Here is a 144,179-nt window from a genome sequence, read left to right as displayed (position 1 = left end):
TGAGATATGTTTCATCAATACCTAGTTTATTGAGAGTTTTTAACATGAAAGATGTTGAATTTTATCGAAGGCCTTTCTGCATCTATTGAGATGATAATGTGGTGTTTGTCATTGGTTCTGTTTATGTGATGGATTACTTTTATTGATTTGTGTATGTCGAACCAGCCTTGCATCCCAGGGAAGAAGCCGACTTGATCATGGTGGATAAGCTTTTTGATGTGCTGCTGGAATCAGTTTGCCAGTATTTTATTGAGGATTTTTGCATTGATGTTTATCTGGGATATTGGCCTGAAGTTTTCTTTATTTGTTGTGTTTCTGCCAGGTTTTGGTATCAGGATGATGCTGGCCTCATAAAAAAAGTTAGGGAGGAGTCCCTCCTTTTCAATTGTTTGGAATAGTTTCAGAAGGAATAGTACCAGGTCCTCTTTGTACCTCTGGTAGAATTTGGCTGTGAATCCGTCTGGTCCTGAGCTTTTTTTTTTTTTTTTGGTTGGTAGACTATTAATTACTGCCTCAATTTCTTAACTTGTTATTGGTCTATTCAGGGATTCAATTTCTTCCTGGTTTAGTCTTGGGAGGGTGCATGTGTCCAGGAATTTATTCATTTCTTCTAGATTTTCTAGTTTATTTGCAAAGAGGTCTTTATAGTATTCTCTGATGGTAGTTTGTATTTCTGTGGAGTTAGTGGTGATATCCCTTTTATCATTTTTTATTGTGTCTATTTGATTCTTCTATCTTTTCTTCTTCGTTAGTCTAGCTAGCAGTCTATCTATTTCATCGATTTTTTCAAAAACCAGCTCCTGGATTCACTGATTTTTTGAAGGGTTTTTCGTATCTCTGTCTCCTTCAGTTCTGCTCTGATGTTAGTTATTTCTCGTCTACTGTGAGCTTTTGGATTTGTTTGCTCTTGCTTCTCTAGCTCTTATAATTGTTATGTTAGGGTATTGATTTGACATCTTTCTAGCTTTCTGATGTGGGCACTTAGTGCTATAAATTTCCCTCAACACTGGTTTATCTGTGTCCCAGGGATTTGTATATGTTGTCTCTTTGTTCTTATCGGTTTCAAGGAACTTATTTATTTCTGCCTTAATTTCATTTTTTACCAGGAGTCATTCAGGAACAGGTTGTTCCATTGCCATGTAGTTGTAAGGTTTTGAGTGAGTTTCTTAATCCTGAGTTCTAATTTGATTGCACTGTGGTCTGAGAGGCTGTTTATTATGATTTCAGTTCTTCTGCATTTGCTGAGGAGTGTTTTGCTTCCAACTATGTGGTCAATTTTAGAATAAATGCCATGTGGCACTGAGAAGAATGTATATTCTGTTGATTTGGGTTGGAAAGTTCTGTAGATGTCTGTTAGTTGCACTTGATCCAGAGCTGACTTCAAGTCCTGAATATCATTGTTAATTTTCTCTCTCATTGATCTGTCTAATATTGACAATGGGATGTTAAAGTCTCACACTATTATCATGTGGTAGTCTAAGTGTCTCTATAGGTCTCTAAGAACTTGTCTTATTAATCTGGGTGCTCCTGTAATGGGTGCGTATATATTTATGATATTTAGCTCTTCTTGTTGCATTGATCCCTTTACCATAATGTAATGACCTTGTCTTTTTATTTTTTATTTTATCTTTTTTGGTTTAAAGTCTGTTTTAGGCCAGGCGTGGTGGCTCATGCCTATAATCCCAGCACTTTGGGAGGCTGAGGAGGGTGGATCACTTGAGGTCAGGAGTTCGAGACCAGCCTAGCCAACATGGTGAAATGCTGTCTCTACTAAAAATACAAAAATTAGCCAGGCATGGTGCTGGGCACCTGTAATCCCAGCTACTTGAGAGGCTGAGGCAGGAGAATTGCTTGAACATGGGAGGTAGAGTTTGCAGTGAGTTGAGATTGCGCCACTACGCCCCAGCCTGGGCAACAGAGTGAGACTCCATCTCAAAAAAAAAAAGTCTGTCTTATCAGAGACTAAGATTGCAACCTCTGATTTTTTTTTCTTTCCATTTGCTTGGTAAATTTTCCTCCATCCCTTTATTTGAGCCTATTTGTGTCTTTGCATGTGAGATGGGTCTCCTGAATACAGCACACTGTTGGGTCTTGACTCTTTATCCAATTTGCCAGTGTGTGTCTTTTAATTGGAGAATTTAGCCCATTTAGATTTAAGGTTAATATTGTTATGTGTGAATTTAATCCTGTCATCATGATGCTAGTTGGTTATTCTGCACACTAGTTGATGCAGGTTCTTCATAGTGTCATTGGTCTTTATATTTTAGTGTGTTTTTGCAGTGGCTGGTACCAGTTTTTCTTTTCCATATTTAGAGCTTCCTTTAGGAGATCTTGTAAGGCAGGCCTGGTGGTGATGAAATCCCTTAGCATTTTCTTGTCTGAAAAGGATTTTATTTCTCCTTCACTTATGAAGCTTAGTTTGGCTGGATATAAAATTCTGGGTTGAAAATTCTTTTCTTTAAGAATGTTGAATATTGGACTGGGCGTGGTGGCTCACGCTTGTAATCCCAGCACTTTGGGAGGCCAAGGCGGGTGGATCACGAGGTCAGGAGATCGAGACCATGGTGAAACCCCGTCTCCACTAAAAACACAAAAAATTAGCCGGGCATGGTGGCGGGTGCCTGTAGTCCCAGCTACTCGGAGAGGCTGAAGCAGGAGAATGGCGTGAACCCAGGAGGCAGAGCTTGCAGTGAGCCAAGATTGCGCCACTGCACTCCTGCCTGGGCGACAGAGCGAGACTCCGTTTCAAAAAAAAAAAAAGAATGTTGAATATTGGCCCCCACTCTCTTCTGGCTTATAGGGTTTCTGCTGAGAGATCCACTGTTAGTCTGACGGGCTTCCCTTTGTAGGTGACCTGACCTTTCTCTCTTTCTGCCCTTAACATTTTTTCCTTCATTTCAACTTTGGAGAATCTGATGATTATGTGTCTTGGAGTTGATCTTCTTGTGCAGTATCTAGTGGTGTTCTCTGTGTTTCCTGAATGTGAATGTTGGCTTGTCTCACTGCATTGGGGAACTTCTCCCGGATGATATCCTGAAGTGTGTTTTCCAACTTGGTTCCATTCTTCTTATCTCTTTCAGGTACTCCATTCAATCATAGATTCAGTCTTTTTACATAGTTCCGTATTTCTGGGAGGGTTTGTTCATTGCTTTGTATTCTTTTTTTCTCTAATCTTGTCTGCATGCCTTATTTCAGCAAGGTGGTCTTCAAGCTCTGATATCCTTTCTTCTGCTTGATTGATTTGGCTATTGATACTTATGTATGCTTCACGAAGTTCTTGTGCTGTGTTTTTCAGCTCCATCAGGTCATTTATGTTCCTCTCGAAATTGGTTATTCTAGTTAGCAGCTCCTGTATCCTTTTATCAAGGTTCTCAGCTTTTTTGCATTGGGTTAGACCATGCTCCTTTAGCTCAGTGGAGTTTGTTATTACCCACCTTCTGAAGCCTACTTAAGTCAACTCATTCATCTCATCCTTTGTCTCGTTCTGCGCCCTTGCAGGAGAGGCATTGCAATCATTTGGAAGTGAAGAGGCATTCTGGATTTTGGAATTTTCAGAGTTTTTGTGCTGGTTTTTCCTCATCTTTGTGGATTTATCTACATTTGATCTTCGAGGCTGATGACCTTTGGAGGGGGATTTTGTGGGGGGATCTTTTTTGTTGATGTTATTGTTGTTGTTGCTTTCTGTTTGTTAATTTTTCTTCTAACAGTCAGCCTCCTCTTCTTCAGGTTTGTTGCAGTTTGCTGGAGGTCCACTCCAGACCCTGTTCACCTGGTTATCACCAGTGGAGACTGCAGAACAGCAAAGATTGCTGCCTGCTCCTTCCTCAGGAGGCCCTGGGGGTCAGGGACCTGCTTGAGGAGGCAGTCTATCCCTTAGCGGAGCTCGTGTGCTGTGCTGGGAGCGTACCCCTTGTCAGGATCAGCTTCTCTCTTCAGAGCAGGCAGGTAGGAAAGATTAAGTCTGCTGAACTTGAAACTGCTGCAGCCCCTCCCCACAGTTGCCCTTTCCTAGGGAGATGAGAGTTTTATCTGTAAGCCCCTGACTGGGGCTGCTGTATTTCCTGTAGATATGCCCTGCCCAGTGAGGAGGAATCTAGAGAAGCAGTCTGGACACAGCTGCTTTGCTGTGTTATGGTAAATTCTGTCCAATACAAACCTCCCTGTTTCCTTAGCACTGTCAGGGGAAAACTGCCTACTAAAGCCGCAGTAATGGCAGTCACCCCTCCCCCAACCAAACTTGATCATCCCAGGTTGACTCCAGACTGCTGTGCTGGCAGTGAGAATTTTAAGCCTGTTGGCTTAAAATTTGGTTCTTAGCTTCTTGGGCTCTGTGGGAGTGGGACCTGCTGAGCGAGAACACTTGGCTCCCTGGCTTCAGCCCTTTTTCCAGGGGAGTGGATGATTCTCCTGTCTCACTGGAGTTCCAGATGCTGCTGGAGTATGAAAAAACTCTGGCAGCTAAATGCCTGCCCAAACAGCTGCCCAGTTTTGTTCTTGAAACCCAGGGCCCTGGTGGTCTAGCTCACGAGAGAATCTCCTGATCCACAGAGATTGCAAAAATCCATGGGAAAAGCATAGCACTCCGGGCAGGTAGCACAGTCCCCCTCACTGCTTCCTTTGGCTGGGGGAGGGAGGTCCCCTGGTTCCCTGCATTTCCCAGATGAAGTGATGCCCCACCCTGCTTCTGCTCTCTCTCTATGGGTCTCACCCACTGCCTAACCAGTCCCAATGAGATGAACTGGGTACATGAGTTGGAAATGCAGAAATCACTTGCCTTCTGTGTTGGTCTTGCTGGGAGCTGCAGATCAGAGCTGTTTCTATTTGGCCATCTTGGCCCCTCCCCCCACATTATCTTTATCCATTCATCTGTTGATGGACACTTAAGTTGCTTCCAAATCTTGGCTATTGTGAAGAGGGCTGTGGTAAACATGGGAGTACAGGTACCTTTTTGATATACGGATTTCCTCTTTTGAATATATACCCAGAAGTGGGATTGTTAGATCATATGTTAGCTGTATTTTTAGTTTTTGGAGGAACCTCCAAGCTGTTCTTCATAGTGGTTGTACTAATCTACATTCCCACCAACAGTTTACGAGTGTTCCCTTTTCTCCACATCCTTGCCAGTATTTGTTATCACCTGTCATTTGGATATAAGCTATTTTAACTGGGATGAGATATCTCATTGTAATTTTGATTTGCTTTTCTCTGATGATCAACGATGTTGAGCATATGCCTGTTTGCCATTTTTGCATCATCTTTTGAGAAATGTCTATTCAAATCTTTTGCCAATTTGTTAATCAAATTATTAGATTTTTTTTTCCTATAGAGTTGTTTGAGTTCCTTATATATTCTGGTTAGTAATCCCTTGTCAGATGGATAGTTTGCAAATATTTTCTCCTATTCTGTGGGCTTTATATTCACTTTGTCAATTGTTTTCTTTGCTGTACAGAAGCTTTTCAACTTGATGTGATCCCATTTGTCCATTTTGCTTTGGTTGCCTCTGTCTGTGGGGTGTTGCCCAAGAAACTTTTGCCCAGACCAATATCCTGGTGATTTTCCCCAATGTTTTTTAATAGCAGTTTCATAGTTTGAGGTCTTAGATTTAAGTCTTTAATCTATTTTGATTTGATTTTTGTATACGGCCAGAGATAGGGGTATAGTTTCATTCTTCTGCATATGGATATCCAGTTTTCCCACACTATTTATTGAAGAGACTATCTTTTCCACAGTTTATGTTTTGGGGACCTTTGTCAAAAATGAGTTCACTCTTGGTGTGCAGATTTGTTTCTGGGTTCTCCATTCTGTTCCATTGCTCTATGCGGCTGTTTTTTATGCCAGTACCATGCTGTTTTGGTTAAAATAGTTCTGTCATATAATTTGAAGTCATGTAATGTGATTTCTTCAGTTTAGTTATTTTTGCTTAGGATAGCTTTGGCTATTCTGGGTCTTTTGTGGTTCCATATAAATTTGGGGATTGTGTTTTCTATTTCTGCAAAGAAAGTCATTGATATTTTGATAGAGATTGCATTGAATCTGTAGATTGCTCTGGGTAGTATGGACATTTTAACAACATTGATTCTTCCAATTCATAAACATGGACTACTTTTCTGTTTTTTGGTGTCCTCTCCAATTTCTTTCATCAGTGCTTTATAATTTTCATTATAGAGATTTTTCACTTCTTTGATTAAGTGAATTCCTAGGTTTTAATTTTATTTGTGGCTATCGTAAATGGAATTATGTTTTTTATTTCTTTTTCAGATGGTTCACTGTTGGCATATAGAAATGCTACTAATTTTTGTTGCTGATTTTTGTATCCTGCAACTTTACTGAATTTGTTTATCTGTTCTAATAGTTTTTTGGTGGAGTCTTTTAGGTTTTCCCAAATGTAAGAGCATATCATCTGCAAACAAGAATAATTTGACTTCTTCCATTCCAATTTGAATGTCCTTTAATTTTTTCTCTTGTCTGATTGCCATTGCTAGGACTTCCAGTACTATGTTGAATAACAGTGGTGAAAGTAGGCATCCTTGTCATGTTCCAGTTTTTAGAGGAAAGACTTTCAGTTTTTCCGCATTCAGTATGATACTAGCTGTAGATCTGTCATATATGGCTTTTATTATGTTGAAGTATGTTCTTACTATTCCAAGTTATTTGAGGGTTTTTATCATGAAGGGACGTTAAATTTTATCAAATGCTTTTTCAGAATCAATTGAGATAATCTTAAGGTTTTTTTATCCTTCATTATGTTGATATGATGATATATCACATTGATTGATTTGCATATGTTGAACCATCCTTATGTCCTAGGGATAAATCCCACTTGGTCCTGATGAATGATCTTTCTAATATATGTTAAATTCTGTTTGCTAATATTTTGTTGAGGATTTTTGCATCAGTCTTCATGAGAAATATTGGCCTATAGTTTTCTTTTTTTTGATGTGTCTTTGGTTTTAGTATCAGGATAACACTGGCCTCATAGAATGATTTTTGAAGTATTCTCTCCTACTCTAGTTTTTTGTGTAGTTTGAATAGGATTGGTATTAGTGGTTTATATGTGTGGTAGAATTCAGCAGTGAAGCCATCAGGTCTTGGGCTTTTCTTTACTGGGAGACTTTTTTAATATGGCTTTGATCTTAGTACTTGTTATGGGTTTGTTCAGGTTTTAGATTTCTTCCTGGCTCAGTCTTGGTAGGTTGTATGTGTCTAGGAATTTGTTCATTTCTTCTAGGTTTTCCAATTCATTGAAATATAGTTGCTCATATTAGCCACTGATGATCCTTTAAATTTCTGCAGTATCAGTTGTAATGTTTCCTTTTTCATTTCTGATTTTATTATTTGGATCTTCTCTCATTTTTTCTTAGTCTGGCTAAAGGTTTATCAATTTTCTTTAACTTTTCAAAAAACCAACTTTTTGTTTCACTGATCTTTTGTATTTTTTAATTTCAATTTCATTTCTTGCTGTTCTGATCTTTATTTTTTTTCTTCTATTAATTTTGGGTTTGCTTTGCTCTTGCTTTTCTAGTTCTTCAAGGCACATCCTTAGATTGTTTATTTAAATTTTTTTATTTTTGATGTAGGCACTAATAGATATAAACTTCCTTCTTAGTACTGCTTTTGCTGTATCCCGTACGTTTTGGTATGTCATGTTTCTGTTATCATTTGTTTCAAGAAATTCTTCAACTGTCTTCTTAATTTATTCATTGACCCACTAGTCATTCAGGAGCATATTGTTTAATTTATACATATTTGTATAGTTCCTAAAATTCCTGTTATTGTTAATCTCTAATTTCATTCCATTGTGGTCACAGAAGATGCTTTATATTATTTCATTTTTAAAATGTTTTAAGACTTGTTTTTTGACCTAACATACAATCTATCTTTGAGAATGATCTATGTGCTGGGGAAAAGCAGGTGTATTCTGCAGCTGTTTGATGAAATATCCTGTAAATATCTATTAGATCATTTGATATACAGTGCAAATTAAATTCATTGTTTCTTCAATCTGTGTGGAAGATCTGACTATTATTGTATTGAAGCCTATTTCATGCTTTAGCTCTAAAATTATTTGCTTCATGTATCTGAGTGCTCCAGTGTTTGGTGCATACATATGTAAAATTGTTATATCGTCTTGCTAAATTGGCCCCTTTATCATTTTATAGTGACTTTCTTTGTTAGTTGGAGATTGTGAAGCTATCTAAGTCTAGGCTTAGCTCTATGGTACCATGAGTCAGATAATATCCCTCTTGAACCAACCTTCATTCTGACCATTTGGAACTAATTCTGTTCCTTAGAGAGTAGTTCTTTAATGTCTTGGAAAGAGCAGGATTTCCCAAAAGTGTCAAATATGCCCCTGCTCTGTCCTATGTGGGGGCTGCAGTATAATAGCAGGACCAAAATTAGTCTAATGTAAGTGGAGCTATTATCCCTTTTCCTCCTCAAAAATGGCTAGGATTGGTTGGCATCCCAAGAGTAAATAATGAAATAGGCTACTTTTCAACAGCCTAAAGACAGTGCTAAGTCCCGGCCTTGTCCTTGGCTTTCTGGTCACTGGGCAGTTGACCATAATCAAAACTGGTCTCTGATAGTGATGCCTTCTGACAGGTTGGACCTGTGCCAAGGAGTCATGGCATTGGAACCCTGGAGGGTATACACTGGAGATTCCTTGGGGCCACATAAGATCCTCTTCACCTTGCTCAACTGTTATCCCAGACCACGGGAGTTCTTGCAATAAGCCATGGGAAGTGTAGACATAGACCTAAGGTTCCTCATATAGAAATGAAGTCATAAAGTCCCAGCATAGCATTTTGAGGTTTCAGAGCCCATTTCTAATTCTGAGTTAGAATATTTTATTTTTGTTGGATCAAGTGCAGGAGGTTAGTTTAATTACATTTATAATACTCTTCAGTTCATGTATGTTATCATCTTTGCTCCATGTAAGGTTCTTCTCTTGTTTAATTTATTCCTATTCTTCATTCTCCACTTTCCTCCACCTGTAAGTAACCATACTATGTGTTCTTATGTATAATTTCATTGTATGTGTTCTTGTTAAATATTAATTTTGTTTTGCATGTATGTACTTTTAATATATGTACATGGTATTGTGTAACAAATCATTGTATTTCTTGTATTTTTTGTCAGCACTATGATTTTAAGATTGAGCCATGTTGCTTTATATACATCTGCTGTTTTTTTGTTTTGTTTGTTTTGTTTTGTTTTTTTGAGACAGAGTCTCACTCTATCGCCCAGGCTGGAGTTCAGTGGTGCAATCTTGGCTCACTGCAAATTCTGCCTCCCAGGTTCACGCCATTCTCCTGCCTCAGCCTCCTGAGTAGCTGGGACTACAGGCGCCCGCCACCACGCCCAGCTAATTTTTTGTATTTTTAGTAGAGATGGGGTTTCACCGTATTAGCCAGGATGGTCTCGATGTCCTTACCTCGTGATCCACCCGCCTCGGCCTCCCAAAGTGCTGGGATTACAGGTGTGAGCCACCGTGCCTGGCCACATCTGCTGTTTTTAACCTGTGTATATTTAATGGTCTGCATCTATCACATTCTAGATATATATTATTCTGGGCTGGAAACCCAGTTTATGTTTGACTCTGTCTCTACAAACAACACTACAATAGCGTCTCCTTACATGTTTTCTAGTGAACCCTTGTGAGACTTTCCTAGGTTATATACATATCTGGGTGCAGAATTGTGGGGTAAGAGTTATGTATGTATGTAGTCGACTAAGGGCCTCTAGATTCCTCTCCAGAGCACATACATACTTCAGGTTGCACTCTAGCCAGTAGTGAGCAAGTGTTCCTTTATCTCCGTATCTTCACTAACACTTGGCATTTCCCAGATTTCCATGTTTATTCAGTCTCACAGAGGTAAAGTGCTAACTTATTATTGTTTCAATTAGAATTTCTCTGATCATTAGTGAGTTTATCTCTTTATATGCTAATAAGCTTTTAGGTTTTGCTATAACAAAATACCATAAATCAGGTCGCTTAAGAAAAAAGGAAATTTATTTCTCACAACTCTAGAGGTCAATAAGTCCAGGATCGAGGTGCTGGCAGATTCAGTGTCAGGTGTGGGCTCACGTCCTGGTTTGTAGATGGCGTCTTCATGATGTGTCCTCATATGGCAGGAGATACAAGGCAGCTCTTTGGAGCTTCTTTTATAAGGGCACTAATCCCATTCATGAGAGCTCTGTCCTCATGATCTAATCACTTTCCAAAGGCCCCAACCTCCTAATACCACATTGGTTTTAACATGAAATTTGAGAGGATACAAACATTCAGACCATAGCAGATTTCCTCATCTATGAATTGCAATATTTTATTAACAGATATTACTTTTAACACAGTAGTAGATTTACAGAAAAATTGAGCAGATTGTTCAGAGAATTCTCATATTCTCCATCCCCTCCCTATATTCTCCCCTATTATTAACATCTTATGTTAGTATGGTACATTTCTTACAATTACTGAACCACAGTATATTCAGACTTTCTTAGTTTTACCTAAAGTCTTTTCCTGTACCAGGAGGCCACCCAGAACACCACATTACATTTAGTTGTTACGTCTCCTCAAGTTCCTCTTGAATGTGATGGTTTCTCAGACTTTCCTTGTTTTTGGTGACCTTGACAGTTTTGAGGAGTACTGGTCAGGCATCTTGTAAAATGTCCCTCTATTGAGATTTTTCTGATGTTTCTCTTATCACTAAATTGAGTGTATTGATTTTGGGGAGGAAGATCACAGTAGTAAAGCACCATTTTCATTATCATATCAAGGGTACGTACTATCCACATGATGTGTGCCTCTTGATGTCAACCTTGATCACCTGACTAAACTAATGTTTTCCCGGTTTTTCCACTGTAAAGTTTCTCTTTATTCGTCTCTTTCCATGCTTTACTCTTTAGAAGAAAGTCACTATACAAAGTCCACACTTAAGGAGTGGGGAGTTATGTTCCTCTTTCTTTAAGTGAGAGTATCTACATAATTCATTTATAATTCTTTTGCAGGGGAGTTTTGTCTCTTCTCTTCCATTTATTAATGTATATGAGAATTTATTTCTATTAATATGGAATGCTTTATGGACATTTATTTTATATGTTGGATTATAATCCAATACTACTTTATTTTGTGGTCAAGTTATTCCAGCTTTGGTCATTGGAGCTCTTTGAGTTGGCTTTTGTGTCCCTTTGACATACCCTAGTTTTGTGTGTGTGTGTATTTGTGTGTGCATGTGTGTATTTTCTGAGCAATTTGCATTGGTTCTGACACTACAAGATGGTGTAGGCTTATTATGTATATTTCCTCCTATAGTCCTAAACTCTTCACAGATCCCTGGTTCTTGCTATTGGCACGTGATATTAGAAACAAAGATCTGGGTGTGGGTGCCAGGCATGCTTATTACTCTTTAGGTATTGTGTCTTTGGCCCTCTCAGCTGACAGAGCAAAGAAGTATATGTGTGTCTACACATATCTGTAAATATTTCTATGTGTAACCACCTGATCTATCTTAAATTAAACATGAGTTCTTACTGATGTTCCTAACTCATATTCATTACTACATGGACCATTCCAGCCTCCTTCCCTTGTTTATTTGTAAATTCCTACTCCCACAGTGAGAAACCTGGCTCCCACTATCTGCCCTTCACTCACTTACTTAATTGTTCAATTCCAGTATACATGTATAGTAGTATCAGAATTGTTAACACATATTCCCATGGGAAAGAACTTTATTACCTGGAATGTCATGCTTATGTGCAGTTCCTTTTGCCTTTAGTCTTACAGACTCATTAATTTCTAAAGGTATGTAGATAAATGCCTTTTCTTCCAAGTCTTTCAGTCAAGTTGTTTCATGCATATGCAATACAGTTAGATTTTCTTGCCACAGCTTTCATTCTTTCCTGGAATCCTCAACCTTCTAAATAATGTTTTTAAAATTGTATACAATTTTATATATATAATTATATATAAAATTGTATATATAAAAAGGTTTACTTTTGGTGTTGTATAGTTTTATGGGTTTTGACAAATGCATAATGCCATTTGTCCACCATTATAGTATCATACAGAATAGTTTTACTATCCCGAAAATCTCCTGTGCTTTGCACATTTTTATCTTTTCTTTTGTGGATTTTGTTGTATTTTCTCAACTTTAATGCCTTGTCAGTTTTAGAATTGTAAATATATTATCCCTACCTGCACATGTCTGTGAACTTTATTCATGATGTCTTTTGTTGAACAGAACTCCTAAACTTGATAATAAAATTCATCAGTATTTTGCCTTATGATTTGTCCTTTTTGAATTTTTCTTAGGTAGGCTGTTCCTACTTTCATATTCCAAATACATTTACCTACATTTTTTTTCTTTTAACTCCAGAGATTTAGCTTTTATTTTTAAGTCTTTATTTGTAGCCTGCCTTTGCATGTGCTGTTTGATAGGGTTCCAGTTTAATTTTTTTCCACATGGTAGAAAAACTCAATATTATCTACAAAAGAATATGGCCAGGTGTGGTGGCTCTTGCCTATAATCCCAGCACTTTGGGAGGCTGAGGCTGGCAGATCATCTGAGGTTAGGAGTTTGAGACCAGCCTGACCAACATGGTGAAACCCCTTCTCTACTAAAAATACAAAATTAGCTGGGCTTGGTGGTGCACGCCTGTAATCCCAGCTACTTGGGAGGCTGAGGCAGGAAAATCACTTGAACTTGGGAGGTGGAGTTTACAGTGAGCCGAGATCGCGCCATTGCACTCCGGCCTGGGCAACAAGAGTGAAACTCCATCTCAAAAAAAAAAGAATACAACCTTTTCACATTTTTTCTGACACTATCACTATAGTGTTTTAAGTTCCCATACATTCCTGGATTTCTACTTTATTCTGTTTATTTACTGGTATATTATATATTACTTGTTTGTATGGCTTTGTATTATGTCTTGGTATTTGGTTAAACACATTACCATGCACGTTACTCATTTTTGAGGCAGATTTTATTGTAGACTTTTATGTTTCTACATAAAATTTTTAATAAGAATGCTGAGTGACTAAAAAAATTCATCTGGAATTTTAATGGGAATTGCATTTAATTTATTGATAAATTTGGAAAGAATAGATACTTTTATGATAGCAAGTCATTTACTCCAAGAGCATGGACTGACTGTCTTTTCACTTACTCGGAGTATCTTTTATGACTTCTTTAGAGTTTTAAACTTTTTCAAAAGCAAGAGCAGATTGTAGAAGGTTTTCTTCAGCTTTCTCTGCCCCAGGATGAATCTACTATAATTCAATCTCCTTCCCTCACAATGTTCCCAAGTTCAAGGCGGCCTCTAAGGAATGCTTCAGCCTTCAGACACCTCAAGGGCTCTCATAATTATTGTTGTTATGGTTATTAGTTTCTTAAGTTATTGCTAGTTTCCTCACATATTTACAGTTGTCACCATCCTGAAACACCGGGACCTATGGTTTGGCTGTGTCTCCACCCAAATCTCACCTTGAATTGTAGTAATACTCATGTGTCATGGGGGAAGTTTCCCCCATACTGTTCTCATGGTAGTGAATAACTCTAATGAGATCTGATGATTTTATAAATAGGAGTTGTCTCTGTACAAACTCTTTTGCCTGCCACCATGTAAGATGTGACTTTGCTCTTCCTTCACCTTCTGCCATGATTGTCAGGCCTCCCCAGCCATGTGGAACTGTGAGTCCATTAAATCTCTTTCCTTTTTAAATTACCGAGTCTCAGGAATGTCTTTTATTAGCAGCATGAGAATAAACTAATACACCTGGGTACAATTTGTTGTTAAACCTGTTTGGATAAGGCTGTATATTGCTGTTGTGTAGAAGGAGAAAGAGAAGTAAGAGAAGTCACTTACTTGATCCATTTCAGTACCTGTAAAATACATAGCTGACACCGAAACTGCAGGCCTATGCATAAGAGTACAACGGGAGGCCCACATAGCGTGTGTCTAAATATTTAAACCTTTGAAATCTAGCTGACAAGCTGTTAAATAAATAAAACATGTTGTATCCTCCTAAGTTGGCAAATATTCCTTTAAAATAACCTCAAAATTAAGGTTTAGCTTTAAATAATATTCCTCTGAGCTCTAAAATAGAAGTTGGCAGAATGAGGAGAACCACCTTTCAGTCCATGCCTTTCCCTCTTCCTTCCCAGCCCCAACTCTGCCCAGTTCTGTGGGATCACATACATATGCATGTGCAGACCTCAGCCTGCATGTCTAAACACTATCTACATCCTCCACAAATAACTGCCTCTTGACCACCCCTCATGCCTAGAGTTTTGCTGAGAAGCAGTCTTGTCCACTTAGAGAGGAGGTCTGTTCAGTTGCTGGAAGTTTGCATGCAATTCTGGCATCCAAATGAATAAAGTTTATCTTTGACCCTCTTATTCTGTTTTTCGGTGCCCCTTCTTCTCCAAGGCTTTTCCCGACTTCCTCAGGTACTCCATTCCACAATGGCCAGGAAATATTCAGATGCACCCCCCTCCCATATGTCTCAGCTAGTTGCCAGTTGTTCTTGGCCATGTCCTATTGGCCAGCATCCTATTCTGACCACTCAGGCCCTATGCATGCCAGTTGTTGAGTACTGTATTTTGAATGTCGCCCCTGTAAATGGTCTTTGGTCTCATTTTTTTGCCCTAAAAATTTGGCTTTTAGGAACATGGTCGGTGATCTTATTTTTAAACATATTTCTATAAATTTGGGTCAATGTCTTACATTTTCAAGAGCACTGCATTGGAGGATAGTAAGGTGGTTTTGTTTAAGGTTGGGGCCATTAAGTAAGTAGTGGGTAAGTTTACTTACAGAGTTGACTGGCTTCACAAAGAATCTGAGAGGACACTTCCACATGCTATTTTCTGGAGAGTCAACTGTTTAATATCTTTTTTCCTATCCATGTGTCTCTAAAACTGGTAACATATTGAGTCCCTTGGCTTCCACTTTCAGCCAATATGTTTTTTTAAAAAAAATATTTCTTGGAAAGATAATATTAAATTAAATCACTTTTGGGTATTAGTCAATTTTGGGGATCAAATAAGCATATCAAATGCAGTAATAAAATTAAAAATGCATTGAAATATAAAAATAAGGAATTATTATCATTGTTATCAGAACACTGGAAACCTTGAGGAGAGTTTGAGGGAGAGAATTCCTAAAAGTACAAAAGGGATTCCAGAGCTGGTTGCTGTGGGCCTTGGAAGACACATCCTGCCTCCTCCCTGTTTGTCCAGAACCTGGTGGTTTAGAGGTGGCAGCATGATTTGTTTTATTTATTATTTGATGTGTCAACTCTCCACCAATCACTAAAGTAAGCAAAAATAAATAAAAAAAAGAACCCAAACAACTTACAGTGACTTTTCAATGAGAAATCAATGAAATCAATTGTTCTCATTGCCTTTCTAAGCTTTAACTCCCAGATAGAATTTCAGGAAAGCTGTGTTGGCTGGTGAGATGAAGAAGGAGAAATGACAGATGGCAACTCCCTGCATAGTACAAGAAGCCTTACTAGGTAATCTGCCCTGGAGCTAACTTAATAGCAGAGAGCACCATTTCATGTTAAAGAGCCTGTGCCAATATTCAAACTGCAGACCTGCCACCGACCAGTTTTCCTCTCAGCTCATCCTCAACGATACCCTTCTCTCTACCTGGGTCATTCATTTCCTAACTTTATTAGTGCATGTGTCTGTCTTCTGTACTAGAGCAGAAATTCCTTTGATGATAGGGACTGTGCTTTGTAAATGCTGACTAGATGCTCAATAAATGTTTATTTAAAAGGTATATTCTGCAAAACATACCCTGGCTAGATATAATTTTCTTGTAAAACTAGGATAAAAGGAAATAGAAATAAAGCCTTTTTAATTTTTTTACCTGATAATTGTGATTGATAGCGAAATACCCTTCAGAATTGTTAGTATACATCCAGCTATCAATTTCAACATCAAGAGAGTATGCATAGAGTTTAAGAATATATAGTGTGCTAGGTGCGGTGGCTGAAGCCTGTAATCCCAGCACTTTGGGAGGTTAGGTGGGAGGATTGCTTGAGGCCAGGAATTTGGGAATAGCTCGGGCAACATAGTGGGACCCTGTCTGTACAAAACATAAAAAATTAGCTGAGTGAGGTGGTATGTACCTGTAATTCCAGCTACTAAGGAGGCTGAGTTGGGAGGATTGCTTAAGCCCAGAAGATTGAGGCTGCAATGAGCCATGATCACTTCACTGGACTCCATCCTGGGCGACAGAGTGAGACCCTATTGATACAGATGGGCTGCGCTCCCGGCTAAACCCCACCCTTAAACCTGGAACCAAGGCCCTAAGTGAAAACAGCCGACCCTGTTTTTCGGCCTAAATGTTGCATTTTGGCCTGCCACACCCCTATCTTGTGCCCATAAAAAGATTTCAGCTGGCAGAGCAACACAAGTGGCTGAGCGCTGAGAATACAAGCAGCTGAATGGTGAGCAGAGAAGCAACTGAACATTGGAAACTACAGATAGACGTGGCTAACTTCAGATGTGCGACTTCGAAGAGGGGCCTGGCCCCTAGCCGGGCTTCAGGGAAAGATCACCTTCTTCCCTCACCATCTCCTTCGAATTCCCCATCCCGCTGACAGCCACTTCCATTACCCAATAAAATCCCCTGCCTACCCTACCCTTCATGTCTACACTACCCTTCAATCCATTCGTATGACCTGATTCTTCCTGGATGCCGGACAAGAACCTGGGTGCCTAGAGGGCAGGGGCTGCCACCTGGGCCCTCCGCTGAGTTGGTTGGCACTTGACCATCCCTGGATGGCAGAGCTGAAAAAGCATTGGTTGTAACACACTTGGATGCTGCTGTGGGGCCTGCACAGAGCCTGCTCCTGCCAGACAGGAGTAACTGGCCAGTTTCAGCATTCGTTACCTCTGGTTCCCACACTCGTTTGCACACTCCCTTTTACGAGGAGTGGCCAGAGGCAGGCTGAGTGAAATGAGCCACTCCAGTTCCTGCCCACAAAGGGGGTCAAGGGAATTATCTTGTCTTGCTATCTCAATAAATAAATTATATATATGTAATGTTGCAGGGTCAAACTCTCTGGAATTAAATTCTACCACTGAAACTTACTAGCTATTGACCATGGGAGATTATCTGACCATGCTGTGCCTCAACTTCCTCATCCATAATATAAAGATAATAGCAGTACCTATCTCATGGAGACTACTGAAGATAATGTATAAGTGATTATTTTAAAACATCTGCAAATTATTTGATACTATACTCATCAAAAATCGCAGTCTATTTCTCCTCTTGTTGAACTGAAATGGGTCTTTGGACTTCTTTGATTAATTTAATATGGTAGAAAGGAAGTTGCCTGACTTCCAAGGATTGACTAAAAAGGATAACTTCTGCCATTGTCTTGTGGGAAACTCACTCTAGGACTCTTCAGCCACCACGTGAAAAATCTGGCTGCCCTGAGGCTGCCATGTGGAGAGACCACCTGAAGAGACCACTTAGCGAGAGATGCTCAAGGAGCCCATCTATTCCAGACCCTAGATGTTTGATTTCTTCCAGCCCAACTGCCAAACTACATGAGTAGAAAACCTTTCAAGATGGCCTTGCCCAAGCTCCAGCCACTGTGTGGCTGCAACTGCATGAGAAACTCTGAGCCCACTCAATCCCCAGATTTGTGAGCACAGTTAGTGATTGTTATTGTTTTAAGCTGTTTTTTTCTGGGTGGCATGTTACTAAGCAATAGATAAGTGACTCAGTTACAAAGCAGTAAGAGCTGTACTTAAGAAAAGTTCTGAATAAATGCTCTCTATTGTTAAATCAGTCTTTGCTGTTTGCTCCTTGTGTGCCCTTATTAGTGTGTCCATCTCACTCAACCTATTCTATCTGTAAATTACATGTAATAGACCTGGGTTATCAGCCTCATGTGATTTTGATGAAGATTAGATGAGAAAATAGACAGGAAAGTCCTTTGAAAAGTAGTAAAGTGTATAAAAAATGAGTATTACTATCTGTTTTGCACATTTTTTCCTTTCCTTAAATTTAGCAGGAGTTTAATATTGAGTAGATGCTTGTACTCCAAAACTAGTGCTATTTTAAGAGATATTTTTTCTCATATTTTTAAACATTCTCAGGAACTAAATGAAAAATTTGGATGGATGATTTGTTCTGTGTGTACAAAGTTGCCAAATTTCTGAGAATAAAATTCTTAACTGCTTTTCATGTTGCTCTACAGCTGTAGCACAAAGTAAGCATATCCCAGATGATTTTGTATTAATTTAATTAAGATCTGATTTCAGAATCTATTTTTGCAAAGTCATCTGCATTTAGACATGTCATCCACAAGGTGGAAGCAAAGGTTTTCATCTGAAATAGGCATTTGTTTTGAGGCTTTTCGTGGTGCAGCATACAACACATGCAAAGATTTATACTGTTTTTTTTTTTTCACTTGTCTCCATTTCACTTTATTCTTTTTTTTTATTATTATACTTTAAGTTTTAGGCTACATGTGCACAACGTGCAGGTTATTTACATATGTATACATGTGTCATGTTGGTGTGCTGCACCCAGTAACTCGTCATTTAACATTAGGTATATCTCCAAATGCTATCCCTACCCCCTACCCCTACCCCACAACAGTCCCCAGTGTGTGATGGGCCCCTTCCTGTGTCCAGGTGTTTCTCACCTATGAGTGAAAACATGTGGTGTTTGTTTTTTTGTCCCTGAAATAGTTTGCTGAGAATGATGGTTTCCAGCTTCATCCATGTCCCTACAAAGGGCATGAACTCATCATTTTTTATGACCGCATAGTATTCCATGGTGTATATGTGCCCCACTTTCTTAATCCAGTCTATCATTGTTGGAAATCTGGGTTGGTTCCAAGTCTTTGCTATTGTGAATAGTGCTGCAATAAACATATGTGTGCATGTGTCTTTATAGCAGCATGATTTATAATCCTTTGGGTATATACCCAGTAATAGGATTGCTGGGTCAAATGGTATTTCTAGTTCTAGATCCCTGAGGAATAACCACACTGACTTCCACAATGGTTGTACTAGTTTACAGTCCCATCAACAGTGTAAAAGGGTTCCTATTTCCCCACATCCTCTCCAGCACCTGTTGTTTCCTGACTTTTGAATGATCGCCATTCTAACTGGTGTGAGATGGTATCTCACTGTGGTTTTGATTTGCATTTCTCTGATGGCCAGGGATGATGAGCATTTTTTTGTGTGTCTTTTGGCTGCATAAATGTCTTCTTTTGAGAAGTGTCTGTTCATATCCTTCATCCGCTTTTTGATGGGATTGTTTGTTTTTTTCTTGTAAATTTGTTGGAGTTCATTAAACTGAATCCAGCAGCACATCAAAAAGCTTATCCACCATGACCAAATGGGCTTCATCCCTGGGATTCAAGGCTGGTTCAACATACGAAAATCAATAAACATAATCCAGCATATGAACAGAACCAATGACCAAAACCATGTGATTATCTCAATGGATGCAGAAAAGGCCTTTGACAAAATTCAACAACCTTCATGCTAAAAACTCTCAATAAATTAGGTATTGATGGGACATATCTCAAAATAATAAGAGCTATCTATGACAAACCCACAGCCAATATCATACTGAATGGGCAAAAACTGGAAGCATTCCCTTTGAAAACTGGCACAAGACAGGGATGCCCTCTCTCACCACTCCTATTCAACATAGTGTTGTAAGTTCTGGCCAGGGCGATCAGGCAGGAGAAAGAAATAAAGGGTATTCAATTAGGAAAAGAGGAAGTCAAATTGTCCCTGTCTGCGGATGACATGATTGTATATCTAGAAAACCCCATTGTCTCAGCCCAAAATCTCCTTAAGCTGATAGGCAACTTCAGCAAAGTCTCAGGATACAAAATCAGTGTGCAAAAATCACAAGCATTCTTATACACCAATAACAGACAAACAGAGAGCCAAATCGTGAGTGAACTCCCATTCACAATTGCTTCAAAGAGAATAAAATACCTAGGAATCCAACTTACAAGGGATGTAAAGGACCTCTTCAAGGAGAACTACAAACCACTGCTCAATGAAATAAAAGAGGATACAAACAAATGGAAGAACATTCCATGCTCATGGGTAGGAAGAATCAATATTGTGAAAATGGCCATACGGCCCAAGGTAATTTATAGATTCAATGCTATCCCCATCAAGCTACCAATGACTTTCTTCACAGAATTGGAAAAAACTACTTTAAAGTTCATATGGAACCAAAAAAGAGCCTGCATCGCCAAGTCAATCCTAAGCCAAAAGAACAAAGCTGGAGGCATCATGCTACCTGACTTCAAACTATCCTACAAGGCAACAGTAACCAAAACAGCATGATACTGGTACCAAAACAGAGATAGAGACCAATGGAACAGAACAGAGCCCTCAGAAATAATGCCACATATCTACAACTATCTGATCTTTGACAAACCTGACAAAAACAAGCAATGGGGAAAGGATTCCCTATTTGATAAATGGTGCTGGGAAAACTGGCTAGCCATATGTAGAAAGCTGAAACTGGATCCCTTCCTTACACCTTATACAAAAATTAATTCAAGATGGATTAAAGACTTAAATGTTAGATCTAAAACCATAAAAACCCTAGAAGAAAACCTAGGAAATACCATTCAGGACATAGCCATGGGCAAGTACTTCATATCTAAAACACCAAAAGCAATGGCAACAAAAGCCAAAATTGACAAATGAGATCTAATTAAACTAAAGAGCTTCTGCACAGCAAAAGAAACTACCACCAGAGTGAACAGGCAACCTACAGAATGGGAGAAAATTTTTGCAATCTACTTATATACTTTTGATATTGAAGAGAATAGACATAGACAGTCAATCCATTGTTAGAAACTTTCTTACTTGAGTAGAAGCAATGTATGAATCCCAAGTGCCTTATCTACGGATGGGCAATAAGGTACTACTATTGTTAATTGCAAACTAGAACTTGCCAGAATGAGTTAGTTATGAAACTAGTAGCCTTGTGGTGGTGGTTGTCATGGAAGAAACAATTAGATGCTTTCTTGGCCTAATAGAGAGAAAAGAATATTTCAGATCCTAGAAGAAATGGACAAGGATAAAATAGCCTCTGGGAAAGACAATCTTTTGACTTGATTATCCATGACTGAGATTTGTTTAGTGGCAGATAAGAGTTTATTTTATAATTAAGGACAAAAATACTCAAAATGCAGTGCCAGACTGAGATAATACAACGCTAGAAATTTACACTTCCTACAGTTTCATTAGTTATGCGGCCAACATCTTTAATTGGTTTATCTAAAATGCTTTTCCCTTTCTAATTTGGGTGAAGGCACCAAGCTTCTAAAGCAGTGATTGGCAGGTTTGGTTGCAGGGCAGGTTTCACTCAAGATAGCTTAAATCTGAATCTCTGAGGGGGTGTCTGGGCACTGGTATTTTTTCCAAAACTCTCCATATAATTCTAAGATGCAGCTAGGGTTGGGAATCACATTTATAGGTCGGGGAAGGGTGAGACCTCTGTGTTGGGGAGAAGTGCACACCAGGTAGACCAGAGATGTAAAAACAACCCTCTAAGCCTTCCTATTTGAGCTATTTATCTCCAAATAGAAACTGGGTAAACTCTCAAGCTGATCAAATTCTTGCTTCATTAGGGCCTATTGCTGTTGAATTAAATGACACCTTAGAAAGGCCTTTCACTTGTTATGTCTTTAAATTAAAATCGTCATAAAAAGAAGCTTTGTTTCTTTAGAATTTCCAGGTGAGATATTAGTACTCTAATCCCGTGAAGACCATTTAAGGTGATGGTTCCCAGGTGATATACAAGAACGACTTGTGGGATGATCTCGGAATCCAGAGAAACACAGGAAGTCAGTACTGCAACTTGAAAGACTTTAGACCTTATAGATGACAAGACAAGGTTTGTGAGATAGTTAAATTTTATGTGCCAATTTGTCTAGGCTATGGTAATCATTTGTTTGGTGAAACATTAGCCTAGACATTGCTGGAAAGAGATTTTGTGCATGTGATTAACATTTACCATAAGTTGACCTTAAGTAAAGGAGCTAACCATTGATAATGTGATAATGTGAGTGAATGTTATCCAGTTGAAAGCCTTAAGAGCAAAATCAGGTTTTTCCAGAAAAGAATTCAACCTCAACACTGTAACATAGAAATCCTGCTGGTGGGCCGGGTGTGGTGAGTCATGCCTGTAATCCCAGCACTTTGGGAGGCCATGGCAGGTGGATCATGAAGTCAGGAGTTTGAGACCAGCCTGGCCAATATGGTGACACTCCATCTCTATTAAAAATACAAAAAAATTAGCTGGGTGTGGTGGTGCACACCTGTAGTCCCAGCTACTCGGGAGGCTGAGGCAAAAGAATAGCTTGAACCCAGGAGGCAGAGGTTGTAGTGAGCTGAGATCATGCCACTGCACTCCAGCCTGGGTGACAGAGCAAGACTCCATCTAAAAAAAAAAAAAAAAAAAAAGAAAAAGAAATCCTGCCTGTGTTTCTAGACTATTTCAGACTTGCCAGCTTCACAACTGCATAAGCAATTTCTTAAAATAAATCTCTTTATCTCCTGCTGTTTCTGTTTCCTTGGAGAATGCTAACTGATGGAACTTGTAAACATCATTCTTAGAAACAAGTTTAATATGGTTTGGCTGTGTCCCCACCCAAATCTCATCTTGACTTCCCGTGTGTTGTGGTAGGGACCCAGGGGGAGGTAATTGAATCATGAGGCCAGGTCTTTCCCATGCTGTTCTCATGATAGTGAGTAAGTCTCATGATATCTGAAGGTTATTATAAGGGAGAGTTTTCCCACACAAGCTCTCTTTGCCTGCCACCATCCACGTAAGATGTGACTTGCTCCTCCTTTCCTTCTGTCATTAATGTGAGGCTTCCTCCACTACATGGAATTGTGAAGTTGCCCAGTCTTGGGTATGTATTGATCAGCAGCATGAAAACAGACTAATACAGTAAATTGGTACCAGTAGAGTGGGGCACTGCTGAAAAGATACTGAAATATGTGGAAGCAAGTTTGGAACTGGATAACAGGCAGGGGTTGAAACAGTTTGGAGGGCTCAGAAGAAGACAGAAAAATGTTGGAAAGTTTGAAACTTCCTAGAAAGTTGTTGAATGGCTTTGACCAGAAGCCTGTCAGCCATATGGACAACAGGGTCCAGGCTGAGGTGGTCTCAAATGGAGATGAGGAACTTGTTGGGAACTGGAGCAAAGATGACTTGTTATGTTTCAGCAAGAGACTGGTGGCATTTTGCCGCTGCCCTAGAGATTTGTGGAACTTTGAACTTGAGAGAGATGATTTAGGGTATCTGGTGGAAGAAATTTCTAAGCAGCAAAGCATTCAAGATGTGACTTGGGTGCTGCTAAAGGCATACAGTTTTATAAGGGAAGAAAGCATAAAAGTTCAGGAAATTTGCAGCCTGACAATGTGATAGAAAAGAAAAGCTGATTTTCTGAGGAGATATTGAAGCTGGCTGCATAAAATTTGCATAAGTAATGATGAGCCTAATGTTAATCTCTCCAAGACAAAGGTGAAAATGTCTCCAGGGCATGTCAGAGGTCTTCATGGCAGCCCCTCCCATCACAGGCCCAGAAGCCTAGGAGAAAATGGTTCCATGGGCCAGGCCCAGGCTCCGTGTGCTGTGTGTTCAGTCTAGGGACTTGGTGTCCTGCATCCCAGCCACTCTAGTCATAACTAAAAGGGGCCAAGGTACAGCTCAGGATGTGGCTTCAGACGGTGGAAGCCTCAAGCACTGGCAGCTTCCATGTGGTGTTGAGCTTGTAGGTACATAGAAATCAAAAATTGAGATTTGGAAACCTCTGCCTAGATTTCAGAAGATGTGTAGAAATATCTGGATGCCAAGGCAAAAGTTTGCTGCAGGGGCAGGGCCCTCATGGAGAACCTCTGCTAGAGCAGTGTGGAAGGGAAATGTGGGGTTGGAGGCCCCACACTGAGTCCCTACTGGGGCACTGCCTAGTGGAGCTGTGAGAAGAGGGCCATGGTCCACCAGACTGCAGAATGCCAGATCATTCTGCCAGATCTGCAGAATGCCAGATCATTCCATGTGCCTGGCACTCAACAGCAGCCTATGAAAGCAGTCAGGAGGGAGTCCATACCCTGCCAAGCCACAGGGCTGAAGCTGCTCAAGACCATGGGAACCCACCTCTTGCATCAGCGTGACCTGGATGTGAGACATGGAGTCAATGGAGGTCATTTTGGAGCTTTAAGATTTGGCTGCCCCATTGGATTTTGGATTACTGCAGCCCATTTGTTTTGGCCAATGTCTCCCATTTGGAATGGCTGCATTTATTCAATGCCTGTACTTGCATTGTTTCTAGGAAGTAACTAACTTGCTTTTGATTTTAAAGGCTCATAGGTAGAAGAGACTTGCCTTGTCTTGGATGAGACTTTGGACTATGGACTTTTGAGTTAATGCTAAAATGAGTTAACATTTGGGGGACTGTTGGGAAGGCATGATTGGTTTTGAAATGTGAGGACATGAGTTTTAGGAGAGCCCAGGGATGGAATGATCTGGTTTGGCTCTGTGTCGCCACCTAAATCTCATCCTGAACTCCCACGTGTTGTGGGAGGGACCGGGTGGGAGGTAATTGAATCATGCAGGCAAGTCTTTCCTGCACTGTTCTCGTGATAGTGAGTAAGTCTCACGTGATGTGATGGTTATTATAAGGGAGAATTTTCCTGCACAAGCTCTCTTTGCCTGCTGCCATCCACATAAGATGTGAGTTGCTCCTGTTTGCCTTCTGCCATGATTGTGAGGCCTCCCCAGCCATGTGGAACTGAGTTCTCCATTAAACCTCTTTCCTTGGTAAATTGCCCAGTCTTGGGTATGTCTTGTTCAGCAGCGTGAAAACAGAGTAATACAAAATTACAGTATGTTTGTTTGTTTTCAATCATGGTGAGGACCCAGGTTTTCGGATGAAGGTGATATGTAAGGTGTAAAAAATTGAGGACTTCTTATATAAAGGAAATTATCTAGTGAGATCAGCTATGGTTGACAGTAGATGGATATTCAAAAGCATCTCTTTAGTGTTGAGCAGCACTTAGGAAGCAGGCATAAAATGTGGCAATATATTATCAAAAGAGTTCTGCTTCCTAGGAAATGGAACAAATGACATCATTAGGCATATTAGATCTAACATTAAAACCCTTTTACTAAAATTACAATATTTCTGTCAGCGATTCTTAATATAAGAAAAAATGGTAAAATGTGTTTAGAGTGTGCTGGAAAATATATCCATGGGAACTATGAAAACCCTACTTCAGTGAATTGTATATTTATTGACTACTTCATGACAAAAAAACACCCGTTCCATCAGATCAAGCATGAAAATACTTTACCAAAACGGACCAGTTTGCAGTAGTTAATGAATGATTTATAAAAGTAATTTTTCAAATAAGAAAAGAATTTTCCAAAATTAATTTTATAGAGAATAATTCTGGGAAATGGTCAAAGGAAAAGGGGTTAGCACTTAAATAAATCTGGAAGCACTGAATTATATACAGCACACTGTGACTCTTCAAAGAAGAGATATACTATACTGATGGTAAAACTAATTTGATCAGGGAACACATTCATCAGGTATGTCCATCTGCCTTCTATGGAATGCTGCAATTGAAAACTAAGGCCTTGTTTTGTTATTTGCTAACTCTGTGACCTACAGCCACTGATTCACATTTTTGGAGTCTGTCTCCTTGTGCCTTATCAATGCACAACCTACTTCTCAGAGTTGTTTGAAGCTTCAGTAAGGTAATTTTTGAAAGAGAATTTTTTAAAAATCTAAAATGCTGCCTAAATATTATTAGATAGTTTGTTGCTTTTTGACTTTCTGTCATCCAAAGAACTTCTCTGTTTGAGGTTTATTTCTCATTTTGAAATCTTTGTGAAAGGTAGGGCTGCACCTTCTATATAGAAGCTGCAAGGGGCAGGCATTTTATTTCCCAGTTCCTGGCAGCTAAAGGCATGGTCACTTGACCTTGGCTCACTTAATGAAATCCTCCTTCATGGGACTTAGAATTTTGAGGAGTGACAGGTATGTTAGTTAATTTGACTCAAATTATATATGCCATAAAATTGCTTCATCTATTGTATAACTCTACATCTAACATGAGGTGAATTCAAATTCCCTGATGCAATTAACTATACATATAGAAGGTTGCATGGTTTTTAGTAGTTTCAGAGAGGTATTTACTCTGAACATATGAACTTTCCTTTAAAGCAGAATAGAGAACACTTTCATTTTCCCTGGGCAAAGAGGGCACATAGAATGTTGTATATGTTTTTATATGTGGTATATTGAATTAAGCAGAAAAATCATGTTTTTAGAACTTTGTCTCTATAAATTTCTCTCAGGAGTTTTTTGTAAAAGTAAACTTGTTCAAGCTACAAATATTTTCTTTTTGCAAGACAGATACTACTTAATTAATTCCAAGCAACTTGTGGCTGGAAGCAAGATGGTAGTTTCAGGAGTATTTTGGTTACAGTTGTTGGTTTTTGGCTGTTAGTTTTTAAAAAGTGAGATATTCTAGGCTTTATGGTGGAAGGCTGTCTAACTTTTTCTTTTCTTTTCTTTTCTTTTTTTGAGACAGAGTCTTGCTCTGTTGCCTAGGCTGGAGTGCAGTAGCATGATCTCCCTCACTATAACTTCCACCTCCCAGGTTCAAGCAATTATCCTGCCTCAGCCTCCCGAGTAGCTGGAACTACAGGCGCATGCTACCACATCTGGCTAATTTTTGTATTTTTAGTAGAGACAGGGTTTCACCATATTGGCCAGGCTGGTCTCGAACTCCTGATCTTGTGATCTGCCCAGCTTGGCCTCCCAAAGTGTTGGGGTTACCGGCGTGAGCCTCTGCGCCCAGCCTAACTTTCTCTTAATGGTACCTACTAAGCCTGAGAATCAATCAGGGAATGGAGTTTAGCATACTGGGAATTGTAAAGTGGATGCTTAATGTTGAGTCTTTTAGAAGGAAACAGCAGAGATCTAGACAAAAACAGGCCTTATGAGATTGCCTACTGTAGCATTTTTGTGAAAGACACAGGAATAGTTCTGAAGATCAACATTGTGAAGAGCCACATAATTCTCAGTCATATTTATGGTTTGCATTATATTTCAGTTTATTTTGATAGCAAATCATCATACTTATCATTGTATGAAGACATTGTAGCCAGAAAAAGTAGAAAGTATCCTAGTTGTCTTCCCAGAAGCTCAGTGGTTTTGCTTAGGTTAGGTCATCAGAGATCATTCCCCTGGGTGGCTCCAACTCTAGGCCTGTGAGAATAATGAAATGAATTTTATGTTAGAAAAACAGAGCTAATGGGCAACAACCATAATATTGCTCAACAGACGCATATAACCTCATGCTATTTTAATATTTATGCCAAAAATGACTCTGTCTAGGATGACCCATATATCCACTATGGCCCATCTCATAGGTCCAAAATAAGAAAAAAATGTTAAGACAGTCCCAATACCAATAGTGATGGCTTTATATTCCATACACCAGGGTACATTGTACATTGTGCAGTGTTTTTTAATTATATTTTTAACTGGTGATGAATGTGACTTTTTGCTCTATGGTAATAACAATTATGGCCAAGGCAAAACTGTCAATCAGTGGCATAATGAGGCCCCCAATCATGAAATTGAGACAATAGTTGAGTAGTTTTAGCAAAACACTGAGTGAATTTTTATCAAATCATCTTCTATTTTGTACTAGCGCCAATTTGTCTCCCTTAATTTTTTCCCTCTTCCAAGACAATATAATATAGTTATGTCATAGTTCTATTTGCACAGTATAAAAAATTCCATGTTTCGTTGTCTTCAACGAGTTTATGCTTTGGAGTGAGGATGCAATAAGAGACACGAATCCGTTCCCTCACAGCCTCAGTTCCTGTGTTTCTCTCACAGTGTGAGCAACTCTCTGTGCTAGGTGTGATTCTGGTATCTAAAATATTTTCACCCAATCTGATTCTACACTGTGAGCCAACTCATTTATGTTTTTGGCACCAGAGGGACTACTACTTGCTTCCAAAGCTAACAACAAAAAATACCTGGCTTTGCGAGATTTATTAAGAGACAGAGATTTGCCGGGGGCGGTAGCTCACGCCTGTAATCCCAGCACTTTGGGAGGCTGAGGTGGGCGGATCATGAGGTCAGGAGATCGAGACCATCCTGGCTAACACGGTGAAACCCCATCTCTACTAAAAACACAGAAAATTAGCCGGGCATGGTGGCAGGCGCCTGTAGTCCCAGCTCCTCGGGAGGCTGAGGCAGGAGAATGGCGTGAACCTGGAGGCGGAGCTTGCAGTGAGCCGAGATCGCTCCACTGCACTCCAGACTGGGGGACAGAGTGAGACTGCCTCTCGGTGGGAGAGGAGGGGGGTGGCGGGGAAGAGACAGAGATTCTCTCTCCAAAAGTGCATGCAAGTGTGGCCACAATCAATTTGGAGCTTGAAGGCTTGAAGAAAAAGATTGATCAAGGAGACCAATAATTGTCCAGATGAGAATTGAAGTTTTTAATAAGACTCTAATTGAGAGTGAAATAGCGTGAAACTGTCGACTAGAAGACATGAATCGTAGGTATTACTAGGGATCGGAATACCTTGAGACAAAGGGCTTTAACTTCTATGAGTGATTCAAATCCCTAACTAGAGACAGGTAGGCTTAAATGGAAATGAAACACATAGCCAACCAAAGTTGGCTTAGTGGTTTTAGGAACTGCTTCACTCTAAACAGTGTGCCACTTCTGCAGATTACCTGTTACAGCAAGGGAAAAATCATTGAAGAAAATGGATATTTTCTACTTGAATAATTTAATATATGATGAAAAGACTGATCTATCTGAGGGAAAGTACTCAGCACTTACTCTGAAATCATTACGTTAAGACCTGGATTTAGAGCAGTTCACGACTAGGATTGTGTTATTTTGGGGGCAATGCTGCTGATAGTTGAATGACTTCACAATTGTCCAATATAGCTACAAAATTCCCCCTGGAACCCAGGAACTGCAATGAGTTGGTTGTGTTCTGGAAACCTAAGATAAGTGGTAAAGTTGAGGTCTCATTATTTCTGGATATCAAGTACCTCAGACCTATAACCTTGTGAACAAGGTATAATTTCCTTTTTCAAAGCCATGTAACTATTCCCGAAATAATTGAGCATCGGTAGGCCTTCATCATTGCAGAATGCAATGGTGATAAACAAGCAGTGGATAAAATTGAGCTCAAAACACTCAATGCATGTTACCAAAATCCATGGAAGGAATATGTGAATAACTTTAGGAAGGAATATGTGAATATGTGAATAACCCATCCAGATGATCAAAATGTATTTAGGTAGCCAAACAATTGAGTGGTACAGAAATCAAAGGATTAATTAAAGGCCAGGGAAAAATGTAGACTAACACAGGAGAAATGATAAGAAATTTCATTTCTTCATCTTATCAGATGAAGATAATGACCATGAACCAGAAGAATCAGTATATTACAATCTTCATTAGTTTGTCACTGACAAACTGAGTTTATCTCTTGATTGAGTTAGCATTAAAAATACTTCTGGGCCAGGCACAGTGGCTCACACCTATAAATCCAGCACTTTGGGAGGCCGAGGCAGGTGGATCACGAGGTCAGGAGATGGAGACCATCCTGGCTACCACAGTGAAACCCCGTCTCTACTAAAAATACAAAAAAAAAAATTAGCCGGCGTGGTGGCAGCCTCCTGTAGTCCCAGCTCCTCCGGAGGCTGAGGCAGGAGAATGGCATGAACCCAGGAGGCGGAGCTTGCAGTGAGCCGAGATTGCGCCACTGCACTCCAGCTTGGGCGACAAAGAGAGACTCCGTCTCAAAAAAAAAAAAAAAAAAAAATACATCTGAAATTTGTTCTGAAAATAAGTCTCTTGAAATCCATCAAATTATTACTTCCTCCTTACTTATCTTAGGATATCTTCCCCTATTTTAATTAGTTTTCCCAATGCCTAAAAACATACAACACTAAGGAAATGCACTCTGAGTTCTGAATAAAAACATAGTCTAGTGAAAAACATATTCAAAATCAAAGTTATCATATAGCTTTCCAAATAACCCTGACTCTTATTAAAGCTTAAGAAATCTTGAAGGATGAGAGGTGAGGTTACTGTGGCATATTGGGATTTTAACTCTTTGGGGATTATTATATGTGGATTGAGATAAAGGGAAAGTAGAGTCATTCAAATGGGGGGAAGATGTAATAATTTAGCAGTAACAGAGATCAGAAACTATTTTAACTCTAGAATATTTACACTTCAAGTAACTTGCATTTTGATTTTTATTCCTTGGAAAATTATTTAGAGAACTTACTTTATCTTTAGGACATGATATTTGTATACCAAAGCACAAAAATATATGGGCAGGAAAACTTTTTAGTTTAGATTCATATCAGTAGTAGTAGGAGCATCAGTGCAACAGCTTTGGTAGTATTACTGCTAATATTCATTTTTACTACTTTTTAGATATTTGATATACATCACCTCAATCATTATAACAACACTGTGAGGGAGATATTGAAATTTTCATTTTACATGAAAGGAAACTCATCTTTAGACAGGATAGATAACTTGCTCAAATTCACAGACAGATAGTTAGAGTGGGGATTCTAATCCAGGTTGGGTGATTTCAAATATGAGTTTTCTTGACCATCCCCCTTGTACTGGTTCTCAGAGTGTTAATTTTCTTTTTTACTGCTTCAGAAGATTTAAATAATTAATAGTTGAAAAGCTGAATATGGTGAAATGATTTAATGTTATTAGTCAATGGATTGGAAGGCTTTTGTTTCCACATTATTTTGGGCAGAGTTGTCAGTAAGTTAGCAAAATAAACATTGACATTACTGAAAAGCCTCAGTTCAGCTAAGAACTGAGATCCAAACAAGTTTGCATCAAAAGTCTCAGGTGTAATATCTTTAGCATAAATACAGTTGAATCTGGAGAGAAAATATTTTTGTCAAAATGTGCAGAGTTCAGGTCACCTTCAGTTTAAGATGTGAACTTATGTCGGAATAAACTATTTTGTGTTCTTAATATCTTCATCTGGCATTTTTTAATAGGTGAAAATATAGTAACTGAAAAAAGCAAGTAATAATATTTCAACAGTATTGTTTTCATTTGAATAAGAATGTCCCTTTCCTCCTGAGGTCCTTGCTGTGTTATTTTTAAGACTTGATGAGCCCTGTCTTTAAACTCAGAGGTCTTCCTATTGAAGGGCATCAGAATCCTTTAAATGTTCTTTATGCTGTCATTATGTTACATGTGAGATTATGATGGATGAAGCACAAGGCAGGGGACCAGTAAACCTGGATTCTAGTCTTAAACATATCCGAAGTTGGCTGCTCTTGTGTAAGTGTAAGCTCTTTAACTTTTTTCGGTGCTTAATATTCTCATCTGTACAATGAGTTTGAACAGATAAGAATAAATTTATTAAAGTCTTCTTCCCATTCTTTGATATTTAAAATACATCGTAAATGCTGGATCCTTTGATCCTGCATTTAAAAAATATACTTACCAAAGTTAATAAACATGCTTCAGGACTACAGTATATTCTTCAATTCAGCATCAATCTGATAATGAAAAAAGAATGTTATATAACTTATGAAGTATTTCATTTGTAGGCTACTAGATCACGCAGAAGGTATACAAAATCTTGAAACCTTGGTTAGAGAAGTAGATTCGTGCCAAGATACAATGTTACATTGCAGTTTTTTATTAGCCAGCTTTCACATTTATTTAGCTTTACCTCATCTCTGCCCTTGAAGGGCTTACAGTCTGCTGGGAAAAGTAGACAAGAAAAAATGGCAGTAGAGTTTAATAAGTGCTAATTATTGGGTGCGCACAGAATATTATGGGAGAAGAGAAGTTTGAGTGCCAGGGAAGAATTCTCAGAGGAGGAGGTGTCTTCTAACTTGAACCCTAAAGCCTGATGAACGACTGAGCCAAGGCAATCCTGATGAGAAATAGGGCAAGTGGGTGGAGTCATTATGTGCATAGGCCTTGAGGTAAGAGCAAGTTTAATGTGTTTGGAAAACTGCAAGTAGTTCAGGAGAACCCAAGCAGGAGGCACAAGAAGTGATGACAGCAAGCCACTACTTGGAGAAGAAATCAAGGTCCAGAATACCTCTATTTTGTAAAAAAAAAAAAAAAAAAAAAAAAAAGTACTTTAACTTGGAAGTAATGAGAACTATTAGAGAAGAATATTAACCATTTTTGTGTTTTAAAAAATGTTGATTTAACCTCAGTATAGAGATGGAATTGGAATGTGAAGCACTGTGGGCAGACTGGAGGTGGGAGACCAGTGGACAAGCTATAAACCAGGTAAAAGATTGCCCAAAACTAAATACCAAGAATGTAGAAGAATGTGGGTGGGAGATTGAGAGATGTTGCAGAATTAGAATTGATGGGATTTCGAATTTTATTTGGTGCATATGGAAAAAGAGAAGGAGAAATAAAAAGAGTCACTAAATTTTCACCGTGGGGCAATGGGTAAATGATGATAATATTCATAAACTCAAAAAACATAAGAGCAGGTTATAGGAGAAATATTTTGGCAATGTTGATTTTCAGTTTCTTATGGGACAAGATATTGGGAGAGAAGAGAGTCCTAGACAGTTGGATAAAAAGCCTAATGCTGAGGTAGAGATTTGGAGATTAAAAGCATAAGCATTGATGAAAACAGTTGAGAAAATGTAGTGCCATGGAAATGAAGAGCAAGGAAAAAACTCTGGAAACAAATTGAAGAGACAGGTAAAGGAAGAGGACAATATGAAATAGAACAAGAAGAGAGGAATCATAGAAAGACAAAAAGTAGAAAATAATAATACAGCTGCTAAGTAAATTGTTTCAAGAAGGAAGGAATACTTATGGGTATCAACTGTTTTGTGGAGAAATCTGGTACGAATTGAAAAATGTTTATTAGATTTAACAAGAAGGATATTGTTGGCATGCCTTTGTTGATAGTCATATAGTACCATCAAAAGCCAGACTGCAAAGGGTTGAGGAATTAATAAGAGGTGTGAGGAGTTGGAGTATATGGTATTCTTGCAAGAATCTTGGCTGTAAGGGAGGAGAAAGAAATATAGCTAGGGAGACGTCTAAAGTGCCTTACTTATTATTTTTTGAGATAAGAAGAAGAGTAACTTTAATACAAATCAGACAGAGCTGGCAAAAATGTTGATGCAAAAGAAGAGAGTACATCTAATGGAGGAAGAGTCCAAGGAAGTGAGATGGATAAAATTCACAGTGATATTACCAACCTGGTATCATTTTTGCTACTTAACAATAATTTTGGATTTTCAGTCAATAGTCTTCTATCAATAGTTTGCTTTTGTCATGACTAGCTAAGTTCGGGCTGAAGTCTATGACAAGGACATTGAGGGAGAGTAACAGACTAATACAGAATAAACTTAGATTATCCTAACATCATATAACCTCTGTAAGTTTTATTCAACCCATCTGTAAAAGGGGGAATTAAAATATTAATTAACATCTAGAATTGTTTTGGGTTATTCTATAAATACATACATGCCAGGCTATTAATATTTCTGCTTAACATATAGCAATGGCTTAATCAATGATAGCTATGACACTGAGGATTATAAAATCAAGTTATACCGAGAGATAAAACAAACTACAGTAAATATACTAGCTTTTCCTGACATAAAAAAAGACAGAGGGGAGGGGGTGTATAGAGAGTATATCACTCTACTTGTCAGTCTCCTCTTTGCCTGGCTTCCACTTGGCTATTTGTATTTGTCTCTATGTTTTCAAGATTTTAGTGATCAATTCCAGCATATTACAATAACTTTTGGAATACTTTGGGAAATCATATCTGATACTCACTAGCAGTCTGTTGAAACATTTTAAAGGAAGCATAGTAATGAGTTCTCAGAAGAGCCCAAAGGGATGCCCTGCCTGAATGATGGTAGAAAGAGAAAAAAAGATTTCAAGTCTAATTTTGTAACTATAGGTTTTTCTGCAGGCAAATGGGCCTTTTTTGGCAAAAACAAATGAACCAGTTCTGAGAGTGCCATGGTAAAGCCAAAAGAAAATGACATTGATTGTTCTATTTCCTGGTCATTTCAAGACTGGGTGAGGATAGGGGTAGATACCCATGTAATGAAACATTAAGTATGGTTCAGAAGCCCCTTTTCCCAGTCTTCCAGTAGTTGTGCCAAGTGTATTTGGAATGACAAGTAGAGACTGATCCCTGGATATAAGTGACTTGCAGTGAAAGGAGTAGATGGATATTACTTTTAAGGAAAAGTTTTTTCAAGCAAATGTATGACAAGGAGATCTCACAAATTAGGATCCAAATTATTATAGGACAAATGGGACATTCACATTAGGCACTGGAAATTAAAGAGAAAGCTGTTCAAACAGATGTTGCACTAACGTAAAGTCAGAAGGGAGGGGTGAGCTTGCCTACCTAGCTATGAGATCAGTTTACAAAGGCAATCAGAAGGCTAATTGAAATAGCAGAGGATTTAATCTCTGAGTGCTCTGAATAATCAAATGTGCACAAGTATCTCAACAAATCCATTCATCTCACTCTACTTTAGCAATTACTGAAAGATAGGCTACTCAGCTGCTATAAATTCACTGTCGATAAAGCAAGAAGAGAGAGAGCTACAAACCTGTCTTCTCATCATTGTAATGATTTGAATGGCACTATGTTATAATGAAAAATATACTGAAAACCAACTCAAAGAAATGAAAAACCAGGGGCTTTTAGGAAGTATGAATTTTCACTTAAAGCTCAGTTTGTCTTGGATGGTGTCAGGCAGGACAGTGCATATCTGTATAGACAGATAACAAAGGGACAGGGAAGGGTTTCAAAAGTGTTATTTCTTATAGAATCTAAAAGACATTTAGACTTCTTCTTCTTTCATAATAACAGACTCTTAGAGCAAATTTTTCTGGTAGCAAACAACTTCTATGTAAGGTGATTTTATTTTTCTAGGTTAAGGCCACCTAAATTGAAACTAAATTTAGGTTACCAAAAGCAACTCGGTATGAAAGGAAGGAACTGTTTAATTTAATTAATTATTTTATGCCAAAAATGTTTGAATGCCCACAATGACCAAAATATTCTGACAATCCAGCTTCTTCTGTTTTTATGTTGAGAATCTTAAGCAGTTTGAATTTTAATGAAAGATTAAGATGGCATATTTGTCAGGAGAATTTAAAGAAAAGGGTTTTATTCTACTGTACTCTCTTCATCTGGAATTCTGACTTTATAAATTGTTACAAACAAGATTAGCAAATAGGTTTGGGACCAGAGTATAAATATGGAAATTAGAAAAGAAACCAGAATCCCTAAGGTTATAAGGAAGAAATTAGAAAAAGACATAGCTCCATTTGTCAAACTAAGACTTTTTTCTTAGGCACTGTACAATAAAATAAAACAAAACAAAACATAACAAAACAAATAAAACTTTACTAAAACATGAATATTAAGAAAGTTGGAATGCATAGCCCAAGACTTGAAAAAAATACTTTACACAGCTTAATTTTTAAAAAGTCACTTCAAGTATAAAAGAGCTGCTATTGCGAACAGAGAATAGATATTTTCTAGTTGATAGAGAAAGCCAGGGTGATTGCAAGAGAAATTACAAAGGGAATATCACAGCTTAATTTATAGAAGAATGTTCTCATCATGCAGCTACCTGGCAATGAAATAGGCCATTTCCATTTCTACTCCTAGGAGTAGATAAATTGACTATAGAAATTTAAATGGAGGCTGAATGCACCTCTGGAAGGAATTAACTGAGTGAGAAATTACACTGGATGATCTTTATAGTTTTCTTTGAACATTTATACTTTTGTGACTTGCTTTTTAAAAAAATTAAGTTCTTGGATATTTTTAAATGCAGTCTAATAGAAACTGGGATTTATTGCTTTCATGGCTGATAAATGAACAAAACTTCAGGTAAATTCTTAAATTATTTCACTTATAGAAAGGGGCTTCCAGCCAGGCAAGGTGGCTCACACATGTAATCTCAGCACTTTGGGAAGCCGAGGCAGGCAGATCACTTGAGGTCAGGAGTTCCAGACCAGTCTGGCCAACATGGTGAAACCCCATCTCTACTAACAATACAAAAATTAGCTGGGCGTGGTGGCGGGCACCTATAATCCCAGCTACTCGGGAGGCTGAGGCAGGAGAATCACTTGATCCCAGGAGGTGAAGGTTTCAGTGAGCCGAGATCTCACCACTGCACTCCAGCCTGAGTCACAGAACGAGACCTCATCTCCAAAAAAATAAGGGTGGGGGGGGGGGGGGGTTAAGGGCTTCTAATTGGCATGAAATCATTTAACCTAAGTAGCATTTGGTATGGCATAGAATTGTTCCTAACCCTGCCTCTATATTTCAGAAATAGAGTAGGCAAGACAACACAATTCTTGGAGTTATTACTAATGTCTCCAAATAAGCAGTAAAGTGAAATGAAGTGTTGTTTTTATCTTTTGACTCTTCTTAAAAAAATGAAATGCTTTCCTGGCTAACACGGTGAAACCCCGTCTCTACTAAAAATACAAAAAATTAGCCGGGCGTGTTGGCGGGCGCCTGTAGTCCCAGCTACTTGGGAGGCTGAGGCAGGAGAATGGCGTGAACCCGGGAGGCGGAGCTTGCAGTGAGCCGAGATCGCGCCACTGCACTCCAGCCCGGGGGACAGAGAAACACTCCGTCTCAAAAAAAAAAAAAAAAAAAAAAAAAAAAAATGAAATGCTTGCTGGAGAGTAACAGGTAAAATGGGAGGATGTGAACATATGGGCTGACATTTTCTGAAAAAGGCCAGCAAAACACACCTCTCACCATGAGAATAGGGCAGATACTGACTTGGTGAAAGAAATCTTAGCATAAGACACTTGAATTCTCAGAAGTCGAAGCATAGCTCAGATCTACCAACGATGGGCCACACAACCTACCTGAGGTCTCCTCCCCTCTCTCACACCTTCAGTCTATATAAAGATGGGCAGAATACAAGATATCAACCTAACACTGTGGTTTATAGGAGAAAACCAATAGGCCTCAGATGGCGGTGATTAGATAAACACTAATTCATCTATTAATACTATCAGAGAATACAAAAAGGTCTGGCCAGAACTGCCAGTGTTTTGCACAAATTAAAAAATAAATGATCTGGCAACTATGCAAATACATTTACGGGAGAGAAGGGGACAGAGAGAAAGGAGAAGGGGAATAGGGGAAGGGGTTATCTTACTGTTAACAGTATTGGACCTGAACCAGGAAGCGGGAGGGGAAGGAAGAAAAAGGGGAGACAGGGAGGAGGGGAAGGGACTTTTAAAGAAAGATGAATCCAAGAACTATCCAAAATTGAGGAGAGTAGGGAGGGAAACTGGAAGATATATAGGACTTCTAATATCTTTATCTTTCAGAGTTTGGAGCCAACTGATAGAGTCTAAAAAGAAATTCGTAATAAAAAATGACTAAAATTTTAATATTCTTTAAAATCTTTTTTTAGTTTTTAGAAAATAACTCTTATAGTAACGGAACATTTATGTGACCTTTAGAAATTCTTCGGTTGCATTTTTTTCTTATGTCATATTAAAACAAAGTTAAACAATATTTTTATAATTAGCATATTAATAGAAGGTATGATATGACCCCATTTTTCTAAAGTATTTCTTTTTATCAATCTACCTACCTATATATGCATATGTATATATCTACATAAACACACATACAGATATATGAAATACAATTTACCTTCACTATGTGAAGGTAATGAACTCTGATGTTCTCACTGTATTCTTATTCTTCTCCTTTTCATTTAAATAGGCTGTTACTAGGTTACAACTCACAATTTGTAAAACACCACACATACTTTGTTGCCTGTATTCACAGACTCTTTTGTTTCTTAAAAAAGGTATAAAATTTCCTAAGTTTTACGACTACCTTAACTTGCTTTTAAATGAGCATAGCATGAAAACAGTTAGGTTTCTTACTGTCGTTGCAAAGACAGCCAAGTTACAATAACACCAGGAAAAGCCTGTCACATAATGGCATCTCAATAACAGGAAAGAAATGAGTAGATTGGAGTGCATATGTTCTTAAAAGATTTTGCCGTGTTAAGTGGAGGGTTACGTTTTCCTACCTCTGAATCACAGTAAAGAGGAGGTGAGTTTATGGAACAGCAGTTGGAGGCAAAGTCTGAGCGCTTGTTAACAAGCTTTGCCAGTTCTGTGGGTGTGGCATCAGGCAATTTTGCTCTTAGTCGCTCTGCCAGTCTGAAAAACCATTTAAATGTAAGGTCTTACTACATGTATTTATTTTATACAAATTTCTAATGCAAAATAATAGCCATTTCAGATCTTTTACAATAAAAATGAAAATAGAAATACTTGCCTGTCTCAAGAAAATTCTGTACCTGTGGTATACAATAGTCAATTTGAGATCAGAAAGTGAAACATGCCTCTTCGAGATCATAAAAGTAAACATACAAATCGCTGCTGAATTGGAAGTCCAGTCTTCTTTCATTTGCCATTATTTCAACATGGAAGAGTACCTCTTCTATTTTTTCCTAACCTTTCACCTTCTCTTCAGTTTTAAATTTCAAATCCTTTAAAGAATATTTCCTTTACAGGACCTCATACCACCTTAATGCCTTTTTTTCTCTCATAATTACATAATTTCACCCTCAGTTTACCTACTTCTCGACTCACTATGTTGGAAAACACTGATACGGGAGTAAGGAAACTGGCTCTTATTTTTAGCTATACTAAAAACGAACTCTGCATCTCTCTTTCAGGATGGTGATAGGACTTGATATCTCCTGATTCTTTCAATTTGTACAACTGATGATCTTGGCATCTCTCCACTCTCATAATGATCAACTCAGCCTGGTTTTATGACTTTCTTCAGGAAATGCTTGCCAGCCCAGCGGTGGGCAATGGGAGGTAAGGAGACTCAAATTAATCTAGAGTTGGGCTTGGCAAGGGTGGATGCTGGGAAGGGACAAAAGGGTAAGGGGGACCAGTTAGTTCATAAAAGCATTGTTGAAACAAGTAGGTTTGAGCTGCTGGGGGGCGCAAATGAGGCAAGAAGAGACTCAGAGGAGGCAAAGAAAAAAAAAAGGTGGTGGGGAGGGAATAGGATCTGAGAAATTTACTAACATTAGGAAAAATGACATGGTCTTCTCAATGGAGACTTTTCCCAAGAACTCAGTACCACTTCTTTCCTTATCACGGCCTATTATTTTACTGTTAATGTCTATTTATAGAGAAATGTTTTTTCCTTCTCTTAATTGAGAAAAATGACTATTATATAACACTATTGGTAGTTAACATTTCTATTTCTAATTTATAGGGAATATATGCTGGTGATAGCTGACAGTATGCTTGATTGAAAGTTTGGGTCTTCTTGCCAGGCAATATGCCATGAAGTTAGATAACACTTTTAGCAGTTTTATAGGTCCTCAATTTTGTACAGCAATATCTACAGAAAATTCTGGGGTAAGAATGTTGCTAAGCTATGTGCTCATTTTGCCATTTTGACTGAAGTTCCTGCAGATAGATTTTGTAATCTATGTTTTTATGGCTGTTTTAATTGGCCACCCACTTGCTACACATGACATTTTTCCCCCAGAAAAACTTAGCTTCTTCTTTTACAGATGTTAGATTCCAACTACTTTTAAAAAAATAAAACAATTTAGGGGGTACAAGTGCATTTTTGTTACATGGATGTATTGCTTAGTGGTGAAGTCTAGGTTTTCAGTATAATCATCACCCAAATAGTGTACATTGTATCCAATAGGGAATTCTTTATCCCTCACCCCTCTCCTACTCTCCCACCTTTTGGGGTCTCCAGTGTCTATTATTCCACTCTGTGAGATTCTGACTACTTAAAAAAACTCCTAATTGAACCTCCTTTTGTTGTTGTTCACTGAAGACAAGCTTAAGTGTTCAACTATGCTTTCAATTCATAGTACTAAGAAAATATTATTGATAAATCTGGAGGATACAGCCAGAACAAGTTTCTTACTTTTTCTTGTACTCGGTAAATGTATTTTCGGAATAATCTGCACATAGTACTTGTCCCTTGTCAATGGAAGAAGATAGTTCCTTCTTTAGTAGAGGGCCCTGTAAGAAAACAATAATTGCATAACAAAATTATTTGTCTTGAAACATTGTCCCATCAGGCCATTAAATCAAAATTCCAAATATTGTATCAGTATGAGTATTATCTACATTAAGCATTGGCAAATATTTTCTATAGAAGGCCGGATAATAATTTTAGGGTTTGCAGGCCATATGTGGTCTTTGTTGCAACTACTCAACTCTTTACAGAAGCAGTTGTAAGCTTTGCAGAAACAATGAGGATGACTGTGTCCCAGTGGAAGTTAATGTATGAACACTGAAATTTGAATTTTGAATAATTTTCATGGGTCATGAGATACTGATGTTTTTTTGCTTTTTTCCCAACAATGTTAAAATGTAAGACCATTCTTCTATTCTTAGTTTGTAGGCCATACAAAAGTAGGCAGTGAGCAAGTTGTGGCCCACGAACTATAATTTTCCAACCCTTGATCTAAGTGCTTGATAAAGAAAATCTAGCAAATATACCTTGGCATTAAAACAGGTAGTTGAGTCTTCAACATCACAGCATTCACCAAGGCTTTTTAGGGTTGGCTCAAGTACTTTACTGAGGAATACTTCTGGAAGATGAGTCCTTCTGCTTAGTTCAAATGCATACCTAGCATGAGGGAGAAAAGGAGGTATGTGTTATATATTTCCTTTTTATTTATTTATTCATTCCTTTTTGGTGACAGAGTCTCCCTCTGTCACCCAGGTTGGAGTGAAGTGGCACCATCTTGGCTCACTGTAACCTCTGACTTCTGGGTTCAAGCGATTCTCATGCCTCAGCCTCCCGAGTAGCTGGGATTATAGGTGCCCACCACCATGCCTGGCTAATTTTTATATTTTTAGTGGAGACGGGGTTTCACCATGTTGTCCAGGGTGGTCTGGAACTTCTGACCTCAAGTGATCCGCTTGACTTGGCCTGCCAAAGTGCTGGGATTAGAGGGATGAGCCACCGTGCCTGGCCTACATTTTAAAATGTGAAATATCTATCATAAAGGCAGAGCACCTGGTTTCTGCATCTTAATTAGAAAGAAGAGATTTAGCTCAGACTTACTCTAAATCAACAGGTTTTGGATTATAAAATCATTTCATTGAGATACAAGCTATTAATATTTGCTATTGTGACTAGTCAATACTGAATTAAAGCTTTGTGTGTAATATACATTTAAATCTATTATATATAAACATATCTACTTCAAATGCATGTGGAACTGTCTTTGTGCAAGCATAATACAATTGACCCCGTATAAAGCATCAAGTGGATACTTCAAAAGGCTTTTCTGTGAAAATAGGTTTGTGTAAATTCTTTCATTATGTCTTATCCCACTGCTGTCTATGCACTTATAAAAACAATACACATTTAGAAAAATGTAAATTAAAGTTTCAGTCCTATGTAACTTCTGCCATCTGATATTGCTAATTGTTATTTCAACCTGCTGCTTCAAATTATTTGTGAAATATTTTTATGCCATGATTATGCATACACATCTATTCGAACCATGGTATATTTAACTTACTTTTTTTTTAAGTTGGATGAAACGAGATAAAAGTTTACCATTTCTTTGCATTAAATCTCTTTTTAAATTTAATGAAGATGAATATTGATAATGCTAAGAAAAAAATATTCTGTGCTTGCTATCTCTTTTATTTGTATCAAATGCTTATTGTCCAAAAGTTTAATATACTTTAGGCTTTTGATTTGTGACTTTGAACCAGAAGTAATATGATAAAACTAGTTAATACTATTATAAACATTTCTGGTTGCACGACATATTTTACATGTGTTCAGCATTGTATACAAATATATGTTTTCACATTTACTTTCACTTACATTTCCACATGCATTTCTCATTAGCAATCTGTGTGCTAAGTAAGGCAAGTATTACGATTTTCAAATTAATTAACAATAGGCTGAAGTTCAGAACTGTCAAGTCACTTCTTTTGGCCATGCACAGGAATCAGAGAAGGCACAATTAGGAACTGTAAGCTCCTTTGTCCATATCCAAAATCTTTCTATTCACGCTCAATTGATTATGGTGTTTTAAAAATTTTAGTCATTTACAATTAATTAACAAATACTTAAAGTCCATGAAAAGCATAAAGGTAGTACTTTGCCTATGTTCGAAATGAGTGATAGCATACCTTCCCTTAATCTGGCTGGCCCCCACTTTTTGTCTAGATGAACTTAAAACGGGAACACGTTTTCACATCACTTCTACTTACTTATCCATGACTTTGGTGTTTCCTGGATCACACACATCTTTGTTTGTGGGCAACTCCACATCTGGAAGCTCGGGGAGTTGGGCAGCTGGCATGAAGTAAGTGCACACAAAAACGTCCATGGCTGTTTTTTCTTGACAACAGTCTTCAAACTTAGAATTCTTTGTGGATAAATTGTCACAGAGTTTCACTGTATGTTCAGGCAGCTACAAAACGAATGGTTAGTTTGTGCATTGTTAGTTTCCTGATAGTCTAATTAAAAATAAGAATTACATAGCTTACAAGCTTTGGCATCACATTTATGAAAGTCAGTATGAATACTCAGAAAGAAAATTGGTACAATATTTAGAAAGGCAATTTGTCAATATGTACTGAAAGTCTTAAAAATGTACAATTCTATTTTTAAGAATTTATACTCAGAAAATAATTATAGATAAAACGACAACAACTATAAGGCTATTAAGTGCAACATTGCCTAAAATATTAAAAAAAACAACACAACCTAAATACAATAGAGGATTAGTAAAATAAAAATATGGTGTGTCTAGGTAGATAGATGTAATACATGACGTGGATATAGGCAACAGAGTCCTATTTAGCTATTATAAATCCTTATAGAAAAACATCTATTAACACAGACATGCGTTTTTAATGGAAAAAGAAAAGGCAACACAATGTATCTATTACTACAGAGATTGACAAGATCTTGGAGACTGACCTTCAGCTAAAGCAATTATTAAAATTTAAATAGTTTTAAAGGATTATGAAAATGAAAAATGGTAAAAAGAATTTGAGATGGCCATCAAATTATAAAAAGTATAATAAAAACAGTAGTAGCTTCTACTAGTATAATGGTTGAAGTGCTGCCTAATGGAACTTTATGCAATAATGAAAATGATCTGTATTTGCACTGTCCAATACCATTGTGCATTTGAAATGTGGTTAGTGTAACTGAAGAACTGAATTTTAAATCACATTCAACTTAAACATATATGTTTCACTTTAATCATAATTAAATTTAAATGACCATGTGTGGTAATGAATACCATACAGTGCAAGTAGCATAAGGTCTTGGGAATCAGATAATCTCGTCTTTGCATATGGAATTTGCCACTTACTAGTTGTGTGGTAACAAATTATTGACCCTTGCTAATCTTCTGTTTTCTCACTTGTACAGTGATGTTAAGAATTATTTATATTTCATAGGATACATGTGAGCATCCGTTAGGATAACGCATATGAAATAGAGCTTAGAAGAGTACCTGCCACTCAGTACTTGGCACTCAATACCTGGCACATGGTGATAAAGATAATAAAGCTTGTCTTACCTCTTTGGCCATGCAATCTTCAGAGGTAGACTCACAGCATTTGGAGAGGATGTTAGTAATATCTTCAGCTAGTGGCAAAACATCCTCCAGATCAGCAGTAGGCACTTTTTGGGCTAACTTTATGAGATTGCTAAACAGTTAAAAATCAATTTGTTAGCTTATCAACATTCTCAGTTTTCTGGGTTTCATGATGAACACACTATTTGGAGAAATAATATCACTGTTTCAACTCCTTGGCCTCAAGAGATGCATGGGAGCACATCTGCCATGCGATAGATCTTATGTACCCAAACCACAGACTCAAGATCAAGAGATCCCTAATGAATCTTTTCAAATTTTCAGTACCCAAATGCAGCTTCTCTTCTTGCCAGATATACACAGTGAAAGCACTCCTTTAAAATGTTAGATCTAAAGCATCAATGAAGAAGTCACAAATGTCTCTTTCTCTCCATTCATAAGGCCAATGTTGTATTTTTGTGGCCTGTCACAGAATTGTAAAAGTGTGTTTTATAAATTCTTTTAGAAACTATAGAGACCTGTAGCTTTACACCACAGAGTTAATAAGTGTTCACATTTTGGGTGTGTAACTTTTCAGTATTTTATATGTGAATGGTATGCTATACTATTCTCATATTTGCCTTTTTCACTTAATATACCAGGAATAACATTAAATATTTTTTCAATATTAATATTCCTAATATATCATGAATATGATTAAATATTATTTTAAAAAATTGTGGTGAAAATGACATTAAATTTACTGTCTTAACCATTTTTAAGGTATACATTCAGTATTTAAGTATATTTACATTGCTTTGCAACAGATCTCTAGAAATTTTTCTCACGCAAAACTAAAACTCTATACTCATTAAACACTGATTTGCTCTGCTCCCACTTCCCCTCACTCATCCTGCTGTCCCTTGGCAACCACCTTTCTATTTTCTGTCTTTATGATTTTGATTACTTTAAATACTTCATATGAGTGGAATTGTACAGTATTTGTCCTTTTTAGACTGGCATATTTCACTTAGCATAATGAAAGTCCTCAAGGTTCATCCTTGTAGCATGTGACAGGATTTTCTTCTTTTTTTGAGGCTACATAATATTCCATTGCATGTATATACTACATTGTCTTCATCCATTCACCTGTTGATGGACATATGGGTTGATTCCACCTCTTGGTTATTGTGAATAATTCTGCAGTGAACATGGAAGTGCAAATCTCTTTGAGATCCCGCTTTGAATTTTTAAGATATATACCCAGAAGTGGAATGGATGGATTACATGTTAATTCTATTTTTAATGTTTTGAGGGACTTCCATACTGCTTTTCATAATGATTGCACCATTTTACATTCCTACCAACAGTGTACAAGCATTCCAATTTCTATGCATCTTTGTTAACGTTTGCCAATTTCTGTTCTTTTGATAGTGATTATCCTAATGAGTATAAGGTGATACCTCACTGTAGTTATGGTTTGCATTTTCCCCATCTAATTATTATACTAACTAGGCCTGACCCTGCTTAGCTTCTGAGATCAGACAAGATTGGGCGTGTTCAGAGTGGTATGGTGGTAGACTTGATTTGCATGTATCTTAAGGTTAGTGACGTTGAGCATCTTTTCATATGTTTATTGGACATTAGTATATTTTCTTTCAATAATTGTTTATTCAAGTCTTTTACCCCTATTTTAATTAAGCTACTTTTTTGTTGTTGTTGTGTTATAGAAGTTCCTTGTATATTCTGAATATTAAATCCTTATCAGATACATGATTTGCAAATATTTTCTCCCATTCCGTAGGTTGCCTTTTCATTCTGTTAATTGTGTCATTTGATATGTAGAAGTTTTAAAGTTTGTTGTAGTTCCAGTTGTTTATTTATGCTTTTGTTGCCTGTACTTTACTGTCATATTCAAGAAATCATTGCCAAATCCAATATCCTGAAAGCTTTTCTCCTATATTTTCTTCTGGGAGTTTTATAGTTTTAGGTCTTAACATTTGGGTCTTCGATCCACTTTTGAATTCATTTTTATACATTATATAAAGTTCCAACCTCATTCTTTTGCATGGAGATATGTGATTTCCCAAGCACCATTTGTTGAAGAAACTATCTTTTAACCCCATTGTGTAATCTTGGCACCCTTGCTGAAAATCATTTGGCCATATGTGCAAAAGTTTATTTCTGGACTCTCTAGTCTGTTTCATTGGTCTATATATCTGTCTTCATGCCAGCATCACACTGTCTTAATTACTGTTGCTTTGTAGAATGTTTCAAAGTCAAAAATATTAGACCTCCAACTTTGTTCTTTTTTCAAGATAATTTTGGCTACTTGGGGTCTCTTGGGTATTTTAGGATGTTTTCTTCTATTTCGGCAAAAATGGCATTAGGATTTTGATAGGGATTGCATCAAGTCTCTAGATTGCTCTCATTTAAACAGTGTTAGGTCTTCCAAACCACAAGAATGTGATAGCTTTTCATTTATTTCCATTTTTTTAGATTTCTTTCAGCAATGTTTTATAGTTTTCATTAAATATTTCTTTATTATATAATTTTAACAATATATTATGTAATAACCAAGAGGCAGAAGCAATCCAATTGTCCATTGACAGATGAATAAAGAAAATATGGTATATACATACAGTGGAATATTATATAGCCTTTTAAAAGAATATGTATATGTCATAATTAACTTGGAACATTTAGAAATCTCTAATTTTTTAATGTAAAAAAGTGGTAGCAACATTTTGTAGCTACATCTGTTCATAGCAAATACTATTTCCTTGAAGTACATTTCTTGACATGAATACAAGTATCACTTAATGATTATATAAGTAATATATATGGTGGCTTTATATTATAAATTCCTTCTGTTCTACCTGTCAAACTACTATCTCTATGTAAAAGGAAAACTAAAGAAAGGACCAGAGAAACTGTCATTGACTATTCAAGTCGTTCTGAGGGACTATTATATTTAAAGAACTCAAGAAAGTAGTTTCTTTCTTTCTTTATTTTTTCTTTTTTTTGAGACAGAGTCTCGCTCTGTCCCCCCAGGCTGGAGTGCAGTGGCACGATCTTGGCTCACTGCAGGCTCTGCCTCCCAGGTTCACACCATTCTCCTGCCTCAGCATCCCAAGTAGCTGGGACTACAGGTGCCCGCCACCATGCCTGGCTAATTTTTTATTTTTTTGTATTTTTAGTAGAGACGGGGTTTCATTATGTTAGCCAGGATGATCTCGATCTCCTGACCTCATGATCCACCCGCCTCAGCCTCCCAAAGTCCTGGGATTACAGGTGTGAGCCACCATGCCTGGCCAAGAAAGTAGTTTCTATTCCCATTATGGAAGCTTATTATGCATTGCTGGCAAGAAGTTCTTTGACTACCATTAGAGGAAAAAAGCTTGTGGGGATAGTAGAAGGAATCAAAGAGACTGTAAGTATGGAGGGAAAAAAAGTTGGCAAATCTAGATGTTTGAGAAAGTATGAGAGAAGTGCAACATAGAAACTATCAAAATTAAAATACAAGTTAACAGTAGTCATACAAAAATCAAAGTGAAGGTTGCAAATATAAGGTTGATATGGTTTGGCTATGTCCCCACACAAATCTCATCTTTAATTGTAACTTACACAATTCCCACATGTGGTGGGAGAAACCTGGTGGGAGGTGATTGAATCATGGGGGTGAGTCTTTCCTGAGCTGTTCTCGTGATAGTGAATGAGTCTCACAAGATCTGATGGCTTTGAAAACAGGAGTTTCTCTGCACAAGCTCTCTCTTTGCCTGCTGCCATCCATGTAAGATATGATTTGCTCCTCCTTGCCTTCCACCATGATTGTAAGGCCTCCCTAGCCATGTGAAACTGTGAGACCAATTAAATCTCTTTCTTTGTAAATTGCCCAGTCTCAGGTATGTCTTTATCAGCAGCATGAAAACAGATTAATACAGTAAATTGGTACCAGGAGTGGAGTGCTGCTGAAAAGATACCTGAAAATGTGGAAGTGACTTTGGAACTGGGTAACAGGCAGAGGTTGGAACAGTTTGGAGGGCTCAGAAGAAGACAGGAAAATGTTGGAAAGTTTGAAACTTCCTAGAGACTTGTTGAATGGCTTTGCCCAAAATGCTAATAGCAATATGGACAATAAGGTCCAGGCTAAGGTGGTCTCAGATGGAAATGAGCTTTTTGGGAACTGGAGCAAAGGTGACTCTTGTTATGTATTAGCAAAGAGACTGGTGACATTTTGCCCCGGCCCTGGAGATTTGTGGAACTTTGAACTTGAGGAAAATGATTTAGTATATCTGGCAGAAGGAATTTCTAAGCAGCAAAGCATTCAAAAGGTGAATTGAGTGCTGTTAAAGGCATTCAGTTTCAAAAGGGAAGCAGAGCATAAAAGTTCAGAAAATTTGCAGCCAATGTGATAGAAAAGAAAAGCCCATTTTCTGAGGAGAAATTCAAGCTGGCTATAGAAATTTGCATAAGTAACAAGGAGCTGAATGTTAATCCCCAATACAATGGGGGAAAATGTATCCAGGGCATGTCAGAAGTCTTCATAGCAGCCCATCCCATCACAGGCCTGGAGACCTAGGAGGAAAAAGTGGTTTCTTGGACCAGGCTCAGGGTTCCTGTGCTGTGTGCAGTCTAGGGATTTGGTGCCCTGCATTCCAGCTGCTCCAGCCATGGCTGAAAGGGGCCAATGTAGAGCTCGGGGCACAGCTTCAGAGGGTACAAGCCTCAAGCCTGGGCAGCTTTCATGTGGTGTTGAGCCTGCGGGTACACAGAAGTCAAGAATTGGGGTTTGGGAACTTCCGCCTAGATTTCAGAGGATGTATGGAAACACTTAGATGTCCAGGCAGAGGTTTGCTGTGGGGGCAGGGCTCTCATGGAGAACCTCTGCTATGGCAGTGCAGAAGGGAAATGTGGGGATGGAGCCTCCAAATAGAGTCCCTACTGGGGCACTGCCTTGTGGAGCTATGAGAAGAAGGCCACCATTCTCCAGACCCCAGAATGGTAGATCTACTGACAGCTTGCACTGTGCACCTGGAAAAGCCACAGATGCTCAACACTAGCCTTTGAAAGCAGCTGGGAGGGAGGCTATACCCTGCAAAGCCACAGAGGTGGAGCTGCCCAAGACCATGGGAATGTGCCTGTTGCATCAGCATGAGCTGGATATGAGACATGGAGTAAAAGGCGATCATTTTGGACTTTTAAGATTTGACTGCCCTACTGGATTTTGAAGTTGCATGGGGCCTGTAGCCCCTTTCTTTTGGCCAATTTTTCCCACTTGTAATGGCTGCATTTACCCACTGCCTGTACCCCCATTGTATCTAGGAAGTAACTAGCTTGCTTTTGATTTTACAGGCTCATAGGCAGAAAGGACTTGCCTTGTCTTGGATGAGACATTGTACTGTGGACTTTTGAGTTAATGCTGAAGTGAGTTAAGACTTTGGGGGACTGTTGGGAAGGCATGATTAGTTTTGAAATGTGAGGACATGAGATTTGGGAAGTGCCAGGGGTGGGATGATATGGTTTGGCTGTGTCCCCACACAGATCTCATCTTGAATTATAACTCCCACAATTTCCACATGTCGTAGGAAGAACCCAGTGGGAGGCGATTAAACTATTGTGGCGGGTCTTTCCTGCGCTGTTCTCATGATAGTGAATGAGTCTCACGAGATCTGATCTTTTTAAAAACAGGAGTTTCTCTGCATAAGCTCTCTCTTTGCCTGCTGCCATCCATGTAAGATGTGACTTGCTCCTCCTTGCCTTCCACCATGATTGTGAGGCCTCCCAAGCCATGTGGAACTGTTAGTCCAATTAAACCTCTTGCTTTTGTAAATTCCCCAGTTATGGGTATATCTTTATCAGCGGAGTGAAAATAGACTAATACAAAGGTAGATAACTAATGAGAATAAATTAATGAAGGGCAAGAGATATATACTGTATAGCACAAGTCTTCATACAACAAGTAAGAATTCAGATGTCTCATTCCAAGAAAAACTGAGCAAGGCAAATAATAGGTAATAAACAAAAAGGTTGTGGTTTTTTGTTTGTTTTTGTTTTTGTTTTGCTTTTTTATTTGTAACATATGCTAATCTGAACACTGAAAGAATATTTTCTAGTGGTCAACTAAATGGAAAAGATTGATTAAAAGCAAACCTCATGTTTTATGACATAAACTTTTTCCTTATTTTTCATAATCTGTATAGAGAAAGAAAACAAGAATTTGGCCAGATTATTGAAGATTATTGGAGCTGAAAAGTCTATTTTATATCTTTCAATATAGACATCTTCTTAAAAAAACCCTAATATTATGGATAGACAGTGCAGAACCAAACATCTAAATATGACAATAGCACTTAATCTTTACCTGAGCCTTGATTTCTTCTCCCCATAAGCAGCATATTGTGAGCAGACTCTATTTGACAGAGTGGTGAGAAGTGATAAATGTTTAAGCTGGAGTCTCTAGAAAACAAGTGAAAGAATCTCATTAGATGGTCAAGATTCATTGAATACTGTATAAATGGCAAAAATAGGGACTACTAATTTCATGATTTTTTAATGAATAGGAAACTGAACACTGATGAAAGGAACTTATTGATATTACTTTTCCAGAGGTATTACAGTTATTTTCCAATTAAGACGATGCAAGGGAGGCATTTTAGAAACTTTTACTGATTGCAAAATCTCAATTTCTACCATTATCTAAAAGGAATGCTATTAGAAGAAAAAAATGTAAACATATAATAAGTAAAATGGGACATACCTCTTTCAAAAAGCATACAGTTGGGCTTGCAGAGGTACAGCAGGACCCTACCATAGAAAGATAACTCTTGGTGTAACTGACTAAAAGTGACAGAGGAGCTTGTCCATAATTAGTGGAATATTCCCACATAAAACTGTGGAGGAAAAAATAGAATTAGTCAAAAAATTTGTGAATAAACAAAATCTACTTCTTTATTTGAGACAGCATCTTGCCCTGTCATCTAGGCTGGAGTACACTGCTGTAATCCTAGCTCACTGCAGTCTCAACCTCCTGGGCTCAAGTGATCCTCCTGCTTCAGCTTTCTGAGTAGCTGGGACTACAGGTGTATGCCACCATGCTCATCTAATTTTCTAATTTCTTGTAGAAACTAGGTCTCACTAATTGGCCCAGGTTGGTTTCGAACTCCTGGGCTCAACTGATCCTCCCACCTCAGCCTCTCAAAGTGCTAGGATTACAGATGTGAGTCAGCATCCTTGGCCCCCAAAACCTACTTTTTAGTAAGTATTTTGATGGAGAAAGGATATATGTTACATTAATTTATAGTTTTAATATCTAAAAAACACTAAGAATTTAGAGAGAAGGTTATAATACTGGCCACTATTAATCAATATATTCATTAAAAATAGATTTACAAATTTCTATGTGGTTTGTGTGAGAGAAGGGGCCTTCTCTATTCACTTCATGTCTAGTCAGGTGCCTCGCCCATGGTAGCTTCTTGTTAATTCAGCTGCTAATTGAATTAATTAAAATGAATGTAATTGCTAGATTTATTTTTCCTTATCTATCTCAGTTTATTATTTTAGATAATTATTATCTATAGATTACTTATTTGTTGGAAGAAATAATTTCTATTTCTGGCAATAGATGTCCTTATGGATCTAAAAGGGACTGAAATTCTGGGCAAAGTCCTCTTTGAAAATTGACAGGAATGAGCAATCCTACTAATTTTTACAATTTATGACCACTTTGAATGACATTGCTTTTGGTTTTTGAATATGTATATATTTCTTACTTTAATAAATGTATTTTCCCCCAGTTTTGTTCATTTTTGTGACCTTCCAAGACTAACATAAAGAATCAGTGTATAATCTGGCCCCTTATGCATGTTAATAAAAATTTCAAGGTTACATGTTTACTTGATGTAGTAGATGTGTCATATTTACATGTACACGTCACATGTTTCTGGGATGTATAGGAGTGAAGAGAGAAGCTGTTTATTTTTTATGCTTTACTGGAAATTAAGTATTTAAAATGTGTACAGCAATAAAATTGCATCTATCATATGACATGCGCAATGATCCTTAGCATCAGGGAAATCACCACAGGGGCTGTCAAATATTTGAAAATATATCATGTGGACAGGATACTCAAGTGATTCTGGTTCAGATAATAGGATTAGAGTTAGTAAGAGTTTGGGAAAATTGATTTTATCTCTGAGAAAGGCATTCACAACACTCAGCACCAAAGGGAAGATGGACTGTCTCGGATGACAGCCAAGTTATCAGAATTTGTTCAGGTTGCTGTAGAAGAGGTGTTTCCACAGAGTAGGGGGTTAGATTAGAGTCATTTCTGATATTTTAGGTCCTAAAGTTCTATTTATGATGAAAGCACTCACTGATTAGCATATTCCTTTGGATCTTTCCTGAACGCCTCACAGATTTCATCATTTGTGGGTTCCACGTAGGTAGGGAATTCCTGTGGCTGGTGCTTCAGAGCAGCCATGCAGAGCTTTCTTTCCAGGCCCTCTTTGGTGCAGCACTCAGCAGTGCCTGGGTGAACGGGGAACGGAGAGTTACTTTCACAGGACTTGGCAGACAGTGCTGAGGTCTGGAGGAGAAGGAAAAAGGAAACTCTTATATATGTGTAAATTTCCAGGCTCTTAGACCTCCATTTAATATGATATCTTAGCCTATAATTAGAAAATCCTCATTTATAACTATGTATTCACGCCAAGGGCTCCATGAGGTGATTTTTTAACATGACAAGTTGTATGATTATTGGCAAGTATAGGATCTTATTTATGTTAATAAATGACTCCTCAGAGTAGAACAAAAATAGAACTTTGAATAACAAATGGACAGTGTTTATCTGATTAGAGCCATTAGAATTGTATTCTCTAGCCTAGTGTTCCTCCATGGGGATATTAACATCTCTGAGGATGAGATGGTCATTTGAAAAAGCTCCACTGGTTATTCTGTCATCATCTCCTACCTGCTTTCTGCTGCAAATGCCCCAATAAGAGTGAGGAGGACCTCCCTCTGTTTATTAAATGAGCTCTCCTCCCCTCCCTTTATGAAATGAGTCGACTCTTGATTGCTGATTCATTTAACTTTCTACATTATTTGCATTCTCTTACCTAATGATTCTTGAACCTGCTTTTGCATCAGATTTAATCATAGAGTGCATAAAATATAAAATGCTTTGGTTGCACAACACAGAAATTCTGTTTCAGTAGGTCAAAAATAGGGCCTGAAAATCTGATTTTCCCAAGCTCCAAGATTTATGTGCAGGTGCAGTGTAGGTTGAAAATCACTGATGCACCCGCATTTACTGCTTTAACAATGATACGCTGATACCTGTGAGCAGACTAAGTACTGTCAAAGCAATCGTAGCATCAAAATATTCTTTTTGGAAAAATTTCATATTTGAAATTAAAACCTAAAATAGAGTCACCATAGAGGAAAAAAGAATAGAAATAGTCATCATGGAAAAAATTACTTTGGGATTTATATGGGAAATAATACTTTGATATTCTTATACTTAATTTATAAGTTAGTCATCTTTTTAAGGTAAAATTTCTAAAAATCTTTTCTACCAGTGAAGGATGGCAACGTGATGAATTACTTTTGTAAACTAACTTCTCACCGTCTTCCATACCATCCTTTCATCAGATTCGGAGAAGTTAAAAATTAGACTCTTTCTCTCTTTTTCATCCTATGTCTCTTTTCAGTCCATCTTTTTCCTTTCCATTCATTTCCCTGGCAACCCTTCTTTTTACGTTTTTAAAGTTATCTTCTTTCAAGTAAAAAAAAGTTGACAAAATGTCAAAACACTTTTCAAAAATGTTTTGAACAAGCAGGAGAAAGAGAAATATATCATGCAAAAAATATCAATGCTATATCTGTTTTCTTACATTCCAGGATTGTAGAGACAGATCATATCTCTGATCAAGGGATGTATTAGCCAAAATATGAAATAAAATAAAAATGTGCTCTGTTATGTCGATGATTTGATGCTTTCGTATTTTAAGATGGTACAGAAGTTCAGGTTGAAATAAAAAATATTTACGAGCTTGGTGGAAGAAAAGGATTATAAAATTCTGAAAAAATAGATAAGGGACAGGTAAAGCAATTAATGGGTAAGAATATTCATTGTGTAGAGTCTATTCTAATCAGATCTTTGGAGCATTGTTTCTGTATGATATCTGCTGAAGGCTTGAACAGTGAGACAAATCTGTCTGTAAAAGCCTTTATCAAAATGCATCTAAATGTCATTTGCATCAGGCCTGATGACTGCATTAATAAATTGCTGAAACTCCTTAGATTTAACCCGTTTCAGCTACTGTCTGAACCCTGTCATTTCAGCATTTTAATTTTTGCATAAGTGCTATAGGGGAGAAACCTAGAATTTAGTTATGTGCATACAGGGCAACTTTTGAATCCTCCTCCCAAATTTGAAACCAACACTAAATTATTCTGGAGCACTTGGTACCAGTCCTGGCATGATGATAAAAGAGGATAAAGCTATGATCAGGTTTTTAAGCTATACACAACATTTTAGGATTCTTTCAAGAGGTTCATTAGCTGATATATATATATATATATATATTTAATTACATAATATATAAAATGTATATATATACATATATATTTAATTTCAATAGTTTTGGGGGAACAAAACTATTTTGTTTTTGATACATGGCTAAGTTCTTTAGGAGTGATTTCTGAGATTTTGGTGTACCTATCACTGGAGCAGTGCACAGTGTACCTAATCTATAGTTTTTTATCCCTCGCCCCCTTCACCCTTCTCTCCAAGTTCCCAAAGTCCATTGTATCCTTCTTATGCCTTTGCATCCTCATAGCTTAGCTCCCACTTATAAGTGAGAACATACGATATTTGGGTTTTCATTCCTGAGTTACTTCACTTAGAATAATGATCCATGTGCTGATATTTGAGAAGATCAAATGTATGGTGATAAAAACTTAGGTTTTAGAGTCATATCTGGATTTATATTTTATAACTGCCTCTTGCTAGCAATGTATATTTAATAAATCACTAAATTACTCTATGACCCAGTTTTCTCATTTGAACCTTGTAGGAATAATGGGTAATATTGATTCATTATGTTACAATAAACCGGGCTCTAAAGACAACAGGCTTCATATTTCCCCCAAACTAGGAGTAAATGGAGTTGCTGTCTAAAATTTTTTCAACACATGGTATAAAGGCCTATTTTGGCTTTCTTCTCTGGGCTGCCATAGAGACGGCCAGCCACAGAAACCTACCCTGGTGTCATAGCAGTCAGGGTCAGCCCCTTCCGCACAGCAGGCTTCGGTCAAGGAGACAACTTCCTTCACAAGCTGGCTGACCTGTTCAAATGTGCCACTGGGAAATTTTCTACTATACAGGACTAGTGACCTGAGGGGAAAATAAGACAATATATCAATTAGAACTGAAACTTTTTTTTTTTTTTTGAGATGGAGTCTCACTCTGTCGCCCAGGCTGGAGTGCAGTGGTGTCATCTCAGCTCACTGCAATCTCCACCTCCCGGGTTCAAGCGATTCTCCTGCCTCAGCCTCCCGAGTAGCTGGGACTATAGGTGCGCACCACTATACCTGGCTAATTTTTGTATTTTTAGTAGAGACAGGGTTTCACCATGTTGGCCAGGATGGTCTAGATCTCTTGACCTTGTGATCCGCCCTCCTTGTCTTCCCAAAGTGCTGGGATTTCAGGTGTGAGCCACTGTGCCTGGCCAGAACTGAAATTTTCTTTTTACATTTTGGCACATTAAGATATAAAACCTGTTCAATGTTTAAATGAAATATTGTACACATTTACTTCTTTATTTGGCTAATGAAGAAAATGAGGTTTAATTTAAAAAGCAGTTTTTGTTCTAGGCAAATTTATCTTGGAAAGCAGAAATTGAACTTAGGGCTTCCATCAAACCAGTCTGGTGCTGTCCTTCTTAAGCCTCCCCAAATGTACTTGCTCTGTACCTCATTGCCTTGGTTTCCCAGATTCCTAGAATGTACAATTGCATATTAATGACCTTAGAAAGCTATGCTTTACGTATTATCTTTGAACTCATTCATAAACTTACTGGTGACAGATTCTTAGACTGTAGTAACAAGAGGTCATCCGGAATCTCTGGATGTCCTTAATTTGCTTGACTCCTGTGCCTACATTGGGCCTGGGGCTCTGTCCTCTTACTCTTGGCAAGGATTAAGGATGAACCTCCATACTGAGTCAAAGTTACCTCACACTCAGTTTTTTTCAAGATCAAATCACCAAGAGAGTGAGTGGCTACTGCACACTTACAGAGATGTGAAGTCCTCCTTTCCCAGATGGGAGAATTCCTTGCAGACTTTATTCTTTTCATAATCCCGGCCTAGGAGGCAGAAATAGAAAAACTTGTATGTTTCCCCTTTTGATGAATATTATGTTACATGTACATGTATAAAGTCCACGTGGCCTACAATGAAAATCGTATTATCTCAATGTTTATATACAATTTCATATTTTGGGGGCCTTTCTAGCCCTTCTCTCACTACAGGCCACAATTTTATGGCATTCTGTTATATTTTAGTCACCAGCAGAACAAAAGGAGAGAGTAAACTAATACTGAACGTAGGTGAGTCAAATGATACATGTCAACTAGTGAGTCAGAAGCTATTGATATGGCAACTGTTAGGCCCTATCTTTATAGTGATACCCAAATAAGAATTTTTCTCCTTCCTTCCGTCTTTTCCACGCTGCTTCCTCCCTTCCTGCTTTTATTGTCTCAGTTTTACCTGAGGCCTGAAAAGAAAAACAGAACAACAAATAAGTGGAGACTGTCTCCACTCCAAGGTGAGGGGCTGGCGCCACTAATGCAGGACTTTAAAGGAGGTACAGGAGAGTTAGTGCTACCACCCATGCTCTGCTTCTTGGCTCCTGGCTGTCTAAGGGAAGGCTAGGAATTCAGCTGGGGACAAGGTGGAAATCAGGCAAAGAATATTTTGGACAACGTTAGTGTGGTGAGTCTGGGGAATGGTGGGAAGTGTTTCCTTTCACTTTCACATAGTGACAAGGGCTTCAAGAAACCACTCAGCGCTTGACAGGGAGCTCTTGGAGTTTGGGGTGTAATGGACAGGTGTCTGATTCAGGCTGGAGAAATCTAGAGGGTGATGGGCTTGCTAAGTGGCCTGGAGAACAAAGCAGAGGACTGGGTGGGAAGTTGTCGTGTGACCTACAGACCTGATGTAGCTCAAGCAGGAGAGTGAGCTGGCCAGGAATTGTCTTAAGTACATTTCCTCCAGTCCTAGCTCTACCCCCAACAAAGTGCTATCTACAGAGCAGTGGACTGCCAACAGTTGGGTCTCTGTGTGGAGGTAGACAATGTGAAAACCAGGGGCCCAGAGGAGAGTCTTAAGGTGCCAGCTGCATATGAGAGATCTCCAGGAATAACAAGGGAGAGAGATCACCGAAGAACACAGTAAGAGAAAATGGCAGCTTTGCACATCTTCATAACCAGAGGAGACAACCTTGGCTCACCATGCTGCCCATTGAATTTTTTGTCCATTGAGTTGAGTTTTTCCTGCTGCTACCTCTCTTACTAGCTTCTCCTTTCCTGTGTTAGCCCTGGAGGAGCTAGAAGCAGCCTAGAGAGTAGGAGGAAGGAGGAAAAGAGAATAGGCAAAGGAGACAAGAGGCAGATATCTGTGTCTCCCTTTCCCACCACAGGCAACAGAACTGAAACAGGCCTGAATGGGGGAGTAGCTTCAACTTTCAATGAATTAAAACATTTTTGACTATTAAATGTAACTAGCCATTCTCATGATGAAATGACATTGGTATTTGAGAGGCAAAAGAAAAATCACAGTACCTGCTCTTGAGTTCATTCACGCTACAGGGAAGAGCTAGTTACTAATCATGAGACCCTCTTGTTCAACATGTTCATCACATATGTAGTAGGGCGGACACATCAAAGTCAGTCAGTGTTCTCCTAACCTGACTCATCATTTATGCAAATAAGCCCAGGAAATTTCCCTCCTGTGATGTTATATCTTCGGAGAAAAATGTAGGAAGTATATAAATTGCCTACTCTGTTTAAGTGGCTTTAACTTTTAGTGGTTTATCCTTCTCACTTTAAATGTTAGGAAAGTCATCTCAGGTGATATGATGGTAACTGCTGTCAGGCTTTAATCCCAAAGATTTCCTTTTCTCTCTAACAGTTACAATGTTATGGAAGACTGTGTAAACATATGCCTGGGTGGAAATTTCTATTTGATGGCTTGCAGTGGAGGTGGTGGTGATTAGATACAGACTTGAAAGGGTTGTATTTTTTTTTTTTTTTAAGATTCTCTTTAGGACTCATCAGATTAATGTCACCTGTTTAATGTCAGATTGCCTGTAGAGGAAGCAGTCGCAGCATGTACTTTTTTGGATGGATACCTCCCCAAAATATTTTTGAGGTGAGAAAAGTCAGATTTGATAATTGTGAGAAAAAGACATTCTTCAGCAGCACTTTTTAACAAGAGACCTACTCAAACACCCTCAAAACCACATAGAAGGTGGAAAAGAACTCACATACCTGAATCCTGAATCTGATGTTATTCTGGCAACTAGGACAAGGCAGTAGAGTTGATAAAGCTAATTGTCAGTGGAACCAAAAAAGCCACTTGCAACAAACCTGTGTTATGTCTGAGAACCTTCACATCTCGTACATTTTCTGAAATGTATTGATTAGTTTACAAGGCTGGATATTGTGACAGGTTCAAAAGGTTAAGCAAGGCAGAAAACTTCTATTAATCATTAATGGTATTCTATAGAATTGAAGACTAGAACACAGAGAAGAAGAATTAGGGCTAGAACTGTCCTCATGTGGTGATGAGCTGTACTTACGATGTCAAAAGTTGTTTTAGTTTGCTCCTAAAGCAGAGCTAGGAGAAATGGCTGGCAGTTATACGGCAGTAGATTCTAGTAAGAAATCTTTATTCCAACTGTGGCTATTTTATAACTGAAATGAAAGCAGCCTTTTGAAGAGGTGAGTTTGTTTTATCATTGTAAATATCAAAATAGATTTAAATACCATATATTGTAAAGATCCCTGAATTTAGTACAATGTATCCTCATCATCTATAAGATCACTTGCTGGGGATTATAAACTAGTCTCTTTTAAACATAGCGATAGATTATAAGGAATATTTTTTCCCAAGGCTTACTGTGTTTTAAGACATACACAAAATAGCCCTAATAAGAACTTCTTTTCCTTATAATAAATAGGAGCTAAGTTTGTTTAAATTCCTCCCTACAAATGGAAGAGGTTATTTTTATTAGTACTTCTCTTGTGACCATTCAATAACATGCAAAGTGAAATCCTGTATTCAAATGGGGTACCCCCGACGAACATTTTGAGAAATATTTTGTTTCTAACCTTCCAGATTCTGATTTCTCATTTCACTGAAAATGTAAAGTTTTATTTCATATATTATGGGAATGTGAGTGTGCATGTGAAGGTAGTGTAAATGGGCACCGCATGTTATCCCATTAAATAGTTTGAATTTAATTAACTATTTGTGTTTGCACACAGCACTTTAGAATTCATGGGCATTATATACTGCTTTAGTTAGAATGCAAACTGTTGAGAGAAAAGTGGTAAACTAGATGGACTGAATAAGGCTTAAAGTGGTTTTGAAACTATTTTTGCTGGAACAGTCAGCGTTGGGCATAACAGGAAGCAAGGGAGGAAGCTCAAGAGGGATATTGAGAAAGCTCAGAATTAAAATATAAAAATAACCTGTAGAGGAAGCTGCTGCACCATTATCTTTCAGGTGAGTTACCCAAAATGTACTTCTGATAAAATAATTTTATAAATTCATTTGCCCAAAGAGAAGAGATCTAGCTTACAAGACAAAGCCAATGTATGTCAATCCTTGTCTCAATTTGCAAATACAGCAAATAAATACTAAAGTTAATTTGCAATGTGATTATTACTAATTGATTCCCCATTCCATGGAATACTGCTTAATAAATGTTTTTGGTGTAAAACCAGTTGAGCTCACTCCAATTCATATAGTTAAATCCTGTCTCAAATGAAACTGTAAATTATATGCTCTGTTTTCAAATGTACCATTTTGTAATAAAGAAGGTGATTTGGACTTTGATATGGCCCTAGTAAATATTGGCATAATCTTAGTGACTCTGATGAAATCACTTTCACATGAAGTGACCCCCCACAGTACTAAGTGTTTACAAATTTCACTAACAGAGTTTTTGCTCTCTGTGATAGCATGTTCTACTTTTTATCTATATTGTGAAACATTCTGGTAAGTCTTGTTTAATTCTGAACTTTTGAAAGCCAGTGTGATTTATTTTCAGGAAATCTTTGCTGCTTCAGGCACCTTACCTCTACCAACAAAGTTGACAATATTCATTCATACATGTAACAGATATTTTTTGAGGCTTACTTTGTGCCAAGCATTGGGTTCAATATTGAATTTGAGCATAAAATGGAGCCCAAAATAGACACATCCTTGCCCTCATGTAACTTTCGTTGTAATGGGGATAGCTAATAAAATACTGTCTTGTTACGAAGCTTATTAAAGTAGGTATTTGGAGCCTTCACTATTACTAGTCTCTCACTAAAACCTAATTTGGCTCCCTAGAACAGTTATTTGTATACCAAGAACATTAATGGATCCTAAATAACATTGACATAAATATGTGCTTATACAGGATGCTAGGAACTATCTCAAGTTGCTGTTTTCCTATTGTGTTCTGGAGATTCATGGGCTTTAACAGCTCTGTTGGGCATTTCATATTTTCACAATTTCATTTCTTTGGCATTTTTATTTCTATTCTGTACTGACAGACTCATCCATGTCAGAACAGTTCAGTATATTTGTTAGTATTTTTTTAAATAAATTTACCTTTTAAGAATATGGTTTGCAGTGTTTATTCAAACTAGTCAGGCATGATATTTTTGATTTCACAGTAGTGAATTGACTTAAATAGTAAACATTATTGAGCTGGTTTAGGAAGCTGATCTGGTTATAAGAGATTTCTTTATCACTAAAAATATTGCCAATGAAAAAGTTTGAGCTTGAGTCAATGAAAAGAAATTCAACCCTTTTAATACTAAACCCAGAGACCCACATGACATCTATAGATAAACTAATCTAGAAGTTAACTGTACCTCTTAGGATGATATCAGTGGAACAAATTGAGGGTCCTTTCAGACTTTGAAAATTCAAACACAAATGAAAACAGCAAAAGATATATAGTCAATGGGTTAATTACTCAGAAACTGCAACTGCAATAGGAGACAGCATCACAGACTCACTCAAACTAATGTCCTTGGGTTCACCTTGGGTGGTAGCCTGTCCTTTGTGACTCACCAAAGTCCCAGAGGAAGCATTTTTTTCCTCCATGCATCCCATCCCACCTCTCTTTCCTTTTGTGGGTTGGTTACCTCCTCATCTGTAATTGCTTTTGTAGGGGTAAAGATAGAGGGGGAGGTTTCCGTCTTCCACTTTTGGGATGGGTAAAGGTGATATCCCCTGCATTTAATTTGGAAGCTTAGAATACATTGAAGCACTTAGGTTCTACAGCAATATAAGTATAAATAATAATAATATCATGATAGCAATTAAAATTTGAGTGCCAACAATTTGGTGATACTCTTCTAAATATTTGACATATATTACCTGCTTTAATCTTCACAAAAATTTTGTGAGGTTTGTGGTTATCACAGTTTACGTCCCATGTTTACTACCTATTTTTATGCATCATTTTAAGAACATCTCCTATTTAAATTATTTCTATGAAAAATTGTACTTTAACTTCTAAATAACATATAACTTTTTGAGCACATTTTGTCCATGAGTTAGAGAATTACTCTATTGAAATTTAGTGCTATTCTTTTTATGGTATCAAAAGATTCATTATTATTCATGCCTGTCTAAAAATCTTTATCTATGACTGTCAGTCCTGGAAAAAAGTCATTCTTATTCTTCATTTTCTCCCCCCACCCCCTTTTTTTTAAAAAATAAAAAAGCTTGCAGGGTCTGGCACAGGAAAACAGAAAGGTAAGCAGATTGGTTGAAAGACTCAGGCGCTTTGGTCTTAGTAGTGACAGAGACTTGAAGTAATACTCACTAGATGTTTGCTAATAGGTCTTACAAAGGAGGCATATACTAATATTTCCTTTAAGCAAAATTGTCTTTATTTTCCATGAAAGTTCTTTCAGGGCAAAGGTCATGTCTAAAATTTTAGGTTCTGGATGCCTGGCACAATTCTGGACATTCCCATAAAAGTCACTTCATTAAGCAAGTATTATAAAATCTGAAGAAAGTCTCATTCAACAAGGGATGGCACAGTCATAGTTCCACATGGCACTCCTTTGATAAGGTGATATGAACAGTAAGTGGTGGCAATTCTGCCACCCTGGCTAGCCACATATGATCTATCTCAATTAAAACTTGAGAAAACATCAACTCAAAATGGATTAAAGGCTTAAATGTAAGACCTGAAGCTGTTAAACTAATACAAGAAAAGATAGGGGAAAAGCTCCATGATGTTGGTCTAGGCAATGAGTTTTTTGGACATGACCCTGAAATCACAGGCAACAAAAGCAAAAATAGACAAATGGGATTGCATCATACTAAAAGGCTACTGCACAGCAAAGGAAAAATTAACAAAGTGAAGAGACCACCCACAGAGTAGGAGAAAATATTTGCAAACCACATATCTGATAACAGGTTAATATACAAAATGTGTAAGGAACTCAACTCAATAACAAGAAAACCAATAACCCATTTAAAACATTAGCAAAGAACCCAAACAGACATTTCTCAGAAGAAAACATACAAATGGCCAACAGGTTTATAAAAAATGTTCAGCATCAGGAATCATTAAGGAGATGCAAATTAAAACCACAATGAGATTATCACCTCACACCTGTTAGAATGGCTATTGCCAGAAAGATTGAAAGATAAGGCCGGGCGCAGTGGCTCACGCTTGTAATCCCAGCACTTTGGGAGGCCGAGGCAGGCGGATCACGAGGTCAGGAGATCGAGACCACGGTGAAACCCCGTCTCTACTAAAAATAAAAAAAAATTAGCCGGGCGTGGTGGTGGGCACCTGTAGTCCCAGCTACTGGGAGAGGCTGAGGCAGGAGAATGGCGTGAACCCGGGAGGTGGAGCTTGCAGTGAGCCGAGATTGCGCCACTGCACTCCAGCCTGGGTGACAGAGCGAGACTCTGTCTCAAAAAAAAACAAACAAAAAAACAACAACAAAAAAAGAAAGGTAAGTATTGGCAAGAATGTGGGAAAAAGGGAACTCTTTTCCACTGCTGGTGGAAATATACATTAGTACAGGCATTATGGAAAACAGTATGGATGTTTCTCAAGAAACTAAAAATACAACTACCATATGATTTAACCATACCACCTCCGGGTATATATCCAAAGAAATATAAATTAATAGGTTGAAGGGATGTCTGCCCTCCCATGTTTACTGTAGCATTATTCACAGCTACCAAGATACTGAAACAACCTAAGCGTCCATCAACAGATTAATGGATAAAGAAAATGTGATGTATTTACATAGTTGAATACTATTCAGCCTTAAAAAGAGAAGGAAGGGAATTCTGTCATTTGTGACAACATGGATGATCCTGGAGAACATTATGTTAAGTAAAATAAGCCAGGTACAGAAAGAAAAATACTGCATTATATCATATATGGAATCTGAAAAAGTTGAACTCACAGAAGAGGAAAATGATAGTTACTAGAGGCTGCAGGGAGAAGAGGAGGGAGGGAATGAGGAGCTGCTGGGAAAATAGTGCAAAATTTCAGTTAGACAGGAGGAATGTTTTGAGATCTATTTTGTGTCAGGGTGACTATAGTTAATCATGTATTTTATATTTCAAAATAACTTGAGTAAATTTCAAATGCCTCAGAAAAAATGATAAGCAGTGAGATGGTAGAGGAGTTCACTGATGATTTTATCATTCCCCATTATATATAGATATCAAATTATTCCATTGTGCCCCAGAAATGTATATAATTATAATTTGCCAATTAAAAAACAGTACATTTTAAACCAGAAAACACTGTACATGGGTGATTTCCTTTCACTGTTTCCTATCAATATACACATCTAAATGACTACTGAAGTTATACTGTATAAGCCGAAATCAAATTATGCAATCTAATGGAGAGGATATATTGGACGTGTATCATTATTTATGTCTCTGTCATCACACATGTTTTTGTCAGACAGATCTCCCGAGCCATTTAAATGCATTTTAAGTCCAACAGATTGCATTATCTTGTATAGGAAAATTTCTATTTCAAAGATTAGTAATTTATCTTTTTAAAAGTATAAAAAGTAGAAATTTGTATATTAATTTTTAGCATGGCCAAAAGAGTTTTATGGTGCTTGTCTGCTATAGTGATGTGTTAGCAAGATTTTTTTTCATGAATGGAATATAATTTTCTAATTTTCTTATTAAATCCCAGTAAGAAACTGAAGGCTTATTATTGGACACTTGTAAGAACTGCAATTTAAATGGGAAATTCCACTATCAAGTACTCAATGCTATTTTGTGTTAACCATTGTGATATACATTGCCTTAAGTGCTTTTGTAGCACTTCATTTGTCTTAGTAAGGCTAAAGAGAGCCTTTTAAACAAATTAATAATGAGCTTTGCAGTATCATGTAGATGGAAAATGGAATGCCAATGTTTTCTACAGGATATATACTAGATATTACATTCCAGTTGTCACCAGGATATAATTCCTTAGACATATTTGCTAAGAAAACTTAAAAGGAACACTCACTTCAGTGTTAGCCTAGTCAACAATCCAACGATGTATTTTGTTATTTATATTTTTAAAAATCTAGTATGTATTTGTCAAATAAAAGTGTTTTCATTTTAAAACCAATTATTACCTAATATTTGCAGCAGAACTGACAATATCAAAATAACAAATTTACTTTCATGTAGTAAAATTTGAAGACTGAAATATGTTATTCTAAGTCTATGCTCTTGCTATTGTATTTTTTAATAGATAACAAAATCAGTTATTTCCATATAAAAATATTCTCACTCATAAGTGGGAGTTGAACAATGAGAACACATGGACACAGGGAGGGGAACATCAAACACTGGGGCCTGTCAGGGGGTTGGGGGCTAGGGGAGGAATAGCATTAGGAGAAACACCTACTGTAGATGGTGGGTTGATGGGTGCAGCAAACCAACATAGAACATGTATACCTGCAGGTTCTGCACATGTATCCCAGAACTTAAAGTTTATATATATATATATATAAAAAATAAAACCTACATAGGAATTCAGCTGCATCAGCAGATGTGAATGTGGAAGAAATATATAACTACGTAACACTCTTTGTATATCCCAATAAATCTTTCTAAATCAGCTTTCAAAAAAAAGTTATGTAAGTTTCACTTCTCTAGGATGAAAAACACAATTTGTTAAATGTAAACATATTTAAACAATTCATATGTGATTTCATTTTTAGAGAATAAAAATGGCTGGTAACTAATTATTTTGCCTATTTTAAATGTAAAGATACGATCATTTGTTAATATTATTTTCTTTAGGTAGTGGTAAACCTCAAGTTACTATTTTACCATGACACCCAGGTTAGCAAACCCAAATGCTCATAAGATCTAGGAACCACACAACTTACATTTGATCCAAGGTAAGAAAGCATTAAATGCCCAGTGGTGAAAACTGAGGGTTTAGTCCAAAAGGAGGAGTCACAATTCAGCTCCAGTTCATCATTGCCATGTGAAAATTTGGCCGTTATTACCACACCTTCCTGTGTTTCCAGAGAAGCTAGAAATCTAGATTTTTATGTAGAATCTCCAGGTTTTAAAATGTTGACAAGTTAAATGAGACTTTAAAGACAGACTTAAAGAAACTTTGTTGGCCCAAACCACGAGGGCCAAAGAAAACATCCATAGGAGGCTGTATTTTATCATGATTTAAGATAGAGGCTTTGGATACAGACCACCTGGATTTGAATTCCTGCTATCCTGGGTAATAGTGAGACTGCTGGCAAGTTGCTTATCCTCTCTGTTCTTCCTCAGTTTTCTCATTTGTGAAGTGAAGATGATTGTATCCTCAGGAAACAGAATGTTGCTGTCAGTTATTATTGTTATTAGCTAAATCCAATTATTTCATGATCATTGTTATACATATGAGTATATATATATGTACATATTTATCTACACACACACACACACACACACACACAGACAGACACATCCGCTATCTCCTGGGAGCATGGCATTATATGAAATAAAACTCTAAAGCCACCAATCTTTATGGAACCTGAGTCTGATGGTAGATGTAAGTATACAAAATCCCAATTTTGTAATATTACACAAAAATTTATTGAACACCTACTAAATGCCAAGTAGTGTTCTATAACTGGGAATTACAGGAAATAACAAAAGTTCTTAGTTTCACAAAGCTTACATTCTACATTTGTTACAATAAGCAAATGAACAACCAGTGATAAGGCAAGGTACTAGGTGCTAAGAAGAAAAAACAAATCCAAGTAAGGGGATAGAAGATAATGAACCGGTAGGTGTTATTTGTGGTAGGTTGGCTAGAGAAGCCCCCTCCATAAATAGACTTGGAGTAGATGCCTGAAGAAGGTGAGGAAGGGAGCTATGAGAATATCTGGACAATCAATGTTCTAGGAATAGAGAAGAGCTAATGCAAAGCCCTGGGGTGCAAAGGACTTAGAGTGTGATATAATGTGGAGGCCAGTGTGGTCAGATCAGAACGAATGAGAAAAATGGGAGAGAGAGAAAGAGAGAGGAAGCAATGGGTAGAATGAAGAAGTTAGATGACCAAAAATATTGGGGAAGGGCATCATCAATTCCTTTTAGAGATTTCTTCATTTTCTCCTATCCTAAACAGATTAAGCTGGTGGTGTTTTATAGAGTTTGCACACTTATCCTTATATTACATAATGGTGACTGCATATGTGGCATTGCACCTGATATCAATAAGATGAAACATTGCTATTGATTTTCAGGGAGGTTAATATTGATCTCAGTGATGAGAGCTCTATGACATCAGCCCTTGTGTAGGGCTGTTTTGACAGGGAAGGAAGAGAAGGAAAAGTGTAGCTCACCCACCAACCCAAAGGGAACGTTCTTCTTGCAGTTTTATATCATGTTTAATAAAAAAAATATGCTGTGAATGAAATGCTTAAAGCAAAAAGGAAAATGTTCATTATAAAAACCTGTTTTTGCCAACAGCTCTTATTAACTACAGTGGTTTATTTCCTGTTGGCATGATTACCTTAATAATTTTGTAGCTGTGTCACAACCCTCTGATCTTTGACAAACCTGACAAAAACAAGAAATGGAGAAAGAATTCCCTATATAATAAATGGTGCTGGGAAAACTGGCTAGCCATATGTAGAAAGCTGAAACTGGATCCCTTCCTTACATCTTACACAAAAATTAATTCAAGATGGATTAAAGGCTTAAATGTTAGACCTAAAACCATAAAAACCCTATAAGAAAAGCTAAGCAATACCATTCAGGACATAGGCGTGGGCAAGGACTTCATGTCTAAAACACCAAAAGCAATGGCAACAAAAGCCAAAATTGACAAATGGGATCTAATTAAACTAAAGAGCTTCGGCACAGCAAAAGAAACTACCATCAGAGTGAACAGGCAACCTACAGAATGGGAGAAAATTTTTGCAATCTACTCATCTGACAAAGGGCTAATATCCAGAATCTACCAAGAACTTAAACAAATTTATAAGAAAAAAACAACCCCATCAAAAAGTGGGCAAAGGATATGAACAGACACTTCTCAAAAGAAGACATTTATGCAGCCAACAGACATGTGAAAGAATGCTCATCATCACTGGTTATCAGAGAAATGCAAATCAAAACCACAATGAGCTACCCATCTCACACCAGTTAGAATGGTGATGATAAAAAAGTCAGGAAACAACAGATGCTGGAGAGGATTTGGAGACATAGGAACACTTTTACACTGTTGGTAGGAGTGTAAACTAGTTCAACCATTGTGGAAGACAGTGTGACGATTCCTCAAGGATCTAGAACTAGAAATACCATTTGACCCAGCCATCCCATTACTGGGTATATACCCAAAGGATTATAAATCATGCTGCTATAAAGACACATGCACACGTATGTTTATTGTGGCACTACTCACAATAGCAAAGACTTGGAACCAACCCAAATGTCCATCAATGATAGACCAGATTAAGAAAATGTGGCACATATACACCATGGAATACTATGCAGCCATAAAAAGGATGAGTTCCTGTCCTTTGCAGGGACATGGGTGAAGCTGGAAATGATAATTCTAAGCAAACTATCACAAGGACAGAAAACCAAACACTGCGTGTTCTCACTCATAGGTGGGAGTTGAACAATGAGAACACTTGGTCACAGGGTGGGGAACATCACACACTGGGGCCTGTCGTGGGGTGGGGAGCAGGGAGAGGGATAGCATTAGGAGAAATACCTAATGCTAAATGACGAGTTAATGGGTGCAGCAAACCAACATGGCACATGTATACCTATGTATCAAACCTGCACATTGTGCACATGTACCCTAAAATTTAAAATACAATAATAATAAAAAAGAAAACTTGAATAAAAAAAAGAAAAGAAAAAATGCAAAAAAAAATCTTTTTAGTGCTCTGTTAACAGAGTGTGTAACTTAAAACTGAGATTTTTTTTTGGTGTAGTTTAATTTTAAAAATCAATTTTTATAAATGTTTCCTGGTCGTTAAAGGTAACTTCTCTATGTGCAAGTTAAAAAAAATAATTTTATAGCTGTGTCACCAGTCTTTGTTACTTGGTTTCTTTGGAAGTGAAGAGGGAAAGATATATTGTATATTAGTATTCCATCCATTTCAGTCCTAGGGGAAAAAGCTACTTGTAGGCAACTGGCAAATACTGCCTTGTTGCTTCTCATAGGGTAGCAAAAGTGGACATTTTCTTATGACACTGTCCAGATTTAGCAAATTTGGTAAGCTGTTTTCTCTAAGCTGTACCCAGTGGCTTGGGAACAAGATTCCCAATGCTGTTTGATAGGAGAGGGCTGGCGTAACTGGAACCTGTCCAGTAAAGGTTCATCTGTAACAGTATCCATTTTAGACCCAAGGTTTCCAAAGAGTAGTTCCACAAGTATAGACATTGTAGAAAAGAGTCAATATGTTTAGACACTCTGAGTTAGATAAGATCTCTTTCCTGTAGTGTTTCTCAGAACCTTTAGGACAACAAAGACATCGATTGTGAAACCACCAAGAAGGAATAAAGTATGGCTCATTTCTTAAATATGTTTGGCCACAGAAACTTCTTTTCAAGGTAAGTCTTGAGTGTAATATATTTTGAAGCAGGTACTTAAATAAATGCTGCGGGTGGTCAGCTCTCTAGAACTGTAACAGGCAGAGAAAACTGCAATCCAAACCAATCCCCCACAATACAAGGCTACTCAGAACCTAAGAGTCCTCAGAACTCCCTTAATCTCTACACTTTGTAACTTCCTGCCAGGAGAGAACACAGCTAGCTTCTAAGTAAACTGCTGACTTGGTCTTTGTGTCATGCTCAGGTATTAGAGAATAGAGAATTGATAGATCAGGACTACTCTCCCCATAAATTGAATGTTAATGCTTACAAGTGTATTATGTGTGTCTCAAGATATCATCTGGCATATGGCATGTGGGTTATAAGAATGAAGTTTAGATCTTCAAGGGGACTGACTGGAGGTTTTTAGCATCCATTTCATCAGAATCTGAGGACTGCTGAGAATGTTGAAATAGAGATTGCAGAATGCTCTGTTATTCTCCAAAGGACACTGTCATTCTTTGAGGTGAAGCCAATGCACACCTATTGAGTCAGCAGTCTAAGATGGTGATTCATGCTCCTGGTTATGGCCTCCTTATATAATTCCAATCCCTAGCCATTATTGGACCTTCTGTGTCTGAAGATCCTGATCTGAACCTGCTTCAATAGGATTTTTCAGGATCAGATCTGCCCCAGCAAATCCTCGGCCAAAAGAATAAGACTTAAAGGGATTTCTTGGAACATGGCCTATTCAGAGGTCTTATAAGGGACACAATTTATGTTGCTTTTTTATACCCTATGCTGTCTGGGAAAGACTTTGTAGTCTTACCTAAGGATGCATAGCTTACTTAAGAATTGATGGGTAAGACGAGTTAAATTAATTTGAATGATGAAAGTAAGATCAAGAAAAAGTAAACGTAAGAAGAAGAATAAAAAGTCAAGAGTAAGGTTATTCATGTCACAGTTAATAACTGATAATTCTTGGGAACACACATTTTATTCCACTGGTAAAATACATTACTAATATGAATAATAGTGTACAAATTAGGTGAGGCTGTTAACTGACAGCACTAAATGAAAATCTTAATTTTGCAAAGCAGGATAAATGCAGATGTCCCTTGTGAACATTAAAGAATCAGCCAGAAAAGTAAATTGAAGCTAATGATGAAAAGTTTCCCAGCTGTAGAATTCATAAAGTTGTATATTTCACATAATCTCAATTTGCATCATGTAAAAAAGTTTTTAAACATTGCCCAAAGATAAATATACCATCTGAAGAATAATTTCAATGAAAAATATAACTCACTTATCTTATTTGTGGTTGTGTTTCATAGCTATAGAAAAATTTTATGTGAGGGATATTTTAAAAAATACAATGCATTTTCAAATATTGCATGTATAGGATTCCTCTAAGGGGATCAAAGAAATCTCTAAGTTGACATCACTCATCATTGGCATGGTATATTACACTCTCAAAGGTAATAAATATTTGAAGTCTGAATGCTTAATGGTGGATCACAGTCTTTATTTGTATTGTCTTGTAACAATTAGCAAATGTCTAATTTTAAATCATTCTCTTTAGATCTTGCTTATCAACAAAGGAGGGAGGGATAATTGACAAATTATATCATTCCATTTACTTTCTTTAACAAGATTCTTGTGTTGATTTTTTTGTCGATTCCAGTTCAACATTACGTGGCACTGTGGAGCTCTGATGAATGCCTCTCTGGTCCGTATTCCTCTCCCCAACATATTCACCAGTTCTCCTGTTTCTTACTTTTTATTTCATTTTTAAGTGATAATATAAAATTAAACTAGTAGGAATTCCTGTAAATGGTCACAACAAAAGAAATCTTACCTCTCTCTAAAGAATGTCCAAATGCCACAGCAAGCAGTAGTACCAGGACCCTCTTCATTTTTCTACCAGAGTCTTGCAGCACCTCCTGTCTCCTGTAGGTGACCATGTAAAAGTGGTAGCCAAAAGTAATTGGTTTCCTTTTTACAAAGATTCCTGACAATGAATTAATCAATTATTAATCTCTACACAGAAGCAAGGGGCTGTTATCTTTGGCCCAAAAGAGATAAAATAATATCAATCAAGGTAAATAGACACCCTGGGGATACTGTAGTGGAAAATCTAGGAGATTTTAATCATTAACTTTGTCAAACTGCAAAAGAGCCAAGGTATATAGATTATTTTCCACTGCTGTTCCTCACTGAAGTTTACTTAATATGTTAGTTACGGACACCTTCTTCCCCTGTATAGGGCTATGTGTCTTCTTTGGACACCCCACATTTCTCATATGTAAGTGGAAAATTGGAAACTCTCTCTTTGCCTCTCTTCCTCTCTTTGTTTAAATCTACTACAAATAAGCATTACCTTAAAATATTGCAGACCAGATGTTCTAAGTAAAAGGGGAAAAAGAGTGAGAAGCCAATTCAACATAATATTTTAAATCCATAAATCTGATGCTATGAAGTAATCTTGTTTGAGATGATGGCATAGTACTTTGTATTTCTATGCTATATTGCACTTTGTGGAGCACTGACATACATATTAAAAATAACCTTTGAAGTGAGGCAAATAACTGGAGAGATTAAATGGCTCACCACTGCCAATCATAAAAAGTTAGTGGCAAATCTTGGACTCCCTACAGTGATTTTAAAGCTCCTTCTACTAATAGTTTACAACTAGTGTATTTTATGGGCATGTAATTTGAGAGCTCAGAGAGGCCCTGTAGGACATGAAATCCAACATCTTCATTTTACAGAAGAGTGAACTGAGCGCTGGGTAAATTCTGTGACTTGTCTAGAGAGTCACAGGTAGAGAATTAGATGAGGTCCACTCCTGGTTTTTGCAGTAGCCCTCTTTTCAGGAAATGGTCAGGTACGGGTTGTTACACAGGCTCTAAAATCAAATCCCTACTCAGCTTTCATGGCTGTGTAACCTTGGGAAATTTATTTTACCCCTCTAAGTTTCATTTTCCTCATATGCAATGTGGTGATAACTCAGTACATTTGACACAACATTGCTATGAGGTTAATTAAGGTAATCTGGGTGCAGGGCTCATGGTAACATCCATCACATAGTAACATGGATTAATGTCACCTATTACTCTACTCTTATTCTAGTTATTGCCACTTTCTCCCACTGGCTTTCCAAATTTATAATATCTGAGAAGGTCAATGGAACTAATGAGGCCATTGGAACTCAGTGGAAGAGTTTAAAGACAGCTCTGTGTCCAGGGTCTCACAGATAAGTGATTTAAAACTTCATTATCAACTCAGTAACCAAGGATTACCCACATGGGCAGAGTCCCTCAAAATTTCAGTAAACCAATTTAGGTAGTTACATGTTTAGTCAGATTTTCTATCTATATTGAAAATCATTGAGTGTTAGGTTCAGAAAATAGAGTCCAGCTAGTTGGAAAAAGATAACTAGGCCAGATCAAACACAAGTATTTCTATAAGGCCAGTGGAAATCCATATGGTCAAGGAGATAGCTTTCCTGTCCAAGAGCCAGCTCTATCCTGTTCAAGCATCAACTTCCTGATTACTATAAATCTAAATTTTCAGTTCCCTTTGGCTGAATTCCTAGTTTACTGTGCAAGTTAATTTAAAAATGTATTTTAGTTCTATGGCAAATTATTTGGAAATGAAACTCCAAATGAGTGTGAAAAAGTTTAAAAAGTACTCAGAACCCCAGAACTCAGAGAGATAGGTAACACATTAGCATATTGCTACAGTTTTCATTTTTCTTTAAGATAATATACTGTATTTATACTTCTGTATCCCTTTTATTCAACTGTATTTCAGTCATCTTCTGATTAGTTCATTCAAAAAGACACACTCAGATTATTTTCCACGAATTTTGATACAGAGTTTAAGACCAGCTCATTCTTTCATTTTTTAAAAAATTAAACTTTATCTCTGCTTTTGCAATAACATTTACCACGTTTGTTTAATGATAAACTACATGTAGCAAGAATTGCAACATCTCATTTAGATGCCCTCTTGAGAAATCTCTATACAAGCTGCCAAATGCATTCTCTTGGCTGAATTTTTCTAACTGAAATTTGGCAAAACAGGCTAGTAGCTAAATATATGAGCCTTTTTTTCAGTCTTATTTATGAAACTTTCCTTAATCTTTCAAATGTTGATTGCTTACTGTGATTCTAAAACTGGGAAGAAATAATCATAATTGGCCTAAATGAGAGGCCTCATGTGACAATGATTACTCTAGTAAGTCACATGGGGAAAAGATGGGTGAAAAAGACCAAATCAAACCTTCTGACATTGTCTATGACAGCAGCAGTTATAGCAACTCAGAAACGTTATCACTGAAATACATATTTAACAAGAATTATTTATTGAATATATAAGCAGTAGAATTTTGCAGGAGCTGTTTTTCCTGTATAAAACTGATTTGAAGTAGCCTCTTTCTCTCTTTCCTCTTTTTCCATCTTGCCATTGGCTTCAGAGGAAACGCAGATCTCTCCCTAACTAGGGCTAGTTCCAGGCAAAATTGTGAGGCAGATAAAGCCTATCTTTAGTTCTTTTCTCTAACCCATGTCTCTTCTTTTAATAAGGCTTAGTTACTAAAAGATAACACTGATAACTGCTCTTTATCAGAACAGGATCTTCCTTTAATGCTGTGACAGGCTTCTAAAAACTCTTACAGTACTCCTGTAGAAATGACCTTCTTCAGAATGATTTTGTCAGAGTGTCCTCTTCATTCAGATTCTCTTTATACTACTAAAATGCATTATCGGTATCTTTTCCTGATAAATGACCTGATGAAATTGATATTAGTGGATCAAAGTAATATCCTTAAAGTTGATGTACAGAGAGGAACAGAATACAATCCAGGTTTCAGAAAATCCTTATAGCCCAGCCGTTTAGCTATGATTGACTTTCACGAGAAATTCCAATATCCTTGTAATAAATCTCTTTTTACTTAAGCTTATTCTAGCTGAATTTGCAATTAAAAGCATTCTAACTAACCTGCCTTTAAATCATTCTCCCCTCAGTTGCTGTCATTATTTATCAAAAATGCAAATAAGACTGTGTTACTGCCTCCATATTTAAAATGATTTAGGCCAATGCCTGTGCTTAAAGTTTGTGAATTCATCCTACTTACCTCTAAAAAGGATTATTTGCCGTGCATGTATATTAAAATTAAGTACAGCTGAACTACTTGTGGTTCACTGAACATATTGTGCTATTGAGCTTTCCACAGTCTTTGTTCACATTCTTTTTTTTCCTTACTCTATTTTATGTGTTTGTTGTCCCTTGTCCGTCAACCTTTCGTTTATTCATTTAACATATATTTAATTCATACCACTTTGTACCAAGTAACATGCAAGCTATTGGTACTACCATGTCAAAAGATCTACATGGCTTTTCCCCTCATGGATCTTCTTAGTCTAGCTAGGAAGACAGATGTTGAAGACAAAATGACAACTGTGCTGAGTTGTGAGGGTGCAGAGAATAGGAGGGGTAAGAGTAGATACAGTGAAAGCAGCTTGAAGACTGCTTTAGAAGTCCAAGCAAGGGGTGACAGAAATGTGACCTGTGGTGCTGGCAGAGATGTGAGATGGTTTAAGATACAGAATCATCAGAGAGTGGTAATTGACTAGACTTTGGCTGAGGGGGGGAAGAATGAGAAGTTATGCCCAAGTTTCTAGCTTGTGCAAGTGGATGGATATTAATGCCAATCTCCAAAATAGAAGACACTGAAGAAGACACACAGTCTGAAGGAAGATGTGTTCAGGTGGAATTTTGAGTAGGCAGCTGGGTCCATGACTCTGGAGCTTGGAAGACACCCAAAATTTCCAGGTTGTGCTGAGTCCACCTCCTCTGTGCTTTGCTCTCCCACAGTACTCCTACTATAGCTAAATCACCTTCATTTTGGTATTCCCAACAGCTAGCACAGATAGAAACTGAATGTAGTAAACACTAGTCATAATCAGTTTAATGAAGGAATTTAAATGCCTAGAGAAATTTATCAACCCTGGATTTAAAAATGAAAGACATGCTAGAATTCCGTAATTCGTTTATGCTCACTGAAATCCAGGTATAATTTGAGTAATCATGGTTTTCATGAACAAGTCAATTCATTTTTAATTTTACTTGGATTTTCATGAAAATCTGCAAATGATTTACTCATATTTTAAAACCATAGGGGCGGTTATAGAAATATACTTCACAGAGTGCAGGAGTTCAGAAAATGCTGACAAATAAAAATGAGTTTATTAACCAAATGGTTTCATTTATTTTAAAATAAAAATTTGAGGTACAATTAGAGATTAACTGACTTCTGCCATGACGCTCTTTACTAAGGCTGTAGTAGTTTATGAGGTCTTGTATAACAAACTGCCAAATAACCATAACTTTCCCAAAAACACTTTCATAAAGAAATATACATCCCTGAAGAGAAACATATTTAAGAGAAATGATGGTTCAGACTAGATGCAAATGACTTTATCTTTTGCTTGAAAAAAAAAACAGAAAGAAAGAGAGAAGGAAAGAAAGAAAAGAAAGAGAGAAAGAAAGAAAAAGAATGAGAAAGAAAGAAATTGAAAACAATTTAAAAAATAGTGCAGGAACAAGGTTTATATGAGACTTAGCTGATAATCACAGAGAGGCAGCTACACCTCTTTCCACCTCTGTTGTTCAATGGAATGCGGAATGCGATAATAATCACTGTTAAATATATAGTCGTAACTAGTTAAGTGTCAGCTAAATGTTCTTAAGTAAAATATTTAGATTCTTAGTATTCTTAAGTAAAAATATTTAGGTTCAGTTAATTAAAAATGGTTTTATAATAATTTTTTATTGAACTATTTTCCAACACTGGAGCCAGGTAATTTGTAGAAACAGGTGTGAATATTAAAACTGTGTAATTACTTTTACAAGTATTGACAATTGTAGTATATTTTTGCATTAAGTATAGAGAGAAAGAGAAGCAGAAGGTGATAAAGAGAAAATGAGAGAATGGAGAAAAGAAGAGAATAAAAGATAAAATATAATATGTGAGAGAATGAGAAAATAAGCCAATATATACTAAAACATCCATATGTGAACCACCCTGATAGATGTCCCCAAATGTACATATATACATTTAGATTTTAAATATATATATTTCCAGGAATAGAATGGAGTCCTCAAAAATAGAACAAATGTTAATTTTCATAGCCTGGCTAATCTTTATTAAGAGCTTCTAATAATGCTGTTTTCTGTACATTCTCTAATGAACAGGACTCTAAAGAGGAAGGACTGGTAATTTGAATAAATAAAGCTGACCATTAACTTGGGTTATATGAGTGAGTTTTAAAAAGTCTTCAGGATCATATTACAAAATAAGTTAAAATATTAGATGATCTAATAGATTCTCTTTACTGAAGGATAAATGAATTTTCTCAGTTTTCAGGAATTTCTTTTTAGAGCCATCTAGAAAGCCAGGAAAAGGCAGAATAATGGCCGACCAAAGGTGCCCACACCCTAATCCCTGCAACCTGTAATTGTGTTATGTTACCTGGCAAGGGGGAATTGAGATTGCAGATAAAATTAATCAGTTTAATTTAAAACATAGGGATTTTCTTGGATTATTACGGCAGGCTCAATGTTACCACAAAGGTCCTTTAAGTGTAGAAGAATGAGGCAGAATATCATAGTGAAAGAGATGTGAGAAGGAAAGCAGAGGTTGGAGCGATGGGATTGCTAAACTTTGAAGATGGAAGGGATCTGTGAGCCAAGAAATGCAGGCAGCCCCTAGAAACTGGAAAGGGCAAGAAAATGGAAAGGATTGTTAAAATCTCCAACTCCCATTGAGAATCTTAGTATTTCCCCTTATAGTTTTTAGTCTATTGCGTTTTTGCTTCTTGAAATTTGAAGCTCTGTTATTATACACATACAGAATTGTAATGATTATCTTTCTGATAAGTTATTCCTTCGGTCAGTATGTCCTTCTTTATCTATGATAATACTTTGTCTTGAAATCTATTTTGTCTAGTACTGTTAGGTGGGTGCAAAAGTAATTGTGGTTTTTGCCATTAAAGGTCATGTTCTCATTTAGTAGTTTTGCCATTACTTTCAATGGTAAAAACCATTTTGCACCAACCAAAAAAACTTTTGCACCAACCTAATAATATAGCCATGACAACTTTCTTATACTTAATGATTAAATGGTATATCTTTTTACATATTTTTACTTTCAATCTAGTTGTGTCTTTGTGTTTAAAGTGAATCTCTTGAAAAGAACCATTCAAACATCTTGCTTGTTTTATCAAGACATAATCTTGGAGTGTTTAGTTCATTTATGTTTAATGTTCTTATTGCTGTGATTGGTTTTGAATGTACATTCTGATTATTTTTTCATGTTTGCTTTCCACTTTTTTCTTCTGTATTTTGTTCCTTTTTTTGTTCATTTTCTGACTGTTTTGTCTCAGTTGAATATTTTATTGTTTTATTTTAATATTTGTGATTTTCAAGCTATTAATTTTGTTAAATTGTAATGGTTTCTCTAGGGCTAATAATATTTATCTTTAATATGTCCAAGTTTATTGGTTTTTCATCCTACACTTTTCACTTTCTATTTTATACCTGACAGTTTTTTCTTCACATTTTCACACCTCATACGTCATATTTTTATATCACATTTCCTGCATTTAAAAAGTTTACAACAGTATATCATTTACCAATCCCATTGTTTGTGCTATTTTTAAAATACCTTTTGTTTATTCAGGCTTCATAAACTTTTCTTTCAAAGCTATTATTTTTGCTTAAAAGTTTTTTTAGCACTATAAACATAATTTTTCATCATCTTCTGATAAGGAGTTGACAGTCATTCTTTTCATTGCTGTCTTGTGGGTAGTATTTTTTTTTCCTCTGGTTGCTTTTAAGATGATTACTTTACCTTTGTTTTTCAGTGATTATCCTCAGATATGCATTGTATGATTCTCTCTCTTTTCTTTTTAATTGCTGGGATTTTTATTGGGATTGCATTAAATCTCTAGATCAACTTGGAAAGAACGCAAACCTGGACAGTACTGAATCTTCCTATCCATGAACTTAAAATATCTCTCCAGTCATTTAGTTATTCTTTGATTTGTTTCATCAGAGGTTGTAGTTTTCCTCACGTAGATCTTGTATGTATTTCATTGGATTTATACCTAAGTATTTCTTTCTTTTTTTTAATATCTTAAGTTCTAGGGTACATGTGCACAACATGCAGGTTTGTTGCACAGGTATATGTGTGCCATGTTGGTTTGCTGCACCCATTAACTCGTCATTTACATTAGGTGTTTCTCCTAATGCTATCCCTTCCCCAACCCCCACTCCCTGACAGGCCCCTGTGTGTGATGTTCCCCAGCCTGTGTCCAAGTGTTCTCATTGTTCAATTCCCACCTATGAGTGAGAACATGCGGTGTTTGGTTTTCTGTCCTTGTGATAGTTTGCTCAGAATAATGGTTTCCAGCTTCATCCATGTCCCTGCAAAGGATATGAACTCATCCTTTTTTATGGCTGCATAATATTCCATTGTGTATGTGTGACACATTTTCTTAAACTGGTCTATCATTGATGGACATTTGGGATGGCTCCAAGTCTTTGCTATTGTGAATAGTGCCACAATAAACATACATGTGCATGTGTCTTTATAGTAGCATGATTTATAATCCTTTGGGTATATACCCAGTAATGGGATGGCTGAGTCAAATGGTATTTGTAGTTCTAGATCCTTGAGGAATTGTAACATTCTCTTCTGCAATGGTTGAACTAATTTACACTCCCACCAACAGTGTAAAAGCATTCCTATTTCTCCACATCCTCTCCAGCATCTGTTGTTTCCTGACTTTTTAATGATCACCATTCTAACTGGAGTGAGATGGTATCTTATTGTGGTTTTGATTTGCATTTCTCTGATGACCAGTGATGATGAGCATTTTTTCATGTTGACCACATAAATGTCTTCTTTTAAGAAGTGTCTGTTCATATCCTCTGCCCACTTTTCGATGGGGTTGTTTGTTTTTTTTCTTGTAAATTTGTTTAAGTTCTTTGTAGATTCTGGATATTAGCCCTTTGTCACATGGGTAGATTGCAAAAATTTTCTCCCATTCTTAGGTCGTCTGTTCACTCTGATGGTATTTTCTTTTCCTGTGTAGAAGCTCTTTAATTTAATTGGATCCCATTTGTCTATTTTTACTTTTGTTGCCATAGCTTTTGGTGTTTTAGTCATAAAGTCCTTGCCCGTGCCTGTGTTCTGAATGATATTGCCTAGGTTTTCTTCAAGAATTTTTATGGTTTTAGGTCTAACATTTAAGCCTTTAATCCATCTTGAATTAATTTTTGTGTAAGGTGTAAGGAAGGGATCCAGTTTCAGCTTTCTACATATGACTAGCCAGTTTTCCCAGCACCATTTATTAACTAGGGAATCCTTTCCCCATTGCTTGTTTTTGTCTGGTTTGTCAAAGATCAGATTGTTGTAGATGTGTGGTATTATTTTTGAGGGCTCTGTTCTGTTCCATGGGTCTGTATCTCTGTTTTGGTACCAGTACCATGCTGTTTTGGTTACTGTAGCCTTGTAGTATAGTTTGAGGTCAGGTAGCATGTTGCCTCCAGCTTTGTTCTTTTGGCTTAGGATTGTCTTGGCAATGCAGGCTCTTTTTTGGTTCCATATGAACTTCAAAGTGTTTTTTTTCCAATTCTGTGAAGAAAGTCATTGGTAGCTTGATGCGGTTGGCATTGAATCTATAAATTACCTTGGGCAGTGTGGCCATTTTCACAATATTGATTCTTCCTATCCATGAGCATAGAATATTCTTCCATTTGTTTGTGTCCTCTTATTTTGTTGAGCAATGGTTTGTATTTCTCCTTGAAGAGGTCCTTCACATCCCTTGTAAGTTGGATTCCTAGGTATTTTATTCTCTTTGTAGCAATTGTGAATGGGAGTTCACTCATGATTTGGCTCTCTGTTTATTACTGGTGTATAAGAATGCTTGTGATTTTTGCACATTGATTTTGTATCCTGAGACTTTGCTGAAATTGCTTATCAGCTTCAGGAGGTTTTGGGCTGAGACGATAGGGTTTTCTAAATATACAATCATGTCATCTGCAAACAGGGACAATTTGACTTCCTCTTTTCCTAATTGGATACCCTTTATGTCTTTCTCTTGCCTGATGGCCCCAACCAGAACTTCCAACACTATGTTGAATAGGAGTGGTGAGAGAGGGCATCCTTTTCTTGTGCTGGTTTTCAAAGGGAATGCTTCTGGTTTTTGCCCATTCAGTATGATATCGGCTGTGGGTTTGTCACAAATAGCTCTTATTATTGTGAGGTACGTTCTATCAATACCTAGTTTATTGAGCGTTTTCAGCATGAAGGGCTGTTGAATTTTGTCAAATGCCTTTTCTGCATCTATTGAGATAATCATGAAGTCTTTATTGTTGGATCCATTTATGCGATGGATTACGTATTGATTTACATATGTTGAACCAGTCTTGCATCCCAGGGATGCAGCTGGCTTGATCATGGTGGATAAGCTTTTTGATGTGCTACTGGATTCGGTTTGCCAGTATTTTATTGAAGATTTTTACATCATTGTTCATCAGGGATTTTGGTCTAAAATTCTCTTTTTCTGTTGTGTCTCTGCCAGGCTTTGGTATCAGGATGATGTTGGGCTCATAAAATGAGTTAGAGAGGATTCCCTCTTTTTCTATTGATTGGAATAGTTTCAGAAGGAATGGTACCAGCTCCTCTTTGTACCTCGGGTAGAATTCGGCTGTGAATCCATCTGGTCCTGGACTTTTTTTGGTTGATAAGCTATTAATTATTGCCTCAATTTCAGACCCTGTTATTGGTCTATTCAGAGATTCAACTTCTTCCTGATTTAGTCTTGGGAGGGTGCATGTGTCCAGAAATTTATCCATTTCTTCTAGATTTTCTAGTTTATTTGCATAGAGGTGTTCATAGTATTCTCTGATGGTAGTTTGTATTTCTGTGGGATCAGTGCTGATATCCCCTTTATCATATTGTATTGCATCTATTTGATTCTTCTCTCTTTTCTTCTTTATTAGTCTTGCTAGTGGTCCATCAATTTTGTTGATTGTTTTAAAAAACCAGCTCCTGGATCCATTGATTTTTTGAAGGGTTTTTTGTGTCTCTATCTCCTTCAGTTCTGCCGTGATCTTAGTTATTTCTTGCCTTCTGCTAGCTTTTAAATTTGTTTGCTCTTGCTTCTCTAGTTCTTTTGATTGTGATGTTAGGGTGTTGATTTTTTATCTTTCCTGCTTTCTCTTCTGGGCATTTAGTGCTATAAATTTCCCTCTACACACTGCTTTAAATGTGTCTCAGAGATTCTGGTACATTGTGACTTTTTTCTCATTGGCTTCAAAGAACATCTTTATTTCTGCCTTCATTTCATTGTTTACCCAGTAGACATTCAGGAGCAGGTTGTTCAGTTTCCATGTAGTTGTGCAGTGTTGAGTGAGTTTATTCATCTTGAGTTCTAATTTGATTGCACTGTGGTCTGAGAGACAGTTTGTTGTGATTTCTGTTCTTTTACTTTTGCTGAGAAGTGCTTTACTTCCAATTATGTGGTCAATTTTGGAATCAGTGTGATGTGGTGCTGAGAAGAATGTATATTCTGTTGATTTGGGGTGGAGAGTTCTGTAGATGTCTATTAGGTCTGCTTGGTGCAGAGCTGAGTTCAAGTCCTGAATACCTTTGTTAATCTTCTGTCTCATTAATCTATCTAATATTGACAGTGGCATGTTAAAGTCTACCATTTATTATTGTGTGGGAGTCTAAGTCTCTTTGTAGGTCTCTAAGGACTTGCTTTATGAATTTCAGTGCTCCTGTATTGGGTGCATACATATTTAGCACAGTTAGCTCTTCTCGTTGAGTTAATCCCTTTACCATTATGTAATGGCCTTGTTTGTCTCTTTGATCTTTCCTCCATCCCTTTATTTTGAGCCAACTTGTGTCTCTGCATGTGAGATGGGTCTCCTGAATACAGCACACCGATGGGTCTTGACTCTTTATCCAATTTGCCGGTCTGTATCTTTTAATTGGGGCATTTAGCCCATTTACATTTAAGGTTAATATTGTTATGTGTGAATTTGATCCTGTCATTATGATGTTAGCTAGTTATTGTGCCCATTAATTGTTACAGTTTCTTCCTAGTATCTATGGTCTTTACAATTTGTCATGTTTTTGCAGTGGCTGGTACCAGTCGTTCCTTTCCATGTTTAGTGCTTCCTTCAAGAGCTCTTGTAAGGCAGGCCTGGTGGTGACAAAATCTCTCAGCATTTGCTCGTCTGTAAAGGATTTTATTTCTCCTTCACTTATGAAGCTTAGTTTGGCTGGATATGAAATTCTGGGTTGACAATTCTTTTCTTTAAGAATGTTGAATATTGGCCCCCACTCTCTTCTGGCTTGTAGGGTTTCTGCTGAGAGATCCGCTGTTAGTGTGATGGTTTTCCATTTGTGGGTAACCCGACCTTTCTCTCTGGCTGCCTTTAACACTTTTTCCTTTATTTCAACCTTGGTGGATCTGATCTGACAATTGTGTTTCTTGGAGTTGCTCTTCTCGAGGAGTATCTTTGTGGTGTTTTCTGTATTTCCCAAGTTTGAATGTTGGCCTGCCTTGCTAGTTTGGGGAAGATCTCCTGGATAATATCCTTAAGAGTGTTTTCCAGCTTGGTTCCATTCTCCCTGTCACTTTCAGGTACAGCAATCAAATGTAGATTTGGTCTTTTCACATAGCCCCATATTTCTTGGAGGCTTTGTTAGTTTCTTTTTACTCTTTTTTTTCTTAACTTGTCTTTTCACTTTATTTCATTAATTTGATCTTCAATCACTGACATCTTTTCTTCCATTTGATTGAATCAGCCATTGAAGCTTGTATATGCATCACGAAGTTCTCTTGCCATGGTTTTCAGCTCCATCAGGTCATTTATGGTCTTCTTTACACTGTTTATTCTAGTTAGCCATTCATCTAACCTTTTTTCATGGTTTTTAGCTTCCTTGTGATGGGTTAGAACAGCTCCTTTAGTTTGGAGAAGTTTGTTATTACTGACCTTCTGAAGCCTACTTCTGTCAGTTTGTCAAAGTCATTCTCCATCCAACTTTTTTCCATTGCTGGCGAGGAGCTGGAATCCTTTGGAGGAGAAGAGGCACTCTGGTTTTTAGAATTTTCAGCTTTTCTGTTCTGGTTTCTCCCCATCTTTGTGGTTTTGTCTACCTTTGATCTTTGATGTTGGTGACCTACATATGGTGTTTGGTGTGGATGTCCTTTTTGTTGATGTTGATGCTATTCCTTTCTTTTTTGTTAGTTTTCCTTCTAACAGTCAGGTCCCCCAGCTGCAGGTCTGTTGGAGTTTGCTGGAGGTCCACTCCAGATGCTGTTTGCCTGGCTGTCACCAGTGGAGGCTGCAGAATAGCAAATATTGCAGAACAGCAAATATTGCTGCCTGATCCTTCCTCTGGAAGCTTTGTCCCAGAGGGGCACCTGCCTGTGTGAGGTGTCTGTCAGCCCCTACTGTGAGATGTCTCCCAGTTAGGCTACACAGGGTCAGGGACCCACTTGAGGAGGCAGTCTGTCCATTCTCAGAGCTCAAATGCCATGCTGTTAGAACCACTACTGTCTTCAGGGCTGTCAGACAGGGACATTTAAGTCTGCAGAAGTTTCTGCTGCCTTTTGTTCAGCTATGCCCTGCCCACTGAGGTGGCATTTGTAGAGGCAGTAGGCCTTGCTGAGCTGTGGTGGGCTCCGCCCAGTTTAGTGGCTTCCCAGCCACTTTGTTTACCTACTCAAGCCTCAGCAATGGAGAACACCCCTCCTCCCGCTCGGCTGCAGCCTCACAGTTCAATCTCAGACTGCTGCGCTAGCAGTGAGCAAGGCTCTGTGGGCATGGGACCTGCCGAGCCAGGCAGGGGAGAGAATCTCCTGGTCTGCAGGTTGCTAAGACTGAGGGAAAAGTGCCTTTTTTTCCGGGTACATTCTGTCATGGCTTTCTTTGGCTAGGAAAGGGAAATCCCCCGACCTCTTGCACTTCCCAGCTGAGGTGATGCCCCACCCTGCTTCGGCTCACCCTCCATGGGGTGCACCCACTGTCCAACCAGTCCCAGTGAGATGAACCAGGTGCCTCAGTTGGAAATGCAGAAATAACCTGTCTTCTGCATCAATCACACTGGGAGCTGCAGACCAGAGCTGTTCCCATTCAGCCATCTTGAATGAAGATCATATGATTCTCTTTATATCTGTCTTGATAAGGGTTCGTTGAGCTTCTCCCAAGTCAATGGTTTTTTAAAAATCAAATTTATGTAATGTGCAACCATTATTTCTAGATGACTTTCCTGCCCTGCTCTCACTTTCTTCTCTTTAAGACTTTAGTTACACATATTCCCAATGTTTTGTTAGACCACTTGATATTATCCCATGTGTGCCTGCTCAGTTTCTTCAACCTTTGTTGTCTCTGTTCTTCAGTTGGGATAGTTCTTATTCATTAGTCTCAAGTTCATTGCTCTTCTGATATATCCAATTTCATTAGATTATTTTAGCATTTTTCATTTCAGAATTTCCATTTGATTTTAATTTATAGTTCCTGTTTTGCTGCTGATATTCCCTATCTATTCACTTGACTATATTTGCTTTTAATCCTTCCAACATATCTTTTAAAGTTTTCATTTTATTGATAAAAGCTGCTTTAAATCTTTGTCTACTACATGCTGTGTTTGCAGCATCTCAGAGTTGGTTTCTGTTGACTGATTTTTATCTGAACTATGAGTGACATTTTTTGTTTGTTTCTTTACAAGTGCAGTAATTTTGTTTACTATACAATAGACATTGTTAAAGAGATATTACAAAGATTCTGTGTTCTGTTATTTTACTGTAAAACTTTGACTTTTGTTTCTATTGGCACTTCAGTTACTGGTTAATCATCTTGAACCTGTGTGAGCTAGATTTGTCTTTTCTTAGGGTGGATGTGTGGAGGGGACAAAATGGTTCCCAAGCACCTCTAACTGGGGAGACTCACCCTCCAAACCCAGTCTCCTATAGCTTTTTTAATGACTTGGATTTTAGACTTTATAAGAGTGAGTCTACAAAAAGCCTTTCTTTATTAGTGTATTAAGGTATAGCCTTCCAAGGTCTAGTCTTTCTGGAGTCGTAGCTGGATACTTGGGTGTAAAAAAGCTCATAATGAGGTCTTTCCATTATAGATGGATGGGAGTGTCTGTATCTTTTAGCACCACTTAACTTCTAGTCTCTCTTTTTTTATTCTCAACACCTTAGTAGCCACTTTTAGGCAAGTCTCATATATCCTTTTATTTTTAAGAAGAAGAATTACTGAGATATAATTTAAATACAAAACATTCACTCTTTTAAAGTATGAAATTCAATGGGTTTTGGTATATTTGCAGATTCGAGAATCATTACTATGTCTAATTTTAGAACATTTTCATTATCTCCAAAAAGAAACCCCATAGTTCCCCCTTTTGGCATGACAGTGTGAGGAGCTTCATGGACTTATTCTATAGTGAAATGGGTGAAAATCTATCTTAAAAAGAATCATTTCAAGTCTCTGGAAATGGTTCTAGGGGCATATAGCAAATGAAGAAGCATTTACTCAAGAAAATCTACCACACTTGGTAAGAAAAGTAAATCTGCAATATTTGAACCAAGATCCACTCATTCCCTTCTTGCCTCCCAGCTCAGCAAGACAGATATAACTGAGAGAACAGGACTCTGTTTACCTCCATCTCTCAATGGAGGGCTATCTTCCCAAGATGGGCAGGATGACAGCCTTTCTTCTTCTGCCCTCACCTACTTTTGGTGAGGCTAAGTTCCTGGTGAGTGTGGCTCACCAGTGCTCTTTTTTGTCCAGCCCTAGCTCATAAGATGGAGGTTCAACCTTGGGCATGACACTGCTGAGAATATTTAAATCCTGATTGCTCTTGCTTTGGCTTGTGGGCAGGAGTCGTAGGTCAGGAGAGGTAAGCCAAGGGGACCTGGGGTTGACACCTTCCCCCTCCACTGAGTACTCAGCTCTAAAGTGTGGGGGTCTATTAGAGAGAAACATGACATTGTGCCCACCAGCAGACAACACCAGACCAACGTCTCGAAGATTTTACCTGGGAGGAGAAGCATACTCTAGCATAGAGAGCTCTGAATCTCTCCCCAAAGAAACTGATTTCATTTACAACAAAAAAGTAGTGAAGGTTGTGGTGAAAGGCAATTGGGGAGGGGGGTTGATAGATTCATTGGAGATGTAGTCTAAGCGGTAGTGTGGCTAGATTGCTGGAAAGGAATAGGGATAGATACAGCTGTGAGGAGCCCTCTTGGGGTCAGAACAAATCTCAAACACTGGCCTCAGGAGCTATCACTACCAAGGAGGCCAAATTTGATGATATCAGTGTTTGAAGCAATTTATGTCACAGGACATTCATGTAAACAATAGAACAATCAACACACAATTCATGGAGATTTATAGCTGACACTTCACTTTCCTTTTTTTAAAAAAATTTTACTTTAATGTCTGAGATACATGTGCAGAACATGCAGGTTTGTTATATAGGTAAATGTGTGCCATGGTGGTTTGCTGCACCTATCAACTCGCCATCTAGGTATTAAGCCCAGCATGCTTTAGCCATTTGTCCTGATGCTCTCCCTCCCCTCACCCTCCCTGGCAGGCCTCAGTGTGTGTTGTTCCCCTCCCTGTGTCCATGTATCCTCGTTGTTCAGCTCCCACTTACGAGTGAGAACATGCAGTGTTTGGTTTTCTGTTCCTATGTTAGTTTGCTGAGAATGATTGCTTCCAGCATCATACATGTCCCTGCAAAGGATATGATCTCATTCCTTTTTATGGCTGCACAGTATCCCGTGGTGTAAATGTACCACCTTTTCTTTATGCAGTCTATCACTGATGGGTATTTGGGTGGGTTCCATGTCTTTGCTATTGTGAATAGTGCTGCAGTAAATATATGTGTGCATATATCTTTGTAATAGAATGATTTATATTCCTTTGGGTATATACCCAGCAATCCCAGTATTGGGATTTATTTCTGGTTCTAGATCCTTGAGGAATCGTCACACTGTCTTCAATAGTGGTTGAACTAATTTACATTTCCACCAATAGTGTAAAAGTGTTCCTATTTCTCCACAGCCTTGCCAGTATCTGTTGTTTCTTGAATTTTTAATGATTGCCATCTGACTGGCATGAGATGGTATCTCATTGTGATTTTCTCTAATGATCAGATACTTTACACTATTTCACTATTACATTTTTAGAACAAATTAAGAAAACTAAATTCTAGAAGATTAGGGGTACTCCTCATGACCTCAAATTTGACAATGGATTTTTAGATATGATACCAAAAGAATGAATATCAAATAGAATAGAAAAATGACCTTTATCAAAATTAAAACTTTATGCTTCATAGGATACTATCAAGAAAATGAAATGACAACCCACGGATTGAGAGAAAATATTTGCAAGTCATATATATGATAAGGACCTCATATCCAGAAGAGAGAACTCTTATAACCCAACAATAAAAAAGACAAATAATCCAAATTTTTAGATGGGCAAAGGATCTGAATAGATACTTCTCTAGGGAAGATACACAAATCCCATAGGCACATGGAAGAGTCTGACCTCATTAGAGGTAAAGAAATGCAAAGCAAAACCAAAATGAAATATTGCTTTACACCTACTAGAATGACTACAATCTCAAAGTCATAAATTAAGTCCTCCATAGTCTTCTGAGCACATTTGCTGCTCCCATGCAGACTTCTCCTCTAATACTCTGCCCTGCAAATTCCACTGGTTTTGCTGCCGTAAACTCCTCTGCCTCTTCAGCTCAGTGCGACCATTGTGCTATGCTTGGATTCCAGCTTGGTACACTGAGGTCAAGACATTTTTGACACATAGAGAGCCAGGGCAACTTCGGGGCTCACTTTATGAGGTTCCTTACTCGCAGAAATCTCAAACTTACAACACCTGCTGTCCAAGACATGAAAACAGGTACCTCCTTAATGGTTTCTTATGGAAGAAACTCTAGTATGGCACATACCTAAAAGAGGAAATACTCTACATGCACAGAATTTTAAAATACCTAAAATATATCTAAACTTTGCCTATAAAAATGAATAATAATAATAAGGCAATTATCTAAGAGTAAATTTAACTAGCATATTTTATTCTAAAATTTAAAATAACTGGATGTCACTTTTTAAATATTTCTACTTAACTTCTCTAAACTTCATGGTAATTTTTTCTTTCTTTCCTTCCTTCCTATTTTTCCCATTTCTTTCTTCTTTTTTTTTTTATTGCCTACCCTGGAAGTCAATTACAATGCTTAGATTAAAAATTAGTATTAGTACTGGAAAGACTGTTTGAAAATGCCAGGTTAATTGTTCTCTAATTTTGTGGAAGTGAACAAAATATTGAATTGTTTGAAGTAATTGACTTTACTGTAGCCTTTAAAACTTCATTATTTCTTGCTTTGTTTGGACAGTAGATTTTATTCATCTTGCCTCTGAACATCAGATATAAACTATTATGTGAATAGCATCATTAATTTATCATTTAAATTATTTTGTTTTTATCTATTCCAGTTAACATTTCACTATTTTAATAGTCTTAGGTTATCTAGTGCTTTTAATCAATGCAATTAGTGCTTATTTGGGGTTTAAGCTTCATATTATTTTTGTGTATCCTTTTCTTTTTCTGGATTGACATTTACCTTCTAGGATTATGCACGTGCAAAATGAGATTTGGTAGTCTGCACAGAGATATGTCTGAACTGATTAGGTTAGGCCAATGCAGTCTTTTAGAGAAAAACAAGATCTTTAGAATGGCCTAATTAGCACTTGCAATATTAATAGGGAATTTTTAAAAGTTAACGCATACAATACAGATGCTGCTAGACTTACAATGGGGCTGCATGCCCATAACCCACTATAAGTTGAAAATGTCATAAGTTGAAAATACATTTAATACTGTGATAAGCCCATCCTAAAGTTGAAAAGTCATTAAGTTGAACCATTGCAGTTAGGAACCACTTGTACTATCAAGTTCTTTGCTCATTCTTGATATCCGAGAGTTTAATTTGTGCCATTAAGGCATTCCTTTTATTGAATTGATTGGATAGCTGTCAAATTGCTACCCCATTCAGTGAAACAATCATCTGAAATACAGATGCTTTTCAACTTACAATGGGGCTACACCCCAATAACCCCATCAAAAATTGAAAACATTGTAAGTCAAAAGTGTTCTTTTGACTTAATGATATAATCAATTTACGATGAGTTTAATCCAGCCACAACCCTGTCTTACACTGAAGAGCATGCTGAGTATGTGTAGCTTTCACACCATCACAGTCCAAAAATTGTAAGTCAAACCATTATATAATTAGTCAGGGACCATCTGTATTCAAACGTGTGAATGAGATAGAAAGGGATCTGGTGAACTTACAGTCTGATAATAAAGAATATGTTATGAATAATGTGTTGCTATGCTTATACCACATGATAGGATTAGGGAGTGTTATGTTGAAAAAGAGTGAGGCTTGTTATTTTACTTCTTCCTCTGACTTATATCAGTCAACATTTGTAGAATCCAAAGATTTAACAAACTCTTAGTGTGATGCCATACATGTACTCTGATTTGGCTGAACATAAAAAGAGCTAGTAAGGGAAAGTTGTTTTCCAGTAACAGAAAAATTGTTTTTATTCTCATTCTATGTCTAATCCAGTTACTTCCTTTAAAAAGTGGAACCTCTGTTGATTCCCTGGTAGTAAGTACACACAAGTTTCACTTCAAATGTGAAGATTTTAAACAGGAAGTTAATGCATAATCAATGATGATAAATAACTTTACAAACTCTTTTTTATTCAAGGTATTTTCATGTAAGTTCTATATGATGATGCACTCAGAGAAATGAATCCAATTAAATATAAAAGGCAATAGTGCAGTAAAAATACCAGCTATTTCTGGTATTCTATGTATTATTTACTTTTGGTGATCTTACTTCAGAGATTTGGGATTCTATTTCATTTCCTCAGAAAATTTGGCATAAACTCATTGCTCTCAATATACTCTGTCTTTTGAAAATATGAATGGATATAGATGAGAGCTAACACCACTAACAGTTCTCATACACATCAATATTCCTTGACAATCAACAAATCACTTTCTTATACTTTTAATTTTATTTGCTTTGCACAGCAATCCTCTGTGTTGGTAGTCAGAACATTGTGAATTCATTTTATAAGGAAACTGGAGCTCAGAGAGTACCAATGGTAACTTGAGATTATTTGGAATTAGAATGTAGTACCTCACTCCAAGACCACAGCATTTCCTACCAGTTGGACTAGTCCAGAATCATCACCAGTGGTAGAATAGGTAGATATCTTTCTCCTGGTGGAGTAAGCAATCTCTTTGAAAAAACAGTGAAAAGAGCATCAACTTTGGTCTTAGACAAATATTTGTATGCAATCTCCAACAATAAGCTTAATTATATGCCGGGTCTGTCCCACAGACCCTGGCTGAGCAATGGATGAAAGGAGTAGTCAGACACAGGTATGCAGTGTAAAAGCAGCTAGGAGATTGGCTGGCATTAGTGGCTGAAGAATGAGCAGTCCTGAACAGTTGGACCAGCTGTATTCAAATGTGTGAACAGCTGGAGCTGCTTGCTTTTATTCAATACAGACATAAGGCCGAAAACCTGGAGCAAACACAATCTGTGGGTAATTAGCATTATTGTTCCTCCTTTCAGGAAGCAGTCACGCAGCGTGGGCTAATAGGCCCTGTTCCCAAGGATTAACAGGGATGGGCATGATTAGAGGTTGTATATTAACAGAGGGACTCCTCCCCTGGAGCATTGCAGCCTTTATGTTTTGCCAGCCAATTTATTCTGGTTGGCTTGTTGTTTGCACAACTTATCATATTCTGCCCTCCAGATGAGGTATTGACTGGCCTCTAAAGTTGTTTTAGCTAGCACTGACCGGTCCCATGGGGTTATATGGAAGTTATCTGCTATGGCCTCAATTAATCCTTTCATAAATGGGTTAGCAGCTCCATTTTCTCTAATGCTTTTCCTTTTCTCTTTAAAAGTGTCAAAAGTATTGGGTTCATATACCTGATTGCCTTGTTGATCTTGCATCACTGGGCAGGCCAAGAGCTACCCTTCTAATGCTGCTTGCCTAAGACAGGGTCCCATAACTGTAGTGTATCCCTTGTCTTTTTTCCAATTTATTGGGGGAGGGGGCTCAGGAAAAACCTCTGTTTCCTCCTTTGTATCTTTACCTAGTAACAGCGGGGCTGAGGGAGGAGGAAGAGGAGGCAGAAAGGTAGGTGATGGTTCCTCCTCCCTTCCCTGTTTAGACTCTTCTGTGTAGAGCGGGGCCAAAGCAGCCCTGACTAAGGCCCATAACGTTAAAGATGTTACTGGGACCCATTGCCTTTGTGCATGATATTGTTTAAGATTTCTCCCCACTTGTTCCCAGAGCTCTAGGTCTAGGCGTGCCTTCTTCCAGGAATCATGGGTTATGGGAAACAACGGTTTGCATTAGGTCCCTTAATTGAGCCTGGGAAACCCAGGCTTTGCTAGCTTTAAGCAGTTGTTTCAATACTTTTATATTTGCTGTTGAGCTGATAACTGTTGTCCCATGATGAAACCCTAGCTTGAAAATTCCCTCAAACTTGGAAATCCCAAGCAGGCACCCATTGCTTATTGACTGCACAGTCGCTTTACCTTTGTTCTCAAGAGTTCTGTCGCAATCTGTTGCTGAGTTCCTCACACAGGGCACCAGCTGCTGGGTTCATGCTGCAGACCCTGGCTGACTGACGGATGAAAGGAGTACTCAGACACACGTATGCAGTGTAAGAGAAGCTAGGGGACTGCCCAGCACTAGTGGCCGAAGAATGAGCAGTCCCAAACAGCTAGAGCTGCTTGCTTTTATTCAATACAGACAGTGCTGAAAGCCTGGAGTAAACACCATCTGCGGGTAATTAGCACTATTCCCCCTTTCAGGGAGCAGTCACACAGCATGGATGATCAAATGTCAGCTCCTGGTCAACATAAGTAAACAAACCTGTTTAAGATAAATTCCCCTACCCTTCCTTGAACCTACTCCTTGCCCTCTGCCTCAGGGTTGGAGAAGAGCTGCCTTCAGCTTATTCTCCCCCAAAGCTATGCAGAGCCTTCTAACCTTTCAGAAGGCCTCCTCCTTTCCCTATAGTTTCTTCCACAACTCTGACCCGTCTGCTACAATTATATATAAAATAGGTTTAATGATAACAGGTTAATGGAATAATTTATTCAAAGCACCTAGCTAAGTACAAAAAAATCAATTCAAAACACTTACATGTAATATAACTTATGGATTTTTTTTTGAATACATCATTTTTCTCAATCATGACTCATTTGTGAAGAGTTAAATCTTTGGATTCTATAAATGTTGACTGATGTCATAAATCAAAGGAAGAAGTAAAATAACAAGCTTCACCATTTCTCAAATGTAACTCTTCCTAGTCTGCAGTCATGTGGTGTAAGCATAGTAATATTATTTATATCATATTCTTTATTATTTGGTTAATTCCAGTAATTTGACTAACATTAATAATAAATTCACTCATTTATTCATTCAAGCAAATTTTTATTGATCCAGGCACTGTTCTAAGTGTTTAGGTTAAGGTAACAAAAACATAGACAAAAATATTTGCCCTCATGGAGCACAATGTTAGTGGGATAGAATGGGTAATAATTGTATTTTAATAAATAATTATATATTAGGTAATTGATTATTGCTTTCTGATACAAAATTTTCAGTGGAACCTCTTAATTACACCTATAGAAACTGGAGGCACCCATTTCCTTCTCAACTGTGTGTACCACAACTTTCCTGGTATTCACAGTCATCTAGTAGATACAATCACATAAATTCTTTAAAAATAAATTTTATTGTATATGTTTGAGGGATATAACATAATGTTATAAGATAAATATACACTTTTTTAAATTATAAGGATAAAAAAGTCATTGTTGCCCTAGGAAATTGTTTTATAGTGAACAGCCCATACCAAAATAATTTGTTTTTTAAAGTTTTATGCCATTCTCATTGCAAAGTCACTGAATACCACAGATAATTAGATCTGTGATTATGCTGTATTCATTTTTACCCTTCTAGTCAATAAACAATGTTTCTAACTTAATCACAAAAATAAAAAATGGAACAGCTATGGGAAAAAAAGCCAAACAACAACAGTAACAACAGAAAACAAACCAATCCTATATTTAACAGCATAAAGAAAAATGGAATAACTATGAAAAGTATATAAATATTTGATGAAGCAACTTTTTGAGGGGAGTGGTGTGCTAAAAGAGAAAACATAACGACCATTTTTCATTACTTTTCTTCTCTTCTTCATCTTTTATGTTGCCTTCATGATGTTTTTCCTAAGATGTGTACAATGCTTAAGATTTAATTTTTTCCAAGGAATAATATTTATCTAAAGAAGAAGTGTTATTATCATATATACATGTAATTCTTACTAAGAGGATTAATTATTTATAATCTAGTGTGAGAAACGGTGAGGATTTTTTTCAGAGTTTTTTTTTTTTTTCTTTTTTTTTTTTTGGAGACAAGAGTCTTGCTCTGCTACCTAGGCTGGAGGGCAATGGTGCCATCTCGGCTCACTGCAACCTCTGCCTCCCAGGTTCAAGCCATTCTCCTGCCTCAGCCTTTCAAATAGCTGGGATTACAGGCATCCGCCACCATACCCAGCTAATTTTTGTATTTTTTTTAGTAGAGACAGGGTTTCACCATGTTGGCCAATCTGATCTCGAACTCATGACGTCAGGTGATCCACCCACCTAGGCCTCCCAAAGTGCTGGGATTACAGGCGTGAGCTACCTTGCCTGGCCCAGACTTTTAATTGTCATCATCTTTGGGGTTATTCTTAAATTTACTATAAGGTTGTCAATTTTAATTAAGTTGACTGGCATTTAAATAAAATTCTCAATGGACTAGCCAAATAACTTCCAAGACTGTATAGAAATTTAATAGTAATATCTCTATTTCATTGCTATAGCTATTGTGGTCTAAATATTCTTTGCTCAGTAACCTAGACTGGCTAGATTCATTAGTTAAAGAGGTTTTTTCCCAAACTTTTTTTGGAGAAAGGGATCAATGTCATTGAAAATAGTCAGTAGATCCATATGCATACTAATAAAAAACATTAATTAACATGTAGTGAGAGCTCAACATGTACTATATACATTATGCTAAAAACTTTACATGAATTTTTCATTTAATCTTTACAACAAACAATAAAATATATCGTCTTTTTTTTTACAGATAAGAAAACTGAGTTTTAGAAAGTTTTCTAGTAAGTAGAGTCTCAATTTAATAAATTGAGCATTTTGATCCAGAGCCCATTCCTAATAGGATAGATAGTACTCTACTATCCACAAGTCTACTATCAACAGGTAAATAATGACTGTAAATGGAATATGTTCTCCAAGCCACTGTTTGAAAATTTTATTTAGGTGTCTTCTGATTAATAAAATGAAAATTCTTTTAAAAGACTTTCATTAAAAGTAGTTACAGAGGAAAAGAATAAATTTTTTGATAGCAAAAAAGGATATGAATACTTGAAAAAGTTGGAAGTCACAAAAGTAGAAGTTGGCAAGATTGACTTCTGGGGTCACTAGCTCAGAACTTAAACCTGTTGGCACTATTCTCATAAGAATGCTCTTACGGACTATAGTTCCCCCACAACTGGTTACCTTAGATATGCAACCCGTTTGTCTTAAAAGTAACAGAGAAATTAAAGCACTATAACAGAAGTAGCAATTCAAATCATTTGTAAAATAAAAATGACTAAATTCTGAAGTATTTCCATGTGGCAGAGGCAACTCTTTACAATCCATTCAGATTAAGCCGAAACTTTATTTTCTTATTTTATTGTCTCCCTCTTTGTGTCATTCTCTCTCTTAAATAAATCCACAAAATACATAAAAATATACATATTAGGTACAGGTCTGGAGGTTTCTGCAGAGACTATATAGCTTTGTGATTATGCTAGACTTGCATATCTTCTCTTTCCTTTTCAATTGGGTAGAGCAGGATATAATATTTCTCAAAACCCAAATTAAAAAATAAAAACTGACTACGCATGCATAAGTTTCTGAGCTTTCTTACACTCTGCTTTATTTCAAATATATATTTTATATTAGCTTTGGCTGAAGAACAATTGTTAATTCTTTATTCAAGTCTCTCATGTATGTCCTCTCAATGTAGGTTGATTAAACCTACAGAGGTTATGGGATCTTTGGGGTGTTGCTTTTCTGGCCAGAAACTTCTGTGGCCAGTGCCACCTTTGACCAAGTTTTGCTCAGCCTCACTGGGCTAATTCCACCCACTTGACATGGCAGGCTGTGCTTGGCTCACACTACCAGCCTAGATCCCATGCCTCCAAGGGAGACTGCAAGCCAGGCATGGAGTGATGAGGGATGTGTGAGCAAGTGTGGGGTCCAGCCAGTGCACAGTCAGATGTGCCAGCTGCTGCCATGAGGCGGGCAGCTCTAGGTGCCAGCACAGGGCTCTTTCTCTGCGAGGCTGCAGCCAGACCAGGTGCACCACAAGCAGCTTCCATGGCTAGCACTGGGGAACACAGTGTCACTTAGAAGCTTGGAGATGCCAGGAACCGCAGGGTCCCAAAGAGGAAGGGGAGTTCTCAGGTCTGGGCTCCGTGAAGGGCTGCAGCTCTTCTCTCCTTCTCTTTGCCTGCAACGTGGCGAGCAAGGGGCATGTTTCAGCCCTGTTTGTGTTACAGCTCTTTTATCCTCACCGTTCCGCGGGTCCCAAGTTCTTGTCCTGCAACCAGAAAGAGTGAGGTATGCAGAGGAAGACTGAACAAAATGAAGAGGAGCTTTATTGAGTGATAAAACAGCTCAGAGGAGAACTGCAGGGGGCAGCTCCTTTCTGCAGCCAAGGTGTCCAGTCCAGTGTTCAGCTCTCAGCAAAGAGGGTAGCTCCTCTCTGCAGCTGGTCATCACATTGTGCAGCTCTCAGCAGAAAGGAGGCCCTACAGTGGGTGACTCCTCTCTGCATTCAGGTTGCCCCATCATCTCTCTAGCTCTGGCTGAGCCTGGGTCTTTTATGGGTCTCAGAGGGGAGGAAATGTGCACCAATTAGTCACCAGGCAAACATAAGTGGGCTCAGAAAAGTCACCACAAGTCCCCACTCTGGTCCATGGGACTGGCAGCCTAACCCCCAGCCTTCAGGCCCTCCCTGGCCTGAAGGTGGGGCCTCACCAGTGACCTGCCCACTTCTGCCCAGGAGCCTGTCTGCTTCCTGCTGCTGTCCATGGTGCTCAGTTTGCTCACACCAAGAAGCACCTGAAGGCTGGTGCTGAGCTACCTTCAGTGCCCCACCCCAGCTTCCCCTGACCACGCTTGTTGGCACTCAAAGTCTGCAGGGGGCTGAGACAGCAGGAGGCTAGCATGTCAGTGATGCCCTGAGTGTGCACACACCCAGCTGGGCTATGACAACCTGGGCTTGGCCCCAAATCTGCTCCAAGATCAGAGTGGGCACCAGAAGTGGGAAGAGGCCAGGCAGTGGGAGCAGACACCCCTGAGCTTGTAGGGGAAAACAGGGGTCTTTCCTGGGACTCTGAGGGTGCAGACTTCTAAAAAAGAACAGGTATACATTTAGTTTCTTTAATTTTTCCCTTTATTATGAATTATTGCAAACATGTTGAAAAGGTAAAGAGGATAATATAATTAAAATCCATGTATACATTACATAAAAATGAAGCACTTCTGATTGCAGTCTTCTACCTCCTTCTTTGAGGTAACTGGTATCCTGATTTTTTGTGTGTATGTGCTTTTCTTTACACTGCAAATAAATGTCTTAATATTTTTATCCTAAATGAGTGATTTGCTAAATAATATTTAATATTGTTTTGCATGCTTCTATACTTTACACAAATGCTATGAACACTGAATGCTACTTTTTGCAACGTGACTCTTTTTTGGAAACAATATTTCTGATATTTACTTAGGTGATACTAGTAACTCCACTTCATTAATTTTCACAGCTTTGTAACATTTAATTGCATGGATATGACACATTTTATTTATCCACATTTAGATTGTTTACAGAATTAAGCCAAGGTCTGAGCTGTTCTTATACCTTCCTCTCTTGCTCCCCAGAAAAAGTAAAGAGCTTTGTGGTTTATTCCCATTATGGAGGATTAAATTGTTGTTTACCTTTGTGAGAGCTGCTTCAGTGAACTACTGGGGCAGAGGCCAAAATGCTATTTAGGTCTGAGTGAGCAGGAGGTGAGGAAGAGAGGAGTGCCTAATAGAACCACTACAAGTCTCTCTGGGTTAACTGGTTTGGGGGTTTAAAAACATACGGAAAAATGCTCAACATCATTAATGATCAAGGAAATGCAAATCAAAACCACAATGCAATACAACCTTACTCCTGTAAGAATGGCCATTGTCAAAAAATAAAAAAACAGTAGATGTTGGCATGGATGTGACGATCAGGGAACACTTCTACACCCCTGGTGGAAATGTAAACTAGTACAGCCGCTATGGAAAACAGTGTGGAGATTCCTTAAAGAACTAAAAGTAGAACTACCACTTGACTCAGCAATCCCACTGCTGGGTATCTACCCAGAGGAAAAGAAGTCATTATTCGAAAAAGATACTTGCACGTGTATATTTATAGCAGTACAATTCACAATTGCAAAATCGTGGAACCAACCCAAATGTCCATCAATCAAAGCATGGATAAAGAAACTGTGGTATATATATACAATGTAATACTACTCGGCCATAAAAAGGAATGAATTAACAGCATTTGCAATGACCTGGATGGGATTGGAGCCTATTATTCTAAGTGAAGTAACTCAAGAATGAAAAAAACAAACATTTGTATGTTCTCACTGATATGTGGGAGCTAAGCTATGAGGACGCAAATGCATAACAATGATACAATGGACTTTGGGGACTTGAGGGGGATAGTGGGAGGGGGCAAGGGATAAAAACAACAAATACGATGCAGTGTATACTGCTCGGGTGATGGGTGCAACAGGATCTCACAAATCACCACTAAAGAACTTACTCCTGTAACCAAATACCACCTGTGCCCCAATAACTTATGGAAAAAAATGGATGCATATTTTAGGAAAATGTTTGGCCAGTGTCAGGGGAAGCTCTTTTTCTATTCGTTGTTTTCATAAGGCACAATCTATATTTTTAGGAGATTCAAAACTCTGAGAGCCAGATATCCGCCAGATGTGTTTGTGATGGTGCTTTTATTTTCTATTCAACATAGCATTAAATAATTATCCAATATTACTCTCATTGGGTTCTCAGAGCTCTGTTGTAAACTCTCTTTGTTTGTATTATTTCAATAATTTGAGCCATAAATGGAAATTCTTATCCTCCTCTTTCTGTCTTAGGAAGAAAAAATAGAAATATGTTAAAAGTTTATTATTTCATTGAACTTTGTGGACATGGTTTGATCAGTACTTCTCAATAAGAAGTGACCAGTCTTCCTCTTTTTTAACCACATTGATAAGAATGACTTCTACTATATTTTTTCTTCTTCTTACCTGGGATACTGATGGGTAAGCTTCATTTGTTTGGTAATATATCTGACAAGGGAGCAAGCATGGAGATATTCCTATGATACAGTACAAGCTATAAAGACTGAAGACTACCTCATGGTTTATTATTTTCTCTTTGGTTTATCCTACACAAATAATCTCCTGGGAATAAAAGGACCCAAGACTTGCTGAAACCACCACCATCAGTTCACCAAGTTCATTAGTTCACAGATGAAGCAATTTGTCATATAGCAAATGGCCAAGAAGATGCCACTTCTTATTCTGGTAGTATTGTCCTAAGTCCCCAGGAAGCTTAGAAATTGGCTCTTCTCTTTACATATGTGCTGAATGTAAGCAAAACTGAATAATAATGTGTTTTGTACAATAAAGAGAGGAGGAAAGAGATTGTCATGCTTATAATAGAGGAGATGAAAAGGGATGCCGATAGGTAATTCCCTCTCAGAATCTGGGATATTATCAAATTATATGGGATACCTGACTTGCGGGGTTCAGTTCTCTGCTTTTATTCAGCATCACAGGGAGGTAGTAGAACCTTGGAGGGCATTGAAAGCTGCTCACCAGGGACCTGACTCCTCTACTTGGCAAAGATCCTGGTGCCTAAACATTTTCTATAAGGAGACAGACAAAAATTACCTCATGGTCTACATTATAATATTTAATTAAATGTATTCAATTTAAAAATATTTTTAAATTTTAGAAGACACAGAAATTGAAGTGAAATTAAAGGAATTGCTAAAGTCTGACTGGTGGGGTGAGGCACTATTATTGGCCCTATATAAGCCCCAGCACTGCTCCCTCTTATCATTTAAGGAGGGAGAGGACAGTTCACTTTCTGTGCAGCTCTCACCTTTCCAGGAGTCTGTCTTGAAGATTCTAGTTGCCTTGGGGTTCTTGGACTTTCAACTGTCTCTTTAACTCAGAAAGTTCACAGGGCTTAGCTCATTCATTCTCTGCTCTGTAGCCTCAAAACTCTCTCAAGGCAGTAAGCTAGGCAAGCAGTGATAGAGCTCTCCTTATTTGTTTTCCAACTCTCAGTGATAATTGTCCTTTCTACCTGATGTCTAGTGTTTTTGAAATAATTGTTTCAATATATTTTGTTCATGATTTGTTTGTTTCAGATGAGAGAATTAATCCAGTTTCAGATATCCCATTTGGATGTAAGTTCTAAGGCTATTTATGCAAATATAAGGTCTTTTTCAAATTGTGTTGATACTGTGGATAGTTTAACATTCCTTCCAATAGTTCTCTACCTTTACAAAGGTCTGATAAATGCCAGAAAGATGATGAAACTTTGATAAAATGAATGGTACCAGGTAAATATTGGTAATTTTTAAAAAGATGAATAGGCCATGACATCTGTTTTGAACCTAAAGCTGAGTATCAGAATGAATCTTCTGCTTTTGTATTAGCATCCATGGACTGTCAAGCCTTTACATTTTATTAGGGTAACAATAATCCAAGCTCTATTTATAATATGCAATGATCAAACATCATATTTAATAAATACTGTTGAATTAATGTACAGTTTTGTTTAGAAATGCAGCCTGAATAAAGCATTACAAGACAAACATAAAATTACATTCTTTAATGTGCAGTTTTGATAACTGTATATCGTTAAATATATATATATAATTTTGAGGAGAACACCTATCTCAACTAAAATTCTTCTTGATCACCTACTTTTAATATTGTATGAAGAGAGCTACATCAATATCAAACAAGCCTCTTTTCTTTATAAATATATGATTTTAATGAAATTTACCAACCTGGGGATTGTGACAACTAATTAACATCTTACTCATATACGCTAGATGTTTCTGTTCACTCAGTTGTATATTCATGTGTTCAACAAATTGTTTTATACAGATGCTCCTTGACTTACAATGGCATTACATCCCAATGAAATCATCAAAAATCTAAAATATCATAAGTCAAAAATGCGTTTAATACCCTGATAAGCCCATTGTAAAATAAAAAAATTTAAGTAAAACTATCATAAGTGAGGACTTTCTGTGTAATACAAATATTTTGCCATAAATAAAATATTGTTAAAAGTTTAAGTTGTTCTATAGACAATTTATAAAGTAAAATAAGGCTTATAATAATAATAAATGCTCTATCAGGTATTATAGAATACTAGATGTTCCTACATTTTTTTCTAGATAATTGAAGTTTTCCCTAAATAGAATCAATAATTTCCAAAAGGATTACTTATTTACCACATATTTTTCTAAAGTACATTCCATGTATTTTGTTCCTCCTACATAGGGCAAACATAAAATTTATAGTTTCACTAATAATTCAGTGTCAACACTTGCATTATCAAATACTGTTTTTGTGGCTATATTATTGTCTTTAGAAAATGTGTGAAATTGATGTTCCCTACATGAAATTTTCCAAGACTTTGTGCCTTTTTAAATATGTCAGTGTTTTATAGTTTTCCTCTCCCTTCCTTTACTCAGGCTTTTATATGGCCCTTTTCTAGTTCTTTAGTGATTCTGTCTTCATCAGCTTTTCCTCTCTCAATTCTAATCTATTGTGACCAGCTCATAAGGTAACCAAGCTAATTAGAATAATGAGTTTAATAAAATTGTTCTGTGATAATGCGTTAAAATATGGACTTTATAGTAAAACCTTCACTGTAGTCTTTTAACTACTGGAGACTTTTCCTTGTTTTCTTCCTGCTTCTGGATTCTCGAATTGAAATTGTTTTTTGAAGTTTTACATTTAAACTGCACTTTCACATCTAGAAGAAAAATCACATCTGTAAACCACACCCAAGTCCAGGGTGATAAAGCCTTAATCTGAAAGAGACCACCATACTTCTGAGATGTATCTAATAAATGTTTAGCCTTTCAGAAGACTGTGCAGAATATACAACCCCAAAATATACAAGTGGGAAATGTGTTTTCAAATTACCTCACTTGTTGGTTGTTGATGTCATTTAATGAACTACACTATACACTTCAGATTAGGCTCAAATAACTTACATTCTTGGAAGCAATTTCTGACCTTTCAGATAGAGCTGACAGATTCTTCCTTTATATTCTTCCTACATCACGAATTTTTCTCTATCTTAATCCCATTATATACATATTTGTTTACATACATATCTTGCTTTTTAGATTGAAAGTTTCCAGATGACAAGTAGAGTAACTTAAAGAATCTCTAAGCCAAGCACAGGACCAACATAAAGTAAGAGCTCAATGAATGTGCACTGAATAGATGGATATTCCCTTTAGCAATTATGGAAACAACATGATATTTTATGAAATCTATGGGATTAAACAAATAGCATATAATGTACTGTGTTATGTGATCAAAGTCACAAAAGTGAGGAAGATATAAGCCCTTATTGTCAAAAACTAGACATGTAAAAAGAGATAAAATGGTACACAAATAACTGTGGAGCTGTATTAGTTGGGATAGGCCAAGATATGATCCAGTTCAAATTGGTCCAACTTGTGGCCCATGGGCTACATGTGGCCCAGGATAGCTTTGAATATGACCCAACACAAATTTGTAAACTTTCCCAAAATATTATGAGTTTTTTTGTGATTATTATTCCTTTTTAGCTCATTAGCTATCATTAGTGTTAGTGTAGTTTATGTGTGGCCTAAGACAATTATTCTTCTTCCATTGTGGCCCAGGGAAGCCAAAGATTGGACACCTCTGCTCTAGTGAGTAACGAGTAAACCCTCAAATCTTAGTGGCTTACAACAATGGAATTTTCTTTCTGCTTCATCCAAGTTGGAGGTGGGCTAGAAACTTATACTCACTCCTCTCCGAACCATGACACAGGGATCTGGGCTTCTTCTGTCATGTATCTGGGCCAACTCTGAGTCTTCGCCTCCAAGAAATGGATGGGAGAGACAGACAGAGGGAAATGGGCAATTACACAATGCCTTTCCATGAGGATCCAGTTTGAAATAGACATGTGTCACTTCTTGTCACATTTGTTTGGCCAGAACTTGCCCTATTACTCTGTATTGTTTCAAGGGGCTCAGAAATATATTCTTCCTGTCTGCCTAGGAGGAGAAAAACAGATGTTCTGATTAGCACTGTGGTATGTAGCATAGAGTATTGCCTCTAGCTCAGTTGCCAAGTATAAGTATGAAGTCAATATGTACAGGCAACTTATAAAGGAACAATTTACTTATATAGTACTTCAACTTATTTCTTATCACTATACCCCAAGATGTTTTCCTGATGTGTCATTAAATTACAAGTATAAAAACCTCTCTTCAGACAAGAAAGCATAACAATCACATGCATCTTAGCGCTGCTGAGCTTTTATTTCATTCACCTCCTGATAAATTGCTGTTTGTAAATATTGTGTTAATGTCTGTTGAGACCGGCACAATGGATCGGGTAAAAATTGATTCGACTAAGAGAAAAAGAATGGAGTTTACCATTTCATTATTTTACCTTTTTGGGGACACCAATAGAACCATGTATTAGGTCATTCTTGCATTGCTATAAAGGAATACTTGACACTGGGTAAGTTATAAAGAAAAGAGGTTTAGTTGGCTCAGGGTTTTGCAGGCTGTACAAGCATTGCACTGGCATCTGCTTGGCTTCCAAGGAGGCCTTGGGGAGCTTTTACTCATGGTGGAAGGCAAAGCTAGAGCAGGCATATCACATGGTGAGACCAGGAGCAAGAGAGAGGAGGAGGAGGTGCCACAAGCTTTTGAACAGCTCAATCTCATGTGAACTCACTATTGTGAGGAAAGCACCAAGCCATGAAGAATCTACCCTGATGACCCCAACACCTCCCATCAGTCTCCACCTCCAACACCGGGAATTACATTTCAACATGATATTTCAAAGGAACATCCAAAGTATATCAAACCATTTCTTAAAAATTACTTGGCATTTTATTACTTTACTGTGGTTTAGTGATATAATTCTTTATGCTACTATCTCTAGAGAACAGACATATGTGCTGTGTATGCATAACACACACACAGAAACACAGAAACACACAAGGGGCCCATGCCCACACATATACATAAATATCAGTGGTCTTAGCATTGACCTAATGTCCGAATTTGTACCTTCAGACATATGGGAATATTTTCATCTCTAAAAATCATTTTACATATTATTGTTTAAATTATAGCTTCATAGTGATAAAAAATTCTGACATCTAACTTAATATGTGGTTATTATACTGCTGCTCAGTGAATGTATTTTCAACATTCAAACATTTTGTCCTTCAAATTATTAATCATTTTTCATTCTAAAGATAACTATAAGAAGTACAAGGAAAACATTATAGAATAAAAGTACATATGATTCAGTCTCCATATTTTACAAATGAAGAAATGGCTTACTACTGGCTAAGACAAGAACTTAAGAATTGTAAAGAAAACTGTATAGGTTTTGAATTCAGACACACCTGGATTCAAATTTTGGCTCTGTTGCTTAATTTCTATGTGAATATGCATAAGCTACTTAATCTTCCTAACTTTCAGTCTTTTTATTTATAAAACAGGTATTATAGTACATGAATTTCAGAGCTGCTGTGATAATTAGATGAAATTAGATAATTAGATGAAAGAAATTAGATAATTAGTTGAAAGAAGAAGGAATGTAGCTGTATAAAATTCTTGTTATCAGCAACAAATTTCTGACTCTCTGAAAATAATAATTGGATATTCTTATACTACTACTACTAGTACTCTTATCAGTTTCTTTCTAAATTCCTTGAGGACTTATCAGAGCATCTTCAAACTAAAATAGAATTTAAAAGTGTACTTCTTTTCTTCTTCATTTGAATACTATTATTAACAGGTTGAGTTTTGGCAAATAGTTTCCCTGTTAATATAATTTCTTGAATTTGACAAGTATAACAAAATATGTTATCTGAACATAGTGGTGATAACATAATAATTGAACACATCACAGAGCAGAGAATTAAAATGATATAGACTTCAGAAATTTCTTGTGTTGTTAGAAAAATGAATAAATTGCAAGAAAAAGATGATTTATTGTATGGCTGTTATCTTTTTAAATCATCTTGGTAGAAGGTATAAGAAGTATCTATGCATTTTCCATCCTCATGGGTTCATATTGAGAGAAATCATTCTATTTTTTTTGTCAATGATAGTGTCTCATTGCTAAAACAACTGCTTGAGAACAGTTTTCAAAAACTAGATTTCACTTTAAAGAAAAAATAAAAATCTACACTATTTCCACTTATTTACATTTTAAATAATAAAATTATCTTAAGAAACAAACAAAATAAACACATTTGCCAAAATCTATCTGTCTTTGTTCTTCACATCACTTCATTTTATTTTAACAGATTTACTGAGGTAATTCACAGGCCATACAATTCTCCTATTTATGCACATTACTTCTTGAATAAGATATACCTATGCCTATTCAATCTAAGAATCCAAAGAAAAATCAAAATAAACATATCGATATTGAATATCAACTCTGTAAAAATGATCAGAATAGACTAGAACAGGTGCTGGGGTGAGATAATTATTTATATGTTTTTTTCCCTCAAGATATTAACTTTCAAATTAGAATTGGACACAGGTACATTAATAAAATATTTAAATAAAATATTAAAATATGTTATATATAATAGAAGAGATACTAGAACATACTCAATGACCAATAATAAAATAGAGGTCATAAAATAAAAGTGATTTAGGAATTTCAAGGAAGAATACATATTTTACACTATATTAGTTGATAAAAATTTCCTAGATGAGATAAAATTTAAGTTAGGAGTTCAGAGAAGGCCAGAAGAGAAGGGGAATTTTCCTGGGTAAAGGGGAAGGAAGGGGTCAAAACATCAACAAAAGCAAAGGAGTAGAAAACCATAAGACTCCCTCAAGGAACAATTTGTGAAAAATAATCAGCTGGAGCAGAGTGTTGCCCTTGAGAAGAATTACAATGTATTCTCCAGCTGGGACTCATGGGCAAGGTTGTCAGCCAGAAGATATACCTAAGCCCATCCAATCTAAGAATCCAAAGAAAAATGAAAATAAACATATCAATATCGAATATCAACTCTGTAAAAAAGGTTAGAGTAGACTAGAATAGGTGCTCCAAAAAGCCACAGGATATGCAGCATAGCTTATCATATGGAAATATCATATTTCTGTGGGACTAATTAATTGAAGATGTGATTTTTGTTTTTGAAAACTCATGTAAATTGGAATTTTATGTCTTTTTCAAGTGTTTCAGCTGCTCTCTTTAAAAATCATGTGTATGGGTTTATTCCCCTTAATCATTTCAGTTTTTTAGTGGAAAAAACTGACTATCAAGAATTGAAAAAGACAAGAATTATGAGATCAATTGGGTTCTGTTGGTGGAAGAACTTAAATGTCAGATTAAAGAGCTTGGACTTTATGTTAGAAGTAAGGAGCCTTAGAATAATGCTAAACTGTGGGAAAATATATAAAAAAATCTTTCAAGAAATTAATATGGCAACAATATACAGTATGTATGAATGAGGAAATATTATAGGCTAAAACCAGCTTAGAATGTGCAAACACAAATGATTTATTAAGGCAGTTGCATCATTTTAAGAGCCAATTCTATTATTTCATTTATAAAAATTGTTTAAAGTCTGCTCCAGTTTCAATGTATCCCACAGAATTTATATGTTGGAAACTTAATCCCCAGTGTGACAGCGTTGGCAGGAGGAGCCAAATGGGAAGTGTTTAGGTCTTGAGGACAGGATATAAAGGGCTCTCAAAAGAGGATTTGCCATGTGCCACTTTGACCTGCTGCCATGTGATGATGCAGGAAGAAGGCCCTTACTAATTGCCAATGCTTTGATCTTGGACTTTCCAGCCTCCAGAACTCTGAGGGAATAAATTTCTATTTTTTTATAAATTACTTGGCTTCAGGCAGTTTGTTATAGCAGCACAAACGAATTAAGCCAAGGCCCATTGTCCTTGACTAATTCTTGAAGATTAGAGGGCTCACTTCATTGGAGCCCACGATTGCTAATTTAAAATCTAATAATTGTATACCATCAAAGAAAAATCTGTGAAGGCAATAACCTTTCCTTTATGGACATAAAAAAGACACTAAGTTAGTTATTATGCCATATAATTTCAAAGCTGAACTAATAGAAAATATTACCCATTAATGATTTGTGTTGTCTTTATCAGAAAAAAAATGCCTTCCAAATACATTTTATCAAAAATCATTTAAGAAATACATCTCATTTTATATAAGAAATCAAAGTGGGTCTAATCCCAAGCTATTATAAATAGCAAGTGTTGATCTCCTCCTCTGTCCTCCAACAAACAGAACTGGCAAATTTCTGAAATTGTTCTAAAAAAATCAGTGATTATTTCAAAAGGTGGTAACAGTGTTTGAAGATTAGCATTCTTGGTGGAATATTTAATGAGCAGTTTAGCTGTAGTTCCCTAGCAGAATGAAGAAGTCCAGAAATTGTGAAAAACATATGGAGGCAAATGGCAAATTTCACATCCCCTGCCCAGTTGGATCTCAGCTATATCCATGTGATCCCTCAGCCATATTTAGGTCTTTCGATTTCTGCAGATGAAAGACCATTCTTTCACAAGAAATAGAGAAGCTACCATGATAATAAAAGCTCTTTGGGTGCTCCATCAGATGTAAGCGGTCCTTGATGATGATGTCAGTTATCATCCTGTTATTTTTGGCATTTATTCATTTTTCTCTCAGGCATGGGACTTTGCCTCATAATAAGTAGGAGGGCCTCAATTTCTTGAAGCTGCCAGAACAACCATATTCCAACTATCAATTTTTTCACAAATGCTTACAAGATAATGTATGGTGAACTTCCTGGTTGAGAATGTGAAATGTTTTTGTACATTTCTGAAGAATGGCAAACTATCTAGCTTAAATACCCTGTGCCTAACTTCCACTAACATTGTTCAAGAGTCAAACCTCATAAATCCCAAAGCATATATAGCTAAGGGCAGAATAAAGGTGGGCTCAGAATGCTTAGAGCCAGTTATGTCCCATGTTATAAAGGATGCAGAACTAACTTCTCCCCCTGGTACTTTCCTTTTGCTTCTCTTAATGAGGTCTTTCCAGAAGATATAGGTGTCATTAACTCCTGGAAATCAATTCTTCCTTCAAAATGGTTGCAGGCATTAAACCAGAAGTGACTATTAATATCAAAGGAATATTTAAGTTACAGAAGAATTAATATGAAATATACATTAATATACATTAATAAGAAGTATATACTCATAGGATATTGTTAGGTGCCATAGGAAATTGAGAAACCTGTTATCTTTCCACAGTCCAAATATTTAAGAATTAGCTATAGAAACATATGTACATAAAGAATTGTAAACAACTGTATGACAAATTTTCTATCATTTTAAAAATGTAGGAAGTAATGACAATCTAAGTGGTATAATGTATATTTAATATTTTCTAGGGATGTATGTATGCTTGATATATTTACAAACTTCGATTTGATTTTCAATGTAATATATACACTTTGAGACGTAAATTTAGGTGTTCATAAAGTAAGGAAAAAGTAGCCAATAAAAATGAAGTGTCAGTTTCATTTGAATAGGGATTTTTAAATGAATAATTTACAATATATAGAGAGAGTTATAAAACATGAAAAATATTTCAAATAGTATAAAATATATGTGAATATTTATATGGTGCCAGAAAGAATATCTTAGAAGAAATACAAAGGAAACAACATATTTTACTACAAAAATATGAACATTTTAAAGCCCAAAACATGGTACAAATTAATGGCATATTGCTAGCTGGAAATTTCTATGCACTCTGGAATAACTATGAAGCAAGACCAACACTCTAGGAGAAAATTATCAATATTTGTTAAGAGCAGAAAGATGATCGTTTTTAAAATCTATTAATTCTCAATCTAAGAGTATTCTAGAGACTACTAATGAATGTAAGGAAAGATAAAACATCAAAATATTACCTTAATACAAAAAGGAGTGGAAATTTTATAATTGCTAACACCAGGTTATAGGTTAAATTAATTGTGCTACATCTTATAACAGATCGAGTCACCATTGAAAAATCATTCTTGAAAAGAGCATATCTTGCTGTGAACTTTGAAGAGACTATTTATTTATATGAACAAATACAATATAACCTTAAATTATATCAAGAAAAAAACTATTTTTCAGTACAATTCCAATTTCAAAACCTTAAATATAATGAGTGTCACATGCTAGACTATTCCTAGATACTCTTGCCTTTGGGGTTTATCCTCCTAATAATTATGTGACAGGGTGTTATAACACTATGGAACTATTCTGGTTTTAGTTTCAGCTAAAGCCCCAATACTATTATTGAGACCACCATGCAGAAATTGTAAAGTTATTAACCCTTATTAGGAACACTTATCCTCAGCCTGGGAAGATAAAAAGACCCAGGATGAGAGAGAACAGTTTGTTGATGTGTAGTGAGTCCTACACACTTGTAAGATGGAGCGGTCAGTGTGCTTGCCCTTCAAATCATGCTTTAGGAAAGGGGATTAAAGGAGATGTGCAAAGAGTTTAATATACGAGCTGAATATTTTGGAGAACACAGTGGACTTGGGTCTGCCTCACAGACACACCTGAGACATCTAAAGTGGAAGGACCTGGTTGGCTGGTTTCTGACACCAGAGGGAAGGAGAGTTGGCGTCACTCACCAACTGACACTCCTAGAGTCTTTCTGGACAAAAGATGCATTGCTGTTAATGGCGAAGCTAGGGGTGAGTGTCACATGTGAGTGAGAGTTAATTTGGTACTCTACAGTGAGGTGAATTGTCAGATTTCTCACAGCCAAGGAAAGAGCCAGCAGCAGCCAGAGATGAATTGCCCCGCATGAAGAGAACGCTTGTTAAGAAATTCACAGCAATAAGTTGGTATCTCCAAGGAGCCCATAATAACACTCAGAAAAGTAAGAGTCAGCTTAAAACTCTGTCCATTCCAAGGAACACCTCATGACAACCCGAAAAAGAGAAGTAGGACTTTCCCTGCCTCTTTCTGCCACTCTAAACTTGCTCACCCACAATCCTGGTGAGGATGGGAGCTGAGAATGACAAGCTGGAGATGAAGATACTGCAGAGTTAAGTCAGGAAAGAGAAAAGAAGCCAATGAGGCATCCTTGTTGGAAATTTTGCATTTTGTTTATTATTAGGCTGAACAAATTAATTACTATACCATTTTTATTATTAGAAATCAATTAGAAAAGTAGTACAGTGTATTCCGTCCAAATTTCACCCAAAGGAAAGGGAGAAATTTCGCTTCAAATATTAGACTTAAAAGGATAGTGGCATTACAAGTATAGTTGCTTTCACATTGAATATCACAAATCGTGCTTGATCAATGCAGCTGCTATATACAGATAAAGTTGTCCCCATTTCTTGTATTTTAGAGAATCCAGTATCCACCTATCTCCCCCACCACAGTGTGCCCAGGATTTTCCTGAATATAGATGATTTTTTTCCTGTTTCTGCCTCATCACTTACAGCTGCTTATTTCTCTCTGCCCAGCACTAATTCAGACATTGCAATACAAGTCCTCTACCTTGATATTTGAAAAATATCTCTCACAAAGGGAGTTATATTTAATAGACTCCTGCTCACAATTTGGGGTTATAGGCAGGGTGGGGGAGTACTTTTTTGTACAGTATAAAAGTTAGCATAAAATTAAGTATAAGGCACACTAGATTTTAGAAATTCCTTGGCCATATTCACCTCACTGGACTTCATTCTGATTAGTTTTCAACCCTCAAGTTGCCCATTTCCCAGCTATGTTGCTGACCTTCACAATCCTGGGAGATCATCCTATGTGTTTCCCAGCTTTTCCAGTATTAGTCGTGGGGCCTGGGTCAGGTTATTTAGCATCTTCCTATCTTTCTTTCCTTTTCTCTTAAATTGGGATACTATGAGTAGCTACCTCACAGGATTACTGGGAAAGTTAAATGGACTGAAATGTATAAAGCAATTAGCCTAGTGCCTGGCACAGAGTTTATGTTTCATGAGGTACTCAGCTTGCATTTTGTTTCTTCTACTCATCATAAGTATGTCCTAGAGGACAAGGTAGAATGGGAGTGGTTTCCTTCTTACATGAAAAGAACTCCTCAAAATGTTTTCCTAAGTGAAACAGTTCTCACTCCCAATACAATGAGTTACCTCCTTGAAAATAATATTATTTTCCTCTCTGGGACTTGTATGTCAAAAAATAAAGTCAAAATAATTATATGAAATAGACTAAAATATTATATATGTGTATTTCTGGATATAAAGTTATGAAAGTTATTTTTATGCATATTGTATTTTATAGATCAAATCTGAATTTCTTTTCTAAAAACAGAGATCTTACTTATTATCACCATGCTTTACTAACAATTTCATGAATGTTGGCGATCAATGAACTTAATCAAAGAAGGTCTGGGATATTGACAGTGGTGCCTTAGGACCCTCCTTCCTACATTAGATGCTCACTTCTGGCCCAGAGCAAGTGATGAGGCCTCCAAGGAGGGTTTTGCAGTGTTATATACCACAGCAGAGTGAGGATTCATTTTATAAAATATCTCCATTTTATACAGTTTGTATGACAGTTTCCAGGGAGTCATGCCTCATAAATTCATATATTCTGTATTTATTTATAAGCAATACTTACTCAGGGATACCCTATTAAAGAATTAAATAAAGAAGGCTTGTCCTAGTAAATATCATTAGTCTACATTGTGGTTCAATTATTATGTTCACAAGAACATTCATTTCAATTATCAGTCTTCTTTTTATTTCCCCTGGGTGCAATCTCCTGGTATTGAGGGAGAAGTAGATTTCTGGCCAGTTGCTTTAACAGCTTCTACCAATTCACTGTCTGAACTCAGTTAATATCTTCTTGCCACACATTTCTCTAGTTATTATTATTTGTTTTACTATATTTTAACAAAGAATTAAGGCATCTAATATCTTAAAAAATCTCAAAAGAATTGTAGGAAATAGACTAAAATATTATACATATGTATTTCTGGATATAAGGTTATGAAAGTTTAGTTTTATGCATGTTATATTTTATAGATTCTTGTTCAAAACAACAAGATTTGAACTACCTAATAGGGACTATGAATAAAATATATTCATAGTGAAAATATTTATTTAAAAGAATTTTGATACATTTATTTCACTTAATTAGTGTTTATCTTCAATTGCGCATTTTATATGATTTGATGGAGACACTTAATTGAACAATGCAATATTTATAAGGTCAAATTCACTTTCTTCTTTGGACAATCCATTTTAACATGTTTTTAATCAGTGGGAGGATTCAATCCAACCTCTCAAAGCATTTCCTTATCCTGGGAAGTATCATTTGCATAAGTCTAGTTTTCACTTACTTCTATTAATAAATTACAAACCCTCTAATACACCTTGTAGCTATGATAGAGAGATTGATGTAGTGTTTTGACACACTATATATTAGTAAAACTTACAGTATCAATCAGGGCAATGTGTCTCTTCTTTTCTTTAGATTACAGATTACTAAGAACCCAATATTCCTTTTTCAGAGAAAAGAAGTCCAAGGATTTTCTTTCAATATTGGCCATTAGTCAGCACCCAGATCTGAGAGAGATGTCCAACAGTGTTATTCTTGAGTTTATTTATTTTGCATAACTGAAACTTTATTCCAATTGAAGAACTCCCATTTTTCCCTCCTTTTAACTTTTGGTAACCACCATTCTATTTTCTGCTTCTAAGAGTTTCTCATACCTCATATGAGTGGTATCATGTAGTATTTGTCCTTCTGTTAGTGGTTTATTTCACTTAACGGTAATGTCTTGCACATTCATCCATGTCGTCAGAAATAGTAGGATATCCACAGACATTTTTAAATGATTTTCTCTGTTGACTGACTGTGGGGTGCAGTTTCTTATCTCATTAGCCCTTCAGTGCATGGCCTGAGAACCCAGTGCCTGCTCACTTCAAGAAGCAGATAATAATCCTGGAAATCTGACCAAAGCATCTGCCTTATTCCAAATCTCTTCTGAGTCAACAAATAGTTATTTCTGGTAGTTATGTACATGGCACACTTGAATTCTTCCCTAAATTCCCACAGAAATTTTTTGTTGTTGTTGTTTTGTTTTGTTTTGTTTTGTGTTTTTAATGAATGCCCATTCCCTTGACAACAACAACAAGGCCATTGGCTATAAGTGAAGAGTCTTTGAACTGCTTTCATCTCTGTCCAATGTGCAGGTGTGCCCTTGTCTTCTTCCATTAAGCTTTCCCCATCTGCAGGGTGTATTGTTGTTGTTTTCTAAACAAGTGACATAATCCAGAAACTCTCATCAGTGAACCAAACAACTTACTTTGCTTCAATGGGGAGCAATTCGCGAGACTCAGAACATGCAGCAATTAAGCTGGAAAAGTCTGCTGAGGGCTTTATTTGATTGGCTCTATAGTCAATGAGGCAACCAGCTTGATATGGTTTGACTGTGTCCTCACCCAAATCTCATCTTGAGTTGTAGTTTCTATAGTCCCCACGAGTCATGGGAGGTGCCCAGTGGGAGATACTTGAATCATAGGGGTGGCTAACCCCATGTGCTGCTCTCATGATAGGGAGTTCTCATGAGACCTGATGGTTTTATAAGGGGCTTTTCCCTTTTTGCTCAGCACTTCTCTTGCTGCTGCCATGTGAAGAAAGACATGTTTGCTCCCCCTTTTGCCATGATTGTAAGTTTCCTGAGGCCTTCTCAGCCATTCTGAACTGTCAGTCAATTAAACCTCTTTCCTTTATAAATTACCCAGTCTCAAATATGTCTTTATTAGCAGTGTGAGAACAGACTAATACACTGCTCCTGTATGCAGTGATTCCCTTCTGTGAACTTGCCCACTTCCCAAAGTATGCCTTTTAACATCCCATTTCTAATTTCTGAGTGAACTTTGGTTGTGCTGTTTGATCCCTATATGAATGTTTCTGACATCATCCAAGACAAAGTTGGTTTCCCTAGCTTTGGAGTTATCTGATGCCCTTCTGTGGTGGGCACAGTTTTGATGACCACCACTCAGTAACAAGCAATCAATTGTCTTTTAAGTGGTTTGTTAGGAATAGCTATTTTGCCTAACATTTGTTCTCAAAAAAATAAGAGGTCTTCACCGATCTCTTTCATTTCTGCAGATAGCTCTAGTCTGTGTATGTTCTGGTTTCAGGTGCATCTAATATTATCTGTGCAGTCAAATCACACAATCCTAATAGACCTTCCTGCATCACCACCCTCCAAAAATCCTTTAGTAATTTCTTCTGCTGAGAGCCTCCACTCAAATTCATTTATCTTTCCGGTGACTTCATGAACAGAGGTCAATAGCATTCTTAGATTGAAGAAAACAAAAACAAAGAATTTCTGCAAAAGCCAAAGTAAGCTCTATTTGTCTCTAGGTCTCTTACTCATTTGCAGATTCTGTAAGCGATAATTTTTTATGGTTTCAAAAAACGTCTCTAGTTGCTCCAGTCAATGTAATTCCAAGGTCTATGAATTTTATCTGGGCTCATCAGCCTGGCTCTATTTGTGCTGTGAGTCACCACAGTCCTTAACTCCTCTTTAATTCTTACTAGAGGAGAAGCTTTTATAATATAATCAATTTAATAACTTGCTTTGAATATTTGTTAAGTCCAAGTCCCACTTCGTGAAATTATACAATTGTGCAGGCAAATTCAAACATACTTCTGGCAATATGGTAAATGTGTACTGAGTCCTATTCTGTGAGAATGCATATTGTACCTGGCTGTTCCTGGAAATTGAGATGGAGAAGAAGGCACTAGGCAAGTTTCTAATGACATAGCCATCCTCCTTGGCTTGTTGTGCATCTTATACAGTGTTTACCACATCAAGTACAGTTGAAGCAATTAGGAGAACTACTTATTGAATGCTTGATAATCTATAGTTAACCTTCAGGAACTGGCCAGACAGCTCTGTTAACGGGAAAGCTAATGGGAACCAATAATCATACCTCAAGTATTCCCTTAATCGGGGCAATAATCTCTCATACATTCCTGGAATTCTGTATTGTTTACAATTTATTGTAGGACAACACAGGAAATTCCAAAAGTCACCATTCAGCATGGCCAGTTAAAACTCCAGGAAGGGTGATTAGGCAATATACCTCCCCACCAAAAATGGGAAAAGGGAACATTGTCTATTAGCACATAATATCTATCCCAATTATGTATTCAGCTAAAGGCCATTAACCAGTGAAAAGTCTCCCCAGTCATATTCTTCACTCCTAATCTTATTTTGATGCTAGTCCCCACAATATGGCATCTCCAAATCATGCTAGTTTCAGCTTTGCGTCTTTCATAGCACTGCCTTGATTTATCATAAGTACTACTGAACATTGAAAACCTCTATCTAGTCATTTTAGAGGCTTTGCCTACCAGTTCCTGGCTTTTTTACCCAAATATTTGCAAAAGGCCTATGATTGCTTGTTTGGGGTAGGATAAGAATATCCCAGCCTCTCAGCCAACCTTTTCAGACTCAATGACTTTATCTATGGAAATACATTCAGGCTGCTGTTTAAGTACTTTCCATTTTGAATCTTGATTCTCATCAGTTGATTTGATTTTTTCTGGACTACAATAATTTGAGTGAGCTTGCAGTGACACTTTAAGAAGTGGGAGGGAGGATCAGAGCAGCTCCTCACCTTCCAAATGTGGATACTGTTGTTCTAACTTCTTAGTAGAAACTGTAAGATTCTTTCTCTCTCTTTTTACACTGCTTTTTATAAACCATCTAAAGAGCTCCACTAAGTTGAGGGGATTCTAATTTCCTTTTTCCCTTCATCGTCCTTTCTTTTGTGTGCATAGATCTTTTTATCATCATGCAGCCCCCTCTGCATTAACTGAACTGGCAGGTTCTTCATCATCTCCTAAATATTCCCTTGGTTTTCCATTATATAAGGAGAACAGGAGACAAAATCTCTCCAAAGTAGCACGTCTTTCATTATCTGTGCCAGAAATGTTAGATTGATTGTGTCTTTCTGATCATCAAATAGACAACTTTGGATTGGTCACTCACACCATGCCTGAAGCATGAAGAGACATATGTGAGTCGTGTGTCTCATATGTCTCACAATGAGTCATGTTGTGAGTCATATTGTGACACTCGTGAGTCATATGTCTCATGTGTCTCACAATGAGTCACATTGTGAGATAGGAAATTACCTATCTCACAGGGGAGGGGATAGGGAATTTACCCCTCTCAGGAGAGGGTTGCTATGCTTCTACTTTTACCGGTTATATAGATTAATTATTATACAACATGAAGATACCTGCTTACAGAAGTTTTCAGCCACTGGGGATTGGGCTTCAACTTACATAGCTCTAAAATTAGTGAGATTTCCTAGACAGGTGAAGAAACCCTGCAAGTAATGATTTACCTGGCTTCTGCTGGTATTTTTATGTAAAACATTTGAAAATTTGCACAGAATATCCTTGGGATTTAGTAGTCACCTGATCTTATCCTCCAGTTATTTGTGTATTTTTTGAGTAATCAATGGCCTTGTTTATGCTACTTCGTGAAGAAGTGGGACATCATTCCAAGTAGTCCATAGAAGTACAAGTATGTCTTCCATGACAGGAAAGAAAAGTCTCACAGCAAAGAATAGTAGGATTTGGAAATTTTTTTCTTACGATTTGGTAATTATAAGCAATACATAGATTTTATTGTTCTTTGCTTGAAGGGAACTTATAGGTCTTACTTTATCAGCACCACTAGCACTAGCCAAGGGATAGAAATTGTTCTATCTTCCCCTCTTGCAGCCACCCTTCATCAATCCATTTAGCCATTTCCCTCATATCTAAGTGTACTTCCTCCACATTCCGTTGCATCAAAGATTTGCTGTGTCCTATCATCAATGGGTAGGACTCAACTTGTAATTAGATCTTCACTATATTTTTTATATACTTTTTATTGCTAAAAATGACCCAACCCATTAAGATTTGTGAGATTAAAACGTAGTTCTGCTTGCACTGCCAATCTGTGCTAACACAAAGTCTCAGACTGGCAAAGAAACATGGTTCAAAAGCTTTACTGGTTCTGAAATGTATTAATAATTTCAAGAATACAGGCAACCAAGAGGCTCAGACAACCCTGGGGGGTTGTCCACAAGTAGACCAGTTCCCTGGCACTTTCTATGTTTGAGATGTAGTCTCCCGTTCGAACAGAAGATGAGGTCTCTTGGTGGAGTTTTCTTGGTGGCCTCACACAGCAGAGGAATATTTAGTCAATAAAATATTGCCACCTTATACCTCAGTTTAAGAGACATTTTCTAGGGAGCCCAGTATTATAAATCCTTAGGTTCTTAATTTATTAATGTTTTCTACAGGCGATCCTTTACCAAGGACATTCTGTTAAGAACTTTTCATAGATAAGGACTTTTCTAGAAATATGAATAGACTATTTGCCCAGAGGTTCAGTTATCTTGTGGACAAGGAGATTATACTGGGTCACTTGCCCTCTTATTTTCTCCCAGGGTCAGAAATGAATAGCCAGTCAGCAGCTTTAACTCCTTCCTGTTCAAAAAAGCATGCATAAATATAAAATTCATTGAATTTTTAAAAACCGAATATATTCTTGTAACCAGCACGCAGATCAAGAAATATCCCTATTCCAGCTGCCCAGAAACCTCCCCTCATGCTTGTTTCCTATCACTACTTCCATCCAGGGGCAAGTAATCACCATGATATAATTTTATAATTAAAAATGTGTTATTTGAAATTGTTGATTGGTACCCTTACAAGAATTCATATGTAGATAATCACATATACACGTGTAGATAGTAATCTCTTAAATTATAGAATGGGGTCTATCTTCTGTCTGTTATGTGAAAATATGAAGCTTTCTAAGCATGTGGCTTTCAAAAGTTTTCTTAGGATATGGCAAGTGTAAATAATGCATAGATCCTGTCATCCTTTGTTTATATTAATTATTTGAGTACAATATGAATATATTTGTGCTGTAAAAAGATTCAAGCAATAAAAATTAGTAAAATGTAAAAGCTTTTTCAACACCTTACAACACAATCTACTCCTGACCCCAGAAGTCAACCCTACTAATAAATGTTTTTCTATTAGAGTTTTGCTTTTGACATGAACAACATGTTATAGAACATTATATGTCAGAATAATTAGACTCTTCCTATTGATTATAATGGCTTTATTTTATCATAGCACAGAGGTTACCGTAAAGTCTCTGAAGTCAGACTATCTGACTTTAAATCTTGACCTTGCCACTTCCCTGCTGAAGAACTTGTGCCAGTTACTTGCTTTTTCCCCAGTTTCTTCACCTAAAAATGGGAATAGTGATAATCATAGTATTTTCCTAGAGGATTAAGTGAATTAATAGGGATAAAGTTTATTACAGAACCTGGAAGAGGTCAAGCATTAGATATATTATGCCATTATTAAGATGTTATCATGTTGCACATTTGATTATTAATATTGCTATAATTCACTTAAATTTTTGTCTGTTTATGGCCAAATATGTTGTTTCTAAACTTTTCCTATAACAAAGTTACAATGAATATAATGCTTTCATGGCTTTTTACTCAAGGATGAATACAGTTTTCAAAACTAGATTTCACTGGTTATTTGTTAAGTCCAAGTCCCACTTCATGAAATTATATTTGTAGAAATGAAAAGGTCAAGTGGAACATAATGCACATTTTAATTTGACTGGCATTCCCAAATTCACTTTCAATAAGCCTTATCATTGTATCTCTAACACTGTAGGAAAATATTTGTTTCCCTGCATCTGTTGTCAGCCAACATCAGATATCATTAATCTTTTAAATTTTTGCCACTGTGATGGATGTGAGTTTTGATTATTAGAAACATGTTTGCCGTGACTGGGAGGGCATGGGAATAACTGCGTCTAAACAAGGTCTTAGGACCAAATCTTCTGAGCATGTGTGGCCTTGGTCTTATATAGGCAAAGGCGTAGTGGGTACTGCCGGGTTCAGCTGATCCAAAATCAGCTTCCCAGTTTACCGCAAATAACTCCCCTGGATTGTCTCCTATTTCTGTATATTGTAACTCTGATCTTGGAGCCATCTCTAAACCCTCCATTTTCATGAAAGTTCTTTCTTGTATGTGTTTTAACCTAGAATTTCCCACAGTCTTGTTTCTCTTTATCCAATCTTAACAGCCTTCTGTGTTCTGGGCCTGTAAGAACACTCTTCTTTTGTTTTCCAATGTATCTATAGATTGTTTTTTAATAGTCTTCACTATTTTCTTTAGAACTTTTAATTTAGACTTCACAAAAGGTATTGTTGCATTAAAGTGGTTATCACTTTCAAACAAGTCATTAAAATTGATCATTCTAGTTTGGGACAATATTAATATCGCTTGGTTTGTATGGGCAATGAAACTATAGTATTCTAATGCACACATAATTAATCATTTTTACACATTGATTTGTACATTTATTAAAATAAGAATGAAAGGATGTCAGAGTAGGATATCCCTAGCAATATGTTTTTTCCACTGCATATGTTTATTGTTTTGAAATTATTGCATAGATTGCATGAAAATATCAAACTTAAATTTTTGTACTAAATAAATTTTTTTCTGTAACAAACTGTGTGAATATGCTTGTTTATATATTTTTATTTATAGATATGTTTCACTAAATTGTATTTGAAATTTATTATACTATTAAGTAGAATTCCATTCTTAAGGTGATTATTTAATTATAATCTGCTTTCTTTCATAATTTTATCATAGTAATAAAGCTAGTGAACTTAAATTTGACCATACATGGATATAAAGATGGGGACAATGGACAACAGGGACTACCAGAAGGGGAGGGAAGGAAGGGGATAAAGACTGAAAAACTACCTGCTGTGTACTATGCTCACTACCTGGGTTATGGGATCATTCATACCCCGAACCTCACCATCACACAATATACCCATGCAACAAATCTGCACATGTACCCCCGAACCTAAAATAAAAGTTGAAGTTAAAAAAGAAAAAAATAGTACTTTTGAAATAAAAAAACAAGAAGAAAAATACTTCACTGACACTACAAAATTAAGAGGGAAACCTATAGACAGTTCACTTGAGTTGTAAAATATAACAGTTATTTAATTAATGGGCTTATTTCTTTTATGGGCATTAGTTTGATTAAATCTTTTGTTCAGGCATATTTATAATTTTATATTATACTGTCACTCTGATCTTCTACATTGCCTCATTTACTGTACCTCTTTTGTTTGTGCTGTATCTTCTTTTCAGTTTAGTTGTAGCTGATAGGGTCCACCCAACTGGACTGTTTCCCCCTCCTGTAGACCTAAGCCCCAAAGGCCAAAAGTAAAACCCCCTACCCCAAACCCGCCTGTATCTGTCTGACCAGAGGCCAGCTGTTCCAGGATGCGGTCAAGACGTCTACCTTACACAACAGAACTGGCAAGAAAAACATCTCCAGGAAGCGGTCAGACACCTGGCACAAAGGACACCCCGCCCCCCAACCCGCCGCCTTTTCTTTTTCCTTCACCCTGACGCAGTTCTATGCCCTATAAAACCTTGCTATAGTCTGTAAGCGGGGCTGCCTCCTCTGCTTTTGTCAGGAGGCAGCCCGGCAGGACTGACAATAAATCAGCTTGCCTGAACTTGGGTCTATTGGCCTCATTCCTTCCTTGGCTGTCCTTCCAATTATCCCTTACAGTAATCACTTAATTCCTTTTCTATTTAACCTTCCTAATTATCCTCATTTTTACGTTCATCTTCTGCTTTTGATGCTTTGGTTTAATCTGTTGGCATATGAATACATGTTTAATAATTAATTTTTTTAAATAAAGAGGTTTCATCTTTAGAGTTTGCCAGTTCTCATGGTGTAAATATATCAATCACAGTCAACTTCAAGCAGCAACCATAACATTACCGAATGTGCCTTTGGGCAGAGATGTACACAATTGGCTCTCACTGTAAGCTTGCTCCAGAATACCAGTATCTGTATTCCTCATTACCATGAAAGCTGTGACATGGTCTGCTTCACTGTTATATTCCCTAGTTCTTAGAACAGTACCTAGCACATTGTCAACACAGTCAATATTTGTTAAATCAGTAAATGAATGAATGAACAAAAGATTTTCCCCTCACTTCCAAGAAAGAGTACAGTGAACTGTTTCCCTGATGGAATGTCCATGTGATTCTGGCCCTTTACCACCTGCTTCAGGAATCCAATAACGAAAGAAAATGTAAACAATTTCGGTACCCAGTCCTTGAGATAACTTTCTGAAGGAATGATGTTAACATTAATGAATAAAAAAGGAACAAATAAAAAGCACACCATACATAATACTTTGTGTTCTGGTAGCACTAGCCCTAAACACAATATGAGTAAGGTAACAAAAAAAGTAACCCGAGATATATTAACAATGGTTTTAAAACCAAAAGGGAGGAGGAAAGGAATAAAAGAAGAAGTGGGAAGGGCAAAAGTGAAAAACATATGGAGGAAGGAAAGGAAAATAATATCAAATGTTCATGGAGTGCTTACTTTGAATTATGTACCCTTTTATGTGCTTTATATAAATTATATTGTAAGATTGAAAATATGTGCTCTGGAGCAGAGCTGCACAGAATAAAATCCCACTTCTGCTTTTTACTGATGGTGTGACCTTTAGCGGATTAGTTAATTTGGCCATTGCTTCAGTTTCCTATTTGACTGTCCTACCATAAGACTATAATACACCAATGCATATAAAAATGCTTAGCACTGAATCTGACATATGATAAACATACAATAAATTTTAACTACAATTATTTGATGAAAACCTAACGACACTATGAAGTTTGTATAATTATCATTTTTACTTTTTTGATAAGGAGTCTGAAACACAAAGAGATTAAATAATTTACTTAAAGTCATGCAGTTATTAATCATGCATCTATCTTCCAGGAAATATCAATAGAAAACAAGATGTGGGATTTGAGTGCAGGCAATTAGACTCCAGAGCCTAATGTTTTAAACGCTATGTTATTACAAGAAGACATGCTCATACCTTTAATAGAAGAAAATTTGAGACAGCAAATGCTTAACAACCAAGAAATTACAAAAGAAAAAAAACTACAATCTATGAAACAAAAATTACATGATGAGATTAATTAGTGCATTTAACAAATACTTGTTGAGCACCAATTATTGGTTCAACCACGCTTTTAGGTACTGAGAATTCAACTGTGAACTAGTCTCTACTCTCACAGAATATACTTTATAATACAGTATAAAATGGCATAACAAAACGGAAATGTGGTTGGTAAAGGCAGCGAAAATCTTCAACAGAAAAATAAATATTTTTATAAACCAATAATTTTTGAAAGATAGGATATAGCATATCAACATATGGAAAATAGGTATCCATGATAGAGAATATAACAGTGGGACAGTTAATGACTTCTGACCTGAAGGAAGTACTGAGATGAGAATTGGACAGGATTTGTTTTCTTTCAGAAAAAAAAATCAATAGAAAAAATATATGCTAATATAGCTAAAAAATTTGAGGATTAAAAAATCTCTTCTATACAATATATAAAAATGCATAGCACCTATAAGAAAATAAAAATATTGGGTTGGATTCAAATTTTTTTGTACCAAAATTTCCAATAGATAATGGAGCAAGTCTGCAAGGATATGGGCAAAAAATAGTGGGATCTAAATATGTTGTACATAGATTGTTATTCCTGTCAAAGGGATAAGGAGTTGGTCTCATATATGAACTAACTCAGCAGATACAATAATTTGGAAACATCTTGAGAAGCTTTGTAGTTATATACACACTGTAATTATTTATAATACTATCAAATGCAATATAACAATTTAATACATGGAGAAGCTGCCTTATTAAAATATTGAAATAAGCACTGAAAAATCTAAATGTAGCTGGCAAGATGGCCGAATAGGAACAGCTCTGGTCTGCAGCTCCCAGCGAGATCAACATAGAAGGCAGGTGATTCCTGCATTTCCAACTGAGGTACCTGGTTCATCTCACTGAGACTAGTTAGACAGTGGGTGCAGCCCACAGAGGGTGAGCCGAAGCAGGGTGGGGCATCACCCCAGCAGGGAAGCACAAGGGGTTTGGGAAATCCCTCCCCTAGCCAAGGGAAGCCCTGAGAGATTGTGCCTTAAGGAACAGTGCATTCTGGCCCAGATACTATGATTTTCCCATGGTCTTTGCAACCTGCAGACCAGGAGATTCCCTCAGGTGCCTTTGCCACTAGGGCCCTGGGTTTCAAGCACAAAACTGGGGGATCATTTGGGCAGACACCCAGCTAGCTGCAGTTTTTCTTTTTTTCATACCCCAGTGGCACCAGGAACCCCAGTGAGACAGAACCCTTCACTCCCCTGGAGAGAGGGCTGAAGTCAGGAAGCCAAGTGGTCTGGCTTAGTGGGTCCCACCCCCACGGAGCCCAGCAAGCTAAGATCCACTGGCTTGAAATTCTCACTGCCAGCACAGCAGTCTGAAGTAGACCTGGGAGGCTCGAGCTTAGTCGGGGGAGGGATGTCCGCCATTACTGAGGTTTGAGTAGGCAGTTTTCCTCTCACAGTGTAAACAAAGCCTCCAGGAAGTTCAACAGGGCAGAGCCAACTGAGGCAGCACAAAGCCACAGTAGCCAGACTGCGTTTCTAGATTCCTCCTTTCTGGGCAGGGCATCTCTGAAAGAAAGGCAGAAGCCCAAACAGGGGCTTATAGATAAAATCTCCCTGGGACAGAGCACCTGGGGGAAGAGCGGCTGTGGGTGCAGCTTCAGCAAACTTAAGCATTCCTGCCTGCTGGCTCTGAAGAGAGCAGCAGACCTCCCAGCACAGTGCTCCAGCTCTGCTAAGGGACAGACTGCCTCCTCAAGTGGGTCTCTGACCCCTGTGCCCCCTGACTGGGAGACACCTCCCAGCAAGGGTTGACAGACACCTCAAACAGGAGAGCTCTGGCTGGCATCTGGCAGGTGCCTCTCTGGGATGAAGCTTCCAGAGGAAGGAATAGGCAGTAATCTTTGCTGTTCTGCAGCCTCTGCTGGTGATACCCAGGCAAACAGGGTCTGGAGTGAACCTCCAGTGAACTCTAGTAGACCTGCAGCAGAGGGCCCTGACTTTTAGAAGGAAAACTAACAAACAGAAAGGAATAGCATCAACATCAACAAAAAGGAAGTCCACACCAAAACCCCATTCATAGATCACCAACATCAAGGACCAAAGGTAGATAAATACATGAAAATGAGGAGAAACCAGCACAAAAATTCCAAAAACCAGAATGCCTCTTCTCCTCTAAAGGATCACAACTCCTCTCCAGCAAAGGAACAAAACTGGATGGAGAGTAAGTTTGACAAATTGACAGAAGTAGGCTTCAGAAGGTGGGTAATAACAAACTCTTCCAAGCTAAAGGAGCATGTTCTAACCCAATGCAAGGAAGCTAAGAACCTTGAAAAAAGGTTAGAGGAATTGCTAACTAGAATAACCAGTTTAGAGAAGAACATAAATGACCTGATGGAGCTGAAAAACACAGCATGAGAACTTCATGAAGCATAAACAAGTATCAATAGCCAAATTGATCAAGTGGAAGAAAGGATATCAGAGATTGATGATCAACTTACTGAAATAAGGCATGAAGAAAAGATTAGAGAAAAAAGAATGAAAAGGAACAAACAAAACCTCCAAGAAATATGGGACTATGTGAAAAAACCAAACCTATGTTTGACTGGTGTACCTGAAAGTGACAGGGAGAATAGAACCAAGTGGGAAAACGCTTTTCAGGATATTATGCATGAGAACTTTCCCAACCTAGCAAGAAAGGCTGACATTCAAATTCAGGAAATACAGAGAACACCACAAAGATAATCCTTGAGAAGAGAAACCCCAAGACACATAATCATCAGATTCACTAAGGTTGAAATGAAGGAAAAAATGTTAAGGGCAGCCAGAGAGAAAGGTTGCATTACCCACAAAGGGAAGCCAATCAGACTAACAGCCAATCTCTCTGCAGAAACCCTACAAGCCAGAAGAGAGGAGGGGCCAATACTCAACATTCTTAAAGAAAGGAATTTTCAAACCAGAATTTCATATCCAGCCAAACTAAGCTTCATAAGTGAAGGAGAAATAAAATCCTTTACAGACAAGCAAATGCTGAGAGATTTTGTCGCCACCAGGCCTGCCTTACAAGAGCTCCTGAAGGAAGCACTAAACATGGAAAGGAAAAACCAGTACCAGCCATGGCAAAAACATACCAAACTGTAAAGACCATCAACACTATGAAGAAACCGCATCGACTAACAGGCAAAATAACCAGCTAGCATCATAATAAGAGGATAAAATTCACACATAACAATATTAACCTTAAATATAAATGGGCTAAATGCCCGAAGTAAAAGACACACGCTGGCAAATTGGATAAAGAGTCAAAACCCATTGGCGTGCTGTATTCAGGAGACCCATCTCACTTGCAAAGAAACATATAGCCTCAAAATAAAGGGATGGAGGAATATTTACCAAGCAAATGGAAAACAAAACAAAACAAAACAAAACAAAAGCAGGGGTTGCAATCCTAGTGTCTGATAAAACAGACTTTAAACCAACAAAGATCAAAAAAGATAAGGAAAAGCATTACATAATGGTAAAGGGATCAATGCAACAAGAAGAGCTAACTATCTTAAATTTATATGCACCCAATACAGGAGCACCCAGATTCATAAAACAAATTCTTAGACACCTACAAAGAGACTTAGACTCCCACACAATAGTAGTGGGATACTTTAACACCCCACTGTCAATATTAGACAGATCGATGAGACAGAAAATTAACAAGAATATTCAGGACTTGAACTCAGCTCTGGACCAAGCAGACCTAATAGACATCTACATAACTCTCCACCCCAAATAAACCGACTATACATTTTTCTCAGCACCATGTCATACTTCTTCTAAAATTGACCACATAATTGGAAGTAAAACACTCCTCAGCAAATGCAAAAGAACAAAAATCATAACAAACAGCCTCTCAGACCACAGAGCAGTCAAATTAAGAAAATCACTCAAAACTGCACAACTACATAGAAACTGAACAATCTGCTCCTGAATGACTACTGGGTAAATATTGAAATTAAGGCAGAAATAAGTAAGTTCTTTGAAGCCAACGAGAACAAAGACACCACGTGCCAGAATCTCTAGGACACAACTAATAGATCTTCCTGCTTTCTCCGTGTGCATTTAGTGCCCACAAGAGAAAGAAGGAAAGATCTGAAATCGACACCCTAACATCACAATTAAAAGAACTAGAGAAGCAAGAGCAAACAAATTCGAAAGCTAGCAGAAGACAAGACATAACTAAGATCAGAGCAGAACTGAAGGAGATAGAGACATGAAAAGCTCTTGAAAATATCAATGAATCCAGGAGCTGATTTTTTGAAAAGATTAACAAAATAGATAGACCACTAGGCACACTAATAAAGAAGAGAGAAGAATCAAATAGACACAATAAAAAATGATAAAGGGGATATCATCACTGATCCCATGGAAATATAAACTACCATCAGAGAATACTATAAACACCTCTATGCAAATAAACTAGAAAATCTAGAAGAAATAGGTACATTCCTCGACACATACACCCTCCCAAGACTAAACCAGGAAGAAGTTGAATCCCTGAACAGACCAATAACAAGTTCTGAAATTGAGGCGATAATTAACAGACTAACAGCCAAAAAATGCCCAGAACCAGATGGATTCACAGCCAAATTCTACCAGAGGTACAAAGAGGAGCTGGTACCATTACTTCTGAAACTATTCCAAACAATAGAAAAAGAGGGACTCCTCTCTAACTCATGGAATGAGGCCAGCATCATCAGGATACCAAAACGTGGCAGAGACACAACAAAAAAGAAAATTTCAGGCCAATATCTCTGAAGAACATTGATGCAAAAATCCTCGGCAGACCAAATCCAGCAGCACATCAAAAAGCTTACCCACCATGATCAAGTTGACTTCGTCCCGGGGATGCAAGGCTGGTTCAAAATATGTAAATCAATCAACGTAATCCATCACATAAACAGAACCAATGACAAAAACCACATGATTATCTCAATAGATGCAGAAAAGGCCTTTGACAAAATTCAACAGCGCTTCCTGCTAACTACTCTCAATAAACTAGGTATTGATGGAATGTATCTCAAAATAATAAGAGCTATTTATGACAAATCCACAGCCAATATTACACTGAATGGGCAAAAATTAGAAGCATTGCCTTTGAAAACTGGCACAAGTCGGGGATGACTTCTCTCACCACTCCTGTTCAACATAGTGTTGGAAGTTCTGGCCAAGGAAATCAGGCAAGAGAAAGCAATAAAGCATATTCAATTAGGAAGAGAGGAAGTCAAATTATCTCTGTTTGCAGATGATATGATTGTGTATTTAGAAAACCCCATTGTCTCAGCCAAAAATCTACTTAAGCTGATAAGCAACTTCAGCAAAGTCTCAGGATACCAAATCAATGTGCAAAAATCACAAGCATTCCTATACACCAGTAATAGACAAATAGAGCCAAATCATGAGTGAACTCCCATTCACAGTCACTACAAACAGAATAAAATACCTAGGAATCCAACTTACAAGGTATGTGAAGGACCTCTTCAAGGAGAACTACAAACCACTGCTCAAAGAAATAAGAGAGGACACAAGCAATGCTCATGGATAGGAAGAATCAATATCATGAAAAATGGCCTTCCTGACCAAAGTAACTTATAGATTCAATGCTATCCCTATCAAGCTATGATTGACTTTCTTCAGAGAACTAGAAAAACTACTTTAAATTTCATATGGAACCAAAAAAGAGCCCGTATAGCCAAGACAATTCTAAGCAAAAAGAATAAAGCTGGAGGTATCATGCTACCTGACTTCAAACTATACTACAAGGCTACTGTAACTGTACAGTTGCAGTATAGTTTGGTACCAGTAAACAACATGGTACTGGCACCAAAACAGATATATAGACCAATGGAACAGAATAGAGGCCTTAGAAATAATACCACACATCTACAACCATCTGATCTTTGACAAATCTGACAAAAACGAGCAATGGGGAAAGGATTCCTTATTTAATAAATGGTGCTGGGAAAACTGGCTAGCCATATGTAGAAAGCTAAAACTAGACCTCTTCCTTACATCTTATACAAAAATTAACTCAAGACAGATTAAAGACTTAAATGTAAGAGCTAAAACCATAAAAACCCTAGAAGAAAACCTAGGCAATACCATTCAGGACATAGGCATGGGCAAAGACTTCATGACTAAAACACCAAAAACAATGGCAATAAAAGCCAAAATTGACAAATGGGATCTAATTAAACCAAAGAGCTTCTGCACAGCAAAAGAAACTACCATCAGAGGGAACAGGCAACCTACAGAATGGGAGAAAATTTTTGCAATCTATCCATCTATCCATCTGACAAAGGGCTAATATCCAGAATCTACAAGGAATTTAAACAAATTTACCAGAAAAAACAACCCCATCCAAAAGTGGGTGAAGGATATGAACAGACACTTCTCAAAAGAGGACATTTATGAGGCCAAAAAACATATGGAAAAAAAGCTCATCATCACCGGTCATTAGAGAAATGCAAATCAAGACCACAATGAGATACCATCTCATGCCACTTAGAATTGCAGTCATTAAAAAGTCAGGAAACAACAGATGCTGGAGAGCATGTGGAGAAAAGGGAAAGCTTTTACACTGTTGGTGGAAGTGTAAATTAGTTCAACCACTGTGGAAAAGAAAACCTCCAACCTCTCAACTATGTATATAGAAAGTTCAAGGAAAAGATCTCAGGTAATACTACAAAAATTGGGGAAGGATAGGTGGTCTATTGGTTTCCTATTAGTGCAGTACCAAGTTGTCACACTTAGTGTCTAAAATAGCACACATTTGTTATCTTGTAGCTCTGAAGGCCAGAAGTCTGGAATGGTTTCCACTAGGCTAAAATCAAGATGTTGGCAAGGCTGCTTTTTTTTCTTAAGGCTCTACAGAATAATCTGTCTTCTTGCTTTTCTTTTCCAGCTTCTAGAGGTTGTCTGCATTCCTTGGCTCATGGTCCTTTTCAATCTTTAAAGCCAGCAATGGCCCATCAAGTTGGTCTCACCTAGAATAGCTCTGATACTGATGCTTCTGTGTCTCTCCCACTTTTTAGGACTCTCACGATTACATTACATTAAGCCCACCTATATAACCAGGATATCCTATTTTAATATAAGCTAATTAGCAACCTTAATTCCCCTCCGCCATGTAACCTAACCTATTCAGAAGTTCCGGAAATTTGGACAGAGGCACTTGGGAAACCATTATGCTGCTGACCATAGGTGGTAGGAAGTTTAAATTTTATAGCTAAGGACAATAAGCATTCATTCATTTCTGAGGCAGATTAATATCGAAATATTTTACATTTATACAATTTTTCTAATTTAGAAATTTTGTGATATTTCCTCAGGATAAGATTAGGCATTTTTGACAAAAATATTGCTAAACTGATGTTGAATTCTCATGCATTACATCAAGAAGCATATGATATATTTGCATCTCATTATCCAAAATGTTATCTTGGATCATTAAACTAAGGTAGAATTTGCCCAGTTTTTTCACTGAAAAATTACAATTTTAACTTTGAAATTAATAAAGTATTTTGTGGGTAGATAATTTCAGACTATGTAACTATCCTGTTTCAAACTTTTGTCCACTGCTTTAAGCAGTCATTTATAATTCTTTGCTGGAACACACCAACAGTGTGGGGAGGTCAATTTTATAAGCCCACTGTCAAATTCACTTTCATTTATGGGCAGATATAACCTTCTGTTCAATTAATTAACAAGGTGTGTAGAAAAGAGATAACAAGCAGGCCTGAGGCTGCTACCCTTAGAAAAGCCTGCTTGCTAAGTTGGCCCTTGGTTGGGGTCTGGGAACTTAAATAATAAACACTTCCTGTACTGATACACAGGTTTACTTAAATGAGTGGCTCACTATGCCTAGACTGTACAAACGACATGGTTTATGCTGAATATCTACTTTCTATCTGGGAGTCTGGAATTTTGATATATGCTAGGAAGTAGATCCCCACTTGATCATTCTCCAAGAAAAACCCTGGGTGTTGAGTCTCTAGTGAGCTTCTCTGGTTGACAACACTTTACATGTGTTTTCACAGTTTGTTACCGGAGGAATTAGGCATGTTCTGTGTGACTCCACTGAGATTAGGTGCATGAGGCTTATGCCTAATTTCCTGCAGTCTTCACCCCATGTACCTTTTCCATTCCTGATTTTGCTTTGCATCCTTCACTTTAATATATATTAGCTATGAATACATTATATGCTGGGTCCTGTGAGTCATTCTAGTGAATCACCATACCTAGGGGTAGTTGTGGGGACCTCTGACATACAGGATTGATTAACCTGTCTACATTAAGACATACAGGCCGGGTACGGTGGCTCAAGCCTGTAATCCCAGCACTTTGGGAGGCTGAGGCGGGCGGATCACAAGGTCAGGAGGTCGAGATCATCCTGGCTAACACGGTGAAACCCCGTCTCTATGAAAAAATACAAAAAAATTAGCCAGGCATGGTGGCGGGCACCTGTAGTCCCAGCTACTCAGAAGGCTGAGTCGGGAGAATGGCGTGAACTGGGAGGCGGAGCTTGTAATGAGCCGCGATCGCGCCACTGCACTCCAGCCAGGGCGTCAGAGCAAGACTCCATCTCAAAAAAAAAAAAAAAAAAAAAAAAAAAAGGACATACAGATTCTAAATAATTTCTTGATACGTTGTATATGAATAGAATTACGCTAAATGAAACCAAGACAAGAAACCTGGCCCTATATTAAGAGACTCACAATATGGTGGCTGTGTCTGCATAGAAAAGTATCTAAAAATAATATTCAGGCCAGGCGCGGTGGCTCATGCCTGTAATCCTGGCATTTTGGGAAGCTGAGGTGGGTGGCTCACTTGAACTCAAGAGTTCAAGACCAGACTGGGCAAAATGGCAAAACTCCATCTCTACTAGAAATGCAAAAATTAGCTGGCCATGATGGCATGCACCTGTGGTCTCAGCTACTTGTGGGGCTGAGGCAGGAGGATCACTTAAACCTGGGAGGTCAAGGCTACAGTGAGCTGAGATGGTGCCACTGCACTCCTGTCCAGGTGACAGAGTGAAACCCCTGCAAAAAAATAATAATAGTATTAAATTAATTGAGTCAGAACAGAATATGGCAGATACAAGAAGCTTACTTCTTTAGGAGTTTCAGAGATGTAGACATTGTATCTTGTTCAGATTATCAGGAAAGCTAGAGTCATGTGAGTTAGCTTTAAATTAATAAGTAGGTCTTGACAGAACATGATAACCTGGAGGTAGAGGGAAGATATGATACCTGGAGTAGAGTTTTGGAAGGCAATGGAAATGAATAGAGTGCATGCCAAAAGAAGTGAAATATAGAGTGTATTAGAAATAAAATATAATAATAACCATTACCTATGGCACAAATTGGAATTTTCAAATGCTCTTGGTTAAAATCCTAATAATTTGAGTGCCTTATTTATAATTCACTTTTATGTAAAACTTATAGATTATTATAGAAAGACCATAAAACTTCCATGGCATTTTACAAGTATTCCTCTTAAACTCAGGCACAGAATTTATGCTTTACTGGTTCCTAATTATGTTTTTCTTTTCTGTCTCTTCTTTGTTAAGGTTCATCATGAATGAGAAATGGGACACAAACTCTTCAGAAAACTGGCATCCCATCTGTAGTGTCAATGACACAAAGCATCATCTGTACTCAGATATTAATATTACCTATGTGAACTACTATCTTCACCAGCCTCAAGTGGCAGCAATCTTCATTATTTCCTACTTTCTGATATTCTTTTTGTGCATGGTGGGAAATACTGTGGTTTGCTTTATTGTAATGAGGAACAAACATATGCACACAGTCACTAATCTCTTCATCTTAAACCTGGCCATAAGTGATTTACTAGTTGGCATATTCTGCATGCCTATAACACTGCTGGACAATATTATAGCAGGTATGTTGGCTTTTATGCAGCTCGAAGATAATATGAAATATTTGTCCCATATTTCGACAGTGATTGGCAGGGCTGTTCATTCATTCATTTATTCACAGATATTTATGGAATTCCAGGAACTGATCTGGGCACCTGCCCTCATTGGATCTACATTCTGAAGGAGTAGATGGACAATAAACAAATAGTTATATAATTAGAGAATGAGAATGATTCTGGAGGAAAGTAAAAGTGATATAATAGAAACAGAAAGTGGAGGCTGCTATTTTTATAGAGTATTCACTGGAGGTCATGAGAAAATAAGATTTAGTATGTCTTACCTGAAGCCTTTGAATTTTCTTAATAAAGTTCAGGGCACATATAAGATGATAGAAATATCACTAAGAACTGTAAGCTCCAAAGAACTGATACATCTGATTTGAGTTAATGCAATGTCTTCAATCTAACATAAGTAGAAATTTAGGCTCTTATTTGGTTAGCTGGAGTTTTTGAGAGAAGATGCAACAATCTTAATGATTCTTCAAAAATTGGTAGTTTATGCGTGCAACATAAGTAAGTTTACATTGTAAAGCTTAGGGTAGCACCCTATAGTACTTCTGGGCCCAGAGAAGTACTTTACCTTACTGCATAGATCTGAGTTTTTGTGATGTTTATTATTAAAAAAAATTTTATCGAGGACGTGATGAAAGGACTGTTCCCTTCACCCTTTCGAGGGACTGGTGAAGGGGTGGCTCCCTTACTCGTAGTTTAGCACTACCTTACATGCTCCTGAAGTGCAGGAAAAATGTATCTCCAGCTTCCAATACACTTTTTGTACACAATACCAGCTTAATAAGTATTTGTTGTATTAATTAAAGATCAGTGCTAACATTATTGACATTCCGAATCTGTGTAATAAAAAAGAAAATCAAAAGAATATCAAATATATTTAGAACAGCATGAGCCATAACAAAGCTCATATACTTTTATAGCATTCAGCATCAATTTACTGAAAGATAGGAAAAGAGATTTCTCTTAGGAGTTTTCCTGTTTCCTTCCTTTCTCTGGAGTGGGACTCAGGGAGAGTTCAGAGCACCAGTTCTGTCAGTCACATACTGCATAGATCTGACTTTTTGTGATGTTTATCATTAAAAAAAAATTTATTGAGGATATGATAAAATCCGTTCCCTTGACCCCTTTTCGGGACTGGTGAAGGGGCGGCTCCCTTACTCCACCTGCAACTCTCAAGCCCCTTGTGGGAGGGGTAGCTTGCAGGTGAGCAGGTGCAGGAGCTAGGGCAAGTGCTTTTGGATGCCAGCAGGAACTAATCCTGTACCAGCCCCACGGTTGTGTCTAGAAGTTGGCTGTGATCCCTGGAGCCCCAGAGAGCAGACGGCTGAATGTTAACCAGCTCAGTGGAGGGTCAGGGTGACAGTATTTTGCACCTGCCCTCTTGGTACCTGAGTTCCTGTCTGGCATTCGGGAAGAATCAGGTCACATGAACAAATTGAAGGGCGGTGAATGTGGAGGATTTTATTGAGCGGTGGAAGTGGCTCTCAGCAGGATAGAGAGCTGGAACCGGGATGGAGTGGGAAGATGATTGATGGTCCCCGGCTGAACTCCTCTCCAACCATAGTCTCCAATGCCCAGCTGTTTTTTTTCTCGATGTTCAGACGCTTCTTGTCTTCTCTCCTTCTCTGCCGCACCACTCTGCTGCTGTGCCATTGGAACCTGGGGTTTTCATAGGTATAGGATGGGGGGCGTGGCAGGGCAGGGTGATTTTGAAAAAGGCAACGTTCAGGTGGGAAAACAGGACTGCATGTTCTCACTTAGAGCCACAAGGTCCAAGCTTGAGGGTGGAGTCCCTGCCAGGGACTCCGTCCTTTTCTAACTAGCATTTCCTTGCCTCACATCCATATCGGTTACATTATCAAGATACTGTGCTAAACAAAAAGAGTGTGTACAAATTGATAAAAATTATTGTTATCTCTCTCAGACAAGTTTTTTTTATTTAACTTCTATTTTTAATTCGACTTCTATTCTTAATTCAGGGATACATGTACAAGTTTATTACACAAGTAAACTTGTGTCATGGGGGTTTGTTGTACAGATTATTTTGTCACCCAGGTATAAAGCCTATTACCCATTTTTTTTTTTTTTTTCTGAGTCTCTTCGTCCTTACTCCCTCTACCCTCTGATAGGCCCCAGTATGTGTCATTCACCTCTATCTCATCATTAGCTCCCACGTATAAGTAGTAACATGTAGTATTTGGTTTCCTGTTCCCGCATTAGTTTGCTGAAGATAATGGCCTCCAGCTCCATCCATGTTCCTTCAGAGGACATGAGCTCATTCTTTCTTATGGCTACATAGTATTCCATGGTGTATATGTACCACATTTTCTTTATTCATCTACCACTGATGGGTATTTAGATTGATTCCATGTCTTTGCTATCGTGAATAGTGCTGCAATGAACATACACATACATGTGTCTTTATAGTAGAACAATTTATATTCCTCTGGGTATACACCTAGTATTGGGATTGCTGGGTTGAATGGTAGTTCTGTCTTTAGGTCTTTGAGGCATTGCCACATTGTCCTCCAGAATGGTTGAACTCATTTACATTTCCCACCAACAGTGTGAAAGTGTTCATTTTTCTCCACAATTTTGCCAACATCTGTTATTTTTTGACTTTTTAATAGTAGCCACTCTGACTGGTGTGGGATGATATCCCATTGTGGTTTTTATTTGCATTTCTCTAATATTCAGTGATGTTGAGCTTTTTTTCATATGTTGGTTGGCCACATGTATGTCTTCTTTTGAAAAATATCTGTTCATGTCCTTTGCCCACTTTTTAATGGGGTTGTTTATTTTTTGTAAATTTGTTTAAGTTCCTTTTAGATGCTGGATATTAAACCTTAGTCAAATGCAAAGTTTGCAAAAATTTTCTCTCAGTATGTAGGTTGTCTGTTTACTCTGTTGATATTTTCTTTTGTCATGTGGAAGCTCTTTAGTTTAATTATTAATAGATTCCATTTGTAAATTTTTGCATTTGTTGATTGCTTTTGGTGTCTTCCTAGTGAAATTTTTGCCTGTTCCTATGTCCAGAATGGTATTGTCTAGTTGTCTTCCAGAGTTTTCATAGTTTTGGGTTTTACCTTTAAGTCCTTAATCCATCTTGAGTTAATTTTTGTACATGGTAAAAGGAAGGGGTCTGGTTTCAATCTTCTGCACATGGCTAGCCAGTTATCCCAGCACCATTTATTAAATAGGGAGTCCTTTCCCCATTATTTGCCCATTGTTTTTGTCAGCTTTGTTGAAGGTTAGATATTTGTAGGTGCATGGACTTGTTTCTGGGTTCTCTATTCTGTTCCATTGGTCTATGTGTCTATTTTTGTACTAGTACCATGCTGTTTTTGTTACCAAAGCCTTGTGGTACAGTTTGAAGTTGGGTAGCATAATGCCTCCAGCTTTGTTCTTTTTACTTAGTATTCCTTTGGCTATTTAGGCTCTTTTTTGGTTCCATATGAATTTTAAAATAATTTTTCTAGTTCTGTAAAGAATGTCATTGGTAATTTAATAGGGATAGCATGGAATCTATAAATTGCTTTGGGCAGTGTGGCCATTTTCATGATATTGATTCTTCCTATCCGTGGGCATGGAGTGTTTTTCTATTTGTTTGTGTCATCATGGATTTCTTTGAACAATGTTTTGTAGTTCTCCTTGTAGAAATCTTTCACCTCCCTAGTTGGCTGTATTCCTAGATATTTTATTCTGTTTGTGGAAATTTTGAATGAGATTGAGTTCCTGATTTGACTCTCGGCTTGACTGTTGTGGATGTATAGGAATGCTAGTGATTTTTGTACATTGATTTTTTTTATCCTGAGACTTTTAGGGAAGTTATTTTGCCAATAAAAAGTGCTCTCAATATTTTGTCCCATACATATTTTAAATTACATTAATTATTTTAAAGTTCTTGCATACAAATTACCCATCCTTGGCCAGGCAGAGTGGCTCACACCTGTAATCCCAGCATTTTGGGAGGCCAAGGCAGATCACTTGAGGTCAGGAATTCAAGACTAGCCTGGCCAACATGGTGAAACTCCATGTCTACGAAAAATACAAAAATTAGCCTGGTATGGTGGCATGCACCTGTAATTCCAGCCACTCAGGAAGCTGAAGCATGATAATTGCTTGAACCCTGGAGGCAGAGGTTGCAGTGAGCCGAGATTGTGCCACTGCGCTCCAGCCTGGGTGACAGAGCGAGACTCTGTCTCCAAAAATAAAAAATAAAAATTACCCATCTTTAGCTCTTTGTTTGCATTCTCAGGAGGCAGCCACCTTTGGCAATTTTTGCTTTTTTTTTTTGTAATTACTACTGTATTTCTAAATAACATGTTTTCAATATTTTTTCTTCAAACTCTCATAGACGTAAATTGAGTTGTCATCAACTTTCACCACATCAGCACAAACATACATTCATACACTTCAACTTCTCACATTATCCTGGTATAATTATATCACAATTTTTGTTTGAATCAACCTACAGAATATACATTCTTATTTTACATATATCTTATCCCTGCTGAGCCTTGGAAAGTGCTGTATCAATTTCTCTCTTATAAAATGTTTTTCATTTTCCTAGATTTATTAAGGGTATATTTTGATTTGCTTAGTTTGGGTGTGTACCCATTAGTAATGTATCCTCAAATTCGCTTCCAGAGGTGTTACTCTCTTGTCAATACCTTTAAACACATCAGGTATCTATAAATATGCCTTTCCTGGTGTTTTCTGTTCTCTTATCTTTATAGGAACACATTACTCTCAGGGCAGAGCAGCTTCTGCTCTGGGATACCCCTTCACTGATACCCTAACAACTCTCTTAACCTCTCTTTGTGTACAATCCCATTTTCTGGATGCCATGTCCACTTCTTTTTTGGTTTATTCCTTTCTGAGAAATGGTTTATTCCTTTCTGAGAAATGGTATATTGAGATGAAACGTTTGAGCTCTTATTTGTCTGCAAGTATCTTTATTCTGCCCTCACACTTAATTAGTTAGCTGTATGAAGCAGTCTAGGTTGGAAATTTCTTCTGTCAGAATTTCAAAGGATTTACTCTATTGCTACTGCTGTAAAATATGCTATTACTGCTGAAAAAATATGATATTTAATTCTTTCTTCTTTTGCCCATGATTTGTATTTTATTGTCTTATGGAAAGCTTTTAGAACTTCCCTTTATCCCTAATGTTCTCAATTCCATGAAACTATGCTTTGAAGTAAGCCTTTTTATTTTGTATTTATTGTGCTGGACATAAATTCTGGCTTTTCTATCTGCAAATGAGTGGCCTTTAATCTTAGGGAATTTTCTTGTGGAGTTCTTTTCTGTTTTTCTTTCTTCTACTCATATCAATCAGATATTAGAGATTCTGGATTGCTCTTTTAATTTTTTTCATCTTTTTACTTTAAGTTTTTGCGCCTCATTCTTCTATTTTCAAAGATTTTCTCAACTTTCTCTTTTAAACTTTATGTTGAACTCCTCAATACTGTTACCATATCTTAAATATTTTGAGTTATTTTTATTTTCTGCATATTTCTGTAGTTCCCACCATGATACAACAGTATCATGATACAAACAGTATCAGGCACATGTTTCACAGACAAAGTGCATTATATCTCTGGGGTTATTAGTAATTTTTTTTCTGTTTTCTATTTTTCATATGTCTGACTCAATTTGGTTTTCCTATAAGTATTTTTCTTCCTATGTGTGTTAGTCTTTTTCTTTTATGTTTGAGGTTTCCCTAGTGTTAACTGCTTATTTTTCATTGCATTTAAAAATTGTTTTAATTTGTTTTTTTTAGTTAATATGGGTACATATGTGTATATTTATGGGGTACATATGATGTTTTGATATAGGCATATAATGTGTAATAATCATATTATGGTAATAATCGTATTAGGGCATTTGGGATATCCATCACCTCAAGCATTTATCATTTCTTTGTGTTAAGAACATTTCAATTCTACTCTTAGTTATTGCTAAATATACAATAAATTATTCTTTACTATAGTCACTCTGTTGTGCTATCATATACTAGCTCTGAGGCTGGGTGCAGTGGCTCATGCCTGTAATTTCAACACTTTGGGAGGCCAAGGTGAGAGGATTACTTGAGCCTAGGAGTTCAAAACCAGCCTGGGCAACATAGTGAGACCCCATCTCTACTAAAAATTTTTTAAAAAACAACTGGTGTGGTGGACTGCACCTGTATTCCCAGCTACTCAGGAGCTGGAGGTAGGAGGATGGCTTGAGCCTGGGGACCGGGTGGTGGTGTGAGCACAGGGGTTAAGGCTACAGTGAGCCATGATTACACCACTGCACTCCACCCTGTCTCGAAACAAAGAAACAAACAAACCAAACCAAAACAAAACACCACCAGAAAAAAAAAGACTAGATTTAGTTAACTGCTTCTTAGCTTCTGTGTTTCAGAGTGAGGCATAGGGTGGCTGCCTGGAAGTTCTGCATGCCTGGAGGATAAGGTTAGGACCACTGTCCACTTCATTAGTCTGGACTATTCATTGGGAAATTTACAACTGTCAAAATCTGCATATCAGTGTTATTGAACAGGTCACTTTTTCCAGAAGGAGATTTTCTAACGTACTGCCGTAGGAATGTAGGGCTGGCTGTTACATTCCACATTGCCATGCAGTGCAGCGATATACCTTCGCTTAATCCTTCTGCCTCACAGTGGCACTCATTACCCCTACACCTGGTGACTCGGGGTTTAGAGTACTTATGGTTCTGCCTCCTCAGAGAGTAAATTTCCATTCTTCTATCGACATGGGGGAAAAGCCAGTGGCATCTAATTGGATTTATACATAATTTCCACCAATCATGTTGTTTTCTCAACCCACATTTAGTAGTATCTGGCACTTTAATTTCTAAGGATTTATGCTTTATCCTACACCTATCATTTCACTGGAATTGCGTGAGGGAGATAAGGTAAAATATATGCTTAATATTCCATGTTCAATCAACGGCTACACACACTTTTTTGCATTTTTGTTGACAAATAATACTATCATAAGCTAACACATTTTAGAACTGAAAAAGACATATTCTCTTTTGGTTTCCACTCACTACAGTCACTCAAGCATTTATTTTAATATGATCTGGATAGGTGACTTTTAAAAGATATACTTGAATTATTTAGGTTATTTAAAGATACTTTATGGGTAAGAATATTTTGTTTCAGAAAATAAATTGCAGAAAAATTAAAAAATAAATTTCAAAACTCTGAGAAATGCATAATATTCATCTTTTGAGAAATGAGAATATTTGCTAGGAGAAGAATATTGTTCCTTTTCTGTAATAGCAGATGGGGGTTTAGAATATCAAACTACTACAATAATTTTATTATTTTCTCTTATAAACTTTAGCTAAGGTTTAGTAGGAAAGTAATACTTTTGTTTATGCAAAGTGCTCTTTATTCTGGATGTGTCTCTGGGGTAAATTGTCTCATTTCATTCTATATTAATAAATACATTTTATTCTGTATGTAACTCCTGATTCCTCATAATTTTGGGGTGCCTTTCCAAACTAGAGAACCGACATTCTGACTGTTTATTCATTTAAAGGGCATTATTGCATCAGACTCAATGGTTTAGACTCTGGAGTCTTACTGCCCAGGTTCAAATTCTTAAAGTGCTCCTAACTAGCTGTGGCAAAGTATGTAATATTTGTTTATTTGTTACCTCGTCTATATTGTGAGGAAAATAACAAAGCCTTCAAAAGCTTGTTGTGAGGATTAGGTATGTTAATAGACAGAGACCACTTATAGTGCCTGGAATGTGATAACTACTATGTAAGTTTTGACGTTATTTTTAGTGTACTGAAAAACAGAGCTCTGGACATATTAGGGGAAATACTGAGAAACATTGATTATTCTCTGCCTATCATGTAGAAAACAGTTACATTAGTCTTTGTTTCCACAACTTTCTATTTTCATTTCCAGTGAGATTTTGAAAATATGATCTTTTGAAAGACTGTTTCATTCTCCTTTCAGGATGGCCATTTGGAAACACAATGTGCAAGATCAGTGGATTGGTTCAGGGAATATCTGTCGCAGCTTCAGTCTTTACGTTAGTTGCAATTGCTGTAGATAGGTAAGTCTGCACCAAACTCTGAAACCAGAAAAATGGGCATGTCTGCAACTAGTATAGCAGAAAAATATATAACCTACTAAATTTGGACGTATCTTTTCAAATTGTATTCACAATATCTACCTCTTTTTTAAAATTATTATACTTTAAGTTCTAGAGTACATGTGCACAACGTGCAGGTTTCTTCCATATGTATGCATGTGCCATGTTGGTGTGCCGCACCCATCAACTCGTCATTTACATTAGGTATTTCTCCTAATGTTATCCCTGCCCCTGCACCCCACCCAATGGCAGGCCCCAGTGTGTGATATTCCCCACCCTGTGTCCAAGTGTTCTCATTGTTCTATTCCCATCTATGAGTGAGAACATGTGGTGTTTGGTTTTCTGTCCTTGTGATAGTTTGCTCAGAATGATGGTTTCCAGCTGCATCCATGTCCCTGTAAAGGACATGAACTCATCCTTTTTTTGTGGCTGCATAGTATTCCATGGTGTATATGTGCCATAATTTTCTTAATCCAGTATATCATTGAAGGATATTTTGGTTGGTTCCAAGTCTTTGCTATTGTGTATAGTGCCACAATAAACATCCGTGTGCATGTGTCTTTATAGTAGCGTGCTTTATAATCCTTTGGGTATATACCCAGTAATGGGATGGCTGGGTCAAATGGTATTTCTAGTTCTAGATCCTTCAGGAATCGCCACACTGTCTTCCCCAGTGACTGAACTAGTTTACACTCCCACCAACAATGTAAAAGTGTTCCAATTTCTGCACACCCTCTCCAGCATCTGTTGTTTCCTGACTTTTTAATGATGGCCTTTCTAACTGCTGTGAGATGGTATCACATTGTGGTTGTGATTTGCATTTCTCTGATGACCAGTGATGATGATCATTTTTTCATATGTCTGTTGGTTGCACAAATGTCTTCTTTTGAGAAGTATCTGTTCATATACTTTGCCCACTTTTTGATGTGGTTGTTTGTTTTTTTCTTGTAAATTTGTTTAAGTTCTTTGTAGATTCTGTATATTAGCACTTTGTCAGATGGGTAGATTGCAAAAATTTTCTCCCATTCTGTAGGTTGCCTGTTCACTCTGATGGTAGTTTCTTTTGCTGTGCAGAAGTTCTTTAGTTTAATTAGATCCCATTTGTCAATTTTGGTTTTTGTTGCCATTGCTTTTTTTGTTTTAGTCATGAAGACTTTGCCCATGCCTATGTCCTGAATGGTATTGCTTAGGTTTTCTTCTAGGGTTTTTATGGTTTCAGGTCTAACATTTAAGTCTTTAATCCATCTTGAATTAATTTTTATGTAAGGTGTAAGGAAGGGATCCAGTTTCAGCTTTCTACATATGGCTAGCCAGTTTTCCCAGCACCATTTATTAAATAGGGATCCTTTCCTCATTGCTTGTTTTTGTCAGCTTTGTCAAAAATCAGATGGATGTAGATGTGTGGTGTTATTTCTCAGGCCTCTGTTCTGTTCCATTGGTCTATATCTCTGTTTTGGTGCCAGTACCATGCTGTTTTGGTTACTGTAGCCTTCTAGTATAGTTTGAAGTTGGGTAGCATGATGCCTCCAGCTTGGTTCTTTTGGCTTAGGATTGTCTTGGCCATGCAAGCTCTTTTTTTGGTTCCATATGAACTTTAAAGTAGATTTTTCCAATTCTGTGAAGAAAGTCAATGGTAGCTTGATGGGGATGGCATTGAATCTATAAATTACCTTGGGCAGTATGGTCATTTTCACAATATTGATTCTTTCTATTCATGAGCATGAATGTTCTTCCATTTGTGTGTGTCCTCTTTTATTTCGTTGAGCAGTGGTTTGTAGTTCTACTTGAAGAGGTCCTTCACATCCCTTGTAAGTTGGATTCCTAGGTATTTTATTTCTTTGTAGCAATTGTGAATGGGAGTCCACTCATGATTTGGCTCTCTGTTTGTCTGTTATTGGTGTATAGGAATGCTTGTGATTTTTGCACATTGATTTTGTATCCTGAGACTTTACTGAAGTTACTTATCAGCTTAAGGAGATTTTGGGCTGAGATGATGGGGTTTCCTAAATATGCAGTCATGTCATCTGCAAACAGGGACAGTTTGACTTCCTCTTTTCCTAATTGAATACCCTTTATTTCTTTCTCTTGCCTGACTGACTTGGCCAGAACTTCCAAAACTATGTTGAATAGGAGTGGTGAGAGAGGTCATCCCTGACTTGTGCCAGTTTTCAAAGGGAATGCTTCCAGTTTTTGCCCATTCAGTATGATACTGGCTGTGGGTTTGTCATAAATAGCTCTTATTATTTTGAGATACATCCCATCAATACCTAGTTTATTGAGAGTTTTTAGCATGAAGGGCTGTTGAATTTTGTCAAAGGCCTTTTCTGCATCTATTGAGATAATCATGTGGTTTTGTCTTTGGTTCTGTTTATGTGATTGATTACATGTATTGATTTGTGTACCTTGAAACAACCTTGCATCCCAGGGATGACGCCAACTTGATCTTGGTGGATAAGCTTTATGATGTGTGGCTGGATTCAGTTTGCCAGTATTTTATTGAGGATTTTTGCACTGATATTCATCAGGGATATTCCTCCAAAATTCTGTTTTTTGGTTGTGTCTCTGCCAGGCTTTGGTATCAGGATGATGCTGGCCTCATAAAATGAGTTAGGGAGAATTCCCTCTTTTTCTATTGATTGGAATAGTTTCAGAAGGAATGGTACAAACTCCTTTTTGTACCACTGGTAGAATTCAGCTGTGAGTCCATCTGTTCCTGGACTTTTTTTGGTGGGTAGGCTATTAATTATTGCCTCGATTTCAGAGCCTGTTATTGGTGTATTCAGCAATTCAATTTCTTCCTGGTTTAGTCTTGGGAGGGTGTATGTGTCGAGGAATTTATCTATTTCTTCTAGATTTTTTAGTTTATTTGAGTAGAGGTGTTGATAGTATTCTCTGATGGTAGTTTGTGTTTCTGTGAGATTGGTGGTGATATCCACTTTATCATTGTTCATTGCATCTATTTGATTCTTCTCTCTTTTCTTCTTTACTAGTCTTGCTAGCAGTCTATCAATTTTGTTGATCTTTTCAAACAACCTGCTCCTGGATTCATTGATTTTTTGAAGAGTTTTTGTATCTCTATCTCCTGCAGTTCTACTCTGATCTTAGTTATTTCTTGCCTTCTGCTAGCTTTTGAATTAGTTTCCTCCTGCTTCTCTAGTTCTTTTAATTATGATGTTAGGGTGTTGATTTTAGATCTTTCCTGCTTTTCTTGTGAGCATTTAGTGCTATAAATTTCCCTCTACACACTGTTTTAAATGTGTCCCAGAGATTCTGGTGTGTTGTATCTTTGTTCTCATTGGTATTAAAGAACATCTTTATTTCTGCCTTCATTTCATTATGTACCCAGTAGTCATGCAGGAGCAGGTTGTTCAGTTTCCATACAGTTGTGCTGTTTTGAGTGAGTTTCTTAATCCTGAGTTCTAATTTGATTGCACTGTGGTCTGAGAGACAGTTTGTTGTGATTTCTGTTCTTTTGCATTTGCTGAGGAGTGCTTTACTTCCAACTATGTGGTCAATTTTGTTATAAGTGTGATATCATGCTTAGAAGAATGTATATTCTGTTGATTTGGGATGGAGAGTTCTGTAGATGTCTATTAGGTCCGCTTGGTGCAAAGCTGAGTTCAAGTCCTGGATATCATTGTTAACCTTCTATCTCATTGATCTGTCTAATATTGACAGTGGGGTGTTAAATCCTCCCATTATTATTGTGTGGGAGTCTAAGTCACTTTGTAGGTCTCTAAGGACTTGCTTTATGCATCTGGGTGCTCCTGTATTGGGTGCATATATATTTAGGATTGTTATTTCTTCTTGCTGAATTGATTCCTTTACCGTTATGTAATGACCTTCTTTGTCTCTTTTGATCTTTGTTGGTTTAACGTCTGTTTTATCAGAGACTAGGGTTGCAACCCCTGCCTTTTTTTGCTTTCCATTTGCTTGGTAGATCTTCCTCCATCCCTTTCTTTTGATTCTATGTGTGTCTCTGCATGTGAGATGGGTCTCCTGAATAGGGCACTGTGATGGATCTTGACTCTATCCAATTTGCCAGTCTGTGTCTTTTAATTGGGGCATTTATCCCATTTACATTTAAAGTTAATAGTGTTATATTTGAATTTGATCTTGTCATTGGGCAAGAGTGTCCCGATTTTCCAGGTACAGTCTGTCATGGCTTCCCTTGTCTAGGAAAGGGAAATCCCCCAATGCCTTGCACTTCCCAGCTGAGGCAATGCCCTGCCCTGCTTTGGCTC

At 37.3% G+C, this 144,179-nt stretch overlaps 2 protein-coding genes across 4 annotated transcripts in view; one reads left to right on the top strand and one right to left on the bottom strand.

The window, feature by feature from the left end:
• Positions 1 to 27,128: 27,128 nt before the first annotated feature.
• On the bottom strand, positions 27,129 to 91,990 carry GC (GC vitamin D binding protein). 3 transcript variants are annotated; one of them, XM_032150446.2, is made up of 14 exons: positions 91,812 to 91,990; positions 70,911 to 71,002; positions 56,004 to 56,073; positions 54,971 to 55,103; positions 52,081 to 52,292; positions 50,466 to 50,598; positions 50,070 to 50,164; positions 43,709 to 43,838; positions 42,384 to 42,586; positions 40,644 to 40,773; positions 40,063 to 40,160; positions 38,177 to 38,309; positions 31,573 to 31,627; positions 27,129 to 27,307 (listed from the first exon to the last, which is right to left on the bottom strand). In XM_032150446.2, the coding sequence occupies exons 2-13, from the start codon at positions 70,966 to 70,968 to the stop codon at positions 31,598 to 31,600; spliced, it is 1,425 nt and encodes a 474-aa protein (XP_032006337.1). In that variant the 5' UTR covers positions 70,969 to 71,002; positions 91,812 to 91,990; the 3' UTR covers positions 27,129 to 27,307; positions 31,573 to 31,597. The 3 variants fall into 3 exon arrangements, with proteins under 3 accessions (XP_032006337.1, XP_032006348.1, XP_032006326.1); XM_032150457.1 differs by lacking the exon at positions 91,812 to 91,990 and adding an exon at positions 90,393 to 90,509; XM_032150435.2 differs by lacking the exon at positions 91,812 to 91,990 and having other exon boundaries at positions 70,911 to 71,027.
• A 39,443-nt stretch (positions 91,991 to 131,433) lies between these two features.
• NPFFR2 (neuropeptide FF receptor 2) overlaps positions 131,434 to 144,179 on the top strand; it is an 18,333-nt gene continuing 5,587 nt past the window's right edge. The window contains exons 1-2 of the mRNA XM_032164227.2: positions 131,434 to 131,761; positions 139,797 to 139,896. Coding sequence (XP_032020118.1) covers positions 131,434 to 131,761; positions 139,797 to 139,896 — 428 coding nt within the window. The remainder of the gene's footprint in view (positions 131,762 to 139,796; positions 139,897 to 144,179) is intronic.

Source organism: Hylobates moloch, unplaced genomic scaffold (assembly GCF_009828535.3).
Source record: "Hylobates moloch isolate HMO894 unplaced genomic scaffold, HMol_V3 SCAFFOLD_2, whole genome shotgun sequence".
NCBI classification, from domain to species: domain Eukaryota; kingdom Metazoa; phylum Chordata; class Mammalia; order Primates; family Hylobatidae; genus Hylobates; species Hylobates moloch.
This window is presented reverse-complemented; position numbering and strand designations above follow the sequence as displayed.

Excerpts from the sequence above, each read along its gene's own strand:
- GC (XM_032150435.2), bottom strand. The coding sequence starts at position 71,016 with ATGGTCACCTACAGGAGACAGGAGGTGCTGCAAGACTCTGGTAGAAAA. Across the intron at positions 40,774-42,383 it reads AACACCAAAGTCATGGATAA|GTATGCATTTGAACTAAGCA; the intron begins GTAAGTAGAAGT and ends CCCTCATGCTAG. Across the intron at positions 38,310-40,062 it reads TTTACCGAGTACAAGAAAAA|ACTGGCAGAGCGACTAAGAG; the intron begins GTAAGAAACTTG and ends ATGGTTTTTCAG.